The sequence below is a fragment of the Dama dama genome, chromosome 25 (assembly GCF_033118175.1).
Source record: "Dama dama isolate Ldn47 chromosome 25, ASM3311817v1, whole genome shotgun sequence".
NCBI lineage: Eukaryota > Metazoa > Chordata > Mammalia > Artiodactyla > Cervidae > Dama > Dama dama.
The window spans coordinates 31,238,334-31,358,800 of NC_083705.1; the positions used below are offsets into that span (position 1 = coordinate 31,238,334).

Genomic DNA, 120,467 nt, shown 5'->3' on the forward strand with positions numbered 1-120,467 from the left:
TCCCTTACAGTTAGATGTGATTAAGTTCTCAACAGTGGAATAGGAAAAGAGATCTATATGCCATTTCTTTGTCTAATTCATAAACATCTTCCTCTTGTCCACCTCTGCCCTCCCCTGGCCCCACTCTTTCCCTTTTCCTGGTTTGATGAAGAGAAGCATAAAGTCCTTGGAAACCATGTACCAAAGATAGTAGAGGCACATGACAGAAGAAGCTGACTTCAGACTCTACTACAAAGCCACAATCATCAAGACAGTATGGTACTGGCACAAAGACAGAAATATAGATCAATGGAACAGAATAGAAAGCCCAGAGATAAATCCACCAACCTATGGACACCTTATCTTTGACAAAGGAGGCAAGGATATACAATGGAAAAAAGACAACCTCTTTAACAAGTGGTGCTGGGAAAACTGGTCAACCACTTGTAAAAGAATGAAACTAGAACACTTTCTAACACCATACACAAAAATAAACTCAAAATGGATTAAAGATCTAAATGTAAGACCAGAAACTATAAAACTCCTAGAGGAGAACATAGGCAAAACCCTCTCCGACATAAATCACAGCAAGATCCTCTATGACCCACCTCCCAGAATATTGGAAATAAAAGCAAAACTAAACAAATGGGACCTAATGAAACTTAAAAGCTTTTGCACTACAAAGGAAACTATAAGCAAGGTGAAAAGACAGCCCTCAGATTGGGAGAAAATAATAGCAAATGAAGAAACAGACAAAGGATTAATCTCAAAAATCTACAAGCAACTCCTGCAGCTCAATTCCAGAAAAATAAATGACCCAATCAAAAAATGGGCCAAAGAACTAAACAGACATTTCTCCAAAGAAGACATACAGATGGCTAACAAACACATGAAAAGATGCTCAACATCACTCATTATCAGAGAAATGCAAATCAAAACCACAATGAGGTACCATTACACGCCAGTCAGGATGGCTGCTATCCAAAAGTCTACAAGCAATAAATGCTGGAGAGGGTGTGGAGAAAAGGGAACCCTCTTACACTGTTGGTGGGAATGCAAACTAGTACAGCCGCTATGGAAAACAGTGTGGAGATTTCTTAAAAAACTGGAAATAGAACTGCCATGTGACCCAGCAATACCACTTCTGGGCATACACACTGAGGAAACCAGATCTGAAAGAGACACGTGAACCCCAATGTTCATTGCAGCACTGTTTATAATAGCCAGGACATGGAAGCAACCTAGATGCCCATCAGCAGATGAATGGATAAGGAAGCTGTGGTACATATACACCATGGAATATTACTCAGCCGTTAAAAAGAATTCATTTGAATCGGTTCTAATGAGATGGATGAAACTGGAGCCCATTATACAGAGTGAAGTAAGCCAGAAAGATAAAGAACATTACAGCATACTAACACATATATATGGAATTTAGAAAGATGGTAACGATAACCCTATACGCAAAACAGAAAAAGAGACACAGAAGTACAGAACAGACTTTTGAACTCTGTGGGAGAAGGTGAGGGTGGGATGTTGCGAAAGAACAGCATGTATATTATCTATGGTGAAACAGATCACCAGCCCAGGTGGGATGCATGAGACAAGTGCTCGGGCCTGGTGCACTGGGAAGACCCAGAGGAATCGGGTGGAGAGGGAGGTGGGAGGGGGGATCGGGATGGGGAATACGTGTTACTCTATGGCTGATTCATATCAATGTATGACAAAACCCACTGAAATGTTGTGAAGTAATTAGCCTCCAACTAATAAAAAAAAATAAAAAATAAAATCATTTCAACAACAACAACAAAAAAAGATGAAGGAAAAAAAAGAAGAGGCCTGGAGTCCTAAATAACCATTTGAAAGGCTGCCTACCTTGCAGGAATACCCTCCTTGGACAGTTAGGTGAGCAAAAACCTACCTCCATCTTGTTAAGTCACTGAAGTTCTGGGGATTTCTAAAAAGCAGCTAGTGTCATCCTAGTAGTTAAAATCAGTGACTCAAAAGACTAACAATAAACCAGTTCACAACTCTTGGTGTCATCATGAAGCAGTAAGATAACACCCCATCCCTTGATTCCATCTCTTCTCCACCCCCTTATATGACTCCCAGGTGTATTGTTGCCAAGACTGTGACTGGTAGACATGTAAACAGATGAAGAAACAATGAAATAAATGACCAACAGACACATGAAAAGGTGCTCAACATCACTAACCATCAGGTAAACATAAATTAAAACCACAGTAAATGGCTAAAATTTTAAAGCTGGCAATAACAACTAATGGTGAGGATGTGAAGCAAATGGAACAATCTTCCTACAACGCTGGTAGCTATAATAATAATAATTCAACTACTTTGGAAAACTCTTTTGCTGTTACTAAAAAAGCTAAACACATACCTACCCTATGACCCAGCAATTTCACTCCTAGGCACACACCTGTGAGAACTGAGAGCTGTGTTCACCAAAGACTTACAGAATATACTTAGGAGCTTTATTTACAATAGTAAAACATGGGGAACAACTCAAATGCCCATCAACAAGAAATTAGAAAAACAATTTATAGTATATTCATATGACAGACCACACAATAAGAGAGAACTGATACACACAACATGGAGAAATCTCACCAATACTATGTTGAAAAAAACCAACAAAAAAAAGAGTTTATTATTCCATTTATATAGAGTTCAAGAACAAACATAATTTATGATTATAAAAATCAGAATAGTGGTTACCTCTGGGCAAAAGAGTTGAATGCAAAGGGGCAAAAGGGTAATAGAAATGTTACCCACTTTGATTTATGCAATGGTTTTAAGTATATATAAATAAAAATTTAAGCCATACACTAAATGTTTGTGCATTTTAAAATATGTAAATCATATTTCCAATAAAATGATCAAAAAGTTAACTTGCCCCAAAGCACACAAATACAAGATGTTGAGCTCAGGTTCAAACTTAGGTTAATCTTAGTCTTCTGACTTGAGTAGGGTTCACTTTTCCAACCAATCCATAGAGAAATGAGAAAACTACAAGAAGACTGTTGTTACTTAGCTTAAATACGTCAGTAGCATCATTCTTGCTACATAATTTATCCATAGCATCTATATTATGATAAACTGTACTGATTTTTCAACAGTACATGAACCTTGAACTTCCAGATGTTCAAGCTGGGTTTAGGAAAGGCAGAGGAACCAGAGATCAAATCGTCAACATCCGTTGGATTATCAAAAAACCAAGAGAGTTTCAGAAAACAACTACTTTTGCTTTACTGACTATGCCAAAGTCTTTGACTGTGTGTACCACAACAAACTATGGAAAATTCTTAAAGAAATAGGAATACCAGACCACCTGACCTACCTCCTGAGAAATCTGTATGCAGGTCAAGAAGCAACATTTAGAACCAGACATGGAACAACAGACTGGTTCCAAATTGGGAAAGGAATATGTCAAGGATGTAGTTTGTCACCCTGCTTATTTAACTTATATGCAGAGTACATCATGCGAAACGCTGGGGTGGATGAAGCACAAGGTGAAATCAAGACTGCCAGGAGAAATATCAATAACCTTAGATATGCAGATGACACCACCCTTATGGCAGAAAGTGAAGAACTAAAGAACCTTTTGATGAAAGTGAAAGAAAAGAGTGGAAAAGTTGGCTTAAAGCTCAACATTCAGAAAACTAAGATCATGGCATCTGGGACCCATCCTTTCACGGCAAATAGATGGGGAAACAATGGAAACAGTGAGACTTTATTTTCTTGGGCTCCAAAATCACTGCAGATGGCAACTGCAGCCATGAAATTAAGACGCTTGCTCCTTGGAAGAAAAGCTATAATCAACCTAGACAGCATATTAAAAAGCAGAGACGTTACTTTGCCAACAAAAGTCCACCTACTCAAAGCTATGTTTTTTCCGGTAGTCATGTACAGAGGTGAGAGTTGGACCATAAAGAAAGCTGAGTGCCGAAGAAGTGATGCTTTCGAACTGTAGTGTTGGAGAAGGCTCTTGAGAGTCTCCTGGACTCCAAGGAGATCAAACCAGTCAACCCTAAAGGAAATCAGTCCTGAATATTCATTGGAAGGACGGATGCTGAAGCTGAAACTCCAATACTTTGACCACCTGACTCGAAGAACTGACTCATTTGAAAAGACCCTGATGCCGGTAAAGATAGAAGGCAGGAGGAGAAGGGGATGACAGAGGATGAGATGGCTGGATGAAATCACTGACTCAATGAACATGAGTTTGAGTAAGCTCTGGGAGGCGGTGATAGACATGGAAGCCTGGCATGCTGCAGTCCATGAGGTCACAAAGAGTCAGACACAACTGAGCGACTGAACTGAACTGATTTTGGCACCAAAACATTCTATAGTTCAAATGATGGTTTTAATTTGTAGTACTACAGCAATAACAATTCTGTCTATAGAACTGAAATAAATTATTGAAATCAAACTTTCCATCATCCCATACAACTGGTAACAGGAAGATAATCCACTTGAAGAATAAACATGGTAAGATAAAACTGTCAGAACCTGCCATTTAACTAGCACAAATACATTAGTTGATTAGCATCTGTAGATTATCATGAAAAATCTCAAGTGGTAGAACATCCTAAGACTGATGAAACAATTAATAGATGAAGATACAGTGAGATGATAAATGGTCAATTAACAAGTGTCACTCATATCCCTGTGATATTTGTAAGCAACTCAAACACTATAGTTGCAAATGTGATCCCTACCTGTTTCTCAGGAAACAACTATTTATTGATCATTGATACATCAGCTAATTCAGTACAGTATGTTCCCTAATACAAACCTTCAAATTGCTAACTTTGAAGGATGCAAACATGAGTCCCATAAACATCAGGCATGAGTGAAACTGCAGCTTGCCCTCTGTTTCCTATTGCTGACGATCCTTCAGGTCTATCATTTCCCATCTCCTTTCCCTCCTCCAGTCAGTAACTCTTCTTGCCTATTCACTCAATGCCAGCTCCGGTATGCTATTTCTGTACTGTACTACTATACTCTTCAAGGCACTGTAAGACTTAAAGTGTTTTAATTTTTTTTAATGTATTATTTGTGTGATAAGTATTATAAACCAATACAGTACAGCCCTGTGTAGCCGATTGTTCTGCTTGGGTACCCAGTTTAACTCTGTTGGATTTACAAGCAAACCAGATTTATGAATGTGCTCTTGGAATAGAATTTCTATGTAGGGGATTTTTTGTATTAGAATAAAATGAACATTAAAATATAAGGGCACTAGCATATGGCTATGATACTCTGCATTCTTACACAGGGCTGCCTCTTTTAAAAGTATTTTATTGTAACTGCATGCACTGACTGTGTAGCATCTTCACTGGATGCACACTGGATGAAGAAAACTCCAGTTATTGTCTTTCTTTTATGTAAAAGCAGACTGAAGGATAACCAGATCATTGATAGTGCTAGGTACCACCCAAGTCATAGAATAAGGCCAATGTTAAGGCTGCTCCAACTAGTTCTTTAATACGAAGCCTCATACCCACCTTGTGATACAGGAGTGTCTCTTCCTACACATAAAAGTTTATGAGTATTTTAAACTGTTTTTGTACCTGTTGAGAATATATCCCTCACATGGTGAACCTCTGCCAAAACTAAGAAGAAAATCAGGTTAAACAGAGACAGCCAAGACTTCGGGACAATAAATTCATATACACAGGAAAGAAAAAATTGGGCTTTGTTCCTGAATGCTGAAAAAGAATTCTACAAAAACACGATTCCAAATCCAGAAAACACTGATAAAGGAAAAAAAAGAAAAGAAAAAAAAAAACCTTTCCCAAGGAATTCTTACATGCAAAATCCCCCACAGAGAAGTAGATTTCAATGCCCTACTGTGATTTGGCAATCTCCTAAATTATAGCAAAACAATTAATGAAGCACTTAAAGGATTAACCTAAATTGCCAGACCCCAAACACTAGGACAAATCATTTGCTCATTTCAATTTCAAGCATCCTTAGTGTTCCAGCACACTCACCTTATTGTCCCTCCCCCCAGAACTCTCTCCTTACAAGAAATTCCTCAGGGAACCACCAACTGTCTCTAAAGCAGGAGTCATTTAATCTTTGGTTCCCTGACCTTTTTGCTGTATCTATGGATGGGATTTTACATAGGTAGATAAACCTAAGCACATAACTAAGCACAGCACAGATAAATCCCCTGAAAATTCAAGTAAAACTTGAGTTGAAAAACCAACGTGATCTAAAGTGATTAGGAACCGAGATTCTAAAGGGAGAACCCGAGGAGTACAGCAGCGCCAGCCCACCACGCAGGCACGCCCCACACTCACTTGGATGCGATCAGCGCCAAGTTCTCAGCGGCAGGGACGCCCTCCTATCTGCTTATCCCTGTCGCTGGGATCCCAGGAAGCCAACCTCCAGCTCCGCCCCAGGGGGAAGTTTCCCGCCGCCCCCACGCCCTCAGTAGCTGTCATTCCCGGCAGCGGGCAGAGCAAAGCACTGCCCTGCTTCGGGAAAGGGCAGGACCACCAGCACAGAGCTGCCTCGGTGACCAAGCCGGGGTGCAGGCAAAGCTGCTTCCCAGCGCCAGCTGCTTCAAGGTGACCACAGCCACACACGCTGTCTGATTGCTCACATCTGTCTGACCCCGAGGCTGAGCTCTCTGCTGGTCGGATAGTAAAAGAGCACTTTTCCTCCCACTAGCATCGTGGGACGTAATACGAGTCCATTCTGGGCTTTTCCTAAGGAGGTACTAGGTTCCTGGTTCTGCGTGGGGCACGGCGGGGAAATCTAAGCCCACACCGAACGTTAAGCATCGACTACAGCATCATGCACACTGGCGTGTGGCTGAAATTTTTAACATGGCCATTTTAAACATAGTTTAAAATCTATAATGAGCACACAAAACAAAATGAAAAGCTCTCCTCTCCCCAGTTAGGGGACCAATAAAGAGACTATAGGAATAGCACAAAATGTAAAGCCAGGGGTGTAAAGGAGGTTAAAGTGTAAAGAAGGGGTGAACTTCTGTCCAATGCTGCTGCCCTATGTTATCAATGCTGAAAACTTAAATCATAAAATAATCACTACTCTACCCAAGACCCTAACGGACAGATGGGTTGGATGGGTCATGTACCCAGTATGAAATCAGGACCACTCTTCATCTTTCCTCTCTACTAACATCACCATTATTCCCAAACCTTCATTTGTACACCTGATGCCTGACATTCTACATTTTGAGCTTCTTTACTTTGGGCCAGAACCTTTGACTCTGCAAAGTTTTAAAATGCAAAGAATTCAAGGGAAGAAAATCTAAGCTTTATTATTCACATCTTAACCTATGCCTTTTCAGGTGGTGCTCATGGTTAACAATCCACCTCTCAATGCAAGAGACTGGAAAGACACAGATTCAATTCCAGTTGGGAAGATCCCCAGAGTAGGAAATGGCAACCCACTCCAGTATTCTTGCCCGGAAAATTACCTGAACAGAGGAGCCTGACAGGCTACACAGTCCATGGCGATGCAGAGAGTTGGACACTACTGACAAAAGTGACTAGGCACTCACCTGAGAGGAGGCCTCAATAAACAGATAGAGGAGGAGAGGTCACTAGACCCTAGTGGTTGGCAGGAAAGGCACAAAAACGAACAGATGACTGAATTTGCCTAAAGCCAGCATTCTATATACCATAACAACTTAAAGTTGATAAGGGCTAAATAAAGATTTCTGATATCAAGCAGCAGGAAAACAAATGCATAATTTAAAAAAAAAGATTTCTCAGGTTAAATTCCAGGGATTAAACAAGCATTAGTGAAATAGAAAATTCACTATTAAGCAACACTTGGAAAAACAAAATTAGATAGCTATTGAAAATAAAATATAATTGCTAAGAAAATATATAAGAAGATTTAAAGATAGTATTCTACCAGAACATACGCAAAAAGATGAAAAAACATGAAAGACAGAAGACTTAGAGATGAATTGGTAGTTCTAGCATCTGATTGGACAAGGCAATGGCAACCCACTCCAGTACTCTTGCCTGGAAAATCCCATGGACGGAGGAGCTTGGTAGGCTACAGTCCATGGGGTCGCCAAGAGTCCAACAGGACTAAGCGACTTCACTTTCATGCACTGGAGCAGGAAATGGCAACATGCTCCAGTATTCTTGCCTGGAGAATCCCAGGGACGGGAGCCTGGTGGGCTGCCGTCTATGGGGTCGCACAGAGTCGGACACGACTGATGTGACTTAGCAGCAACAGCAGCAGCATCTGATTAATATCAACAGGAGTTCCATAAAGAACAAAAAAAATCTAGGAAAAATTATCAAAGAAATACAACACACTCCCAAAGTCAGAAAAGTATGATCTGCAAAGCACACCAAATACTCTAGAATTGAAAGGTCCACTCATTATTAAATTTAAGAACATTAACATCTTTGGGAATCTAGCTTCCAGACACTAACTTTGAACACAGAAAATATTATGATGAAAAGCACATATTTCTTCTCCCAAAAAGAGAAAGACAATAGAAATAGGGTAAGCAAACTGCTCTAAGAGTTTATCCAAAATTAAAGTAAATTGGTCTGTGAAATATTTATAGTAATTGTCCCTAGAAACACAGAGGTGACAAAACTGGATAAATAGTAAAGGAAAGATAATCACACTATGTTAACTGGCCCATGCAGAGAACAAATTATATAATGTAAACCCTATTGATTTTCAGTTTTAGAACCAACTTGTAGATATAACAGGAGAGCTTTGTTACAGAATGCAGATGTTAACTTTGGAAATGTAAATGTATAGTTCACAGATGTTGCAGTGTAAAAACAGAAGTAGGGTGTCTTTATCATCTCACAAAGTATACTTCTAACTAAAGTTACCAATTTTTTTCTTCTTTTCTCTTTTTATCTACTATAAGATGATGGATGCTAACTAAACTTATTGCAGTAATCATTTCACAATACAGTATAAGCAAAACCATATGCTATATGCCCTAACTTACACAGTGGTATATATTAACTGCATCTCAATAAAATTGGAAAAAAGCTACCAAAAAGTTACCAAAGTTACCAAAAAGTTACCAAAGTTACCAGAGAAGGGAGAATGAGGTGAGTGGTCTTTACCATGCACAGTCAGTAAACTGTGGGATATGGAATAGCAATTTAGAAAGGGAGAGGGAGCAAGATATTGCTCTATTATAATCCTTCTATAGAATTTTATTTTCTAGTCATATTTGTATCTGTTACTTTGATATTTTTTAAAGAAAATTTTCAAATCTATACTCAGAAATAAGGAAAGTAAATGAAACTTGGATATTTATAGTTGGTTTGTTATGATGGTAGGATTATGTGTGACTTTCTCTTTACATTTGTTTCAGTAAAGCTCTGATGGTAAATTAGATAAATCAAGCATGACTCAAGATAGTTTTAAGGCAATCAGGCTATGACCAAGAAGCTATTTGAGGAAATAAAAACAGAAATGACCTATAAATTCTCTTTGTAAACAAAACTGGAAGAGACAATTAAGACACACAGACAAAACAACTAACGGTGTGAACACTTTCATTTAGCCTTTCCCAGAAGTGAGATTTACAGTATTAAGTTAAATATATCCTGTTTATTAGTTTGCTTGCAGGATCTTAGTTCCCCCAATCAGGGATCAAACCCAGGTCCTTGGCAGTGAAAGCACGGAATCCTAACCACTGAATTCCCAGGGAATTTCTGTCACTTATTCTTTTTAACTAAACTTCTCATTTTGAGTTGTCTGTTCTTTGTGTATTTGTCTAATGGTATTCCTACAGACCCACATATATAAATAACTATACACTGATAATCCACTGCAGTCATAGTGATATTTTTCCTTTTCTGTTTACCCTTTTTATATAAGCAACTAATTCTGTTGTGATCAAATCTATTCATTGTTTCCTTCATGATTTCTGTCCTCTGAGCTTAATGTCAACTCTCATTCCCAAGTCAAAGGTTTAATATTTAACTGTATTTTTTAGTAGTTGTAATTTTTACATGTCACACAGGGCTGATTTTTAATACGGCATGGGGGTAGGCATCTAGTTACCCCAGAAGAATCTGCTGAATGTTCCATTCCTCTTTTAACTTGTGATGCCTCATTTACTAACCAAAATTCCTATAACAAGACAATCATGTTCAAGAAATGCTGCTTTGGATATTTTAAGTGAACAACAACATACACTTGAAACATTATTTTTGTCCCCCTGTATTTATGTCTCACTTGTTTTATGTTAATATTTTGGTTCATTTATTTAATGATTTAGTAAGAATTTCTTACAATCTAGACACAGTAAGGTTTTTTTTGCCCTTCTTCCCCCTTTTTTAAAATTATTCTTAATTTGAGACTAATTACAACATTGTGGTGGTTTTTGCCATACATTCACATGAATCAGCCATGCATGTACATGTGTTCCCCATCCTGACCCTCCCTCCCACCTCCCTCCCCATCCCATCCCTCAGGGTCATCCCAGTGCACCAGCCCTGAGCACCCTGTCTCATGCATCGAACCTGGACTGGCGATCAATTTCACATATGATAATATACACGTTTCAATGCTACTCTCTCAAATCATCCCACCCTTGCCTTCTCCCAGAGTCCAAAAGTCTGTTCTGTACATCTGTGTCTCTCTTCCTGTCTCGCATATAAGGTCATCGTTACCATCTTTTTAAATTCCATATATATGCGTTAATATACTGTATTGGTGTTTTTCTTTCTGGCTTACTTCACTCTGTATAATAGGCTCCAGTTTCATCCACCTCATTAGAACTGATTCAAATGCATTCTTTTTAATAGCTGAGTAATATTCCACTGTGTATATGTACCACAGCTTTCTTATCCACTCATCTGCCGATGGACATCTAGGTTGCTTCCGTGTCCTGGCTATTGTAAACAGTGCTGCGATGAACATTGGGGTACATGTAGACACAGTAAGTTTAAGATACACAATGGTAAGTGAAAAAAAGTTTTCACCCTCAATATTAAAATATAAAAAAATTAATTATGGCAAGAGTGAACAACACTGTTTCTGTTGATATAGTTTGAGCTCAAAGAATGATTTTCATTACTGCATCTGCGTATTTATGTATATTATACATATTCAATTTATATAAGACTTTTCACTTCATTGGTTTCACAAGACTCAAAATTTCAAAATACAAGAGTTGAGAACCATAATCTGTAACAAGAAAAATTAAAAGGGTGGCTGGAAAACTTAGGGGGGAAAGAGTTTCATCCTTTATTTTTAAGAAGTCTGTATATTAAAAATACAAACAGTTGTATCATTGAGTACAGAGTTCACGTTGCAAACATTCAACCATGTTCATCACATATCTGATGATATAAAATCAAAATTGCTTTTAAAAGCTTGTCTTTCACTGTTTCTATCATGAAAATCATGTCATTACATTTCAGTGACACACTATTGTTTAAAGGCTCCTTTTAAGCAAAAATAGAACCCAATAATTTTTAACCAAAAGTGTATCCTATAATCCTGTTTGCTCTAGGATCAATAAACACTATACTAAGACATGGCATTTAGACATGAAATATGTCTAAAACCCTTGAAGAATACAATAGAAATAGGTAAGACATTTAGAAGCTTTAATCTTTCTGGTTAACACCATTTGTATTGGTAACTGCAACGTTGTAACTTTTAGCATTTCACATAACTAGTCAGTAAGGATTTTTTTTTTTAAGGGTGGGAGTACAAACAGAAGGATAGGAGATGCAAGGTTTCATACTTCTGTTTAAAAAAATCAAAAATCAAAACTACTTTCTTCTCTGCATCAAAACTGTACCACAAATTTGCAGGTTGTTTTCGTTTTAATCCCATGACTCATCATCTACTGGATTAGGAGCTTGTGATGAAGAAAAGCTCTTGCCACGGTAATTCTTAAAAAAGAAAGAAAGAAACAAACATTTAATTTTATGTACTATTATACTACCTAGACTGATAGCAAGGACTCAAGCTTTCTACCGTTTCTTCCCCAAACAAAAAATTTCATTCTCACTGAATCCAATCCATTTGAAAAAAGTTCCATATCAACCTAGGAAGTTTAAATTGCAGAGTATTTCAAGAAAAAATGTAAGCCAATAGTTTTGGCAAACGGAAAAACAAAGCTCTTCACTTTAATGAATAAGCATAAATACTTAATGACTAGTATGCCCATTATTTCTGAATAAAAACTATGTTGCCTAGACTGACACAATAGAAAAGATATGTAACCACACTGCGATTATTTTATCTTAATTAATAATGTGGTCAGAATTCAAAAAATAAAGAATTACTATGAAAATCTCAGAAGATCCTAAATTAGAATTTAAAATGGGAAAGGAAGGTGTTTGAGCATACATCTTAAATTCCTCCCCTTTAAGACCAAAACTATATATGTATATAAAATTTTTAGAGAAACATTAATCTTCTACACATGAAAATAATGGCTTAAGTTGTTGTTACAGTTTCTTCACAATATTAAGCACAACATTTACAAAGAGTAAATAACTAAAAGCCAATTTCTAAATTTTCCCCCTCAACTAACCTTTCTAGTATCAACTGATGCAAACACATTTCCTCTTGTACTACCACTGAAGCCAGAACCATATGTACTAAAGGCAATTTCTTCTAACCAGGCAGGAACATCTTGTTGAGCCTTAAAAAAAAATTAACTTCATAAACAACATGCATAAAGTCTCAAAAGATTCACATGTTTACTTTTCCTTCGAAAAAGCAATAGAGTTCCAGAAAAACATCTTCTGCTTTATTGACTACACCAAAGCCTTTGACTGTGTGGATCACAACAAACTGTGGAAAATTCTTCAAGAGATGGGAATACCAGCCCACCTGACCTGCCTCCTGAGAAATCTGTATGCAGGTCAAGAAGCAACAGTTAGAACTGGATATGGAACAACAGACTGGTTCCAAATAGGAAAAGGAGTATGTCAAGGCTGTATATCATCACCCTGCTTATTTAACTTATATGCAGAGTACATCATGAGAAACACTGGGCTGGATGAAGCACAAGGTAGAATCAAGATTGCCCAGAGAAATATCAATAACCTCAGACATGCAGATGACACCACCCTTACAGCAGGAAGCAAAGAAGAAATAAAGAGCCTCTTGATGAAAGTGAAGAGGAGAGTGAAAAAGTTGGCTTAAAGCTCAACATTCAGAAAACTAAGATCATGGCATCCGGTCCCATCAATTCATGGCAAACAGAGGGGGAAACAATGGCAACAGTGAGAGACTTTATTTTTTGGGCTCCAAAATCACTGCAGATGGCGACTACAGCCATGAAATTAAAAGATGCTTGCTCCTTTGAAGAAAAGCTATGACCAACCTAGACAGTATATTAAAAAGCAGAGACATTACTTTGCCAACAAGGGTCTGTCTAGTCAAAGCTATGGTTTCTTCAGTAGTCATGTAAGGATATGAGAGTTGGACTTTAATGAAAACTGAGTGCCGAAGAATTGATGCTTTTGAACTGTGCTGTTGAAGCAGACTCTTGAGAGTCTCTTGGACTGCAAGGAGATAAAACCAGTCAACCCTAAAGGAAATCAGTCCTGAATATTCATTGGAAGGACAGATGCTGAAGCTGAAGCTCCAATACTTTGGCCACCTGATGTGAAGAACTGACTCACTGGAAAAGACCCTGATGCTGGCAAAGATTGAAGGCAGGAGGAGAAGGGTATGACAGAGGATGAGATGGTTGGATGGCATCACCAACTCGATGGACATGAGTCTGAATAAGCTCTGGGAGGTGGTGATGGACAAGGAAGCCTGGCATACTGCAGTCCATGGAGTCGCAAAGAGTCAGACATGACTGAGCAACTGAACTGAAAATCCATACATATAAAATGTCCACTTTCAATGACAAGGTAAGAACACTATCCATTCAGTTTTAAAAATTAAAAACTTACATCTGATAGCACTTTCACTAGAGGCTGTGCTAAATGGCTATCTGATTCCAGATCAAAAAAGGAAATAGCTCTGCCAGTATTTCCACAACGACCAGTACGCCCAATTCGATGAACATATTCATCAATGGTAGAAGGAAGATCAAAATTAATAACATGCTGAACATTTTCAATATCCAGCCCTCGTGCAGCTACTGAAGTAGCAACAAGAACGGGGCACTTTCCACAGCGGAAATCTCCAAGAGCTTGCTCTCTTTCTCTCTGTTCACGATCACTTGAAAGAAAACAAAGCATGTATTAGAACAGTCCTTAACAAAATTATTAAAGAGAACCATTAAAGTTCAATGGATAGATTTTTTTTAATAACAGTAAAAAAAAATAGCAACGTTTAACATTAATGTCTACTTCTTACATACAAAGTATTATACTCATTTAAGTCATCATTTAATTTTCATAGTAACACTTTGAGGTTAGGACGATTAACCCCATTTGCAGATGAAGTAAGGTGACACCTAATACCTACAGCCAAAATACAGACTCAAATATGACAAACATCAAATCTTACCCACTAATAAACTCTTTCTAGTTTTGACAAAAGATAAACAACTACTTGATCAAATGCTTTCTCAAAAATTACTGATTAAAGTATAATCTCTGAATTCTACATATTCACTGATTAATATTTTAGATCTCCTAGTAAAGTGCCAATGAAACTGTGTTAATATGACATTTTTGAGGACTCCAATGAAAAAAATATCAAGCACTGAATAGATTTAGCTGAATAACCTAGATCTAAGGATCAGAGAGACTTTTAAGTGAGATCGCTTGACAATCATGATGAGGAACTTAAGACACTTTTAATTCACCCATCCCTGCCACTTGGTTCTTATAAAAACTTAAAAGATGAATAATAATAGTTAGATCTTGAGATTCTAATTCCAGGATTTTTTACTAGTTAAATATACCAACATTTCTTAACAAATGACAAATAGAAGTTACCTCCTTACTAGGAAATCATAATAACCTACTCACCCATGAATACTTGTTGTTGATATTTTTTCTTGACAAAGAAAAGTGGCAATAAAATCTGCTTTTTTCTTAGTTTCAACAAAGACCATAGTTCTTTCATCACCTACAAGACAATGAAACATTCAAATTACAAAATCAGGAAAAGAAAAAAATGCACAGGGTGAGTAGGAAACTGTCTTATCCACCACTATATTCCCAGCAGCTAAACTCAGGCCTGATAGGTAAGAGCAATTCAAATATTTCCTGAGTGGATGAATGTCAAAGATAGAGAGACAAGGATTTTTTTCTACTTTATGACTAAAAAAAAAAAAAAAACAAGAAAAACAACCACTTGCTCTTTGCCTTCATAGGCCAACCAATAAGTAGAGACTTCAGTTCAGTTCAGTTCAGTCGCTCAGTCATGTCCGACTCTTTGCGACCCCATGAATCGCAGCACACCAGACCTCCCTGTCCATCATCAACTCCCGGAGTTTACTCAAACTCATGCCCATCGAGTCGGTGATGCCATCCAGCCATCTCATCCTCTGTCGTCCGCTTCTCCTCCTGCCTCCAATCCCTCCCAGCATCAGGGTCTTTTCGAATGAGTCAACTCTTTGCATGACGTGGCCAAGGACTGGGGTTTCAGCTTCAGCATCAGCCCTTCCAATGAACACCCAGGACTGATCTCCTTTAGGAACAGATTGGTTGGATCTCCTTGCAGTCCAAGGGACTCTCAAGAGTCTTCTCCAACACCACAGTTTAAAAGCATCATTTTTCGGAGCTCAGCTTTCTTCACAGTCCAACTCTCACATCCATACATGACCACTGGAAAAACCATAGCCTTGACCAGATGGACCTTTGTTGGCAAAGTAATGGCTCTGCTTTTTAATATGCTATCGAGGTTGGTCATAACTTTCCTTCCAAGGAGTAAGTGTCTTTTAATTTCATGGCTGCAGTCACCATCCGCAGTGATTTTGGAGCCCAAAAAAATAAAGTCTGACACTATTTCCACTGTCTCCCCATCTATTTCCCATGAGGTGATGGGACCAGATGCCATGATCTTAGTTTTCTGAATGTTGAGCTTTAAGCCAACTTTTTCACTCTCCTCTTTCACTTTCATCAAGAGGCTTTTCAGTTCCTCTTCACTCTCTGCCGTAAGGGTGGTGTCATCTGCATATCTGAGGTTATTGATATTTCTCCCAGAAATCTTGATTCCAGCTTGTGCTTCTTCCAGCCCAGCGTTTCTCATGATGTACTCTGCATATAAGTTAAATAAGCAGGGTGCCAGTATACAGTCATGACATACTCCTTTTCCTATTTGGAACCAGTCTGTTGTTCCATGTCCAGTTCTAACTGTTGCTTCCTGCCCTGCATACAGGTTTCTCAAGAGGCAGGTCAGGTGGTCTGGTATTCCCATCTCTTTTAGAATTTTCCATGGTTTATTGTGATCCACACAGTCAAAGGCTTTGGCATAGTCAATAGCAGAAATAGATGTTTTTCTGGAACTCTCTTGCTTTTTCGATGATCCAGCAGATATTGGCAATTTGATCTCTGGTTCCTCTGCCTTTTCTAAGACCAGCTTGAACATCTGGAAGTTCTTGGTTCATGTACTGCTGAAGCCTGGCTTGGAGAATTTTGAGCATTATTTTACTAGCATGTGAGATGAGTCCAATTGTGCGGTAGTTTGACCATTCTTTGGCATTGCCTTTCTTTGGGATTGGAATGAAAACTGACCTCTTCCAGTCCTGTGGCCACTGCTGAGTTTTCCAAATGTGCTGGCATATTGAGTGTAGCACTTTCACAGCATCATCTTTCAGGATTTGAAATAGCTCAACTGGAATTCCATCTCATCCACTAGCTTTGTTTGTAGTGATGCTTCCTAAGGCCCACTTGACTTCACATTCCAGGATGTCTGGCTCTAGGTGAGTGATCACACCATTGTGATTATCTGGCTTGTGAAGATCTTTTCTGTACAGTTCTTCTGTGTATTCTTACCACCTCTTCATACTATCTTGTGCTTCTGTTAGGTCCATACCATTTCTGTCCTTTATCGAACCCAACTTTGCCTGAAATGTTCTCTTGATATCTCTAATTTTCTTGAAGAGATCTCTAGACTTTCCCATTCTATTGTTTTCCTATATTTCTTTGCAGTGATTGCTGAGGAAGGCTTTCTTATCTCTCCTGGCTATTCTTTGTAACTCTGCATTCAAATGGGAATATCTTTCCTTTTCTTCTTTGCTTTTCGCGTCTCTTCTTTTCACAGCTATTTGTAAGGCCTCCTCAGACAACCATTTTGCCATTTTGCATTTCTTTTCTATGGGGATGGGTCTTGATCCCTGTCTCCTGTACAATGTCACGAACCTCCGTCCATAGTTCATCAGGCTCTCTGTCTATCAGATCTAGTCCCTTAAATCTATTTCTCACTTCCACTGTATAATCATAAGGGATTTGATTTAGGTCATACCTGAATGGTCTAGTGGTTTTTCCTACTTTCTTCAGTTTAAGTCTGAATTTGGCAATAATTTGGCTCATGATCTGAGCCACAGTCAGCTCTAGGTCTTGTTTTTGCTGACTGTATAGAGCTTCTCCATCTTTGGCTGCAAAGAATATAATCAATCTGATTTCGGTGTTGACCATCTGGTGATGTCCATGTGTAGAGTCTTCTCTTGTGTTGTTGGAAGAGGGTGTTTGCTATGACCAGTGTGTTCTCTTGGCAAAGGAAAGATAAATGATATCTACCTGCCAACTCTTAGCAGTTCCAAATTTGACTCAGACTCTTCATTTCCCTCTCTATAAATAAATGCCTTTGTTCTTCCCACGGTCATAGAATCTTTTATTCTACCTTGACTGCCAGAGGCATTCATAATAATTGCATTCAACCCAGGGCTAACAAACTCTACAATATTCTATGTTTCAACATTATCTCAATTCAAACCCCTTAATCCCCAAAGGATCTTATATATCTATATAGATCCCAGGGTCTTAACACATTAAAGAATATTTACTTGTTAGCTTACAGTAGTTAATTGGTTTAAATTCAAGCATGAGCCAGAGACGTTTCCACACAAAGAAATTTTCTATAAAATGTTAGAGAGGAAAGATAATAATCTACAGCCTGAATAGAAGTAACAAGGTGTTACTTTTCATAATCCCACTCCCCCATGTCCCTATTAGCTGGCTCTATTTATTCAACAAACATTTAGCACCAGTAGATGCCAGTATCTATTCTAGATAATGAAAACACAGCAAATAAAACAAAGTACCTACACTCATTGTGGACCGGTAAATAACAAATATGATGCATTAAGTCTAAAAAAGAAAAAAATTTAGCAGAATAAAGGGCCAAATGGGTTTATGCACTCTCTCCAATTAGATGACATCTGAGGACAGATATTACTATACAAGTGAACTATTCAGATATCTGAGGAAACAGCATTATAAGTCAGAGGTAAGAACAAATATAAAGATTCTAAGGTATAGATGTTCTTTATGTGCTCAAAAAAAAAGAAAAGAGGTCCCCATCTGGTTTTTACATTCTAGGCAGAGGGAGTATCAAGAACAAAGGTAATGAGGTAGAACCATGTCTGGTATGTGTGGGTAATAGTAATGAGCAAAATGCAGCTAGAATAGGGTGAGCAATGGAGAGCAGTAGGATTTGGAGAGGGATAATGGAAGCCATTTCATGAAGTGCCCTGAAATCCACCAAAAGATCTTTACTTTGAGGAGGGAAGCCATTGGGTTTGGAGAAAAGTAGTAGACCTGATCTTTAACTTAGCTGCTGATGGATTCGAATATAGTTTGATGCTAGACAGAAACAAGAGGACTCTGCTAACAGATCAGATATGTACACTGGAGAGAAATCAAAGATGCCTCATATTTTTGTGTCTGAACAACTGGAGTAAGTCTTAGTCGCTCAGTTGTGTCCAACTGATTCCTTGTGACCCCATGGACTATAGCCCACCAGGCTCTTCTGTCCTTGGAATTCTCCAGGCAAGATACTGAATGGAACTTCCTAAGTGAGATAGTAGGATTGCAAGAAAGGAAGGTTTTAAAGGTGATATTTAATCTCAGATATCAGACAACCAGGTGGGAAATCAAGAGAATAACTGATTCTTACAGTAATAAATGAGCTATATCCTTGAGACATAGTCATTTTATTAATGAGTAATGATTTTGTTTTATCAAAAATTACCTTTCAACAGTTTTGGAGATAATCCATCAAGATGCCCAATGCCAAAACTGATTCATTTGATATAGTCAGGTACATAATACTACTATGCAGCTTAAAGCCCTTCTCATCTTTTCCTGGTTCCCCAGTGTGAATCCCAAAATGGTAATAAAAATTTAACTCTGCTGACACTTTCTCTGTTTTTTCCTCTACTAAAAATTTTGGATTTTTTTCTAGTTCAGGTAATAAGCTATATCCCTTCAGTGGCAGAGATAATGAAAATTTAGTTTTATGATCAGACCATTTTGTGATCTTTGTAGATGGATTAATGAATTATAACCACTTATTCTGTGAGGTGAAAAATAATACAGAATTCATTGTTAGTCCATTATAAACTAAAATTAATTAAGAATCTAAAAAGAATACTAGCTCTGGTAGCCAAATTGCAATTTTTTATATTTCTGTGTACATTCTTGACCTATGGCTTAAGTGACAGAACTGAAGCTATCATCTCTTTATGTATCTATAATTCAGAAAGAGGTTTATCTACCACTGTACATAATCATTATGTTAATACTCTAGGGACAAGTATTAATAAACATAAAGCCTCTTAAAGGAGCTCAATTCTGACTGGTTTACACAGAAAAATTAGAGAATTTATAGAAATCCATAATTCTAAAAACTATGATTCTAAAAATTCCAGAAATCTAAAATTTCCAGAAAATAGAGAAATTGACTCATAATACTCTAACTATTGGAGAAGGAAATGGCAACCCACTCCAGTGTTCTTGCCTGGGGAATCCCATGGACAGAGGAGCCTGGCAGGCCATGGTTCATAGGGTCGCAGAGAGTGGGACATGACTGAAGCAACTAAGCACCCACTGTATGTCAAATTAAAAACTCTTCCTGTAGCAACTAAGCAGAAATATTTTAAGATTCCAAGTTCTCATAAATAAGTGAAACTTCTGATATACAAGACTAACTTAATAACTCTGGTTTTAAAAATATGCATGTCCTTTCTCCAATTTATCAGTGTTAAGTAGAAAACAAACATATCTTACTTTACTTGGGTTTTTCTTAATGTATGAAGATTTGCCAATCAAATTAATATTCTCCATAATGTTTAAATGTATGAAAATGTAAATCTGCGTTCAACTAAACTGACTATTCAACATTATCTACTGTTTTGCATACTGTCACCTGAAGATAATTTTCAAGATCTTTAGCTTTAGGTTAAGTTAAAATAGTAGACTATACTGAGTTAATTAAATTGATAATCACTGAATATTTAGGATGGAATTTGCTTGTTATTTTTCATATATCACAGATAGGCAATATCTTTGAGTCATAATAAGGAAGATACTCAATTTTGCTACTTTAAGTGTAAAAGGATATGTGTGGTGTAGAAAGTAGTATAGAAAGTTCGAGTTCTGGTAGTCAGCCTCAATGTCTCTCTATGGTATCTCTCAACTGTCCATCCCTGCCTCTAGTTTTCTCTATGAAACAGAAGTGAACTTTGGTAAAAAGTAATAATTAACATAAGTGGTCAAGACTATCCTAGGAGTAATATTGACCAAGAAACATAAACTGTTTTTGCATTTATTTTTCAAGGAAAGAAAAAGTAAAATTTCCCTAAAGTTGCAGCTCTCAAAATTTTGGTCTATGACTCTTATAAACTCAGAAAATTATCAACAATTCCAAAGAGTTTTAGCTACATGGTTGTAACAACTAACACTTACCACCCTGAAAACTAAAACCAAAAAATTTTTAAAATATTTACTGGAACATTCTGCATGTTAAAATAATTTTAGTATAATTATGAAAATTGTTTTTACCTCACAGACTCCTTGAGAGCATCTCAGGGAACCTGAGAAGGATTCATTTTGTCCTAAAGTGTCAGTTTGCTCCAGAATATGAAAAATGCACAATGAAAGATAAAACTTGGAAACTGAATTTTATACCAGTTTATAATATGTGACTATTTAAAAAAAAAGCTACGTGCTTGTCTTAAGTCACTTCAGTGGTGTCTGACTCTTTCCGACACCATGGACTGTAGCCCGCCAGGCTCCTCTGTCCATGGGATTCTCCAGGCAAGAATACTGGAGTGGGCTGCCATGTCCTCCTCCAGGGGGCATCTACGTGACCTAGGGATTAAACCCGTCTCCTGCGTATCCTACACTGCAGGCTGATTCTTTAACACTGAGTCACCAGGAAAGCCCCCCAAAAAAAGGGGAAAAAAAAAAAAGAAGGATGAAATATGTTAAAATGTTAACAAATTCAATCAATTTGCATGGAACTATTTCCTGATTTACTGTTTAATGCCTTTACTTACAATATGAAAGGTTCTTCTTTCTTCTTTCTCTTCCTTATAATCAGCCTAAATAGCAGAGATTCTTCTGACTTTATTATGTCTTTGGTTGTTTAAAGAGAAAAAGACCTTTATGAAAGAGCTATTATAACCATGTTATCCTCTACTCTTAATTTTAAATGCTTTGTCACTTCAATTAAATTACTGCCTAAGAACTAAGTAATCTTACACTAGTAAAATGTTCAACTCTCTTCTGAGAACTTTTGATTTTGTCTTTTTTAAGATCAGACTATAAAGTCAGACCTAACAGAAGCAAAAGATATTAAGAAGAGGTGGCAAGAATACTCAAAAGAACTGTACAAAAAAGATCTTCACGACCCAGATAATCACAATGATGTGATCACTCACCTAGAGCCAGACATCCTGGAATGTGAAGTCAAGTGGGCCTTAGGAAGCATCACTACAAACAAAGCTAGTGGATGAGACGGAATTCCAGTTGAGCTATTTCAAATCCTGAAAGATGATGCTGTGAAAGTGCTACACTCAATATGCCAGCACATTTGGAAAACTCAGCAGTGGCCACAGGACTGGAAGAGGTCAGTTTTCATTCCAATCCCAAAGAAAGGTCAAACTACCGCACAATTGGACTCATCTCACATGCTAGTAAAATAATGCTCAAAATTCTCCAAGCCAGGCTTCAGCAATATGTGAACCGTGAACTTCCAGATGTTCAAGCTGGTCTTAGAAAAGGCAGAGGAACCAGAGATCAAATTGCCAATATCTGCTGGATCATCGAAAAAGCAAGAGAGTTCCAGAAAAACATCTATTTCTGCTATTGACTATGCCAAAGCCTTTGACTGTGGATCACAATAAACTGTGGAAAATTCTGAAAGAGATGGAAATACCAGACCACCTGACCTGCCTCTTGAGAAACCTGTATGCAGGTCAGGAAGCAACAGTTAGAACTGGACATGGAACAACAGACTGGTTCCAAATAGGAAAAGGAGTATGTCATGACTGTATACTGGCGCCCTGCTTATTTAACTTATATGCAGTGTACATCATGAGAAACGCTGGGCTGGAAGAAGCACAAGCTGGAATCAAGGTTGCCAGGAGAAATATCAATAACCTTAGATATGCAGATGACACCACCCTTATGGCAGAAAATGAAGAAGAACTAAAGAGCCTCTTGATGAAAGTGAAAGAGGAGAGTGAAAAAGTTGGCTTAAAGCTCAACATTCAGTAAACTAAGATCATGGCATCCAGTCCCATCCCTTCATGGCAAATAGATGGGGAAACAGTGAAAGCAGTGGCTGCTGACTTTATTTTTCTGGGCTCCAAAATCACTGCAGATGGTGATTACAGCCATGAAATTAAAAGACACTTACTCCTTGGAAGGAAAGTTATGACCAACCTAGACAGCATATTAAAAAGCAGAGACATTACTTTGTCAACAAAGGTCCGTCTAGTCAAGGCTATGGTTTTTCCAGTGGTCACGTATGGATGTGAGAGTTGGACTGTGAAGAAAGCTGAGTGCCGAAGAATTGATGCTTTTGAACTGTGGCATTGGGAAGACTCTTGAGAGTCCCTTAGACAGCAAGGAGATCCAACAGTCCATCCTAAAGGAGATCAGTCCTGGGTGTTCATTGGTAGGACTGATGTTGAAGCTGAAAATCCATTACTTTGTCACCCGATGTGAACAGCTTACTCATTTGAAAAGACCCTGATGCTGGGAGGGGTTGAGGGCAGGAGGAGAAGGGGACGACAAGAGGATGAGATGGTTGAATGGCATCACTGAGTCGATGGACATGAGTTTGAGTGGACTCCAGGAGTTGGTGATGGACAGTGAGGCCTGGCATGCTGCAGTTCATGGGGTCACAAAGAGTCGGACATGACTGAACAACTGAACTGAACTGATAAATTTAGAAGAAGAAATCTGCCTAAAGTACTTCTGAAATTTCTCTGAGAACCCCAGGGAAAAGACAGGCTTTTTATTTCACCATATAAAATAAAAGAGAAGCTAAAAAATAATTAAGCTTGTATAGCACGTTATTACTTTTAAAGAGTTGTGTGGTAAGAACTGTTGTATCAGAAGACATTAAGCTTTCCCTAGGTTAAATGCATAGGTAAAATGTTATTCATACATTTCAAAACTGTTTACTTCATGAGAAGTCCCTAGAATTATGTAAATTCCCTTGCTGTTCATAATATTTTTTAAATTTTTTTCCATTTATTTTTATTAGTTGGAGGCTAATTACTTTACAATATTGTAGTGGTTTTTGCCATACATCGACATGAATCAGCCATGGATTTACATGTATTTCCCATCCCAATCCCCCCTCCTGCCTCCCTCCCCACCCCATCCCTCTGGATCTTCCCAGTGCAGCAGCCCAGAGCACTTGTCTCATGCATCCAACCTGGGCTGGTGATCTGTTTCACCCTTGATAATATACATAATATTTTTTTTAAAGTTCAGGAGAAACACTAACCAAGACACTTATGAAACAACTCTAAATAGGCTTTCTGTATATTTCAGAGGTACACTGCCCCATACAACCAAATTTCTTTGTTTGTAGCATTATTCTTATTTTCAGCCTTCATCAGATCTTCTGTATTTAACAATGATCACTAGTAACTTAACCACAATCATTCTCTGTCAACTACAGACAGTTTCTGTTTTGTTCTGATGCTTGTCCAAAGACTTTCTATAAACCAGAGAGTTTCTATCATCAATGAAGAAGAACAGACTCCAAGTCTTCTGGGAAAGGACTGTTTCAGGCACTTCAAACTACTGATACCTCAAGGTAAGAAGGCTGTAAACTGACATTCTGACAACTTGCAAAGAACACTTATTGAGGATAATTTCTAGAACTGTTTATAGTCTAAAAGTAGATGGAATCTGATGACAGATTAAATGAAACAAGAATCAATTACATTAAAAATCTGGGGAAATTTAGAAGAGAGGAATTCACTTAAATTTCTAGGTTCTGCAAATGGTATATGAAAAGTATCTTAGACTTAGTTTCCTATTCTTCAGAGACCTTTACAACTTCAATCTCAGATTTCTTATGAAAACTATCTAAAAGTTAATTTTGTGACTTTCATAGTCGTTCAATATTATACGGTTCTAGATTTGCGAAGCAAACTTGAAGAGGCCTTTGTTATGAAACAGTCTTGTTGCACCTATGAAAACAGGTCAAACATAATGAGACCAGCCTTTCTTGTGATCAAGAATAATCTGAGATTATTGTGACTATGTGGGAATACAGGTTGTCGGAAAAAACTGTTGAAGACTCTGAAACAAGCAAAGCTGATACTGCAGCATACCCTTGAAGGTTGTCTGTACCTTTTACTACCTTTGTTTTATACCTCTACTGCAACTGAGAGCAATGCAAATGATTCTTATCGATAAAAATACAAATGAAAATCTTCCCTCAAATTTAACAGATTATTAAACTTTGTGGATATTGATCAATTTTATATCTATTTATAAATTCATCTTAGTCTTCCTGATATCCTACACATAAATGTGTTCTTTGAATTCTCCTCTGAACTGGCTGTAACATCTTACTAGTTCCCTTTGTAATTAATGAGCTCAATAAAATCTTTGACACCTGTTCATTTAAAATTATGAAAAAGGCAGTTGGTAAGCTAGATAGCATATTAAAAAGCAGAGACATTAGTCCATCTAGTCAAGACTATGGTTTTTCCAGTGGTCATGTATGGATGTGAGAGTGGACTATAAAGAAAACTGAGTGCCGAAGAATTGATGCTTTTGAACTGTGGTGTTGGGAAGACTCTTGAGAGTCCCTTGGACAGCAAGGAGATCCAACCAGTCCATCCTAAAGGAGATCAGTCCTGGGTGTTCACTGGAAGGACTGATGCTGAAGCTGAAACTCCAATACTTTGGCCACCTCATGTGAAGAGGTGACTCACTGGAAAAGACCCTGATGCTAGGAGGGATTGGAGGCAGGAGGAGAAGGGACGACAGAGGGTGAGATGGTTGGATGGCATCACCGAGTCGATGGACATGAGTTTGAGTAAACTGTGGGAGTTGGTGATGGACAGGGAGGCCTGGCGTGCTGCGGTTCATGGGGTCACAAAGATTTGGACATGACTGAGAGACTGAACTGAACTGAACTGATACTACTATGAAATAATGAAACCTAGACATTTTAAAAGCAGAAGAGGAAAGCTACCAGATTTAAGTTAATGATTAGTAAAAGAGATAAATTTATATGAACAAAAATATATAAAATATGATATACAGCATAACATTTCTATGCAAAGTAAAAAGAAACCAAGAATAATAAATTATGAACTATAAAATATTTACCCTTTCAAATAATATAGAAGTATATCAATAGTGCTTACATACTGACCTCAAAGGTTTCGCAAAGGGAAACCAGCACTTTTAAAACACTATCTTCAGCTGAATTATTCTCAAACTTCATTCCATAAAATCATATATAAAAAGTCTTAAGATAATTATACTACAAATGTGCTCTAACTTCAGCAAAACCATGTATTACTTATCTCCTGTTGCATTTGGAACTTCAATTTATACTGGGCAAGTTATCTGACATCTCTGTATTTCAGTGCCCACAACTTAAAATGAGGATAACAAACCCCACCCTCAGAAGGTTGTTTTGTGAATTAAATGAGTGAACACATGTAAAACAATCAGAATAATATATAGCCCACAGCAAATATTATTTTGCATGCAACAGTACATGCTATGAAACATATCATGAAGTAAAACTAATAACATTTCTCAAACTCAAGATGAATATTTGGTTTTTAAAAGTTTTTTTTAATATAAAACTAGAAGAAACTGAAGACTAGAAGCCTTTTAAAAGCATTTCTAAATCAACTTTTTCTTATTTGGAAGTTAGACAGCTTCTTGCCTTTTTATTCCCCATTCCTAACACTGACTTCAAACTGAAACAGACACTTAAAATGGAGGATGAGGAGAAAGGATCCATATAATACATTTAGCCTGTGAGGCAACAAAAAATATTAAAATGGCCATATTATAAAATTTTATTTCTAGGCACAAACTAAAGCTATCTCAATCAAACAAAGAAGTACAACTTTCCATAAAAACTGGCTTTTTTGAAGGGAGGGACAGAGTTTCTCATTAACATTGTAAGGAACAGAATTAGACCTTTAAAGTCCCTTCTAGCTCCAAAATTCTTTGAATGTATGAATACAGGAAGCCTTAGAGAGCAAAAACTGAGAATTAGAAATACAACAAAGATATTACTTTTAGTGGAGTAAATAGAGCTTGATGTAAAGGTACGTTACTAATCCTCTCTATTTTCTAAAACAAGAACATATATATTTCTGCTGGAATAGTTTTTGGTCAAGCACTGTTAAAGTCTCAAACTCCTCCTATTTTTTTTTAACATTTATAGAGGAGAAAGGACTATACTGCTATATAATTTACCAGAAAATCAAATCAAAATAAAAAGAACTTCAGAGGAAGAAGAAACAGTGAAAACTTACTTAACTCATGCCAAATAATCTTAAAGTAATTTCTAAAAGTAATTTTTGTAAAAATCAAAATCATGACAAAAGATAATCAACGTAAGATATACCTATGTTTCGTAGAATTTCAACAAGTTTTTCTCTTTTTGAGTACTGGCCAACTTGAAGAATGGTCTGCTGAACATCTCTACATGCTCCACCCACTTGTCCAACAGCAACAAACAAATAATTCGACTTTAAAAACTCCCCAGCCAACCTTGAAAGACAAAAAGTATTTCTTAACTTATTCTCTTCCATTAATACTAATAATATTCACTGAATTCCTGCAAGTGTTACTTCAACATTTACAAACCATATTATAACATTTATAAGTCAGATTATAACAGTCATAATAAGAGATGGTAGATATTACATGATCCAAGTATTACTCTCAAATATCATTGTAAAATCTTAGCATTTTGCAAAACACCTATTACAAATGAAAAAACCTGTGTCAAATGATGGGTTAAGTAATTTCAACTGGAAGCCCTGACCACACGAAACTATATAAAATGTGTATATAACAATAATAAAAAGTATGCTAAACTATTAGACTACAACAAGCAGGCATCTTTTAATTAAAGATTAAAATGCAAACCTATAGCAAAAATTCTGTTCTTCATTCATCACCTTCATATATGTTATTTAAAAGTTGTTCCCTGAAAATATGAGCTGTTAAATTAGTATACTCCAAATGAACTATAATATTCTGAGCAAACCAGATCTTAAGTCAATGCTTTTCACATCACAACAAACACAGAAAATGGTAATACCTGTAGAGCATAACTGGTGAAAAAAATGAGACCAGGTGAACAGACTAGGGGTAGGCCACACCAAGCTGCAGATGCTCTCCCCAAAGTCTGAGGGTATCAGCATCCTGACACACACACAACTCACGGATAATATATAATGAAGAAGCCCTGCTTTAGATCACAGAAACATGGGGTGAGAAGAAGCAGAACTGCCAATTACAGAGCAAGTTTGGGAGGAAAAAAGAGGAGGTCATGGGGCTGTCCTCCTCTCTCCTACATAGCAATCTCTTACTTTCTAGTCATCTCCTAGCATATCAAGAAAATAGTTCAAACTCTGCATATAAATAAATCTTAATAAATCACTGCTGCTTCTTTTTCATCTGCTGTCTTACCATAAAAGAAAAACTTCTTGTTCATACACTACTTCTAAAGTCAAGAACCCTTTCATCCAGGCACAAACCTTGACATTATCTGAAATTCTTAATTATCAATCATCCTTCACACTCATTAAAATATATACTGAGTGCCTCATGTGAGGCATACATGGTATAAGGTACTGTGTGTATAAAGATGAATATGATGGTCTCTGCCTGTGTTGCTCATATCAAACAGCATAAACATAGCTATATAAAAGCAATTACTATAATTTAAACATATTTTATTGTTTAATATTTACATATTTTAATTTTTCAATGCTTTACTACAGTAAGTTAGTGCTACAATAGTTAACATCGATTGAACCTTACTATATTACAAGAAAACTGCAAAGTGTTTTAAATAGTTTCTTTCAAAAGATAGAGGGTTCCTTTACAAGATGGGCAGGAAATGGATGAAATGATGTCTATTAAGAGTCTTCCAAGTTTAAAGCTTGATCAAGGAAGCAGCAAGCAAGAACATGAAATAGGGATGACTAAGGAAAAGCACTCTATGCAGAAGAAGAAATAAGGATAAATCATGAAGAGGAAGAGAATTTGGCTTGCATAGCCAACAGGAAATACTCTAAATAAACCAGAAAAATATCATTCCAAGGAATAAAGTGGCAAATGAGGCAAAAACTGTCATATATAAAAGCATTTAAAAGTTGGTTAGTCTGTGGAAATGGAAAGACATGGGAGAATTTATTTTAAATAAATGGCGATAAAGATCAGACTTAGTTTTGCAATTTTAACAGCCCAAAAGTCAAACTACAGACATATTAGAAAGCTACTATCAACGGGCAGAGGGGAACTGAAAAGGACCTAAAATAAGGTGGTAAATAGAGAAGAAACTAACAAATTTGCAATATTTTAGAGATAACTGCCAAGTTGAATACTTTTGAAGGGCAGAGTTAAAGGAATATGAACGAGCAATCAACATGCTTCAAATGACTTTGGTTTCGAAAGACCTCGAAGCCAACAAGGAAAACTGGAAAGATAAAAAGAGGGAGTTGCAGAAGAGGTTCAATTTTGTACCTAATGAACATGAGTTACTGGTAATTCATCAAAGAGGAAAAATAATCCTGAAGAGTTAAATCTAAAAGTCTGAAGCTGAGGAGAGAGATTAAGCATACAGGTAATAATCAGGCTGTTTTTTTTTTCATATTAACTTAATACATTAACTTATACAAGTTCTTCATGTATTTTGAATATTAATCCCTCATTGAACATATTGTTTACAAATATCTTCTCCCAATCAGTACACTGTCTTTGGGTTTCTTCATCATTTCTTTCATTAGTGTAAGACGAACAACCCAATTTTTTTAAATGGGCAGAGGTCCTGAATAGACATTTTCCCTAATAAGACATACAGATGGCCAATAGGCACATTAAAAGATGCTCAATAACACTAATCATCAGGGAAATGCAAATCAAAACTACAATGAGATATCACTGCACACCTGTAAGAATGACTATTATCAAAAAGACAAGAAATAACGAGGGTTGGCAAGATTGGAAAAAAGAGAATCCACATGCACTGATGGTGGGAGTGTAAACTGGTACAGCCACTACAGAAAACAGAATGGGCAATTTTCAAAAAATTCAAAATAAAACTACCATAGGAAGCAATTCCACTACTGAGTAGATATCTGAAGAAAATGAAATCACTAAAATGAAAAGATATATGTTTCCCAATGTTTACAGCAGCATTATTTACAATAGACAAGATATGAAAACAACCTAAGTGTCCATCAACAGATGAATGGATAAAGAAGATGTGGTACACACACACAATGGAATATTACTCAGCCATAGAAAATAATGAAAATTTTGCCATCTTCAATAACATGGATGAATCTGGAGGTTAACTATACTTAGTAAAATAAGTCAGAAAAAAGCAAATACCATATGTTTTCACTTATAAGTGGAATCTAAAAAATAGAATGAAGGAACAAACATAACAAAACAAACAGACTCAGATATTGAGAATAAACCAATGGTCACCAAAAGAGAGGGGGCCAGGAGAGTAGTAAGAGAAGTGAAAAGGATTGAGTTACAAACTACGAGGTATAAAATAAGTTACAAAGACAGAATGTACAGCATAAGGAACATCCTTAACATTTTATAACTTTGTATGGAATATATTCTATAAAATATTAAATTACTAAGTTGTACACTTGAAACTAATATAATATTGTAAGTCAACTATACTTCAATCAAAAAATTACAGGTAATAAGTTTGGGAGTGCATACAGGTAGAAATGCAAGCCAAGGATATGGATGCTACAATGGTTCAGGGAATATGCAGAATGTGAAAAATGGACTTCAGATGGAATAATAGGCAATTTGTAACATTTAAACACAGATAGTAAAGCAATCATTCAGTAGGAACCAAAGATCTTTATGGAGTATATGGGTCTGGGAACCAAGGGATACAAGCTAGAGTGGCCCATTTACCATCACTCCCAGTGACCCCCACATGGGAAATTGTGCTTACTGCACCAACTATAAGTATTGGAGGTCTTGGTTCCCAAAGAGAGAACAGTTCCACCAGAGAAAACAGGAGTTTTACTGAACTGTATAAGCTAGACCTGCTGTATGGGTACTTCAGGTTCCCTGTTGCTAAGGGATTAGCACACAGAAAGAAGAGTCACCATTCTAGCAGGAATATGTCACGCTAACCTCAGAACTCACAGACCACACAGTGTATATATGATACTCAAATATCTGTCAACAATTAGTACATAAATTTTCTAACACAACTACAATTCCCCCAAACTCTATAATTTGGGGTCGAAGAGGGGGCACCATCATAAAAGTAATTTCATTTAGTAAGCACTTACTAAATCCTAGCAAGGTGCTACGTGCTCTCATTTTCTCACTCACACAACCACATACACTCTAATAAAATGCGATGCTAATGCAAAGCCAGGAATTAAGGTAAGAAACAATGAAAAATACAGTAAACTTTTTAGAAATACTTTTACTTTTAAACTATCCATGTTATAATCTCTCAAGAATAAGATATTCACATTGTTTCTCCTGCTATAAAAGCATTTTAGTACATAGCAGCTACTTCTAAGAAGAAAAAATTTACCTTTGAATTTCTTCTGGAAAAGTTGCACTGAACATAAGGGTCTGACGCTGTTCCTTTGACGGCATTCCTGGGCAGGAAATTAATTTTTTCATCTCTGGTCCAAAACCCATATCCAGCATGCGATCAGCTTCATCCAAAACTAAGTATTTGACTTGTCTGAGACCAATCTTTTAGGATATTTTCAAGGGTTAGAGCAGAGAATGCATACTAGTTAGCATAGTAGTTGATATATTATATGAAAATATTCTCATCAAGTCTAACTATTAATATATTCTCAAAGATGAAGATTAGAAATTAATGCATACAATGATGAGACCACTGTTATGGTTAGCTAATAGTATTAGTGTTCATTTCATTTCTCAATTTTGTCTTATGTTATAAAACATTTCATAAAATGCAAAGAAACCAAAACATTTAGGTAAGTATTACACAATAGACCTTTCTGTAATTACTTAAATATTCTATATCTTCAGTATTAGCCAGTAGCCATATGCAGCTATTAAGCACTTGAAATGTAGTTAGTGTGCCTGAAGAACGAACTTTTAATTTTATATCAGTTAAAATGTAAATATCCACATGTAGCTAGTGACTACTGTATTGGACAGCGCATATCTAGACTATATTATCTGATAAAGTCAGGCTATTTAATGTAAGAAATAAAATTTCTTAATAGCATGACATTATCAAATGGCCTATAACTGACAAATTCATTTCTAACTCCTTTAAACCCTTAATAAATCCCCGATTCTCTAACCACTCAGCAACAAATGGAAAACTTTTCTTACCTATCAGGAATATTTAGTGCTAAAAACAGAAGCACATATTTGCAAAAAGAAAACAAGTTATTTTGTTACCCTATGGAAGATGGGAAACAAGGTGGGAAATCAAGGTGAATTTCTCTGGATACTCTTAATAAGTACCATAAGAAAAATTCCTTTCTGCAGAAAGAGCATATTTTTAATAATCCCTTTAAAGAACAGTCTTAAGAAAGCAAAGCAGGGTCATGAAAGTGAACTGAAAATACTGATACAGAGATGTAATAATGTGGTATATGAATACTGAAAATAAATAGCCCTAAAATCGCTCTCCAAAGACAGAAACTTAGCAATCCTGGATAATATCACTCTCACACTTAAAACAGGAGACAATATAACTGATACCACAAAGGTTTTCTTCCAGGAAAAAAAAAATTATTTCCTCAAGACATATGTGAAACTAGAAAAAAAGCATTGATTTCATTTTTCTCTCAGTGTAGTGGGTCTAGGATATGTATTCTGGAATCAGATCCAGATTCTAACCCTATCACTTACTAGAGCTAACTTAGAGATTAAAATAAATTACATAATCTCACTAGAAGTTTGTTTTCCCAAGTATAAAATGGAAAATACTATTTACCTATTTGTATTAAGATTTATATAAGAAAGCATTCAAGGAATCAGATGGGAGCCTAATATACAAATGGTGCTGTAACGAACATACATGTCTTTACACAAGTTTCTCTCTTTCCCAAACAAAATAATTACTAGTCAAATCACAACTCTGTTATCCCTCTAGAGCCTACCTTTTCTTTGCCTATGATATCCATCAGTCTCCCAGGAGTAGCACATAACACATTACAGCCTTGTACTATTTGTCGAATTGAATGCCCCAACTGGGTTCCCCCATATGTGACAACTGCTCTTACGCAAGTCCTATTGACAATAAAAATAAATGTCATTTGTTTTTAATGAGATGCAAAATGAAACCCATAAAGAAAAAGCTAATACATTCAACATTCTTTTACAATTCTTCCCAGAAAGTTGAAAAGCTGAGGGAAAAAAATATTTGCAACCTGCCTGATAGAGCTCTTCAAAAACAATACCAACCAACCAACCAACACCCATACAACAGGCCAACAACATGAACAAATGTTCATTAAAAATGCAGATGGTTTTTAAACACTTTAAGTTCAATGTTACTTTTAAAAGCAAAAAAGCAAAACAAATGAAGTCTAACAAAATTTTCCCTCAAGTGTGATAATGCCATGTTAGCCAGTGTAGGGAAACTGGCACTCAGGGGGATAAACTGATACAATCTCTTTCACAATTTTAGTCTCTATTAAAATTTTAAAACTTATTTTTCCCAATAAATTCACATATAGGAATTTTCCCTTCAGATATATCCCCACAAAGGGGTAAAGACGACTGTGTAATATATTCAATGCTAACATGATTTTTAATATTGAAAGACTGAAAATTATCTAACAATAAAAAACAGAATTATAGGCCTTCCGTACAAAAGAACACTGAGCATCTATAAAGAGGAATACAGTTCTATAGTAAGTGTTAGCTCCAACATATACCTTTTTTTTTCCAAAGGATGGCAACCAAGCTTATGCTTGGTTGTATGCTAAGATTTGTTGAGAGGAGAATTAAAGTGCATATATGTGCACCAGCTCTTTCTATACTATTTCACATAAAACCGTAATAGTGTAAACTTTGAAGAGGAGGATTAAAGATAGACAGTTAGACACTTCTCATTTTTTTGCCACAAAAATGTTCCAACAAATATCCACATACTAATACACATTTTGTGCATACATATTATCTGAAATATCATTATTGTTTTTTTTTTCTTAAAGAAAACTTTTACTTGATTTAAAAGCTTGAAGAGCAACACAGTACATGGGGGTCAGTAAGAAACAAACACTGGTATAAGCAATGTACATCTACTTCTTACAAAAGATCTGTCAAGCTTGACATTAAAAGAATTTTAATAATTTTAGTTTTTTCTCCTCTAATTTCAAATAAACTGATTTATACAAAATAAAAGGTGAAGGTTCTAGATAGAAAGCTCTAAAGAACTGTACAGAAAAACACTAATATACCAACAGATAAATGGGTAGACAACAAATGGATAATTCACAGGGAAAATGTACAAAGCATTCAAAAAGTAGTTCAACCTCTCCATAACTAAATAAATGAAAACATGAAAATAGCTGTAGTGATTTTAAAATATGTACACAAAAAATAAATAAATAAATAAAATATGTACACAAATTCTTCAGTACACCTTCCTTTAAATATAGATCCTAACTCCCTCCAAAGATGTGTGCAAGGCTGGCTTCATAGGTATATAACCTGTGCAGTAATACAGAGTCCTATGCTTAAAAAAGACCTAAGCTTGGTTTAATATTCTATTTGCTGCTTTAAAATTCATCATAATTTTTTAACAAAGGACCTTGTACTTTCATTTTGGGCTAGTTCTCGCAAATTACATAGCCAGTCCTGAGTATGAGCTAGACTTAGTGACCTGCTTAGTAACTAAGAGAATACAACAAAAGTGACTGCAACTGTCTTACAAAAGTCACAGAAACCTCCTCCTTGCTCTTTCTCACTGACCCTTCAATCTAAGTGAAGCCAGCTTCACTTAGAGACAACCATTCTTACAGAGAGATCCAATAAAGCCAGATGACTGTAATTCTGGATGACATCTTATCTGCAACCTCATGAGATGCCAAGCCAGAAACACCCAGCTAAACTGTTCCTCAATTCCTAACCCTCAGAAACTGTAAAATAATATGTATTGTTTTGAGCAACTAGGTTTTAAGGTAAGCAGCAACAGATAACTAATCTAATACCAAATAGTGGCAAAGTGTATAGTGGAAGTTGGCATTTTCAAATACTGCTGGTAAAATGCAAGCTTTAAAATAACTTCATATTCTTTAACATTAAATCTATAAAAATCTACTCTAATAAAATACTTAAAACATAAAAGTAGAAAAAGTTTATAAGTTGTTCATTAAAGCAAGAATTGCTTTTATTTATAGTAGCCCCAAATTAGAAACAACTTAAATCTTCCAAATAGAGAAATAAAATACAAACACATAGACAATCTTACAGTCATTAAAAATTAGGTCTGATTGTTAAATAAGCAGTTATCCATTTTATGAAGTTATGTGTTAAAGGACAGAAAGTTATTAGGAACACCATAAACTCATTTTTAAACATATACTTAAAAACTACCAGAAAACACATGAATATGTACGTCTTATCATTCTACTTCTATCACCATCTAATTTTTAAAAACAGATTCTATAAACAAGATTATGAAAAAGTCAACTTCAGTCAAGTAACACCAAATTAAATTATATGACTGCATTCTTATTCATGTACTGAGATCTTCCCAAAATAAATACAATAATTCTCTAAAGAAAAACTTGTTTGTGAGTTGCATTCCAGATGTACTTACCCAAAAGAAAATTTTCTGGCTTCCAAATAGATCTGATTGATCAACTCTCGAGTTGGTGCTACAATAATACACTCTGGTTCCTGCAGTTCTTTAAAACGACTGGCAGTTATTCCATCACGCATCATATGAGCCAAAATTGGCAAGAGAAAAGCTGCCTAGAAGTTAAATTGCATAACTTACAAATTTACAGGGCATCATCCTTTTCCCTATGGCAACCTATTCCTCATGTCTTTATATCCTTTAGCTTCTTCTTTCATCTTTTTGATAAATTTAAAATGAGAAAGGGAAATAATTTTTATTTCAATGAGTTTCTAACATTTTGGTCGTTATGCTCATATTATACAATATAAAATGTTTGATAAAGTTAATCTATCTGATGAAACTATCTTTTGTGCTTTTTTAAAAACAAACACAACCAAAGATTCTACATAAACAATCATTAACTTATTTTGAGAGGTAAATGAGGAATGTAGCATTTATTATAAATGATTCCTTTTGAGGTAGAAATAAAATCAGAATGCATGACAAAAGTGGTCCACAAAACAGAGCAAAAATTGGGAAAGCATTCATTTGAATTACTAAACATATCATCCTCATAAAAGTTACATATGGCAAGAGAAACTTTGTGCTACAGTTTTCTTATTAAATAAGACACTAAAATCTACCTCCAAAACCACATTTAAGTCACACATTAGCTCCTATATTGTACAACTTATTTTCACTTATTTTCCTTTCAACTCTACTATGGAGGATTTTTAAGACTAATATAGTATGAAGCAAGACTATGATCCTGGAAATGACAGTCTTTAATGCTCATCTCATGGAATCCTATTTAATTCACAAATCTCACAGTTTAGTCCTAAGACCAACTTGGTCCCATCAGAGTTCTTTTAGCATTAGCATAACCAGAGGTCACTTCATACTAAGGACCAGGTACAGTACATAGACAACAACAGTACATACAGCTATTTCTCCTTCTCTTGACTCCAAAACTGTATCAGCTATTACACTGTTGTTGTTAATCGCTAAGTCGTGTCCAACTCTTTTTGACCCCATAGACTGCAGTATGTCAGGCTGCATTACTATCTCTTGGAGTTTGCTCAAACTCATGTCCATTGAGTTGGTGATGCCATCCAACCATCTCATCCTCTGTCGCCCCCTTCTCTTCCTGCCTTAATCTTTCCCAGCATCAGGGTCTTTTCCAATGAGGTGGCTCTTCACATCAGGTAGCCAAAGTATTGGTGCTTCAGCATCAGTCCTTGCAGTGAATATTCAGGGCTAATTTCTTTTAGGATCGATTGCTTTGATCTCCGTGCTGTCCAAGGGACTCTCAAGAGCCTCCTCCAGCACCACAGTTTGAAAGCATCAATTCTTTGGCTTTCAGCCTTCTTTAAGGCTCTCACATCCATACATGACTATTGGAAAAACCTTAGCTTTGACTGTAAGGACCTTTGTAAGCAAAGTGGTAAATTTCTGCTTTTTAATATGCTGTCTAGGTTTGTCATAGCTTTTCTTCCAAGGAGGAAGTGTCTTTTAATTTCGTGGTGGTAGTCACCGTCCACAGTGATTTTGGAGCCCAAGAAAATAAAATCTGTCACTGTTTCCACTTTTTGTTTTCCATCTATTTGCCATGAAATGATTGGAAAAACTTAACATTACATAAATTATTTTTTCCCTTGCTCTTATAATCAAAGGGCTTATAACCTTTGGTGCTTTGACTCTCAGTTATTTTGTTTTAAATATTATGTCCCACAGAAGGAGCTGAATACACTTATAGACTAAACATCTATGAACTACAAAACACTACTCTAGAAATAGTTCAAAATTCTTTAAAAGTATACAAACTTCAATAAAACCAGAAATCAGAGGCAAAAACATGAGTATTTATGACAGTTCACTAAAATCATCAATCAAAGTTCAAAAAAGTGACAGTTTGAATACTGGGCAAAATATATGTAGGGAAGTGACTTACAGTCTTTCCAGAGCCTGTCTGAGCACAAGCCATCAAATCTCGTCCTCCGAGTATAATAGGAATACTGTATTTTTGCACAGGAGTAAGCTTAGTATAACCAGCTTTAGCAATGTTGTTATTCAGTGTCTGACAAAGATTAGCTTCTTCAAAAGTCTAAAAAAATCAGGGGGCAGTGGTTAAATTCCATGTATCATACACTAGTCATTCCATAAACATATTCCATTTGAATTGGTTTCAAGTTGTTAATTCTACTTTATATAATACATATGCCCCCATTCAAAAGTAACATCTAGAACCTCTATGTGACTACTTGATAGAATTAAGGAATATTCCATATGGACAACGGCTCTAAAAACTTTTTCAGCCCCCTTAAAACCTGTGAGATACAAATAACTCTGATCAACAAAAATGGTTCATTATCAACAGGGAACTCTGGGCTCCCCGACTCCTTAGAAAATCACTCCCCTAAGATGCACTTTCTCACATACGTAGAAAGCAGAAATATTGAATCTTTAAGAAAAGTATCCTTTCTAACAAACTTAAATCAAGTTTCCATCCTAGTTTGAGGAGGTGGGGAGGAAATATAGTACCCTCCCTTTCAACACAGCAATTAATTCTAATGTAGATGTTAAGATACAATTCTAAATTTCCAACCTAAGATATTAAATATTAAAGATGAAATTTTTGTATTCTTTAATATCAACTTAAAGAAATGTTCCAAATTTTTAAAAAACAAAGTTTGTCTCACAGTCATTACAGAAACAATTATTACACTGACCAGAATTGCTGGTGGTGGATCATGTCCAGATACTTCTACAAGAATAGTATCATATTTGTCAAAATTTATGCCTGTCTGATAATGTGCAAAGATGGACTCCTCATCTTCAGGTGGAGGAGGTGGTATGTAGGTCACTTTTGGTCCTTAGAATTTAAAAGAAAATTTACATTATAAGGATTAGAATAAAAATAAAAGAGAAAACAGACAAAACCCAACAAACTCAAATTCAAAACAACATGCAAATTCCTGGGCTTCGCTGGTGGCTCACTGGTAAAGAATCCACCTGCCAATGCAGGAAACACGAGTTCAATTCCTGCCCCGGAAAATCTCACATGCCACAGAGCAACTAAGCCCATGCGCAGCCTGTGCTCTAGAGCCCAGGAGCTGCAACTACTCAGCCTACGTATCACAACTACTGAAGCCCGTGCACCTCAGAGCCCATGCTCTGCATCAAGAAAAGCCACCACAATGAGAAGACCACAACTAGAGAGGAGCCCTCAGTCTCTGCAACTAGAGAAAAGCCTGTGCAGCAACGAAGACCCAGCACAGCCAAAAGTAAATAAAATTACAAAAAAAAAACTTCCCAAGGTTTACCATTAAAGTTTTTACTTCAAACTCTTTAAAGTTATCTCTTTAAATATTCTGCATTTGTATTAAAATGTAATATACATTTATGTGGATCACACAAAAATTAATATACCCTGAGTGTCACCACTTTCTCCTCCTTCAGCTTCTGACTTCCAAGAATCTTAAAAGGAATCAAACAAAAACAAGACAAATGTTTTTTAAAATCGAGGGGTAAAACAATACTCACTATAAAAATCAAATACCTTATCTAAAGTAAAACTTACTCTTTCCAGAGCCTGTAATTACGTCTTCATTTAAACCTTTGTAACCACCTATTAAAGAAATACACAGTGACAGTCAGTCAATATACAAGACTGTGTATATCTTTATTTTTCTTGCTTGTCTTCAAAGAGAAAAAGTTCTAAACATGGATGGTCCCTTCGAACAAATAGTATTTGAGACAATTAAGATAAATAGAAGCCTGAATATTTTAAGTTCCCTTAGCATTCAAAATGCTGACTTTATGCAGGTTACAATGTTATAACATATTAGTATCTTCTTGTTTAAGCTGTTATGTCTCTTTCCTATTCCTATATTCCTCAACAAAGGAATATATTTTCTAAGAGGAACTAAAAGTCAATCTCTGTTTAGATGTCCCCACTATAACCTATAGGTTCTATGATTTGCTAGGACTCAGAATACAGTCAAAACTATGGCTGTGACTTATTACATAGAAAAGATATGGAGCAAAATGAGCAAAGGAAAAAAGGGTATGGAGAAAGGCCAGAGAAGACCAGGTGCAAGCTTTTAAGAGTCACTCCCACTGGGGTCACACAGGATGAGTTGTGACAACATGCAGAAAATGTTTACCAGAGCAATTAATTAGAGATTCAATATCCAGGGTTCTTATGAGGGGCTGATAAAGCAGGCAGGCACCTTCTGCCTGGCATGTACCAAATTTCCCAACTCCCAGAAGAAAAATGGGTATTTGTCATAAACCACATTATTTTACAAACCATTTAGGTACAGTGGACCACTCACACTGGTTAAGGGTGTTGAGACCCCTCCCCAAATCCAAGTTCCCAGAAGTCAGGGAAGGGTCTTGTAAGGACTTTCCAAGAAGAGCAGTCGGGCCTATCATGTTAACTCTTTTCCACACACCACCTTCCTGGTTTCTAGACAAGGAGTCATTGACTGTGCCACTTTCAGGTACTATCACAAAAAGAATAAGGACTGCATTAGCTTTGAAAGGCTAACACATAGCACTTTAGTATGTGCACTCTCTAATTTTTTTGTCCTGTATGTCCACAGGTCTTCAAACCCCTTTTCAAACAAGATCTAAGAATTTGTATAAAACATGGTTTAGCCATTAATAATCTTTTTCTACACTGAAGAAACCAAGAATCTGAAAGAGTGAAGCAGGGAAAAGTGGTTCAAGGGAACTGCCACTCTGAATGCTCTCAGACTAATAATGATCACAGAATTTTTCAGATATTAAACAAGCTTTATTGTTTTACTAGTCTGGAAAATATTTTAACTTTTATATGAAATTTAAGCATTTTTAACTCTCAGATTTTTTTAATAGTATAAAATTATCTATACTGAACTTTCTTTATGCCCTACACCAAGCTATCTATCTCATAAGAAAGATTATTTTAATATAAGAATCTGTAAACACAGATTACATTTCAGTCTTTAACATTTGCATGATAACTCCCATTTTATGGTTATGTTATTTATTAAGCAGTTATTTATTGATGAATTTTAGGTGATTTTCAGTTTTCACATATGAAGCTTAAGTGAACATCCTTTTACATGTATTGAGCATATATACCTACAGTATATAACGGAACTGCTGGATTAAAGAGTAGTAGTAAACAACTTGCTTCCCCTGGAGTAGGAAATGACAACCCACTCCAGTATTCTTGCCTGGAAAATCCCATGGACAGATGAGCCTGGTGGGCTATAGTCCACAGGGTTGCAGGAATCAGACACAACACAGCAACTAAACAACAAAAGTAAACAACTTCTCCAAACTGGCCGTGCAAATGTATACTCCTCAAAGTGTGTATAAAAGCAGCAACAGTGTTACCTTTAACTTCAAAAATTAAACTTGGATTACAGTCATTTTAACCACTTACAGGTAAACCAAATAAGAACTCACCTCGTCCACTTCCACTACCACTTCTGCTTTGGAAAGTGTCACTATTACCTGTAAGGCATTGTTTTACAGAAATATTCAGAGGAAACACAGCTCCTCTTCAAGCACATAAAACATATAGCTATTTCTTTACAAATACTGAGTAATTTCTCAGGATTCCTAGACCCTTAACCCACCCATCTCCTAATTTTATATTTAACTAAAAACTTTTTCTCGTCTGAACATTTTGCTTAAACACTTCATTTTTTAAGGCAATTTCAGGTTCACAGAAACATTAAGGGGAAAATGCAGAGACTTCCCAAATACTTCCAGTCCTCACACCTGCATACTCCACACCCCCCTGACATAATCAACACTCCCCACAAGAAAGGTATTTTGTTACAGTTGATAAACCTATACTGGCACATCATAATCACCCAAAGTCCATGGTTTACATTACAGCTCATTCATGGTACTGTACAGAGTTTTTTATGTTTGCAAAAATGCATCATGGCATGTCTCCATCATTATAGTATCATACACAGTAACTTCACTACCCTAAAAATTCTCAATGCTCTGTCTGTTCATCCCTTCCCTGAATCCCTAGCAACCACGCAATTTTTTTCACCCCTCTTCTTACAGTTTTGCCTTTTACAGAATGTCATACAGAGTTGGAATTGTACAGTATACTGTCTTTTCAGACTGGCTTCTTTCACTCAGTAGCACATATTTAGAGCTTCCCCAGTGGCTCAGCAGTAAAGAATCTGCCTGCAATGCAGGAGTCACAGGAGACGCAGGTTCAATCCCTGGGTTGGCAAGATTCCCTGGAGGAGGGCATGGCAACCCACTATAATATTCCTGCCTAGAGAATCCCATGGACAGAGGAGCCTGGTGAGCTATAGTCCATGGGGTTGCAAAGAATCTGACACAACTGAAGTAACTTAGCATGCATGCAGTACGCATTTAAGGCTCCTCCATGTCTTTTCAGGCTTGATATAGCTCATTTCTTTTTAATACCACAGTTCATTTAACTACTTTTAAACATTTCATCAACAGGATGCTTTTTTTTCCCCCACTTTCTCCTCAAATTCCCTCAGAATCCTTTCTTTGAAACCAAAGGAAACCTCATTTTCCTTCTTCTAATTAAAAGTATAATTTATATCTCAAATTAACTGGTAGATAAGAAAGAAGGAATAATTCACAGAGCACAAAATACTTAAAAATATATATTAGGTTCAATAACCCTAGAGCTAAAAGCAAATGTGAATGATTAATATTCAGTAATAAATTCTATTTCTCACCTGCACCACTTAATGCTGATCTTCTAGAACCAAAAATGCCACCAGAGCGCTGGATCCCCTCATCTTGTTCATATCCGCTACCTAGATTTACAGATAAAAAATTTAGATTATGTTACTTTTAAAAATTTTTAAGTCATGCAGTAAACAGAAAAAAATCAATTTATGGTGCCATAAGTTAAAAAGATGCAGGATAAAATAATTTAAATTTAACAGGAATCATAGTGTTTTTGAAGTATCACACAGAAGGATTTTTCCATAAATTATTTCCTTCAATTATAAATTACTTTCTCAAAATTTTATTAAAATTATCTTATAAAAGTAGTCAGAGCTAATACTAGACCAAAATATGATATAAGCAAGTTAAATTACCTTTGAAAAACAGTACTGTTGCTGCCCCTCAAAATTTCACATTACATAATCTTACTGCTTATTCTCCAGAATAGCATCCCTTGGTACCCACTGCACTCAAATCAAACTTTATCAGTCTTAAATAGCAACCGTGTGGATCGCTTCACTTTTAAAAAGTGACAATTCACTAATCTGCTACACATCTATTAAATCATTATATCAATTTACGTTTTTAGTTTCACTACTCTGTTCTCCTCTGTTAAGAGAGACATGCATTCCAAAAGTGACTTCAGGAGACAGTATCTTAGCACCAAGGAAAGATGACTGGAAAAATTTAGGTAGAAAGCCACACTGATATAAGAAGGTATAATGGGAGGCTGAATCATGAGAATGCCACTTATTTGTAAGGTCAGCCATCTTTATCAAAGCTCTAAAACGCTTCACAGCATGTAATATTAAAGAACTGCATCACACAAACTTAGATTCACATATTCTCATTTAATCTATAAGGAATTATATATGTCTACAAAATAATATTTTACATAGCATAAGTGATTATGTACCAGCCATTACACTAAACCATTCTCATATAGTCATAACAAACTTATATGTGATAGGTGTTATTTTTAATAATTTCTTTAATAAATGAAGCACAGTATTTGCAATCCACTACTAACTTGGACTTCCTAGACCAAATCCTCCACGGCAACCTCGGAAACTACCTCTTCCACCTCTTCTGGACGATCCTGAAGCTTCTGAATCATTGCCGTCTTGATAACCTATAATATTAAAACACAAACAACACAAAAACCAACAAAGAAATCTTGGGGACATGGTGGCGAAGTTAATTTAAGTCTTGCATAATTCAATGACTTTAATATTTTAAGTGATCAACAGATAGTTACTAAAGAGAAATGCTGTATTTGACCTATAAATGTTCAACTTTACCAGTCAATAAATAAAAGCTATGATCTTTTTTAAAAAATCCACTATTTGCTTTGCAAACAAAACCTAAAAATGACTAAAAAGAAAAAGTGACACCTATAAACACTGTGGTATTGGAGAAGACTCTTGAGAGTCCCTTGGACTACAAGGACATCAAACCAGTCAATCCTAAAGCAAATAACTCCTAATTATTCATTGGAAGGACTGATGCTGAAGCTGAAACTCCAATATTTTGGCCACCTGATGCGAAGAACGGACTCATTGGAAAAGACCCTGATGCTGGGAAAGATTGAAAATGGGAGGAGAAGGGAACAACAGAGGATGAGATGGTTGGATGGCATCACCAACTCAATGGACATGAGTTTGAACAAGCTATGGGTGTTGGTGATGGACAAGGAAGCCTGGTGTGCTGAGTCCACAGGGTCACAGAGAGCCTGAGTGACTGAACTGAACTGAATGTCCTGAAAATATCAATTAAGTCTAACTGTCCTAATACATCATCTAGGATCTCTGTTGCCTTATTGATTTTCTGTCTGGAAGATTTGTCCACTAATGTCAGTGAGGTGTTAAAGCATCCTCTATTATTGTATTCCCATCCATTTCTTCCTTTAGGTCTGTTAGTATTTGTTTTCTATATTGCAGTTCAGTTCAGTTGCGCAGTCTTGTCTGACTCTTTGTGACCCCACTGAACTTCAGCACACCAGGCATCCCCGTCCATCACCAACTCCTGGAGTTTACTCAAACTCATGTCCATCAGATCGGTTATGTCATCCAACCATCTTGTCCTCTGTCGTCCCCTTCTCCTCCCACCTTCAATCTTTCCCAGCATCAGGGTCTTTTCAAATGAGTCAGTTCTTCGCATCAGGTGGCCAAAGGAATGGAGCCTCAGCTTCAGCATCAGCCCTTCCAATGAATAGTCAGGAAGTATTTGCTTTAGGATTGACTGGCTGGATCTCCTTGCAGTCCAAGGGGCTCCCAAGAGTCTTCTCCAACACCACAGTTCAAAAGCATCAATTCTTCAGTGCTCAGCTTTCTTTATAGTCCAACTCTCACATCCATACATGACTACTGGAAAGACCTAGCCTTGACTAGATGGACCTTTGTTGGCAAAGTCTCTGCTTTTTAATACGCTGTCTACGTTGGTCATAACTTTCCTTCCAAGGAGCAAGTGCCCTTTAATTTCATGGCTGTAGTCACCATCTGCAGTGATTTTGGAGCCCAGAAAAATAAAGTCAGCCACTGTTTCCACTGTTTCCCCATCTATTTGCCATGAAGTGATGGGACTGGATGCCATGATCTTAGTTTTCTGAATGTTGAGCTTTAAGCCAACTTTTTCATTCTCCTCTTTCACTTTCATCAAGAGGCTCTTTAGTTCTTCTTCACTTTCTGCCATAAGGGTGGCATCATCTGCATGTCTGAGGTTACTGATATTTCTCCTGGCAAGCTTGATTCCAGCTTGTACTTCTTCCAGCCTAGCATTTCTCATGATGTACTCTGCATGTAAGTTAAATAAGCAGGGTGACAATATATAGCCTTGACGTACTCCTTTTCCTATTTGGAACCAGTCTGTTGTTCCATGTCCAGTTCTAATTGTTGCTTCCTGACGTGCATACAGATTTCTCAAGAGGCAGGTCAACTGGTCTGGTATTCCCACCTCTCAGAATTTTCCAGTTTATTGTGATCCACACAGTCAAAAGCTTGGGCATAGTCAATAAAGCAGAAATAGATATTTTTCTGGAACTCGCGTGCTTTTTTGATGATCCAGCAGATATTGGCAATTTGATCTCTGGTTCCTCTGCCTTTTCTAAAACCAGCTTGAATATCTGGAAGTTCACGGTTCACATATTGCTGAAGCCTGGCTTGGAGAATTTTGAGCATTACTTTGCCAGCGTGTGAGATGAGTGCAATTGTGTGGTAGTTTGAGCATCCTTGGGTATTTGCCTTTCTTTGGGATCGGAATGAAAACTGACCTTTTCCAGTCCTGTGGCCACTGAGTTTTCCAAATTTGCTGGCATATTGAGTGCAGCACTTTCACAGAATCATCTTCCAGGATTTGAAACAGCTCAACTGGAATTCCATCACCTCCACTAGCTTTGCTCATAGTGGTGCTTCCTAAGGCCCACTTGACTTTGCCTTCCAGGACGTCTGGCTCTACACTATCCTGATTATCTGGGTCGTGAAGATCTTTTTTGTACCGTTCTTCTGTATATTCTTGCCACCTCTTCGTAACATCTTCTGCTTCTGTTAGGTCCATACCATTTCTGTCCTTTATTGAGCCAATCTTTGCATGAAATGTTCCCTTGGTATCTCTAATTTTCTTGAAGAGATCTCTAGTCTTTCCCATTCTATTGTTTTCCTCTATTTCTTTGCACTGATCACTGAGGAAGGCTTTCTTTCTCTCTTTGCTATTCTGTGGAACTTGAATTCTTTGGAATACTTTATTCTTACTCTATTTTATCTTATTTTATGACAGATAGGATATCTGCCATACATCTACTAATTGAACTGCATGCAAAGCTGTTAATTTCTGTATGCTGATTTCACAATCTAACACATTATGATATTATTTTCAGTGGTTGATGAACTATGTATTCTTTTGTATTTTAGAAATATATAATCAAATCATATGCTGTGCTTTCTTGTCAAGGTCCTATATCTTCAATAACATTTTTCTGATTGCACTGGCCTTCCACACAACATTAGGTAGAAATGGAGGTGGTGGAGTAGCAGGCAATGATGATGCCCCTCCTGGACTCCTTCACTGGGCCAGTGCACTGTCGCCAGCCCCAGTATGCAACTGGATCATATCTGCATACTTATTTTGAAGAACTGCCCTCGACCAATGGGAGCAGCCTCCATGGGATGCCTGGGAAGTGGTGCCCACCCCATGGAGCAGCCCACAGCCATGTAACCCCATACATTTTTATATGGTCTGTTTTTATAGTCATTCCATTCTAAATATTTCATCATTTCCACATAAATTACTATTCATAAACTGAGAAATGCAGTTCCCAAACCACAAGGGTCAGGCATCTGTTATTAATTTCTACTTTTAATGTATTTTAACAAGTACAATATGTACCTTAATAATTACAATATGGTCTATGATATAAATTCTATTATATATCTTGGGCCTTTCTTTTAGCCTTAATAGATTTTCAAATTGTGTATATTTTCTATATGCTGAAAAAGGATCTGTAATTTGTAATTTGGGAATGTATCACTTCAAACAGAACTATTAAATCAAGCTTAATAACTGATATTCAAATCTTATATTCAAATCTTCTGTAGTCTTACTCATTTCTAGTCTGCTGTATCAGTTTTTGAAAAATAAAATAGTTTAAAATCCTAATGGTGCTTAACTGTTTAACTAGGGTTTGCACATTTTCCTTATTTCAATTTTTGCCCTATATATTTTAAGACTATGTTGTTAGATTCAAAGCATGTTCAGAACTATATCTGCCTTAGAGTCTATTTTGTCTATTTCTACATCAGCTTTGTTTAATAAGGTACTGATATTTTTTCTCTTTATTCTCAACTCTGCATTGAAAAGCTTACATAAAATTACTGATACATGTTATTTTTACTCCTATCATCTTATTTTGTGTTTTCTCTTCACTGAGCTCTTTCAATGCTTCCTGTTTTCCTTTCTGGCCTTCTATTAGATATCCCCAAAGGCTGTGTTTTATTTAATGATTTTACTGACATCCTTCAATGTCACCATGGATACTGAAGCTATTATTAAAATTATTTTCAACCTAATCTCCTTCCTACAAAGTCCTCTCCTCTTTCTACTGTATTTCCTCCACTAGTAAGTTACTTATTTTATTCTTTTTCTGATTACCCCAACATTTTACCATATTTAAGATACCTTTAATTTCAATCTATTCTCATTTTTACTAGTAAGAACTGACAAAGAACTGTCTTTTCATTTGTTAAAATTTTAGTTCTTTTTTAGTTCTAAATAACCCTAAAATAATCGTTATTACTAGCTCATGCAGTCAATATGCTTTCAATTATACCAATATGCTTACGAATTTTGAAATTTTATTTATTTTTGCTCATCATTGCTTCCTACTTTCTTCCAAAGCTCAGTTTCCTTTTTACTAATATGATTTAATAGTTCTTTCCTCAATCGCCTAAAAGTATTAAACATCATCTTTACCCAAAATATTATTTCTAACACCCAAATTATCTGAAAACAGCAGCTTGGTATTCTCCCTTAGTATTCTGAATTCTACCTTATTCTGACCTCTGTCTGCCCTTACTGAAAAAATTTATGCTGTTGACCTACTGTTCTTTTATCAGTTCAGTACAGTCTCTCAGTTACGCCTGACTCTTTGTGACCTGATGGACTGCAGCACACCAGGCTTCCCTGTCCATCACCAACTCCTGAAGCTTACTCAAACTCATGTCCATTGAGTCAGGTGACACCATCCAAACATCTCATCCTCTGTTGTCCCCTTCTCTCCCACCTTCAATCTTTCCCAGCATCAGGGTCTTTTCCAATGAGTCAGTTCTTCGCATCAGGTGGCCAAAGTACTGAGGCTTCAGTTTCAGCATCAGTCCTTCCAATGAATATTTAGGACTGATTCCCTTTAGGATTGACTGGTTTGATTTCCTTGTAGTCCAAGGGACTGTCAAGATCTTCTCCAACACTACAGTTCAAAAGCATCAATTCTTCTGAGCTCACTTTTCTTTATAGTCCAACTCTCACATCCAGACATGACTCCTGGAAAAACCGCACCTTTGACTAGGTGGACTTTTGTTGGCAAGGTAATGTCTCTGCTTTTTAACATGCTGTTTAGGTCATAGCTGTTCTTCCAAGGAGCAACCATCTTTTAATTTCATGGCTGCAGTCACCATCTGCAGTGATTCTAGAACCCAAGAAAATAAAAGTCTGCCACTGTTTCCCCATCTATTTGCCATGAAGTGATGGGACCAGATGCCATAATCTTAGTTTTCTGAATGTTGAGCTTTAAGTCAACTTTTTCACTCTCCTCTTTCACTTTCATCAAGAGGCTCTTTAGTTCCTCTTCACTTTCTGCCATAAGGGTGGCGTCATCTGTGTATCTGAGGTTATTGATATTTCCACCAGAAATCTTGATTCCAGCTTATGCTTCATCCAGCCCGGCATTTCTCATGATGTACTCTGCCTATTAGTTAAATAAGCAGGGTGACAACATACAGCTTTGAAGTACTCCTTTCCCAATTTGGAACCAAACTGTTGTTCCATGTCTGGTTCTAACTGTTGCTTCTTGACCTGCAAACAGATTTCTCAGGAGTAAGGCGGTCTGATACTCCCAGCTCTTTAAGAATTTTCCACAGTTTGTTGAGATCCACACAGTCAAGGGCTTTGAGTTTCCCTTGTGGCTCAGCTGGTAAAGAATCTGCCTTCAGTGAAGGAGACCTGGGTTCAATCTCTGGGTTGGGAAGATCCCCTGGAGAAGGGAAAGGCTACCCACTCCAGTATTCTTGCCTGGATAGGTGGATCTTTTCCCTCTGGTGGTTTTTCAAAAAATTTTTAATCTCTATAATATTTTTTAAGGGTGTAAATTTGCTTTTATTTACCTTGCTCAAGACTCTTACACCTCATTCACTCTGGAAAAGTCTCACCTATTATCTTTGAACAGTCTCCTCTCCTTCTGTTCCTATTCTCTCCTCAGGAGATATTTACATATATGCCAGAATAACAGGGCTGCTTAATCTGTTTTTCATATCTATGAACGGCTTTCATGCTGTACATTTCCGAATTTAGAGAACTTCTATAAATCTACCTTTGGATTCATTTATTCTATTCATCTGTGTTTAATCTTATTAAATTCAACATGTTTTTAACCACTGGAATCTTTTCTATAAATTCAGTTTCATTCCTTTCCAAATCTACCTTCACTGGTGGACCATTAACATAATGCATCAGTACCTCTGGTAGCTTTAGCTTAATGATTCTACACAAAAATGTCACTTTTCATAATATAACATCAATATGCTTTTAAAAGTAACCTAAGTCCTTCCCATGAACTACATCCTGCATTTTGTAAGGGAGAACTGACAGTTTTGAGCAGCTCTTAAAGATGTCTGGTAACAATCTTTAGAAAAGAATGAATTTATAAATCAATTAAACTTTGATAAAAGAACATGAAAAATTTTGTTTTTTAAAAATTACTTATAAGTTTAGTGATGTTACTGAAGCTTCAATATACAAAGGTTAATTGTATTTCTTTATACTAACAAACAAAATAAAATTATTAAACAATATGTATCACTAATATCAGTAAAAAGAGCAAAGTAAAGGTCTCCAAATGCTGCTCCACTAAAGAACAAAATAAATTGTCAAATTAATACTTTCCAAACTGAAAATTAATCCAGGACTTGCATAAACTCAAGGAACATTAAAAAAAAAACAAAAAACAACATTAAATGCACTGGTCAGAGCAAACACCATCTTCCAACATCACAAGAGATGACTCAACACATGGACATCACTAGATAGTCAACACCGAAATCAGATTGATTATATTCTTTGTAGCTGAAGATGGAGAAGCTCTATACAGTCAACAAAAACAAGACTGGGAGTTGACTATGGCTCAGACTGAACTCTTTACTGCAAAATTCAGACTTAAATGGAGGAAAGTAGAGAAAACCACTAAGTCATTCAGTATAACCTACATCAAATCCCTTACCATTATACAGTAGAAGTGACAAATATATTCAAGGGATTAGATCTGACAGACAGAGTGCCAGAAGAACTAGACAAGGTTCACAACATTGTACAGAAGGAAGTGATCAAAACCACCCCTGAGAAAAAGAAATGCAAAAAGGCAAAATGGTTGTCTGAAGAGTCCTTACAAACAGCTGAGAAAAGAAGTAAAGGAAATGGAGAAAAGGAAAGATATACCCATCTGAACACAGAGTTCCAAAGAACAGTGTGGAGAGATAAGAAAGACTTCCTAAGTGAATAATACAAAGAAACAGAGGAAAACAACAGAATGGGAAAAACTAGAGATCTCTTCAAGAAAATGAGAGAAACCAAGGGAACATTTCATGCAAAGATGGGCACAATAAAGGACAGAAATGATATAGACCTAACAGAAGCAGAAGACATTAAGAAGAGGTGGCATGAATACACAGAAGAACACAAAAAACATCGTAATGACCGGATAACCACAATGGTGTGATCACTCACCTAGAGCCAGACATCCTGGAATGTGAAGTCAAGTGGGCCTTAGGAAGCATCACAACAAACAAAGCTAGTGGAGGTGACAGGATTCCAGCTGAGCTATTTCAAATCCTAAAGGATGAAGCTGTGAAAGTGCTGCACTCAACACGCCAGCAAATTTGGAAAACTCAGCAGTGGCCACAGGATTGGAAAAGGTCAGTTTTCATTCCAATCTCAAAGAAGGGCAATGCCAAAGAATGTTCACACTACCATACAATTGCACTCATTTCACGTGCTAGCTAGGTCATGATCAAAATCCTCCAAGCATGTATTGAGATAATCATACGGTTTTTATCTTTCAATTTGTTAATGTGGTGTATTACATTGATTGATATGTGGATATTAATGAATCCTTGCATTCCTGGGATAAAGCCCACTTGGTCATGATGTATGATTTTTTTAATATGCTGTTGGATTCTGTTTGCTAGAATTTTGTTAAGGATTTTTGCATCTATGTTCATCCATGATATTGGCCTATAGTTTTCTTTTTTTGTGGCATCTTTGTCTGGTTTTGGAATTAGGGTGATGGTGGCATTATAGAATGAGTTTGGAAGTTTACCTTCTTCTGCAATTTTCTGGAAGAGTTTGAGTAAGATAGGTGTTAGCTCTTCTCTAAATTTAGGAGTATATCTTCGCTAAAAAACAAAAGACCTATACATAGAAAACTATAAAACACTGATGAAAGAAATCAAATTGATGGAGAAATACACTGTGTTCATGGATTGGAAGAATCAATATTGTCAAAATGAGTATACTACCCAAAGCAATCTATAGATTCAATGCAATCCCTATCAAGCTACCAACGGTATTCTTCACAGAACTAGAACAAATAATTTCACAATTTGTATGGAAAAACAAAAAACCTCGAATAGCCAAAGTAATCTTGAGAAAGAAGAATGGAACTGGAGGAATCAACCTGCCTGACTTCGGACTATTCTACAAAGCCACAGTCATCAAGACAGTATGGTACTGGCACAAAGACAGAAATATAGATCAATGGAACAGAATAGAAAGCGCAGAGATAAATCCACGAACCTATGGACACCTTACCTTTGACAAAGGAGGCAAGAATATACAATGGAAAAACGACAACCTCTTTAACAAGGGGTGCTAGGAAAACTGGTCAACCACTTGTAAAAGAATGAAACTAGAACACTTTCTAACACCATACACAAAAATAAACTCAAAATGGATTAAAGATCTAAATGTAAGACCAGAAACTATAAAACTCCTAGAGGAGAACACAGGCAAAACACTCTCCGACATAAATCATAGCAAGATCCTCTATGACCCACCTCCCAGAATACTGGAAGTAAAAGCAAAACTAAACAAATGGGACCTAATTAAACTTAAAAGCTTTTGCACAACAAAGGACTGTAAGCAAGGTGAAAAGACAGCCCTCAGACTGGGAGAAAATAACAGCAAACGAAGCAACAGACAAAGGATTAATCTCAAAAATCTACAAGCAACTCCTGCAGCTCAATTCCAGAAAAATAAATGACCCAATCAAAAAATGGGCCAAAGAACTAAACAGACATTTCTCCAAAGAAGACATACAGGTGGCTAACAAACACATGAAAAGATGCTCACCATCACTCATTATCAGAGAAATGCAAATCAAAACCACAATGAGGTACCATTACATGCCAGTCAGAATGGCTGCTATCCAAAAGTCTACAAGCAATAAACGCTGGAGAGGGTGTGGAGAAAAGGGAACCCTCTTACACTGTTGGTGGGAATGCAAGCTAGTACAGCCACTGTGGAGAACAGTGTGTACATTCCTTAAAAAACTGGGAATAGAACTGCCATGTGACCCAGCAATCCCACTTCTGGGCATACACACCGAGGAAACCAGATCTGAAAGAGACACGTGTACCCCAATGTTCACCGCAGCACTGTTTATAATAGCCAGGACATGGAAGCAACCTTAGATGCCCATCAGCAGACGAATGGATAAGGAAGCTGTGGTACATATACACCATGGAATATTACTCAGCCATTAAAAAGAATTCATTTGAATCAGTTCTAATGAGATGGATGAAACTGGAGCCCATTATACACAGTGAAGTAAGCCAGAAAGATAAAGACCAATACAGTATACTAATGCATATATATGGAATTTAGAAAGATGGTAACGATAACCCTGTATGCAAGACAGAAAAAGAGACACAGATGTACAGAACAGACCTTTGGACTCTGTGGGAGAAGGCGAGGGTGGGATGTTTCGAGAGAACAGCATCAAAACATGTATATTATCAAGGGTGAAACAGATCACCAGCCCAGGTTGTATGCATGAGACAAGTGCTCGGGGCTGGTGCACTGGGAAGACCCAGAGGGATGGGACGGGGAGGGAGGCGGGAGGGGGATTCAGGATGGGAAACACATGTAAATCCATGGCTGATTCATGTCAATATATGGCAAAAACTACTACAATATTGTAAAGTAATTAGCCTCCAACTAATAAAAATAAATGAAAAAAAGCATAAAAAATAAAAATAAAAATCCATTCAAAAGTTGATGTACCCTTGGGTTTCTAACTACTTTTGTCTGTTGTGTATAATGCTTGTTTGAATATTCATAAACAATTACCTGTTTGAGTCACTGTTTTTGCATTTTTGGGGTATGTGTTTAGAAGAGGAGTTGTCGGGGAATTGACTGGTGTAAGTTAAAATATGCCACAAAAATCAGAGCTCTTACTGAGAATCAGCCTCTTTTAAAAAAGTGATGTGTCTGCTTTTTAATACACTGTCTAGGTTGCTCATAGCTTTTTACCCAAGGAGCAAGCATCTTTTAATTTCATAGATGGCAGTCACCATCTGTGGTGATTCTAGAACCCCAAAAAATAAAGTCTCTCACTGTTTCCATTGTTTCCCCATCTATTTGTCATGAACTTATGGGACCAGGTGCCATGATTTTCGTTTTCTGTATGTTGAACTTTAAGGCAGCTCTTTTACTCTCCTTTTTTCACTTTTATCAAGAGGCTCTTTAGTTCCTCTTCGCTTTCTGCCATAAGGGTGGTGTCATCTGCATATCTGAGGTTATTGATATTTCTCCCGGCAATCTTGATTCCAGCATATGAGTCGACCAACATGGCATTTTGCGTGATGTACTCTGCCTATTAGTTAAATAAGCAGGGTAAAGGTATACATCCTGATGCACTCCTTTTTCAATTTTGAACCAGTCCGTTGTTCCTTGTCCAGTTCTAACTGTTGCTTCTTGACCAGCATATAGGTTTCTCAGGAGGCAGGTAAGATGGTCTGGTATTCACATCTCTTTTAAGAATTTTACACAGTTTGCTATGATCCACACAGTCAAAGGCTTCGGTGTAATCAGTGATGCAGAAGTAGATGTTTTTCCTGAAATTCTTTTGCTTTTTCTGTGATCTAACAGTTGTTGGCAATTTGACCTCTGGTTCCCCTGCCTTTTCTAAATCCAGCTTGAACATCTGGAGGTTCTTGGTTCATGTACTGTTGAAACCTAGCTTGGAGGATTTTTTTTTCCATTTATTTTTATTAGTTGGAGGCCAATTACTTTACAATATTGTAGTGGTTTTTGCCATACATTGACATGAATCAGCCATGGATTTACATGTATTCCCCATCCTGATCCCCCCTCCCACCTCCCTCTCCACCCGATCCCTCTGGGTCTTCCCAGTGCACCAGCCCCGAGCACTTGTCTCATGCATCCAACCTGGGCTGGTGATCTGTTTCACCCTTGATAATATACATGTCTCGATGCTGTTCTCTCGAAACATCCCACCCTCACCTTCTCCCACAGAGTCCAAAGGTCTGTTCTGTACATCTGTGTCTCTTTTTCTGTCTTGCATACAGGGTTATCGTTACCATCTTTCTAAATTCCATATATATGCATTAGTATACTGTATTGGTCTTTATCTTTCTGGCTTACTTCACTGTGTATAATGGGCTCCAGTTTCATCCATCTCATTAGAACTGATTCAAATGAATTCTTTTTAATGGCTGAGTAATATTCCATGGTGTATATGTACCACAGCTTTCTTATCCATTCGTCTGCTGATGGGCATCTAAGGTTGCTTCCATGTCCTGGCTATTATAAACAGTGCTGCAGTGAACATTGGGGTGCACGTGTCTCTTTCAGATCTGGTTTCCTCGGTGTGTATGCCCAGAAGTGGGATTGCTGGGTCACATGGCAGTTCTATTCCCAGTTTTTTAAGGAATGTACACACTGTTCTCCAAGTGGCTGTACTAGCTTGCATTCCCACCAACAGTGTAAGAGGGTTCCCTTTTCTCCACACCCTCTCCAGCGTTTATTGCTTGTAGACTTTTGGATAGCAGCCATTCTGACTGGCATGTAATGGTACCTCACTGTGGTTTTGATTTGCATTTCTCTGATGAGTGATGGTGAGCATCTTTTCATGTGTTTGTTAGCCACCTGTATGTCTTCTTTGGAGAAATGTCTGTTTAGTTCTTTGGCCCATTTTTTGATTGGGTCATTTATTTTTCTGGAATTGAGCTGCAGGAGTTGCTTGTATATTTTTGAGATTAATCCTTTGTCTGTTTCTTTGTTTTTTTTTTTAAAGTACACATACAATGCAATAGTACTGTTGCTACTGTTAAGTCACTAAATCATGTCTGACTCTTCTGCAACCCCATGGCCTGTAGCCCACCAGGCTCCCCTATTCATGGGATTACCAAGGCAAGAATACCAGAGGGGGTTGCCATTTCCTCCTCCAGGAGATCTTTCTGACCCAGGGATCCAACCTGCATCTCCTGCATTAGCAGGAGGGTTCTTTACCACTGAGCCAGCCACCAGGGAAGCCCACAATGGAATAGTATGCCATAAAAAGGAATGAAGTTCTGATACATGCAACAACGTAACACTGAAAATGTTGAGACTAAGTGACTTAAGTCAAACACAAAAGAGCAAGACTGAGAGGAAGAGGTATGGGGAGTTACTGCTAAATGGATATAAGCTCTGCTTGTGTGATGAAGAAGTTTTAGAAATAGACAGGGGTGATAACAGAACAACACTGCAAAAATATTCAATGCCACTGCATTCTACATATATAGCTGAAATGACAAATTTTATGCTAAGTTATTTTACCATAATAAAAACAGAAAAATTTTGAAATTTAATGAAAAATATTAATCTACCCATCAAAGAGGGCTTCCCTGGTGGTGGTGGCTCAGCAATAAAGAACCAAGAGACGCAGGTTCCATCCCTGGGTCTGGAAGATTCCCTAGAGGAGAGCATGGCAACCCACTCCAGTATTCTTGCTGGGAAAATTCCCATGGATAAAGGAGAATGGCGGGCTACAGTCCATAAGGTCGCAAAGAGTCAGACACAACTGAAGCAACAAACATCTAGGAAGCTTAATAAACTGCAAGTTGGATATATTTCAAGAGCTCCAGACCTATACATGTCAATATAAAACATGAACAAATGGTGCTGGGACAACTGGTTAGTCACACGCCAAAGAATTAAGTTGGACCCCTATTCCACACCATATAAAAAAATGAACTCAAAGACCTTAAATGTAAGAGCAGAGTGAAAACTATAAAATTCTTAGAAGGAAACAAGTGAAAACCTGCATGACCTATGAACAGGCAAGGGTTTTCTAGATGATATCAAGAGAACAAGCAGCAAAAACAAAAAAACTGGCTTACATCAAAATTTAAAACTTTTGTGCTTCAAAGGATACCATCGAGACAGTTTAAAAAAACAACCACAGAAAGGGAGAAAATACTTACAAATCATGTTTCTGTTAGCCCTTGTATCAAGAATATATAAAGAATTCTTAAAACAAAAAGATAAATAACCCTGATTTTTTTTTAAATAGGCAAAGGGGAGCTGCTTAACATCACAGTCATCAGGAAATGCAAATCAAAATCACAATGATACAAGGATATGTTGTGCAACACAGGGGATACAGCCAACGTTTCATAATAACTATAAATGGAGTATAACCTTTAAAAGGTATGAATCACTATGTTTTGATACCTGTAATTTACATAATATTATACATCAACTATATGTCAATCATAAAAAATCATGAGATACCACTTTATATCCATTAGAATGACTATAGTCAAAAAGACCAACACTAACAAGTGTCACCAAAAGAAATGTACTTGAATGTTCAGAGGAGCAGTTTCAGAACAGTCCAAAACTGTTCATATTTACAAACTCCAAGTACCCATCATTAGCAGAACAGGAGAACAAAAGAACACTATACAGCAATAATGATCTTCAACTGCAACCAACAATAAGACAATCTCACAACTACATTAAGAGGAAGATAGACACAAAAAGATTACATACTATGTGATTCCATTTATATTAAGTACAAAATTTTTAAAGATTTATGCTGCTAGAAGTCGGAATAGAGATTAACCAGAAGGGCAGTGCTAATGACTAAAAATAGCATGAAAGGGGTTTTTGAGGACCTAGTAATTTCTACTCCTGATCTGGGTGCTTGAGAAAACACAGAACCTAGGTGTTTTCAGTTACTGAAAAATCACTGAGCTGTACACATTTATGACATATGCACCTACCTGTTCCTGTATGACATCATACTTCAACATAAACTTAGATACAGTTCTATTTACACACACCTCTGTATTTACTGAGTGACCACTGTGTCACACACAAATTTTCTACCTTCAAATGTATACATCTAAAGAAAATGCCAATCAGGGACACCCTACTAGTCAACAAGCCAGGATCAAGCACAAAGAGCTACAACTGGCTTTTCACTGCTTCACTTAAATATGAATTAAAATGATTTAAAGAAAACTAAATAGTAAGATAGTCACTGTTCTGCAGAAAATCAAAAATTTTAAATAAGAGCTATGTTTTAGGAACATTAGTGTCAAAACTGCTTGCTAAAGGGGGAAGGAGAGCAATGTTAAGAGGAGTCTTTCTTAGCTGAATGTCGTCTGCCCCATCATTGCAGGACCCCCTGCAATTGCCATTAAAGACTCAACTTATGAGATAAATAAGCCATCCCTCCTTCACCACCAAATTCCTACCCCCCTCACAACTCAACCAAGGCTACACTGAAATCCACAGCAAGTCTCAGCTTCACTAGGAAGGCCTGCTATTCAATGATCTATTCAATGAGCCAATCATCTAGTAGGCAAGGGAAAAGGATATCCCCAAGTTGCAGCAAAAACGATGATGTATCTAGTGATAGAACTAAAGTTCTATCATGTTTGCACACTTATAGCAATTTTATAAGTTCACTGTGGTTTTTCGTGGGTATTGTTGCTATTTTAACATGTCTGCCTATCGATAATCCAGAACTGAGCATGATAATTTTTATACCATTTCACCTCAAGTAGAGGCAGGATTAGCAAGTATGGTAATTAATCTACAATTTCTCCATTCCCCCATATCTCCAATGTTCCTACTCAGAGACAAAGACATCCCAGTTTATCTATACCATGACTGACCAAGATTCACACAGTCCCACCTTTTGTACTTCATAGAACACTCTAGAGGTCTTAGGAAAAGACAAATCCAGTGACAGGAGAGACACCTACTGAATATTAACTCAAATATTAACAGCATAAAGGATATGCCAAAGTATTTTTCTTGAAAGGTTTTCACCACCAGAATTTTTCTTTCAGCTCTTCCAAAATCAATTTTTCAGTTTAACTTCTGTCTTAAGTACAAGTTGTTCCAAAACATGGTCCTTACCGCCTCTCTTGGAAAACCCTCTGTTCCGTGTTTGATTATCTTCACAGTCATTACTAGACTCTTGAATAAAAATTTAACATGTGAATAGCATCTAAATAATTACTACAGTATTTATATTATTGTAGTATCTAAATAGTACTGTCACAAGAGAAATAACCAAGAAAAAATAAAGATATTCATAAGTTAACATATGAACAAAATTTTAAATTTTAAAATAACTAACAACAAAATACAAACATTATTCAGTCAGTTCTTTTTAAAAATCACCTAATATACCTAAATACTAAATGTTAAGCATGTATCTGCCATGTTCTAAGCACAGCCAAAAAATATGAATTTCATAAATGTCATGAAACAGTTTCAGAAATATCTGAACAGTTGAGTAGTCAATCGAATCTCAGAAATGCATAACTATTATATTTATAATGTCATCATTACTTCTGTAAATTGCCTTTCTTAATAAACCTGAGACATTAGTGTTTTTTTAATATATGCAAAGTTTCCCCCATCCATCCTAAGGGAAGTATTTGGGGATATCCTGGCTTTCTGTTCTTAGTGACATTATTAAGTAACATTACCAGTTTCTACATAGTAGTATGAGTAAAAATTACCAGGAAAGTTGGTTAAAAATAAATTATCAGAACCCACCCTAGAGATATTTATTTTGAATGTGCAGAGTGACATCAAGGAATGAATAGTTTTTCTAAATTAAAAAATTATACATTATTGATATAACTTTCAGTAATAACTTAAAGCTTTCTAGAAGATTCCAATAAAGCCATATTTGGAAAATACCAAGATGGTTTCAAGGAATGTTTGTACATATCACTGACATTTAGTACCGGGGAACTTTAGATCCCAGTGATGACACATGTGGCTAACCAGATTAAAAGTTATCAGTTGTTTATGTACAAAAGTACTAATCTACTCAATTAATATTGATTTATAATAAACAATGACCCACAGCTCTTGTTGCAGGCTCCTATTTGAGATGACATCAACAACTGACAATACTCCTGAAGAGTCATTTAACATCAAGACAACCTTCTCAGAAGCAAGTTTTCATACAAGGGAGTTGAAGAGGAAAGAAAGAATTCTGGAAAGATTCTTAGAATAACCTAGAATAATGGAATTATTATTTGATGATATAATAATTCATCACCATCTGGAATAATGATGATGGTAGCTAACATTTATTGTCATATATGAAAGAAAACCTATGAATTAATTTGGGACCTGACAAGGAGAAAGACACCTCACATAAACTTTGGCCAGCCGTTCTCCTAAAACAAACTTACAGTTATTTTGACCACATTGGGAATTAAAGTAGGCTAATGACATTAGGAGAAGTTGGGTGAGGAGTACAATTACATTAAAGGCAAGCTGAAGGAAATCTGTACTATTTCTGAAACTTCTTGAGTCAAACGATTTCAAAATAAAAAGTTATTTAAAAAGAAATTATCTCTGTAGATACAGTTAAAAATAAAGCTAAGCACAAACAAAAATGAGATAATGATCCCAAGATTAGTTATAATCTATTAATTATAGAAAAATAATGTAATAATAACACATAAAACTTAGTATCTGTCACTCTTCTAAATGAATTCTACTTTAACTTTTTAAATCTTCACAAAAACCTTAGGAGGTGGGTATTATCCTCAATTATAAACAGAGAAAAAGAAATACAAAGTTAAACATGTTTTTTTAAGATAATACAATTGACAGGAAGAGAAGGATCTGGGTCTCAAACCCTGGGTGTCTGATTCCAAAATCTGAGCTCCTTATTGCTATACTGTACCAGCTAAGGGACAGAAGATACAGGAAAAATAACCACAAAATACACTATATATTTGTGTGCAGAGGAAAAAAGCTTCTATCATGATAGCAAAACCTGCTTTTTAAGTTATAAAGACTCCATAGATCAGTGGTTACCAAATGAAAGAGGCATCAGAGTCATCACGGAGGCTTTTAAATACAGGATCCAGGGCCTCACTCAAAACTCCTCAATCAGGTTCTCTTGGGAAAGTATTATTAATTATTTAAGTCTATCTTCTGCTAGCAATACTCTGTTCTCACCATTTTCTGTATTCCTCCAAACCAGAGTGTCAGTACCTTTACATAAATGTCTTTGATTTCAGCAATGATCCAATCTCATGAATCCTTTTCCACTGGAAATACTTATTTGAGTCTGAATAAGGACCTACATGCCCCAAATTGTATTTATGTATGAAAGTGAAATTTTGCTTCCTGACTTGCTCTACTATCCTTTTTTTCTTAAGGTAACACAGCATTCAAAAGTTGTACTTCATAGATTAGTTAAGATAGATGACAAAAGCCCAGATTAGGAAGGCTGAATTCTTGGTTAAGGCTCTGCCTATACTACTTTGGTCACAAAGAGTCAGACCAACTGAGCGACTGAACTGATACTGCTTTGGGGCTTCCATGGTGGCTCAACTGGTAAAGAATTCGCCTGCAATGTGGGAGACCTGGGTTGGGAAGATCCTCTGGAGAAGGGAACGGCTAACCACTCCAGTATTATGGCCAAGAGAATTCATGGATGCACAAGCTGGAATCAAGGCAGCTGGGAGAAGTATCAATAATATCAGATATGCAGATGACACCACCCTTATGGCAGAAAGCCAAGAGGAACTAAAGAGCCTCTTGATGAAAGTGAAAGAGAGTGAAAAAGTTGGCTTAAAACTCAATATTCAAAAAACGAAGATCATGGTATCTGGTCCCATTACTTCATGGCAAATAGATAGGGAAACAATGGAAACAGTGGCTGACTTTATTTTCTTGGGCTCCAAAATCACTGCACATGGTGACTGCAGCCATGAAATTAAAAGACGCTTGCTCCTTGGAAGAAAAGCTATGACCAACCTAGACAGCACATTAAAAAGCAGACGTATCACCTTGCCAACAAAGGTCCATCTAGTCAAAGCTATGGTTTTCCCACTAGTCAGGTATGAATGTGAGTTGGACCATAAAGAAAGCTGAGCGCCAGAGATGCTTTCAAGCTGTGGTATTGCAGAAGACTCTTGAGAGTCCCTTGGACTGCACGGAGACCAAACTAGTCAATCCTAAAGGAAGTCAGTCCTGAATATTCATTGGAAGGACTGATGCTGAAGCTGAAGCTCCAATACTTTGGCCACCTGAGGCCAAAGAATTGACTCACTAGAAAAGACCCTGACGCTGAGAAAGGTTGAAGGCAGGAGGAGAAGGGGACGACAGAGGATGAGACAGTTGGATAGCATCACCGACTGGATGGCAATGAGTTTGAGCAAGCTCTGGGAGTTGGTAATGGACAGGAAAGCCCAGCGTGCTGCAGTTCATGGGGTCGCAAAGAGTCAGACACGACTGAGCGACTGAACTGACTGATAGCTGCTTTATAAAACAGTGTTTAAATAAATTAGAGCTGGAACAGACTAAGATAATTTTATTTTCTCCTTAGCATGTGTTCTAGACACTAAATTCTTAAGTGACTAAGAAAAACAGTGAACTTACCTCTCCAGAAACCAGAGCTATCACCTTCTTCAAACTTGTTATTTGAAAAACCTACACGAAACATAAAATTAAACTTGTAAATTTCTGAAAACAACTACCTAAATCAAATGACCAAAAACCAATTTCTTCTGCAGAAGAAACAGAGAAGAAAGAGAAACACCTTACAGGGATTGCTAGTTATGATGTCCCTTTAAAACTGTATAAATTGCATACAACTATATATATAAATAGTGAATGAGAATGCATATGCATTGTATGACAACTTCTGCCTTGTGTCAGTTTATTAAGATTAAAATACCAGCCAATCTTATATTATCTGAAATGTTACATATTCCTCCATATGTACATGAGTGAAACATGGATATGTGTGTGTGTATCTCACTATAACCACTATGTACTTTCTATTCAAAATATCAAATTTTTATGAATTTTATAAATTATACTTTCATCTGCTGGAGGACAACTAAATTACAATCCAATATCATATCATTTTTCCTTTCTCAGTATCGAGGAAATCCTACCAACTTCTATTTATAAAATTTTAAAAACAATCTTTCACCAAACTCTGCTTTCAAATTTCTCATTTAATAAAACCTTGTGTCTAGATCTATGTATCTCTGGAACATATAGATGTAGCTCTAAAATCCACTTTAAAAGCATCCATCAGTAATATTTCATACATTTTAAAAAAATGAGTTTTAATAAAATGATCTTTTAGGTACCTGAGTAACTACAAGTTACTCAGATAATGTAACTTAAAATTAAATGTCAATATGCAATATCTCTCAATCATGATCTAATTTAAATAATAAAATATATTAAATTATAGCTTCAATAGTACAGAGACCAATCAATCACTGTTTGAGAGACATTAAATTTATATGCAAAGTGTCTACATATCAAGTCATTTAACATCTCAGGCTCAACAAAATCTCATGTCCCAGCATTAAACTCCAGAGACATTTAATACACAATTAGCATATTAAAAAGTAAGTATCAGGCCACATATGGCCTCTATATATGAATGGATAACACTTTTTCCTTAAGCAGATGTATAATTTCAAAATAAAGACAGTCCCTACAAAAAGAGTGTATATAACAAAACAGATTTTTTGGTTATTTTATTCATTTAAATACTTGCAATTTTTGAAGCTGGTTCAGAAAAGGATTACACTCTACTGCCCTCTACAATTGCCCCTTCCCCTCCATACACCTTTCCCAGAAAAGTCAAATGCTGAGTCTCCAAAATGCTTGCGAAGTCTTCCATCTATGTACTATTGGTTTTGATCTTAAACTCTACATAAATTCTACTTTATAGTTTTTAAATGTTTTTAGACACAAAATGCAAATTCAAAACTTCTACTGGTTCTTTTGTAGAAGGAAATGGCAACCCATTCCAGTATTCTTGCCTGGAGGATCCCATGGACAGAGGAGCCTGGCAGGCTACAGTCCACAGGGTCGCAAAAGTCAGACACAACTTAGCAACTAAACCACCACCACTGGTTCTTTGTTCAAGTAAAGATGGAAACTCAGATTCACCCCTGGAAGTTAAAGATAGATCTCTTGCTGCAGGAGCAGGGCAAGGAAGTCATGAGTACAGGAGAAAAGACGTGGGGTTCACCTGTGGGGTAAATCAGTTTGACGAGATGCTGCAACAAGTAGCATGGCTATTAAAAAGGAAAACAAGAAAACTAAATAGAATAGCAGACACATCCAAAGCAGCATAAAGTGTTGCTCTGAACTATAATTAGGAAAGTGAAAGCACTCCCTTGTGTTCTCCATAAACTCTTGGGAAAGGCACACACTTCCTATGTATGTTAAAAGGAAACAGTTCTTTGGCCCATTTTTTGATTGGGTCATTTATTTTTCTGGAATTGAGCTGCAGCAGTTGCTTGTATATTTTTGAGATTAATCCTTTGTCTGTTGCTTCGTTTGCTGTTATTTTCTCCCAATCTGAGGGCTGTCTTTTCACCTTGCTTACAGTTTCCTTTGTTGTGCAAAAGCTTTTAAGTTTAATTAGGTCCCATTTGTTTATTTTTGCTTTTATTTCCAATATTCTGGGAGGTGGGTCATAGAGGATCCTGCTGTGATTTATGTCAGAGAGTGTTTTGCTTATGTTCTCCTCTAGGAGTTTTATAGTTTCTGGTCTTACATTTAGATCTTTAATCCATTTTGAGTTTATTTTTGTGTATGGTGTTAGAAAGTGTTCTAGTTTCATTCTTTTACAAGTGGTTGACCAGTTTTCCCAGAACTCCAAAGAAGACATATAGATGGCTAACAAACACATGAAAAGATGCTCAACATCACTCATTATCAGAGAAATGCAAATCAAAACCACAGTGAGGTACCATTACACGCCAGTCGGGATGGCTGCTATCCAAAAGTCTACAAGCAATAAATGCTGGAGAGGGTGTGGAGAAAAGGGAACCTCTTACACTGTTGGTGGGAATGCAAACTAGTACAGCCGCTATGGAGAACAGTGTGCAGATTTCTTAAAAAACTGGGAATAGAACTGCCATGTGACCCAGCAATCCCACTTCTGGGCATACACACCGAGGAAACCAGATCTGAAAGAGACACGTGCACCCCAATGTTCACTGCAGCACTGTTTATAATAGCCAGGACATGGAAGCAACCTAGATGCCCATCAGCAGACGAATGGATAAGAAAGCTGTGGTACATATACACCATGGAATATTACTCAGCCATTAAAAAGAATTCATTTGAATCAGTTCTAATGAGATGGATGAAACTGGAGCCCATTATACACAGTGAAGTAAGCCAGAAAGATAAAGACCAATACAGTATACTAATGCATATATATGGAATTTAGAAAGATGGTAACGATAACCCTATATGCAAAACAGAAAAAGAGATACAGATGTACAGAACAGACCTTTGGACTCTGTGGGAGAAGGCGAGGGTGGGACGTTTCGAGAGAACAGCATCGAAACGTGTATATTATCAAGGGTGAAACAGATTACCAGCCCAGGTTGTATGCATGAGACAAGTGCTCGGGGCTGGTGCACTGGGAAGACCCAGAGGGATCGGGTGGAGAGGGAGGTGGGAGGGGGGATCAGGATGGGGAATACATGTAAATCCATGGCTGATTCATGTCAATGTATGGCAAAAACCACTACAATATTGTAAAGTAATTAGCCTCCAACTAATAAAAATAAATGGAAAAAAAAAAGAGAAACAAATTAAGATATAAGACCATGAAATTTTCAAAGATGGAAAACTTGTAAATCAACTATATTTCAGTAAAAAGTAAAAACAAAGATGGAAATTACATTTTTTATGTCCTACTCAGTGTGGACATTCACACATTGTATCATGATTATATCAACGTATTTGATTACTGCATGCTACTTCAGACCTTGTGGTGCTAATTATATAATATTCTGTTCATGTACTGTGGGCTTTAGATATGGGCCTATGTAAGTTTTTTTTTGTTTTTTGTTTTAAACAGACTTTAAGATAAGAATTGTTAGACATGGAATCCATCAGGGCAAAGGATTAAGGAAAGATTCTCAGGAAGATGAAGCAATTCCAAGTGAATAACATAACCTCCAAGTATACAAAAAACAAATTAAGATGAATTACATGAATATATATATAGAAGTCTTTATACATCTCCATTGGTTCTTGGTAGGTCAAAAAGGAAAAAAAAAAAATTCTACAGATATAGCAAACTTCAACCACAGAGTCAACAAGCTTAAACCGAAGGACAAATATGGAATCCTGAAGAGAAGTTAATCAGCTATTATAAGACTTTAAACAATCTGAAATTGTTCCTGGAATCATCTATCAGGTGGAGAGACTGGTCAAATGACCTCTAGGATCCTAACTAACTCTGGGATTGTTTAGTCTAGTTTCAATAAATATTTTGCTCAAAGGTTTAAAAAAAAAAAAAAAAAGGAAACAGAACTCAAAGACTATAAGGTATCACATAAGTTTCAATTGAAAGACATCATAAGCAGATTACCTCTGTTTCCAAAACTCTTTCCAACTCCAAAACCACCCACTGTGGATGTATTCTCTCTTTTATTAGACTCACCAGGATCTGAAAAGGTTCAGATACAATTAAAACTTTTTGAAATATAAAATCAAGTGCGTCATCAATAACTAGGAATTAAATGAATCTGTGTGGTAAGGGAACTTCCAAGGATGAGGAGAGAGTATTACAGGGACTTATGAAATTAAAATATACCTGCAACTTCTTTTTTAAAAATTCTTACATTATACCAAAGTAAAAACGTAAATATACTACTGCTGAAATACAGCTCTCAACTAGTTGCTATTTTACTAGAGAACTTTAACCAAGAAATTCAATTCTACAATTGAACTCTATTCAACTCTCATTTTCTATATATTGAAACCTCACCCTGACAGATCCAGCCATTTACATTATACCTCTATGTAAAAGTCACTGCTAATGAAAATTCTATACTCTTGTCCTATAATTATTTATTCATTAAAAAAAATATTTATTATTTATTTGGCTGCACCAGGTCTTAGCTGCATCATGAGAACTTTTAGCTGCAGCATGTGGGATCTAATTCCCTGACCAAGGATCAAACCAGGGCCCCTGGTATTGGCAGCATAAGAGTCTTAAGTCACTGGACCACCAGGGAAGTCCCTATTCATTTTTCTAGTACTTAAATCACTCTCAATCAACTTTTTAAACTTAGAATTAAGAAGGAGCTATATAATAATGAAAAAATGCTAAGAATACCACTTGCCTTTATCTCCCACTCCTCCATAGTATTTCCCCATATCAACCTTCTTAGTTTTATATTCCACTATACAACTCTGACCACCCAACATTTTAATTCATAAAACAACTTTCCATACTCCACACTGTTAACTTCTAATATCTTCTATTTCCTACATGCTATTCCTTCAGCATGACATTCCTTGCTTTCCTATTTTTCCTAGCAAAATTCTTTTCACTCTTCAAAAGCCTGATTCAAACCCACCTCTTCTGTGAAGGCCTCCTTCAGTCCTCCAACTGTAATCAATTCATCAATCACATTCCCACAGCATACTATGTGTATCTCTTTTTAGGCAATATTTCTTTCCATGTGCTTCTCTACCACTAAATTAAGAATTTTGAGGGCAGGGTTTCTATGTCAAGCAGCACAGTTATTTAAAACATAAACTTAAGCACCCAAAACATCATAAATAGCCACTTTAAACTATCATTGGGATAATTATCATAATCTTGTGATTTTCACAAATTGTCTTCCCTACATCTATAATATCCTAATACAGAGGAGCTAAGAGATCTGTGAAACTCCTAATGCCACATGCAAAACTGTGTATATGCTATCAGTATTTTTATCAGATTCTAAAAAAGCATGTGATTCGGGAAGTTAAGGCTTTTTAGGCCATACTTCACAGAAGATAAAAAGCGAATCAATATATATTTTAGGTAATTAAAAGTCAATTTTAAAACCATGTTACTAGATATATCCAAGTTGTGAGAAAAAAAAGATTGAAACAAACTAGAATGTTAAACTGAATCATTTGGGAAAGGTGTGGCTCTTCTATAAATTTCCAGGATTATATGCAGTATTAAAGATAACTTTTTCTTAAATATTATCGGAGTATAGCTAATTTACAATTTTGTGTTAGTTTCAGGTATACAAAGTGATTCAGTTTACATATACATATATTCATTCTTTTTCAGATTTTTTTCAAAGAAAACTTTTTAAAGTATCAATATTCACAGTTTTGATCAAAAATTTAACGTATTTAAATCTACAACATATTGAATTAACAATTCATAGTAAAATCTCAGTGATGGTTTTCTCATTTTAAAAGGCTCTATTCAACAATGTTTAGAAGTCTGCATCAAAAAATATCATTCTAAATTAGGATTTTAAAATATATCCAAATAAGTAGTTCCCTGAGTGTCATATTAAGGTATTTGTTACTTCTTAGTAGTAGCAAACAAAATACACACTTGAATCTCTAAGCACAACTACATGGTCCAAAACATTAATGCCTCTTACTTAATACGCAGGCTTAAAAATAAAAAAATATATATGAATCTTCAACAAATTTCATTAGTAGAAGAAATATGTCAAAACATAAAATTCACACTTATGTTAACTGTATCTTAAAAAATTAAGTTTTCCAAGTAGCAAATGAAATACCATATACCAACTTTCAGTTTCCAATGGATAAAAATATATACAAATACCAAAATTTTCAAAAACTAACATTTAATAAATTCAAGAGTAAATGTCATGTGTATTTAAAACTATTAACCCTAGCTTATGGCCCCATAAGAGAAATTTATTTAAAAATCCATATGACCATTTGAGGTTCTAATAGTATTTTGTTGCACTGTAATAAAACACAGTGCAGAATATTTTCAGCATTTTAATAACAAATCTAAAAATGGAATGGAGGAAAGTATTTTGCCGTGTCATTATCTGTCAAATCTAGTGCTGGTTGTTCTGAAAGTGACAATAAAAATTTTCAATTTGGGGAAAACAACCTCTTAATACTAGTGAGCTAACAGAAGTGTTTCACATACTGCCTTTTCTTGAGAAACATAAAACTTAAGAAAGAGGTCCTTCACACTCTATAGTCTCTGGAGTTTCTCCCATTCCTCCCATGCCAATGGGAACAATAACCATCAACACATCAAGAAACAGCTCTGGGAAGCAACTCTCTTTAACCAATCTACCCATCTAATCAATTCAACTATTTCCTACTATCGTAAAATGTAAAACAGTGAAAAGAATACTGGTATTAAAAAAAATTTCATCATCCCAACAAAGTCTACTGTACACCAAGTTATATCAGATTTAACCTTGCACTAAACAGCCATAAAAGCCTCTATTCATTCCACTATTCACCTATTATAACAGATGATTAAACAAAGATACTTACCTCTGTTTCCCAAACTCCTCCCAGAGGCAAATCCACTTCTCATGAAATGATCTCTTTGAGACGATCCATCACCCATTTCTAAAGTAAATAACATTTGAATAAGTCAAAATAACAAAAAAGTATCCTGGTGGTAAGTAAGCTTTAAACCATCTAAATGTGCCATCCACACAGCATAGGAGGAATTTTACATAGCAGTAAGAAAGATGAGTAGCCTAGTAGAAAAATGGTCTATGAATAACAACAGGTAGTCCTCCAAAAGAAAAAAATGCTGACTAACTCTCACTCATAATTAAGGACACTGAAAATCAAAAGAAGAATATAACTTTTCCCAACCATGACTGAATGGAAAACAGTTTGCTAATATGAATCTAGTAGAAGACCTAAATGGGCTTTCCTCATAGCTAAGTCAGTAAAGAATCTACCTGCAATGCACAAGACCCACGTTAGATCTCTGGGTTGGGAAGATCCTCTGAAGAAAGAAATAGCAAGCTATTCCAATATTCTTGCCTGGAGAATACCATGGACAGAAGAGACTGGCAGGCTACAGCCCATGGGGTTGCAAGAGTTGGACATGACTCGGACATGACTTAGTGACTAAACCACCACCAGAAGACCAGACATTTCTCCAAAGAAGACATACAGATGACCAACAAACACATGAAAAGATGCTCAAAATCACTAATTATTAGAGAGATGCTAATCAAAACTACAATGAGTTATCACCCCACACAAGTCAGGATGGCCAACATCAAAAAGTGTACAAACAACAAATGCTGGAGACAGTGTGGAGAAAAGAGATCCTCTTACACTGTTGGAGAGAAGGTTAATTGATACAGCCACAATGGAGAACAATATGGAGGTTCCTAAAACATACTACAAATAGAAGGACCGTATGACCCAGCAATCCCAACACTGGGCATATACCCAGAGAAAAACGTAATTCAAAATGACACATGCACTCCAATGTTCACTGCAGCACTATTTACAAAAGCCAGCACAGGGAAGCAAGCAAAATTTCCATCAACAGAGGAAATGAATAAAGAAGATGTGGTACACACAGACAATGGAATATTACTTGGCCATAAAAAGGAATTAAATTGGGTCACCTGTAGAGACATGGATATACCTAGAGACTGTCATATAGAATGAAGAAAGTCATAAAAACAAATATCATATATTAATGCATAAATGTGGAATCTAGAAAAATGCTACAGATGAACCTATTTGCAAAGCAGAAACAGAGACACAAACATAGAGAACAAATATATGGATACCAAGAGGCAGGGGGTTGGGGGAAGGATGAACAGGGAGATTGTGATTCACGTATATACACTATTGATGCTATGTGTAAAATGGATAACTAATGAAAATCCTACCATATAGCACAGGGAACTTTATTCATTGCTCTATGGAAGGAAATCTAAACGAGTGGAAATATATATATAACTGATTCACTTTACTGTACAATAGAAACTAACACAACATTGTAAAGCAACTATATCCCAATAAATATTTTTTTAATACCAAGGCTAGTCAAGGACATAGGGAAACAAGCACGAATCAAATACAACATTGAAACTATAAACTAGATCCATCTTGATCCTAATTTTAAAGGAAAATACTTTTTGAAAATATACTAGTATACTTTTTCCTGTGGATATACTCACATGGTAACAAAGATACACATAAAAATGTTTTGATAAGCACTGTCTGTAACAGCCAAGAAAAACAGTCAAAGGAGAAGAGATAAATTACAATCATCCACAGAACACTGTAAACACTCACAGAACTAAAAACATTAAACTGGTGACTTTCTTCAACAATAGAATATTCATAAAAACCGACCACATGGAAGGCCAAAATGTAAATTCAACAATTTCAAAATCAGTAATCACATACACAAAATTCTCTAATTGCAATGCAATCAAATTAAAAATTACTAGAAGACAAATACTGTATATTTTTGCTTATATGTGGAATCCAAAAAATAAAACAAGTCAACAAATACACAAAAACAGAAAAGATGAACAGATATAGAAAACAAACTAGTGGTTTGCCAAATGGGAGAAGGGTGAGGGAGGTATGAAATAGGTGAAGGGGAGGTAAGAGGTACAAACTACTAGCTATAAAATAAATTAGCTACAGGGATGTAATATACAGCACAAGGAATATAGTCAATATTTTACACTAACTTTGTATGGTGTATAATCTATAAAAATAGCAAATCACTATTATACACTGACAATGACAGAGTAACTCAATTATACAATTTTAAAATTCTCTTACATTTGGAAATATATTTTTAAAACACTTCTATACAAAACAGTTCAAAGAAAAAAATTACAATGGAACTTTAGAAATACTTAGAATTGTATGATAAAATGACATATATCAGAAATTAAATTTTTATACAATAAGAACTGAAAATTAATGAGGTAAACATCCATCTCAACTAGTAAGAACATTAGAAAAACAGCAAAATAAATCAGGCCTCCCTGGTGGTAAAGGTGGTAAAAAACCTCCCTGGTGACTCAGTGGTAAAGAATCCACCAATGCAGGAGACACAGGTTCAATCTATAGTTCAGGAAGATCCCACATGTGGTGGACAACTAAGCCTGTGTGCCACAACTACTGAACCAGCGTTCTAGAGTCCATGAGTTGCAACTACTGAAGCCCATGCACATAGAGCCCATGGTCTACAACAAGAGAAACCAGTGGAATGAGAAGCCCATGCACTGCAACTAGAGAGTAGCCCCCACTCACCACAAGTGAAGGCCTGTACAGAGCAATTATGAGCCAGTACAGCCGTAAATAAATACAAGTAAATAAATCTTTAAAGAAAAAATGTTAACAACAAAAAATAATAGGAAACAAAAATATAATAGTGGCTCAATAAAGCCAAAACCTAGTTCTTTAAGAAACCAATGACCCACTCCAGGACAAAGGACTGAAAGTGAGGAGATGGAAAAAGGTATTTCATGCAAATGAAAATGACAATAAAGTGGGGGATGCAACACTCATATAAAAAAACAGACTCCCAAACAAAAGCCATAAAAAGGCCAAAGAAAGACACTATATAATGATAAAAGAATCAATACAAGAAGAGGATATTACCCTCAATGACACATACGCACTGAATATAGGAGCATCTAAATGTATATAAATATTTATATATTTTTATACTAAAAATTATATTAAAATATTTAAAATAAATACTTATATATAAATATAAAAACATATAGGTATATAAAAATATCATATTCTTTGCAGAGAAACATGGAGAACTCTATACAGTCAGCAAAAACAAGACCGAGAGCTGACTGTGGCTCAGATCATAAACTCCTTATTGCCAAATTCAGACTGAAACTGAAGAAAGCAGGGAAGATCACTAGATCCTTCAGGTATGACCTAAATCAAATCCCTTACGATTATACAGTGGAAGTGAGAAACAGATTCAAGAGATTAGATCTGATAGAGTGCCTGAAGAACTATGGATGGAGGTTTGTGACATAGTACAGAGGGCAGTGATCAAGACCATCCCCAAAAAAGAAATGCAAAAAGGCAAAATGGTTGTTTTAGGAGGCCTTACAAATAGCTGAGAAAAGAAGTGAAGTGGAAGGAAAAGGAGAAAAGGAAAGATATACCCATGTGAATGCAGAGTTCCAAAGAATAGCACAGAGAGATAAGAAAACCTTCCTCAGTGATCAGTGCAAAGAAATAAGAACAAAACAATAGAATGGGAAAGACTAGAGATCTCTTCAAGAAAATGAGTGATACTGAGGGAACATTTCATGCAAAGATGGGCACAATTAAGGACAGAAATGGTATGGACCTAACAGAAGAAGAAGATGTTAAGAAGAGGTGGCAAATACACAGAACTATACAAAAAAGATCTTCATGATCCAGATAACCATGATGGTGTGATCACTCACCTAGTGGCAGACATCCTGGAATGTGAAGTCAAATGGGCCTTAGGGAGCATCACTACGAACAAAGCTAGTGGAGGAGATGGAATTCCAATTGAGCTATTTGAAATCCTAAAAGATGATGCTGTGGAAGTGCTGCACTCAACATGCCAGCAAATTTGGAAGACTCAGCCAGTGGCCACAGGACTGGAAGAGGTCAGTTTTCATTCCAATCCCAAAGAAAGGCAATGCCAAAGAATGTTCAAACTACCCCACAATTGCACTCATCTCACATGCTAGCAAAGTAACCTTCAAAATTCTCCAAGCCATGCTTCAACAGTACATGAACCGTGAACTTACAGATGTTCAAGCTGGATTTAGAAAAGGCAGAGGAACCAAAGATCAAATTGCCAATATTCATTGGATCATTGAAAAATCACGTATTCCAGAAAAACATCTACTTCTGCTTTATTGACTACACCAAAGCCGTTGACTGTGTAGATCTCAACAGACTATGGAAAATTCTTAATGAGATGGGAATACCAAACCACCTGACCTATCTCCTGAAACATCTGTATGCAGGTCAGGAAGCAACAGTTAGAACTGGACATGGAACAAAAGACTGGTTCCAAATAGGAAAAGGAGTACGTCAAGGCTGTATACTGTCACCCTGCTTATTGAACTTATATGCAGAGTACATCATGCGAAATGCTGGGCTGGAGGAATCACAAGCTAGAATCAAGATTTCCACGAGAAATATCAATAATCTCAGATACGCAGATGACATCACACTTATGGCAGGAGGCAAAGAAGAACTAAAGAGCCTCTTGATGAGAGTCAAAGAGGAGAGTGAAAAAGTGGTCTTAAAATTCAGCATTCAGAAAATGAAGATCATTGCATCCAGTCCCATCACTTCATGGCAAATAGATGGGGAAATAATGGAAACACTAAGAGACTTTATTTTGGGGGGCTCCAAAATCATGGCAGATGGTGACTGCAGCCATGAAATTAAAAGATGCTTACTCCTTGGAAGAAAAGCCATGACCAGCCTCGACAGCATATTAAAAAGCAGAGACATTACTTTGCTAACAAAAGTCCATCTAGTCAAAGTTATGGTTTTTCCAGCAGTCATGTACGGATGTGAGAGTTGGGCTATAAAGAAAGCTGAGTGCCGAAGAAGGAACGCTTTTGAGCTATGGTGTTGGAGAAGACTCTTGAGAGTCCCTTGGACTGCAAGGAGATCCAACCAGTTAATCCTAATGGAAATCATTCCTGAATATTCACTGGAAGGACTGATGCTGAAGCGGAAACTCAATACTTTGGCCACCTGATGTGAAGAACTAACATTTGAAAAGATCCTGATGGTGGGAAAGATTGAAGATGGGAGGAGAAGGGGACGACAGAGGATGAGATGGTTGGATGGCATCACCGATCAAGGGACATGAGTTTGGGTAAGCTCTGGAGTTGGTGATAGACAGGGAAGCCTGGGGTGCTACAGTCCATGGGGTCGCAAAGAGTCAGACATGCCTCAGCAACTGAACTGAACTGAAATATAGAAAACAAATACTAACAGACCTAAAGGGAGAAATGGATGGGAATACAATAACAGAGGAGACTTTAAGAGCTCACTGAAATCAGTGGACAAATCTTCCAGACAGAAAATCAATAAGGCAACAGAGACCCTAAATGACGTATTAGAACAGTTAGACTTAATTGATATTTTCAGGACGAATATTCAGTTCAGTTGCTCAGACTCTTTGTGAACCCATGGACTGCAGCACACCAGGCTTCCCCATCCATCACCAATTCTCGGAGCTTACGCAAATGCATGTTCATCAAGTCGGTGATGCCATCCAACCATCTTATCCTCTGTCATCCCCTTCTTCTCCGACCTTCAATCTTTCCCAGCATCAGGGTTTTTTCAAAAAAGTCAGTTCTTCGCGTCAGGTGGCCAAAGTATTGGCGCTTCCACTTCAGCATCAGTCCTTCCAATTAATATTCAGGACTGATTTCCTTTAGGATGGACTGGTTGGATCTCCTTGCAGTCCAAGGGACTCTCAAGAGTTCTCCAACACCACAGTTTAAAAGCATCAATTCTTCAGTGCTAAGCTTTCTTTATGGTCCAACTCTCACATCCATACATGACTACTGGAAAAACCATAGCTTTGACTAGACGGACCTTTGTTGGCCAAGTAATGTCTCTGCTTTTTAATATGCTGTTTAGGTTGATCATAGCTTTTCTTCCAAGGAGCAAGCATCTTTTAATTTCTTGGCTTCAGTCACCATCAGCAGTGAGTTTGGAGCCCCCCAAACTAATGTCTCTCACTGTTTCCATTATTTTCCCATCTATTTCCCATGAAGTGATGGGACCAGATGCCATGATCTTAGTTTTCTGAATGTTGAGCTTTAAGCCCACTTTTTCACCCTCCTCTTTCACTTTCATCAAGAGGCTCTTTAGTTCTTCGCTTTCTGCCATAAGGGTGGTGTCATCTGCATATCTGAAGTTATTGATATTTCTCCCAGCAATCTTGATTCCAGCTTGTGCTTCATCCAGCCTGGCATTTCACATGATGTACTCTGCATATAAGTTAAATAAGCAGGGTGACAATATACAGCCTTGACGTATTCCTTTCCTGATTTGGAACCAGTCACATTACATCCCAAAAAAACATATACTACACATTCTTTTCAATTACACATAAATCATTCTCTAGGTTAGACTCATACTAGGATACAAAACAAGCCTCAACAAATTTTAGAGGACAGAAATTATTTTAAGCATCTTTTCTGACTACAATGGCATGAAGTTAGAAATCAATCACAGAGAAACAAGGGAAAAAGTGATTATACAGAGACTAAACAACATGCTACTTAAAAAAAAATGGATCAATGAGATCAAAGAGGAAATTTTAAAAATACCTTGAGACAAATGACAATGAAAGTATAACCATACACAAAATCTATGTGATGTAGCAAAAGCAGTCCTTTGAGGGAAGTTTATAGTGATACAGGCCTTCCTCAAAAAACAAGAAAAACTCTCAAACAAGTAACCTAACCTATTACCTAAAGAATTAGAAACAGAAGAACAAACAAAAACTAGAGTCAGAAGGAAGAGGGATTTAATAAAGATCAAAGAGGAAATAAATTAAAATAGAGATTAAAAAATAGAAAAAAAAGCAAAAATACCGAAACATGGTTTTTTGAAATGACAAACAAAATCCACAATCTTGGCCAGGCTAACCAAGAAAAAGAGAGAGAGGACAGAAATAAAACAAGAAATGAAAGGGGATAAATACCAACCAATACTGCAGAAATACAAAAACCCATAAGAGAATACTATGGACAATTATATGCCAATAAATTAAACAACCCAGAAGAAATGTACAAGTTTTTAGAAACATGCAGCCTACCATAACTGAAGCAAGAAGAAATAGGTAATCTGAACAGACTGATCTCTAGAAGTAAAATAGAAACTGTAATTTAAAAACTCCCTGCAATAAAAAGGAATGCATTTGAGCCAATTCTAATGAGGTGGATGAACCTAGAGCCTATCATACAGAGTGAAGTAAGTCAGACAGAGAAAAACAAATATTTTATATTAATGCATATATATGGAATCTATAAAGATGGCACTGATGAAATTATGTGCAGGGCAGCAATGGAGACACAGACGCAGAGAACAGATTTATGGACGTGGATATGGTGAGGAAGGAGAGGGTGGGATGTATGGAGAGAGTAACATGGAAACTTACATCACCATTCTGTAAAATAGACAGTCAACAGGAATTTGCTGTATGACTCAGGGAACTCAAACCGGGGCTCTGTAACAACCCAGAGGGGTGGGACTGGGTGGAAGCTGGGAGGGAGGCTCACGAGGGAGGGGACATATGTATACCTATGGCTGATTCATGTTGATGTTGGGCAGAAATGAACACAATTCTATAAAGCAATTAACCTTCAATTAAAAATTTAAAATTTAAAAAAATATAGGGACCAAAATATTACTAAAAGAAAAAAAGAAAGAAAAGTTCCCTACAAACACATGTCCAGAACTGGATGGCTTAAATGGAAAATTCTACCAAACACACAAAGAAAACATGAACCAATCCTTCTCAAACTGTTCCTTAAGACTGAGAAGGAACACGGCCAAAGTGATTCTATGACATCACCATCACCCTGATACCAGGCAAAGACATTAACCAAAAAAGAAAATTATAGGCCAGTACCTCTGGTGAATATAGATGCAAAAATTCTCAAGAAATATTAGCAAATCAAATCCAACAACACATAAAAAGTCATACACCATGATCAAGATGGATTCATCACAGGGTCAAAAGAATGGTTCAACATATACACCATACTGACAAAAGACAAAAACCACATGATCATCTCAACAGATGCAGGAAAAACATTTGATAAAATTCAACACCCATTCATGATAAAAATTCTTACCAAAGTGGGTATGGAAGGAACATACCTAAGCCTAATAAAAGCTATTTATGACAAACCCACAGCCAACATAGTACTCAAAACCAAAAAGCTGAAAGCCTTCCTACTAAAATCTGCAACAATATGCCCACTCTCACCATTTCCATTCAATATAGTATTGGAAGTGCTAGCCACAGCAATGAGATAAGAAAAATAAAAGACGTCCAAACTGGAAAGGAAGAGGTAATACTGTCATTATATGCAGATGGCATGATAATATATACAGAAAACCCTAAAAACCCCACACAAAAACTACTAGAACTGATAAAATCAGCAAGGTAGCAGGATACAAGATTACCATACAGAAATCTGTTGCATTTTTTAACACTTACAATGAAATATCAGAAAGGGAAAATTAATGAAAACCCTTTTTAAAATCACATTAAAAACTCCTAAAAGAGAAGAAAGGCAAAACATTCTCTCAAATAAATCTTACCCAATGTTCTCCTAGGTTACTCTCCCAAGGCAATAGAGATAAAAACAAAAATAAGCAAATGGAACCTAATCAAACTTATAGGCTTTTGCACAGCAAAGGAAACAAACAAAAAAAAATTAAAAGACACACTACAAAATGAGAGAAAGTATCTGCCAATGATAGGACCGACAATGGATTAATCTGAAAAATGTACAAACAGCTCATACAAACAGCTCAATAACAAAAAACACAAACAGCCCAATTACAAAATGGCTGAACACCTAAACCAACATTTCTACAAAGTAGACATACAGATAGCCAACAGGCACATGAAAAGATGCTCAACACCGCTAACTATCAGAGAAATGCAAATCAAAACTACAATGAGGCATAACCTCATATCAGTCAGAATGGCTATCACTAAAAGGTCCTGAAAATAAACCACTATGTTGGCTGTGGGTTTGTCATAAAATAATAAACCCTGAAGAAAGTGTGGAGAAAAAGGAACCTTCCTACACTGTTGGTGGGAATGTAAACTGGTGCAGCCACTATGGAAAACCTCCATACATTATGGAGGTTCCTTAAAAAAGTAAGTTACCATATGATCCAGCAATCTCACTCCTAGGCATATATCTGGAGAAAACTCTATATTTGGAAAGATACATACATCCCCATGCACCCCAATGTTAATAGCAGCACTATTTATAATAATCAAGACATGGAAGAAATCTAAATGCCCATCAACAGAGGAAAGGATAAAGAGTACACACACACACACACACACACACACACAATGGAATACTGCTCAGTCATTTAAAAAAAGACAAATAATGCCATCTGAAGCAACATGGACAAAGCCAGAGATTAACATGCTAAGTGAAGCACGTCAGAAAAATGAAGACAAACATCATATAATATCACTTACATCTGAAATCTAAAAAAAGACATAGAACAAAGTTCTGATTCACCAAAACTGACTCAAGAAAATAAAAACAAACAAAACTGTCCTACAGAAAGTGAACCAATACTCAAATCTCTGTATCATACCTATTTAAATGTAGTTTCACAGGTGAGTTCTACCAAACTCTCAAAGAACAAATCATTCCATTATACAATTCTACCAGAAAACAGAAAGAGGAATTATTCCCCAAATTCATTCCACAAGGCCATAGTAATTATATGACAAGACAGAAGAAAATTATAAACCTCTTTCACTCATGAGTGGATATAAAATCTCAAAAATACATAGTAGCAAATCAATCCCAATAGTAAACTGAATAGGTAGAAAAGTACGACCAAGTTGAGTTTATTCCAGTATGCAAGGGTGTTTAACATCAGAACATCTAAAAAGGTAATTAATGAACAACATTAACAGATTAAAAAACTAATTATCTCCACAGATTAAAGTACATAATATAGTTCAACACCATTCATGACCTAAAACATATATTTAGCAAACAACGTAAAATAAGAGATGTTCATGGTAGCTTTGCTTGTAACAACAACAAAGGAAGCAACTCAAATGTGCATTAAAAAAAGAATTCAAATATGTGGTACAGTCACAGAGTTTTACATATATTGTGTTCTGTACTGTATTACAAAGTATTAAATATATGGTATATTCACACAACAGAGTATAATTATAAATTAACTACAACAATTGGCAATACAGATAAACCTGGTAGTCTGGTATTTTGTGTGGCAAAAACCACCACAATATTGTAAAGTAATTAGATTCCAATTAAAATAAATTAATTTAAAAAAAAAAAGAATCTGCCTTCCAATGGAAGGGACACAGGTTCAATCCCTGGTTGGGGAACTAAGATCCCACATGCCTCAGGGCAACTAAGCTACTGAGCCTACATGCCTCAACTAGAGAGAAGCTCACACGCTGCAACAGAGCAGACTCAGACAAATAAGTAAATATATATTTTTTTTAAAAGAAAGAAATCTAAAATACCAGAGTCAACAGACTTAAACAAAACAGAGTTTAACAAAAGCAGTTAAACCTGGGAGTCAAGATTTCAGATTATTTTCTCTTTTCACCACTATATTAAGTTTTTAAATTTTGTTGGTTTTTTGCAATAAGAGTATTTAGATAGTAACTTAGGATCGCATTCATTGCTCTGATATGTACTTCTGCAATAAGAAAATCTGTTTTCATGAAAAAAAAAAAACAATTAAAAAAGAGATACCAAAGTACTTGTTATTCAGAAGGTAAACAGGCAAGCTATATTTTTCATTATTGATTTTACTTCATTAGTCTGAACACTCAAAATCTAATGCCAAGAAAAGTCCACATTTTTAGCTAGTGGCCATTTCAATCTAGCTTATTGATGACTTCACTACAAAGTAATGTTACACCTTAATATACTATAGATTCAAACTTTCATTCCTTTATGACAGTTATCTCTGACACCTCACAGAAGATGTTTCTTTTGATTACACAATGATCTATGCATATAGATGGTAAGTATAGAATACTTTCACCCAATTTTCTTCTTTGAATACTTCAAGTATATACACATACACATGGTTATTAGCCTTTTGCTGGGGTTTCAGCAGGCAAAAATTGCATAAACTTTTGAGAATCAGGATATTCTATATTAAACTGCTGCATTTAAAAGTTTACAAAAGTGTATCTTGACAATAACAAAAGCATTTCTTCTAAACTTGACTTCCTTCTATCAAGAGGATTACTCTGAACTTAAGGTGAACATGGGAATTAAATTTGCTTTAACCTGATGAACTCTCTCAACCCCTCTTCACATTTTATAAACTACCTCTCCACAGGTATTTTCACATTAGGACAGGCTTCAGTAAGCCAGTAGCTCCCTTAACTACAAAATGTTTTACTTCATTCATAAATTTTTGATGAGCGAAATGAAACCATCTGGTGTCACCAGGCCCTCTCTCTTGCATTAGTTCTTGTTTTAGTCACAAAGTCGTGTCCGACTCTTTTGCAACTCCATGGGCTGTGTAGCCCACCAGGCTCCTCTGGTCCATGGGATTCCCCTGGCAAGAATTCTGGAGTGGGTTGCCATTTTCCTTCCCCAGAGGATTTTCCTGACTGGGGATCAAACAAACATCTCCTGCATTGGCAGGTGGATTCTGTACCACTGAGCCACCAAGAAAGCCCCTCTCCTGCATTAGAGTAAGACTTAAAAGAAGTAGTTACTCAAGGTCACAGAGACTCATAAAAAATTCATAGTGACTTAAATTCATAGAAAGTAAACAATGGTCGCCAAGAGCTGAGGAGAAGGAGGGATTGTTGAGTTATTGTTTAACGGGTATGAAATTTCAGTTTGGGAAGGTGAAAAAGTTTCAGAGGTAGACGGTGATCGTGGTTGCACAGCAACATGAAGGTACTTAATATCACTGCATAGTACATTTAAAAATGATTAATACAGTAAATTTTGTTGTTATATGTATTTAATTGAAAAAATACTAGAAGTAGCATATTAGCCTGCTGTGAACTTCAGCAAAATCAAAGACTACTGTCATGAGACTAATTTTCTAGCCCAGGTCCTACCACTTCCACCTATCTTCTCAACTTTATAAAAAATGTAGGCAAACAAGATGGAGACAAGTGATGGGGGAAAACAACAGCTGCCTTATCTTGATTTGTTTCTCTTATCTGCCAAGGACCTCCCTAAGTTAGTTTTCAGATCCCAAAGAAGCTCATATTACCTTTTTTTTAATTAAATATTTTACTTTTTTAATTAATTGATTTAATTGGAGATTAATTACAATATTGTGGTGGGTTTTGCCATACATTGACATGAATCAGCCACGGGTGTACACAGCTGTACCGTGTAGAGCCACAGGTGTTCCTTGTTTGGAACAAGGCTGTTCCAAACCGTCCTCCCACCTACCTCCCCATCCCATCCCTCTGGATTGTCCCAGTGCACCAGCTTTGAGTGCCCTGTTTCAAGCATCGAACTTGGACTGGTCATCTATTTCACATATGGTAATATATATGTTTCAATGCTATTCTCTAAAATCATCCCATCCTTGCCTTCTCCCACAGGGTCCAAAAGCCTGTACTTTGTATCTGTGTCTCTTTTGCCATCTCGCATAGAGGGTCACTGTTACCATCTTTCTAAATTCCACCATATATGTGTGCTAATATACTGTTATTGGTGTTTTTCTTTCTGACTTACTTCACTATGTATAATAGGTTCATTTCATCCACCTCATTAGAACTAACTCAAATATGTTCTTTTTTACAGCTGAGTAATATTCCATTGTGTATATGTAACACAACTTTCTTATCCATTCATCTGCGGACAGACATCTAGGTTGCTTCCATGTCCTAGCTACTGTAAACAGTGCAGCAATGAACATTGGGGTACACGTGTCTCTTTCAATTCTGGTTTCCTCAGTGTGTGTGCCCAGCAGTGGGACTGCTGGGTCATATGGCAATTCTATTTCCAGTTTTTTAAGGAATCTCCACACTATTTGCCATAGTGGCTGTACTAGTTTGCATTCTCACCAACAGGGTAAGAGGGTTCCCTTTTCGCCACACCTTCTCCAGCATTTATTGTTTGTAGACATTCTGATAGCAGCCATTCTAACCAGCGTGAGATGGTACCTCATTGTGGTTTTGATTTGCATTTCTCTGATGATAAGTGATGTTGAGCATCTTTTCATGTGTTTGTTAGCCATCTGTATGTCTTCTTTGAAGAAGTGTCTGTTTAGTTCTTTGGCCCATTTTTTGACTGGGTCATTTATTTTTCTGGTATTGAGCTGCATGAGCTGCTTGTGTATTTTTGAGATTGTCAGTTGCTTTGTTTGCTATTATTTTCTCCCATTCTGAAAGCTGTCTTTTCAACTTGCTTATAGTTTCCTTCGTTGTGCAAAAGTTTTTAAGTTTAATTAGGTCCCATTTGGTTTTTTTGCTTTTATTTCCATTACTCTGGGAGGTGGGTCATAGAGGATCCTGTTGTGATTTATGTCAGAGAGTGTTCTGCCTATGTTTTCCTCTAGGAGTTTTATAATTTCTGGTTTTACATTTAGATCTTTAATTTGAGTTTATTTTTGTGTATGGTGTTAAAAAGTGTTCTAGTTTCATTCTTTTACAGGTGGTTGACCGATTTTCCCAGCACCACCTGTTAATGAGATTGTCTTTTCTCCGTTGCATATTTTTGCCTCCTTTGCCAAAGATAAGGTGTTCATAGGTGCATGGATTTATCTCCGGGCTTTCTATCTTGTTCCATTGATCTATATTTCTGTTTTTGTGCCAGTACCATACTGTCTTGATGACTGTAGCTTTATACTATAGTTAAGTCAGGCAGGTTGATTCCTCCAGTTCCATTCTTCATTCTCAAGATGCTTTGGCTATTCGAGGTTTTTTGTGCTTCCATACAAATTGTGGAATTATCTGTTCCAGTTCTGTGAAAAATGTTATTGGTAGCTTGATAGGGATTGCACTGAATCTATCGATTGCTTTGTGTAGTATATCATTTTCACTATCTTCCAATCCATGAACATGGTATTTGTGTCATCTTTTGATTTCTTTCGTTTTAGTTTTCTAAATATAGGTCTTTTGTTTCTTGAGGTAAATTTATTCCTAAGTATTTTATTCTTTTTGACGTAATGGTGAATAGGGTTGTTTCCTTAATCCCTATATCTATTTTCTCATTGTTAGTGTATAGGAATGCCACGGATTTATGTGTATTAATTTGATATGAGTTTGGTTTAAATAGTTGCTATCCTGACAGGTCACCATCATTGTAACCTGCTTCAACACCTGAGTCTACTCTCCTACTGCCTTATATCGGGAATCCTGACAATTCCCATAGCAGCCTGAAAGCCAAACATGCAACTTGGAGGCTGGGCAAAGGTTTTACAGCAAATCCACTAAATCAAAGGACACACTCTAACACTACACTCTCTCTTCTCTCCCTTTCTTTAATTATAAGAGGCTCCCAACCCAAAATATTCAAGCCAAAACGTCTCACTAGAAAATTTAAAAAACATCCTTGACAAGGTATCTATTAGTCTGCTTCTCATCCAGTGGATGAAGCCCTTAACCTAAAAACAGTTCTGCATTTTTGCCTTTAACACATACCTGATGATGAAGCCGGAGTCCTGTTAAAAGTGTCTCCGTTTGCTCCAGAAGAATACCTATCCTGTAAGAAAAAAGAAAAGATTAGTTTTCTACTTTGAATAATAAAAATGAGTAATCTATCTCATAAATACTAGAAAGTTTTAACAACTGGATTTTGTCCATAACAAAACAATTGAAGAATGTAAGACTTCCTGGGTCATTGCATGTTCCTTTATTGCTACTCTAAAACACCTTCACTTTAAAATTGTATATATAGCATACTAATATATCACTTAAAACAATGGTCAGCAAACTATAGCCACAAGCCAAATTGGGTGGGCTATCAGTTTTTATAAATAAAGTTTTATTGGAAAAAAGCCTTCCTTAATTCATCTAGGTATGTAACAGGCTGTTTCCTCTCAAACAAGTTTCCAATACTAAAGGCAAAACTTTTGAACAGAGCTCTGAAATTCTTCAAAATCAAATTCAATAATTTAAGCATAAAAAGTGACCTAAAGTTTACAGATAACACTTCAATTAACTGACTGAATTAGAAAAATCACAATATTTTTGCCAAATAAGTTTCTTTAAATAAACCTAAAGCTGGAGGGAGTGCACCAAGGTAGGTATTAACATTGTCAGGTAATACTTTTGCTCCAAAATTTCCTTCACAAAAGACACTGACTTTAAAAACTACCTTTATAAAGCTCAAAAGACATTCAATTATTTTTCTAACTTACTAAATACATACGATAAAATCTTTGAAATGGCTTGGGATTTTGATAACTGCTACAGTAAAAAGTTCCAATTTATGATTACCATAGACGATAAGACAAACAAGAAAAGTAATCCAGCTTTCCTGATTTAAAGTGAAACACTGAAGACTTTTTTTCTCTTTTCTAGTATCCAAAACACTACAGGACGAATAGAGCCCACAAAGAGGCTAGTTTTATAAGTGTTATAACATTCAGCTTCATATAACTGATAAAAAGTAATGAAACACTCTGACACCAAACAACTGGAAAATTATTATTACTAAACAATCTTCAGAAGATGGAATTTAACATCCCACACACATTCTAAGGAAAATTTTGAAAAAAAAATTTTTTTCAATAGAATTCATCTTTCTTCATAAAATCCTTAACATTTTTCATTACCTTAAAAATATAGTAACTTCATACTCCCTTCCAGCTACTCTATCATTTCTCTGCTCCATTATAAGCAAAAAAATTTATCTACATTTGCTGCCTCTGCTTTCTCACATTCCGTATTTCCTTCAAGCTACTCTTGCTAGCCTCCATCCTCACCTCTGCACTGAAAAAGCTTATAGTAAGCATATTATGTAATAAAATTACTACTTTTAAGCTTCATCCTGCCAGAGCTCTCAGCAGCATTTGAAACAACAGACTACCTACTTCCTTCTCTGGCTTAGGGAACACATCCTTCCCAGGTTTTCCTCTTGCCCCATGGCCACTCCCTCCACAGTCTCCTTTGCCAGCTCCCCAGCTAATGTACCTTTAAAATCAAAGTGCCCCACAGTTCATGGCAGAGCCCTCTAAGTCTGTTTTATTCAATCCAACTTTACCCACTCCACTCTCACAGATTTAAATCCTATGAAAATAGATAAATTCCAAATTTTTACCTACAGCTCTGATCCCTCTCCTAAGCAACAACTAATGACTAGTATCCTTACTTAAATCTTTTCTTAGGCATCTGAAATTCAACACTGCAAATACAGAATTCTTGATTTTTTTTCCCTCCCAAATTGGTTCATCTTCCACATATTTCCCGTTTCAGTAATGAGCACCATCATCCATCACTTGCTTCAATATAAAAACTTAGCATCACTCTCTCTTGCGTTCCCCATATCCAGGCCATCTACCCCATATCCAGGCCATCTAGTTCTATCAACTATATATCCACTTCTATCTTGAGGGCCCTCTCCCTCTCTTCCTTTTCTCTTTCCTTCTCAGATTTCAGTTTCTACAAATCTTGCCTTATCTTACTATAGTTTAGCCATACTAGAAATTTGTTGTTGCTCACTCAGTCATGTCCGACTCTTTGCGACCCATGGACTGCAGCACGCCAGGCATCCCTGTCCTTTACCATCTCCCAGAGGTTGTTCAGAGTCATGTCCATTGAGTCACACGATGCCATCCAACCATCTCATCCTCTGTCATCCCCTTCTCCTCCTGCCATCAAGTCTTTCCAAACATCAGGGTATTTTCTAATGAGTCAGCTCTTTGAATCATGTAGCCAAAGTATTGGAGCTTCAGTAACAGTTCTTCCAATGAATATTCAGGACTGATTTCCTTTAGGATTGACAGGTTTGATCTCCTAGCAGTCCAAGGAACTCTCAAGAGTCTTCTTTAACATCTCAGTTCAAAAGGATCAATCCTTGGCACTCAGCCTTCTTTACGGTCCAACTCTCACATCATTACATGACTATTCAAAAAACCATAGCTTTGTCTAGGTGGCCCTTTGTTGACAAAGTAATGTCTCCACTTGTTAATATGCTATCTAGGTTGGTCATAGCTTTTCTTCCAAGGAGCAAGCATCTTTTAATTTCATGGCTGCAGTCACCATCTGCAGTGATTCTAAAACCCAAGAAAATAGTCTCTGTTTCCATTGTTTCCCCATCTATTTGCCATAAAGTGATGAGACCAGATGCCATGAACTTCATTTTTTGAATGTTGAATTTTAAGCCACCTTTTTTACTCTCCTCATTCACTTTCATCAAGAGGCTCTTTAGCTCCTCTTCGCTTTTGGCCGTAGGGCTGGTATCATCTGCATAATCTGAGGTTATTGGTATCTCTCCCAGGAATTTCGATTCCAGCTTGCGCTACATTCATCCCGGCATTTCACATGATGTACTCTACATATAAGTCATATAAGCAAAGTGACAATATACAGCCTTGACATACTCCTTTCCCAATTTGGAACCAACCCATTGTTTCATGTCCAGTTCTAACTGTTGCATCTGGCTTTGCATACAGGTTTCTCAGGAGGCAGGTCAGGTGGTCTGGTATTCCCATCTCTTTAAGAATTTAACACAGTTTGTAGCGATCCACACAGTGAAAATCTTTAGCGTAGTCAATGAAGCAGAAGTAGGTGTTTGTTTGGAATTCTCTTGCTTTGCTATGATCCAACAGATGCTGACAATTTGATCTCTGGTTCCTCTGCCTTTTCTAAAACCAGCCTGAACATCTGGAAGTTCTTGGTTCATGTTGAAGCCTAGCTTTGAGAATTCTGAGCATTACTCTGCTAGAGCATGAGATGAGTGCAACTGTGTGGTAGTTAGAAAATTCTTTGGCATTGCCTTTCTTTGGGAATGAAATGAAAACTGACCTTTTCCAGTCCTATGGTCACTGCTGAGTTTTCCAAATTTGCTGGCATATTGAGTGCAGCACTTTCACAGCATCATCTTTTAGGATTTGAAATAGCTCCATACTAGCTATAGTAGCAGAGAAGGCAATGGAACCCACTCCAGTACTCTTGCCTGGAAAATCCCATGGACAGAGGAGCCTGGTAGGCTGCAGTCCATGGGGTCGCTAGGAGCCAGACACAACTGAGCGACTTCACTTTCACTTTTCACTTTCACATACTGGAGAAGGAAATGGCAACCCACTCCAGTATTCTTGCCTGGAGAATCCCAGGGACAGGGGAGCCTGGTGGGCTGCCGTCCATGGGGTCACACAAAGTTGGACATGACTGAAGCAACTTAGCAGCAGCAGCAGCTATAGTAGATTGAATAACGTCCACTCAATGATATCAAACCCTAATTTCTGAAAAGTATGTTATATTATTTGAAAAAAAAGTAGTTTTGGCCGATATAACTAAGAATTTTGAAATGAGGAGATTACCCCGGACTATCTGCTGCTGCTGCTGCTAAGTCACTTCAGTCGTGTCCGACTCTGTGTGATCCCATAGACGGCAGCCCACCAGGCTCCCCCATCCCTGGGATTCTCCAGGCAAGAACAATGGAGTATCTAAGTGGGCCCTAAATGTCATCACAAGTGTCCTTATGAAAGGCCAAGGGTATTAACACAAACACAGAGAAGGCCCAGTGAAGACAACAGAAAGAGATGCAGCCACAAGTCAAAGCTGCCTATAACCACTAGAAGTTGGAAGAAGCATGGATTCTCTCCAAGAGCCTACTGAAGGAAAACAACACTGCTGAGACCATGGTTTCTAACTTCTGGCCTCCAAAACTATGAGAGAAATTTTTCTGTTACTGTAAGCCATCTAGTTTGTGATAATTTGTTACAGCATCTATAGGAAACTAACACATTATACTTCTTCCTGTTGTCTTGATACCCTAAGTTTGTTCTCTCTTCAGATCTCTGCACATCATGTGTTATTGGGACTCTTTCAGGTCTCCAGCTCATGAGTCACAGTCTCAAGGAATATTTTCCTCTCCATATGATCTAAATCTACCCATACCAATCTTCTTCTCCCTCACACACAGAGAGTTTCCTGATTATTTTATTACTATTACTGTTTAATAATTTTCACTATTAGTATATGATTTTTAATGTGCTTATTCTGTCTCCTCCAGTAAAATACAACATCCATGCCAGCAAGCCCCTTATCTATCATGTCTACCACTAGCTCCAGGATCTAATAAGGCACAAAAAAACTTGTTGAATGAGTCTTAGGTCTTAACATTACCTATTTTTGGAACACTTAGCTATAAAACATTTATAACCTCTTTACTCATCCAAGTGAACCAATTTAGAAATTTTAAAACTTAACATTATTTCAAATATTATAAATTTCAAAATAATAATTGTGGATGGACTAATTATCTTAAGCAGTTTCCACTTTAATCACAAGAGTATATATGCCTTCTGAAATACACCAGAAAAAAAGCAAAAAGATCAGACAGAAGAGATGAGTGTGTAGACTCATCGGTCAGTTAATAAGAAATATTACAACTAGCAAGCAAACCCAGTATCCTGTTACAGTCATCACGCTCATCCATTTCATCTCTCACCCCAACAAGTGTGCGCACAATATGCAAATCCCTAACCATTTCTGGACTACTGTAACTTCTAGATTACCAAATATTTCTCAACCTCACATTTTTTATTATTCTATCCCCACATGGTACACTCACTTCAAAAACTAGCATTAGTAAGTTCTAACTGCTGCTGCTACTGCTAAGTCACTTCAGTCGTGTCCAACTCTGTGTGACCCCATCCCTGGGATTCTCCTGGCAAGAACACTGAAGTAGGTTCTAAAAACTACCAGAAAAGTAACCTGTTAGTTCAAAATTATATAAGCCTGTGTTAATACTAAATCTCCAAAGAAGGATCCTTAGAAGCATTCAGAAAAGGCTTACCACTTAATAAGAACCTCCTGCATAGCACAGGGAATTCTATTCAATACTTTGTAAAGACCTATATAAGAGTAGAAGATAAAAAAGAATGAATACATGTATATGTATAACTGACCTATTCTGCCGTACAGCAGAAACACAACATTGTAAATCAACTATACTCCCAATTTTTTAAATTAAGAAAAGGCTGATTAGATATTATTACCAATCCAAGATTATCTCAGAGCCAATACAAATTGAACAAAAGGGAAGCCCAGTTGCTTCCTGGAACAGAAATCCAATTAGAACAACCAATCAAATGGTGCCTTTAAAAGAAAACAGGCTGAAGACCTCAGATTTCTCCTACATAAAAATGTCATGTGTTCATCCTTAGCTTCTACACATCTTATTCAATGAAGACAAGCAAACAAAGCCACTGAATGCATCATGTTCCTTCAAGTCAACAAGTAGGTCAAATTACTAACTGCACACCTAGCACCAGGTGTTAAGTTTGTGGACAAATGCAAAAAGTTTACTACAAATTGGCCCCACACAGATATTTACTAAGAATTGTAAGGTAGAAATATTAACATAATTAATATTCAATCAGTATGACCAACATCAAGAAACAAAGTATGTTAGTGAATAGCACAAAGACTCCCAAAAGGTAAATCTGGAAGCCTGACAGTTGACGATCCTCAATTTCAGACACCCTTTGCAATAACCATGCACAACATTCTACAGTGCAGTATACCATTTGAATAATACTTAGTTAAGACAAAATCTCATTGTAAGAAAAAGTAAGAATTAGACAAGTCCAAGTGGAAGAACATCTGTACCTATGAGTTAAACTGTGTATTACAACAAATCTACCAAGAACCTGGGGAAAAAAGAACCATAGAAAATTATTTGACCAAGTAATTCCATTTTTGAAAAAAATACTCCCAAAACAAACAATAAACTGTAGCTATTCATGACAATACTGCAGTGCAAAGATAACACTTTAATTTCTACCAAAAGAAAATCAATTATGTTGTAGTAGTTCTAGTCCATTAAATACTACATACCCATATGAAATTATTTTTAGGAAGTTAGTAATATGGAATAGCTAGTGCTTTAGAGTGAAAAAGCTGAAATCAAAAATTACTATTACGTACAATCATTAGAATCCATGTAAAAATATGTTTGGGAAATATAGAAGAAAATTTACTAAAACCTGAACAGAGCATTTGTGCTAGTGAGCGAGACTGTAGGTAATGTTTCTCCTCTTCTGGTCTTACAATATTCTTATGATATTGTTTAACATAAAGAAGACTATAAAAAGATAATATGCAAAGAAGTTATTTCTAAAATAAGTCCCAAAGCAAGAAACATGATAAATTCAGATTAACATCTTAGGTATTTTTTGTTTTGTTTTGAAGAAGTTCAATTTATTGATTTTTTTTTAACAACAACAAAAAAAAACCAATGTGATTAAAAAACAAGCAGAAGACCTGAATAGACACTTTTGCCAAGAAAACACCATGCTGGCCAACAGTCACACAAAAAGATCCTCAATGCCACTAATCATCAGGTACATGCAAATCAAAACCGCAGTGAGATATCACCACCTCACACCTGAAAAGCTATTATCAAAAACACAACAAATTAACAAGTATTGGCAAGGATACAGAGAAAAGGGAACCTTCACACACTTCATACACAAAGTAGACTTTTAAGTCAAAATCTGTCGTAAGAGACAGAGAAGGACATTATATAATGATAAAAAGGTTAATTCACCAAGAAGATAAAACATTTATAAACATATATGTACCAAACATCAGAGCTCCTAATGTGTGAAGCAATAATTTCTTATTGGCAAAATTAAAGGGAGAAATACATTTATAAAGATAGAAGAAAACTTCAAAACCCCCTTTCAATAATGGATAGAACAGCATGATAGAAGATCACTAAGGAAATGGAGGCCTTGAATAACACTAGAGTCCAATTAGACCTAGCAGACATATACAGAAATGTGTTACCAAACAGTAGCTCTCAAGCGCATATGGAATATTCTCTGGGGTGGATGATAGGTAAGGCTGCCACAAACAAGTCCTAATAAACTTTAAAGACTGAAACCATACAAAGCATCTATTCTAATCATAATGGATAAAACTAAAGAAATCAATAGCAAGAAGAAAACTGGAAGCTCCACAAGTATGAGGAATTTACACAGTACATCCTTAAACAACCAATGGGTCAAAGAATCACATGCAAAGTTAGAAAATACCTTGAGATAAATGAAAATGAAAACACAACATACGGAAACTTATGAGACTCAGCAAAAGTAATGCTAAGAGATAAATTTATAGTCGTAAATTTTTAATTAAAAAACATTAAGTCAGTAACCTAACTTTACACCTTAAAAAACTAGAAAAAGAATAACAAACTAAACCCAGAGCAAAGGCAATAATGAAGACTAGAGCAGAGATAAAATTTAGAATAGAAAAAAAAAAGAAAAAAACAGCAAAACAAAGAGTTGGTTCATTGAAAAGATCAACAAAATGAACTTTAGTTAGACTGACTAAAAAAAAAAGACTCTAAATAAGTAAAATCAGAATCAAGAAGGGGTATTACTATTAACTTTACAGAAATATAAAGAATTATGAGGGAGTACTATGAACTGTATGTCAAAACAGGATAAACTAGATAAAAATGGACAAATTTCTAGAAACACAATGGGCCAAAACAGAAATATGAAAAAACAGAAATATGAATAGACCTGTAATTAGTAAAGAGATTGAAATGGTAATTTTAAGAAAACACCCAACAAAGAAAAGCCTATGACAAGATGGCTTCACCGGTGGATTCTATCAAACATGAAAACAATTAACATGAATCTTCCTCAAATGATTCCAATGTAAAATGAAGAGGAGGGAACACTTCCAAACTCCAGATTCTGAGGCCAGCATTATCTTGATGCCAAAAACAGAGAAAGATTGTACAGGACAAGAAAAACTACAGACCAATATGCTTAAAGTATACAGATTCAAAAATTCTCAACAAACAAGGGGTGGGCTATGGGTGAAGTGAAGGTGAAGTCGCTCAGTCGTGTCCAACTCTTTGTGACCCCGTGGACTGTAGCCCACCAGGCTCCTCCGTCCATGGGATTTTCCAGGCATGGGTACTGGAGTGGGTTGCCATTTCCTTCTCCACATCTTAGGTATTTTAATCTAAAGTTTATATGCAAACAGGACAAATTCAAGAAAGACGAAGAATTAAATTTTATGTTTTGGGGTAAATTAAGAATTTCTATTAAGACATCACTTGAAATATAAAGTGCCAGAATTGACTAACAAATACAAACTGGAAATCCTAAAAGGAAAACAAATTGACTTTAGAAGACATTTTCAAGTAAATAAAACTTATGTAAAAGCAATCCATTAAATACACTGTCTTCCAAAGTAGACTCCGCGCACCATCTTAAAGTCAAAACTAAAATCCAAAAACCCACTCCATAATCCCCTCATGTAAATTTCAGTGTAACTCTTCAAAAGCTATTAAGGAAAAAGATCTGCAGATTTGTACATCTGAAGATCAAACTGATGTTACCATCTGAACCAACCTAATGTTTTCATCTTGAGAGCCCTGCTTGTATAAAACCAAATTTCAGAATTCAAACTGCCACCCAAAAACGATTTTTATTTTTCCATTTTCTATACAACTGTATCTTAGAGACATTCAACCACATTAACACAAGCTTGCTTTCACCCACAATAAGTTCTAAATCACTGAGATTTAAATTAAGTTGCTAATAATATTATACCCCTTTTAGGTTTTAATTATTAAATTATGTCAGACTGTTTTCCTCTATTGGGCTTAACATGCTTCATCATTCCCTATAATACAGTTAATAACAATCACATGGAGAAGCACAGCATGCTTCTCACCACAGATGAACTTTCTCACCACAGAGATTTTCAACTCTGATAAAATCTGTAGCATTCAATAACTACAAACTTTAAATTTTATTACCTTCTCAAATACAGGAACATAGGAAGACATATGAGGGTTGATTATTTCTGCTTCCCAATCTTCATCTCCCATGGCGGCTTCCAGTTCAGTTTTTCTAAAAATACAAACATGCACATTTAGGCTCAGTCAGAATCAGAGATCAGAATTGTACCTTTAAAAGCATAAATCATCATTTCACACATATACCTCCAAACTACATAATTAACTGTTGATCCTCCCCAAAAGTTTTTGCAAAAAGGGCAATTAAGTTTTGTTTCTTACCGAGAGATACCGTTTATATTCATCCTTTTGGCTCAGACGGTAAAGAATCCGCCTGCAACGCGGGAAGACGTGGATTCGACCCCTGGGTTGGGAAGAGCCCCTGGAGAAGGGAATGGCTACCCACTCCAGTATTCTGGCCTGAAGAATTCCATGGACTATACAGTCCATGGCGTCGCAAAGCGTCGGACACGACTGAGCGACTTTCAATTTTTTATCTTTAAAAATTAGTTGAACCACTTATCTAATCACTCTAACAATCACCATGTCCCGGTGAAGTTCAGGCTTTTCCCCAAAATCTGTTGACAGAATTTAGTTTCTCACCGAAGGGTTCCCAATGCGTCTTAGTGAATATTAAGGGGGAGGGGAAATTTTTCAAATACTACTCCAGGTTTCTCCCTTCAAGACTGGGTACGACGTTTCGCATGGGGTTTATTTAGTTTCTTTGCGAGGGGAGGGGGGAAGTGACCAGGGAACAAGGCCTTGAAGTTTGGCAGGGAAGAAAGGGTAATTAGGTGGCCTAAATATCTCCCACAAACAACTAGTTTCGCCAAAGAGGGTGTATACACTAAGTTCTACAACCATCCGTGTTTAGAGAGTCTTTTTCTCTGAACACGGATGGTGTGGTACTATGTGGTCAAAAATGCTCCTTCGCCTTTCCTGCAGGCCTCAACCCCAGACTTCGGACACGCACAGTGCTACTGGAGCCTCCGGCAGGAAGCAGAAAGACCCCAAAGGGCGGCTTCAAACCCCTACCCACCCGAACCGTTCTTCACTTGGCCCGAAGTGCAGCTACTACTAGGAAGCCCAGAGCGTTGGGATGAAACCCGTACTGGGAAAAAAGCCGGCGGCCCACTCACCTCTCCGCGGCTTGCTCTCTCGGAGTCCTCACAGGCGCTGACGCGACTTAAACGGCTGCACGTGCAGGACGCAGAGTGCGTCTGGTGCGCTGATCCAACAACAAATGGCACCAGGCGACGAGCTCCATCAGCCAATCAGCGTCAGGCAGCCATGTCGTCCCGCCCCCATCTCCCGCCTCTCCTACCCTACGTGTTCACGTTCGAAGCCGCAATCAGCTGACCCATTACGTTCGGGACGGAGTGGCCCGTTAGGCCTGGGGGTACAAGGCTGACCGAGGGTCACTTTCTGTGGATTTTTCTGCGGGGTCTTCAATCTGGAGAGGCTATAGAATTTTCCTATGTCAGCACTGCAAGTCAAAGCTAAAAATAGAAGAGGAATTAAACGTCCTCCTACCTACCTCTTTAAACTTTCTCTCCTTTTTTGCCTACTGCAGTCGCTGGCAGTTGGCCTCTATTTCTGAGGCGCTTGCTTCACATCCAGGGGGTTCCCAGGTACCTCGAAGTATGGCTGAGGCTGGGGGTGGTGGGGTATTTCTTTTTCTTCCCAGACCGAAGGATGAGACTGTCACGCCGACACCTAGGAGGCTGTGAAGTCAGTAACTTGTCTTACAGAGCTAGAGGTCGAATTTTGGGGAAGGAGACACCCTCTGATCCAGAAGGAAGAAGTAAATTGTGCTGGTGAAGGTCGTTCGTTAGATTTGTGACCCACCTGTTTATATCCCTACTTAATGGCCAAACCTAAGGGTGTCCGAAGGTCATTTCGGTACTTACACTCATCAACCAGTTAGTGTTTGTTCTGTCTCACAAAAAGTCGGGGAAATCTTTCCATATTTTCCCATCCCTCCAAAAGGCATAACAACAGACCGCTTGAAAAATACCATTTTTATTTTTCGCTTTATTTTCATCATTTCCCATGCTCTGAATCTTTTAATCCCTGAATAGTTCAGAAATGTAAGTCCCAACACAGTCTGACACTCAGGCATAGAGGCTGAGGTACTTTATGGAACACTCTACACTTTCCAGCTCTAGAACCATCATTATTGATCTCTTTAATCAAAAATACTTATTTTCTTTGAATCCTTAAAAAATACTTACTTAGTTAGCATTAAACTTTGCCAGACCATTATCAAGGTGAATTATCTTCAAAAGATTACATTTAACAAAAGTGAAACCAGAATATTTTTTAATTTTATTTTTTCATTTTTAATAATTTCTATTTTTAAACAAAATTTTTACATCATACTCTTGAGGCATCTTATACTTTCAATCGTATATCTGTGGGGGAGAGCTACCAACACTCTTTCTGATGCTCTGAATTTGTACACAGGGTCCTCTGACGTAGTTTTACTCACTTTGAATTGAATGTTCTTTCAAAAATTTTTATGTTGTGGGAAAATATGTATTAGGTGAAAATAACAAGATATGAAATTGTGTAGATAGAATGATAACTAGATTTTTTTATTTTAGGAATGGAAAGCTTGGAAATATTTTCTAAAATGAGCATATTTTTAAAAAACATTTGGCAAACATTCTCTGCTATTAACTCTAGGAGAGAAGAAATTTTTGTGCTTTCAGGTACTGCAATGAAATAGTTCTTTATGAAACACTCAGTATAATCCTTGAGAGTTCCTGGTTAAGAAAAAGTGCATTCTGATGAGAACTAAAGTTCAGTACTGAGTAAAGGATAAACAATGGATAAAATTCATGCAATTCAAAAATTGAACATAAACAGTGAAAAAGAAAAGCCCACGGTTTAGTAAACACTTGCTCCTTAATGGGTGTCCCAAGAAAATGAAGCCAGTATATTCTATTTTCTTGTTCTCACTAACAGATCCTAAGTTACTGGTGGTAATAAATCACAATGAATGGAAAAGGCAAGGATTCATTCATTAGTTAAATAGGCTTTAAATGAGCACCTACTGTATGCCAGGTATTATGCTAAATGTTCCAGGTAAAATTAGCTTCTCAAGGAACATTCTAGTGACAAGAATGGCAGTGACCAATGGAATTTAAACCTTAACATTCTTATCTCAAAAGATTCCCTGGAAAGCTTATATAATGTTTCTCCAAATTTCCTAAATCCTTCTTTAATAAGGTAGGACAAGAGTTTCCTCAAAGCTGTCTCTCAATTTGGAATCAATGTAGTTAGTTCAAAGTAATGCATATGAAGATGACTGATATTTTAGATTTTATGTTCTAGCATTCTCTCCACATTATTCAAGTAATGATTTTTTAATTGATGTGTACTGTGCCTTGCACCATGTCAAGGCTATTAAAAATTCTTTTAATCTACCAGTAGTACATGGGGCTTCCCTGGAGGTTCAGTGGTAAAGAACCTGCTTCCCAATGCAGGAGACATGGGTTCAATCCCTGGGTCCAAAGACTTCCTGGAGAAGGAAATGGCAACCCACTCCAGTACTCTTGCCTGGGAAATCCCATGGACAGAAGAGCCTGGTGGGCTACAGTCTGTGGGGTCACAAGAGTCAGACACAACTTACTGACTGGACAACAAACAGTATAAAAATGGATTACCTCACATGGGGGAGAATTAGATGTTCATCTTTAAGGATTATAAATATTTGATAATCTTTTATTATGCACATAACCATACAACAGGCTAAAAAAATTAAATACTGCAGGTTGGAGCCCTGTAAATCAACACAAAAATGAGGTGGAATGGGTTATAATGTCTCAGACGGCACATCTTGTACTAGTGCAACATCTAAGGAAGAAAGCAACTTGGACAGGGGTTTTCAGCATACCAAGTAGGGTTCAGAGAGGCCAAAATATCTGTATTTTTCAAGTAATGGCTAAGGCAGTGTTTATGAATGTGTGGTACTCATACCACTGATTTAGGCAACTCAGACAATTTTCATTTTGATAGTCATTTTAGTGTTTTTATTTAATATCTTAGTATATATTAGACACATTCATCAGTGCATATGTTGATAATGAACTCTTGTTAGGGAAGCTTCGAGGTAACAGGCAACCTCTTACATCACTGTTGGGGATGTTCCATGGCCTAAACCTAGAGGGAAGGGAATTTGACAACATCTAGCAAAATCACATGTGCATTTATCCTTGGATCCTGTAATCCTACTTCTAGAATTTATTTCAAAGATACACTAACAAAAATATAAAAGGACAACTCTGTTGTTCAGTTGCTCAATTGTGTCCAACTCTGCAACCCCATGGACTGCCGCGTGCCAGGCTTCCCTGTCCTTTACCATCTCCTGGAGCTTGCTCAAACTCATGTCCATTGAATCAATGATGCCATCCAACCATCACATCCTCTGCCATCCCCTTTTCCTCTTGCCTTCCATCTTTCCCAGCATCAGGGTTTTTTCTAATGAGTCAGCTCTTCATGTCAGGGGGCCAAAGTATTGGAGCCTCAGTTCAGCATTAGTCCTTCTAATGAATATTCAGAACTGATTTCATTTAGGATTGATTGGTTTGATCTCCTTGAAGCCCAAGGGACTCTCAAAAGGCTTCTCCAACACCACAATTCAAAAGCATCTATTCTTTGGCATTCAGCTTCTCTATGGTCCAACTCTCACATCCATACATGACTACTGGAAAAACCATAGCTTTGACTAGACGGACTTTTATCAGCAAAGTAATGTCTCTGCTTTTTAATACACTGTCTAGGTTTGTCATAATTTTTCTTCCAAGAAGCAAGTGTCTTTTAATTTTATGGCTGCATTCATCATCTTAGGTGATCTTGGAGCCCCCCAAAATAAAGTCTGTCACTGTGTCCACAAAGTTATTAACTGCAGAACTAAAAGTTAATGAGAAGTAAGTCAAAAATCCCTCAATAGCAGACTGAAACATCCACCCATGTAGTTGAAGGGGCAGAAAAATTTTCCCTTCTTCCTTTGTAGGCTTTTGGGCTGTTCCAATAATTAAACTGACATTAAACAAAAGGAGAAAAACAATTTTAATTTCATAAATACAGGAGTCACATAAAAATATGAGACTCAAAGAAGTGACCAGGGTTTTCTTGGTGGCTCAGTATCAATATAATGTCCTTCCAGTGCATATTCAGGGTTTAACTTTAGGATTGACTGGTTTGATCTCTTTGCAGTCCAAGGGACTCTCATAGTCTCTTCTAGCACCACAATTTGAAAGTATCAATCCTTCAGTGCTCAGCTTTCTTTACGGTCCAACTCTCACATCCCTACATGATTACTGGAAAAACCATAGTTTTTGACTATGTGGACCTTTGTTGGCAAACTGATGTCTCTGCTTTTTTTAATATGCTATCTAGGTTGGTCACAGCCTTTCTTCCAAGGAGTAAGTGTCTTTTGATTTCATGGCTGCAGCCACTATCTGCAGTGATTTTGGAGCCCAAGAAAAGAAAATCTGGCACTATTTCCACTTTTTCCCCATCTATTTGCCATGAAGTGATGGGAACAGATGCCGTGATCTTTGTTCTTTGAATGTTGCATCTCAAGCCAGCCTTCTCACACTCTTCTTTCACCCTCCTCAAGAAGTTCTTTAGTTCCTCTTCACTTTTTGCTATTAGAGTGGTACCATCTGTGTATCTGAGGTTGTTGATATTTCTCCAGGCAATCTTGGTTCCAGTTTATGAGTCATCCAAGCTGGCATTCCACATGATGTACTCTGCACAGAAGTTAAATAAGCAGGATGACAATATACATCCTTGACATTGACATACTCAATTTTGAACCAGTCTGTTGTTCCATGTCCAGTTCTAACTGTTGCTTCTTGTCCTGCATACAAGTTTCTCAGGAGACAGGTAAGGTGGTCTGGTATTCCCATCTCTTTAAGAATTTTCCAGTTTGTTGTGATCCACACAGTCAAAGGCTTTAGTGTAGTCAAGTATGTTAAGTCAAGTATGCTGCTGGCTTATATCTAAAGAGATATATCTGCTTATATTTTTTTTAATGGAAGGATAAGCCAAAAATTATAAAATGACTAAAAGAGAATAGATTGAGAAGGATGAGAATGTGTGTCAGACTTCTCTGAATGAGTGGATTTGATTGTGAAACCATGTGATTGTTATACAAAATTATAAAACTAAATCAAATCAAAATTTAAAAGGCAATCTTTAAAGTTAAAGCAAAAAAAATGCACTTAAATAAATGTGTATTTAGTTAGTGGCTTAACCACACAAATTTATTTCAAATGCTTTAAAATACAGTAATTTGACCATATGTCCCTAGTGAGATATATCATAAGGCAAAAAATACTGCATAAAATCCACCAATTCTGTAGTCATATTGTCAGTAATAAACTGGTACATAATTAAGTTACTATTGTTTAAGAAGTAAGATTTTTCAGTGTGAGAGAAAAGAAATTGAAAAAGAAAATCAGAGGTTACGAAATAACCCTATCCTCTTAAATTTGAACTAGAAATATCAGTATGAACTCATTATATATTATCTCCTTTAAAAAAATAAAAAATTTACAACACAAAGACGTCCTTAACTCTGCCCACTGAAAAAACTTAGCAACAACAATAAACCCATCAGCAGTACACATGCTAGCACATAAGACTAATGTTGACTTGAAACAAAAACACTACTAAATATTTCTCCAGCAAAGATTTGTTTATTCAGGATCAGAAGAGAACTGCAGTGTGGGGTCGGTGGCCATCCCGAACCACAGGCAAGTCCTGGCGTGCCAAAGGAAGGAGAACAAGGCTTGTCAAAGTACCTGCCCAGTAAAATGGGTCCCTCATGGCTCCAGAGGAGATCCCCAGGGAGGGGTAACCACTTCTAAAAAGACTTTAGCCACAGAAGAGGTAGTCTGTCTTCAAGGAAAGTCTTCAGTCCAGTGCACAAACACACAGATCATGACTAAAACAGAGAGCTCATGGCTTTTCACTGAATCCTTGTCAGGAAAGGAGTCTTTCCTCTTGTTGTTGGGTTCTATTATTATCACAGGTTACGAGAGCTCCCCCTTCTGGTCTCCCAATTCTATTTAACTGAGGTTTCTGTTCATTTTTCACATCTTCCCCTTTTGATCAAGCATTGCTGATCAAGAGTCAGCGTTTCTAGTTTTAACAGTTTTCTGTCCCTCAGTGTCACAAAGGACCATTACTGGGCACAGTGTCTCACATTAGATTGGAAACCCATTAAGGTCACATTTGAGTAACAAGGAGGGGAAGGAGGGAAGACTGTCAAGCACTTTTTATCTGAAGTCCTGTTATCAAAATCATAGACATTGGAGATCTTCTGAAGCATTATGCCATCATCAAAGGTTTGGCAACAGACTTCCATCAGGCCTGGTCTACATATCTAGGGAACGTTGTCTCATCAGATGTCATCTGCTTCAGTTCTGGAAAATCTTCATTTTCATGTCACCAGACGATATGCAGTTTCAGTCAGGGTTTGGTGCTTTCTTTAGGTGTAGCTCAGGAATCCAACGGAGAAGGCAATGGCAACCCACTCCAGTACTCTTGCCTGGAAAATCCCATGGACGGAGGAGCCTGGTAGGCTGCATTTCATGGGGTTGTACAGAGTCGGACACGACTGAAGCGACTTAGTAGTAGCAGCAGCAGCAGCAGAAGTCCAAGAGTCTATTCTTTGGAGTCTGGAGGCACAGGGTTGTTTGGAGTACTCAATAAAGGACTTTCCAGCAAGACTGAAGAGAGTTCTTCTGGATGTATCTTTTCTAATAGACGAAATCTCCAAGTTGCAAGTTGTGACACTTAAGGTCTTTGTCCCCCAAGGGTTCCATTTGAAAAGACTGATCTACCAAAACATGGTTATTTTTAATAGAAGCTATTGCTGCTGCTGCTGCTGCTGCTGCTAAGTCGCTTCAGTCATGTCCGACTCTGTGCGACCCCATGGACTGCAGCCTACCAGGCTCCTCCACCCAAGGGATTTTCCAGGCAAGAGTACTGGAGTGGGTTGCCATTGCCTTCTCCAATAGAAGCCATTAGGCATTTGTAATATTGGAGTTGCTTTCCTTTTATCAGTTGTGGATCAAAAGAAGCAGGAGTCAAGTTCATTGGATATACTGTGACTATCTCTAAGAGTTTATAAATTCCAAAAGGAATGGACGTGAGATTTAAAGCAATCAGAGCAAAGCTTTAGGCCTCTCTGAATTTTGCCAATTGAATCTTAACACACTTCATGCATTAGACTAAACCAGAGGACTAAGGATGGTAAGCACAGTGAAAGTGATATAAAGTTAGCCAAAGAGAACAGACTTGTCAAAGCACCTGGCCAGTAAGATGGGCTACTCATAGTTCTAGAAGAGTTCCCCAGGTAGGGGTGATCTTTTTCAAAAGGACTTTAGCCACAGAAGAAGTAGTAGTCTGTCTCCAAAGAAAGGCTTCATTCAGTCCAGTGTGAAAATATATAGACCATGTCTAAAACATACTTATATGCATTAGATGGAGGAACTTGTATGAAATCCACTTGCCAGACCTCAGTTGTCCATGATGCAGTTTAAATTGTCCAGGATGCAATACAAACCAGCTTCCCAGGTTTGTACTTTGGACAAGTGAGACAAGTGTGGTAGGCACTTTTTTCAGTCTTGTTAATGTTTCCCCACCAGTATTGATTTACGAAGGCTATTATTTTGTGAGTATACTAATTGTTTAATTCATATACAGTAATGAAGTGGGAATTTTAGAGTCTTCAGCAGGACTGGATTATTATTTGGTCCAAAACACAGTTTTTAAAAAACCAACACTTAAAATTTTATTTCCACTGGAAGAAGGAAGCCATGTTGCTTCCACATTCTGAAATCATGAACTACTTCAAAAGCACGTCTACTAACGGTATAAATATTGGCAGTTTTGTCCTTGCCTAAAGTACAAGCCCATGAAAGAGCATATAATTTAGTGTATTGGGCTGAAGTAGTCATGGATAAAGATGCTGCCTCAACAGCATCAAAAAGAGTTGTTATAGCATACCCAACACAATATTTTCCATTGTCACCTTTCAAATAAGAACCATCAGTGAATCATGAGAAAGAAATATTACACAATGGAATTTCCTTTAGATCCTTATAAGAATTCAGGAGGTGACCCATCAGCATTAAGCAGTCATGAGGTACTTGATTAGTGACAGAGGGAAGAGAAATAATCAGGCTAAGGTTATTACAAGGTAAAAGACTTATGTGAAGGACAGTTAACCAAAATACTTCATTGGAATTGAGGCAGCTGTCTGAGGAATGCTGCGTGTGATGGGAACTCTGCTGTGTGTGTGTGCTTAGTCATGTCCAACTCTTTGTAGCCCCATGGACTATAATCCCCCCAGGCTCCTGTGTCCCTGAAACTTTCGACACAAGAATACTGGAGTGGTGGTCACTTCCTACTTTAGCGGATCTTCCCGACCTAGAGATTGAACCTCCATCTCTTGCATCTCCTGCACTGGCAAGCAGATTCTTTACAACTAATGCTGCCTGGAAGCCCTGAGCTTCTGCTGCCTGAGAGGGTGTGCATAATTTTGTAACAATCCAGACACTAAAAGATTATGGTGTGAAAGTGCTACACTCAATATGCCAGCAAATTTGGAAAACTCAGCAGTGGCCACAGGACTGGAAAAGGTCAGCTTTCATTCCAATCCCTAAGAAAGGCAATGCCAAAGAACGCTCAAACTACCGCCCAATTGCACTCATCTCACACACTAGCAAAGTAATGCTCAAAATTCTCCAAGCCAGGCTTCAACAGTATGTGAACCGTGAACTTCCATGTGTTCAAGCTGGTTTTAGAAAAGGCGGAGGAACCAGAGATCAAATTGCCAACATCTGCTGGGTCATCAAAAAAGCAAGAGAGTTCCAGAAAAACATCTATTTCTGCTTTATTGACTATGCCAAAGCCTTTGACTGTGTGGATCACAATAAACTGCGGAAAATTCTGAAAGAGATGGGAATACAAGATCACCTGACCTGCCTCTTGAGAAATCTGTATGCAGGTCAGGAAGCAACAATTAGAACTGGACATGGAACAACAGACTGGTTCCAAATAGGAAAAGGAGTACGTCAAGGCTGTATGTTGTCACCCTGCTTATTTAACTTACATGCAGAGTACATCATGAGAAACGCTGGGCTGGATGAAGCACAAGCTGGAATCAAGATTGCCAGGAGAAATATCAATAACCTCAGATATGCAGTGGTGTCATCTGACACCACCCTTATGGCAGAGAGTGAAGAGGAACTGAAAAGCCTCTTGATGAAAGTGAAAGAGTAGAGTGAAAAAGTTGGCTTAAAGCTCAACCTTCAAAAAACTAAGATCATGGCATCTGGTCGCATCACTTCACGGCAAATAGATTGGAAAATAGTGGAAACAGTGCCTGACTTTATTTTGGGGGGCTCCAAAATCACTGCAGATGGTGATTGCAGCCATGAAATTAAAAGACACATACTCCTTAGAAGGAAAGCTATGGCCAACCTAGACAACATATTAAAAAGCAGAGACATTACTTTGCCAATAAAGTTTCATCTAGTCAAGGCTATGGTTTTTCCAGTAGTCATGTACGGATGTGAGAGTTGTACTATAAAGAAAGCTGAGCGCTGAAGAATTGATGCTTTTGAACTGTGGTGTTGGAGAAGACTCTTGAAAGTCCCTTGGACTGCAAGGAGATCCAACCAGTCCATCCTAAAGGAGATCAGTCCTGAGTGTTCATTGGAAGGACTGATGTTGAAGCTGAAACTCCAGTACTTTGGCCACCTGATTGTGAAGAACTGACTCACTGGAAAAGACCTTGATGCTGGGAAAGATTAAAGGCAGGAGGAGAAGGGGACGACAGAGGATGAGATGGTTGGATGGCATCACCGACTCAGTGGACGAGTTTGGGTAAACTCCAGGAGTTGGTGATGGACAGGGAGGCCTAGCGTGCTGCAGTCCATGGGGTTGCAAAGAGTCGAACAAGACTAAGCTACTGAACTGAACTGAGACCCTAAGCAGGCTCCTTCATATTTAGGAGCCATCATTTACTGGAGTTAAAGCTTTAAAAATTTTGGCAGTGTTCCTTTCACTCAACATTTAGAGTATAATGGAGTTCTTCTGCCAGACTTACTAAATCTGGAGTGAACATAGTTTTCCATTCTACCCTCATAGTTTTTTCTAGAAGGAAAAAGTCCCAGTTCAGCCCATTAGTAAACATAAGAGTTTAAAACCACTCAGGTGGATGGAACCATGAAAGACCCAGTATTGCAAAAGCAAACATGAGGAAAAAGAACAAAGTTATAACCCTCCCAGACTTCAGACAATACTACAAAACTATGATAATCAAAACAAAATGTTACTGGGAGAAAAACAGACATATGGATAAATGGATTAGAATAGAGACCCAAGAAATAAACCCACCTCTGGTCAGTCAATCATCAACAAAGGAAGTAAGTACAATGGAATGAAAATAAAATGGAGAAAAGACAGTCTCTTCAGCAAGTGGTGCTGGGAAAGCTGGACAGGCACATGTAACAATGAAGTTAGAACATTCTCTCACTATATACAAAAATAAATTCAAAGTGTTTTAAAGACTTACATATAGACATGCTACATGAAACTCCTAGAAGAGAATACAGGCAAAACATTCTCTGAAATAAACTGTACGAGTGTTTTCTAGGGTCAGTCTCCCAAGGCAAAAGAAATAAAGCAAAAATAAACAAATGGAACTTAATCAAACTTATAAGCTTTTGCACAACAAAGGAAACTATAAACAAAGTTCAAAAAGAGAAACTATGGACTGGGGGAAAATATTTGCAAATGATGCAACCAACAAGGACTTTACTTCCAAAATATTAAAACAGCTAATGTAGCTCAATGACAGAGAAACAAACAATCCAATCCAAAAAATGGGCAGAAGACCTAAATAGACATTTCTCAAAAAAAGACATATAGATGGCCAATAAACATGTGGAAGCTCCCCCTTCCATCAGGAAGCTTCCACAAGCCTCTCATACTTATCCATTAGAGGGCAGACAGAATGAAAACCGCAATCACAGAAAACTAACCAAACTGATCACATGGATCACAGCATTGTCTAACTCAATGAAACATTGAGCCATGCTGTGTAGGGCCACCTAAGAAGGTAGATCATGAAAAAACGTGGTTAACTGGAGAAGGGAATGGCAAACCACTTCAGTATTCTTGCCTTGAGAACCCCATGAACAGTATGAAAAGGCAAAAAGGCTGGACACTGAAAGATGAACTCCCCAGGTTGGTAGGTGCCCAATATGCTACTGGAGAACAGTGGAAAAATAACTCCAGAAAGAATGAAGAGACAGAGCCAAAGCAAAAACAATGGCCAGTTGTGGATGTGACTGGTGATGAAAGTAAAGTCTGATGCTATAAGGAACAACACTGCATAGGAATCTGGAATGTTAGGTTGATGAGTCAAGGTAGATTGGAAGTGGTCAAACAGGAGATGGCAAGAATGAACACTGACATTTTAGGAATCAGTGAACTAAAATGGACCGGAATGGGAGAATTTAATTCAGATGACCATTATATCTACTACTATGGGCAAGAATCCCTTAGAAGAAATGGAGTAGCCCTCATAGTCAACAAAAGAGTCCAAAATGCATTACTTGGGTGCAGTCTCAAACATGACAGAATGATTTCTGTTTGTTTCCAAGGCAAACCATTCAATATCACAGTAATCTATGTCCCAACCACTAATGCCAAAGAAGCTGAAGTTGAACAGTTCTATGATGACCTCCAGGACCTTCTAGAACTAACACCAAAAAAGATGTCCTTTTCATCATAGGGGACTGGCATGCAAAAGTGGGAAGACAAGAGATACCTGAAGTAACAGGCAAATTTAGCCTTGGAGTCAAAATGAAGCAGGGCAAAAGCTAACAGGGTTTTGTCAAGAGAACTCACTGGTCATAGCAAACACCCTCTTTGAACAATACAAGAAAAAACTCTACTCATGAACATCACCAGATGGTCAATATTGAAATCAGACTGATAATATTCTTTGCAGCTGAAGATAAAGAAGCTCTATACAGTCAGCAAAAACAAGACCAGGAGTTGACTGTGACTCAGATCATGAACTCCTTAAGGTAAAATTCAGACTTAAATTGAAGAAAGTAGGGAAAACCACTACATCATTCAGGTATGATCTAAATCAAATCTCTTATGATTATACAGTGGAAATGAAAAATACATTCAAGGGACTAGATCTGATAGACAGAGTGCCTGAAGAACTATGGAAGAACATTGTACAGGAGGCCAGGATCAAGACCATCCCCAAGAAAAAGAAATGCAAAAAAGGCAAAATGGTTGTCTGACGAGGCCTTACAAATAGCTGAGCAAAGAAGAGAGGCAAAAGGCAAAGGAAGGAAAGATAGATATACACATTTGAATGCAGAGTTCCAAAGAATAGCAAGGAGAAATAAGAAAGCCTTCCTCAGTGATCAATGCCAAGAAATACAGGAAAACAATAGAATGGGAAAGATTAGAGATCTCTTCAAGAAAACTAGAGATACCAAGGGAACATTTCATGCAAAGATGGGCACAGAAATGGTATGGAGCTAACAGAAGCAGAGATATTAAGAAGAGGTAGCAAGAATACACAGAACTATACAAAAAAAAGATCTTCATGACACACATAACCACAATGGTGTGATCATTCACCTCGAGCCAGTCATCTGGGAATGTGAAGACAAGTGAGCCTTAGAAAGCATAACTATGAACAAAGCTAGTGGAGGTGATGGAATTCAGTTGAGCTATTTCAAATCCTAAAAGATGATGCAGTGAAAGTGCTGCACTCAATATGCCAGCAAATTTGGAAAACTCAGCAGTGGTCACAGGACTGGAAAAGGTCAGTTTTCATTCCAATCCCAAAGAAAGGCAATGCCAATGAACGTTCAAACTACTACACAATTGCACTCATCTCACATGTTAGCAAAGTAGTGCTCAAATTCTCCAAGTCATGCTTCAACAGTATGTAAACAGAGAATTTCCAGATGTCCAACCTGGATTTAGAAAAGGCAAAGGAACCAGAGATCAAATTGCCAAAATCCGCTGGATCATTGAAAAAGCAAGCGAGTTCCAGAAAAAACATCTATTTCTGCTTTATTGACTACACCAAAGCCTTTGACTGCGTGGATCACTCTGTAAAATTCTTAAAGAGTTGGGGATACCAGACCACCTGACCTGCCTCCTGAGAAATCTGTATGCAGGTAAAGAAGCAACAGTTAGAACCGAACATGGAACAATGGACTGGTTCCAAATTTGGAAAGGAGTTCATCAAAGCTGTATATTGTCAAACTGCTTATTTAACTTCTGTGCAGAGTACATCATGAGAAATGCTGGGCTGGATGAAGTACAAGCTGGAATCAAGATTGCCAGGAGAAATATCAGCAACCTCAGATATGCAGATGACATGACCCTTATGGCAGAAAGCAAAGAGGAACTAAAGAGCTTCCTGATGAAAGTGGAAAAGGAAAGTGAAAAAGCTGGCTTAAAGTTCAACATTCAAAACATGACAATCATGGCATCTGGCCCCATCACTTCATGGCAAATAGATGGGGAAACAATGGAAACAGTGACAGACTCTATTTTCTTGGGCTCCAAAATCACTGCAGATGGTGACTGCAGCCATGAAATTAAAAGACACTTGCCCCTTGGAAGAAAAGCTATGACCAACCTAGAAAGCATATTAAAAAACAGAGACATTACTTTGCCAACAAAGGTCCATCTAGTCAAAGCTATGGTTTTTCCAGAAGTTGTGTATGGATATGAGAGTTGGACCATAAAGAAAGCTGAATGCCAAAGAACTGATGCTTTTTAACTGTGGTGTTGGAGAAGACTCTTAAGAGTCTCTTCAACCGCAAGGAAATCCAACCAGTCAATCCTAAAGGAAATCAGTCCTGAATATTCATTGGAAGGACTGATGCTGAAGCTGAAACTCCAATTCTTTGTCTCCCTACATGAAGAACTGTCTCATTTGAAAAGACCCTGATGCTAGGAAAGACTGAGAAGAGAGGAGAAGGGGACGACAGAGGATGAGATGGTTGGATGGCATCAAAACTCAATGGACATGAGTTTGAGCAAACTCTGGGCGTTGTTGATGGATGAGGAAGCCTGGTGTGCTGCAGTCCATGGGGTCACAAAGTCCATAGGGACACGACTGAGCAACTGAACTAAACTGCTGAGGAACATGGAAAGATGTTAAAGATCAGTAACCAGTAGAGAAATGCAAAACAAAACTACAATGAAATGTGACCTCACACCAGTCAGAATGGCCATCCCTAAAAGGTTTATAAATAATAAATCTGGAGAGGGTGTGGAAAAAAGGAAATAAATAGAATTACATATTATCCAACAATCCCACTCTTGGGTCTATATCTGGAAATGACAAAAACTCTAATTCAAAAAGATACATGCACTCCAATGTTCATAGCAGCACTATTTACAATAGCCAAGGTGTGGAAGCCACCTAAATTTCTATTGACAGATGAATAGATAAAGAAGATATTGTACATATATACATATAAATGGAATACTATGCAGCCATAAAAAGTATAAAATGCCATTTTCAGTAATATGGATAGACCTACCGATTAATCATACTAAGTGAATTAAGTCAGAAAATGAAAGACAAATATCATGACATCACTTATATGTGGAATCTAAAAATATGATGCAAATGAACTTATTTACAAGACAGAAATAGACTCACAGAAAGAGAAAACAAATTTATGGTTACCAAAGTAGAAAGAGAATGTGGGAGGGGTTAGTCAGTTCAGTTCAGTATTCAGTCATGTCCAACTCTTTGCGATCCCATAGACCGCAGCACGCCAGGCCTCCCTGTCCATCACCAACTCCCAGACTTTACCCAAACTCATGTCCATTGAGTCGGTGATGCCATCCAACCATATCATCCTCTGTTGCCCCCTTCTCCTCCCACCTTCAATCTTTCCCAGCATCAGGGCCTTTTCCAGTGAGTCTGTTCTTCGCAATCAGGTGGCCAAAGTATTGGAGTTTCAGCTTCAGCATCAGCCCTTCCAATGAATATTCAGGACTGATTTCCTTTAGGACAGACTGGTTGGATCTCCTTGCAGTCCAAGGGACTCTCAAGAGTCTTCTCAACACCACAGTTCATAAGAAATAATTAGAAGTAAAAGAAATTTAAAAACTGCTCAGATGGACTCAACATTTGAAGGAAGATGAGAATTTCATTTAAAAACATTGTTTCAGGGGAGGAGCCAAGATGGCGGAGGAGTAGGACGGGGAGACCACTTTCTCTCCTACAAATTCATCAAAAGAATAACTGAACGCAGAGCAAACTTCGCAAAACAACTTCTGATCGCTAGCTGAGGTCATCAGGCGCCCAGAAAAGCAGCCCATTGTCTTCGAAAGGAGGTAGGACAAAATATAAAAGATAAAAAGTGAGACAAAAGAGCTAAGGACGGAGATCCGTCCCGGGAGCTCTTAGGCGGCATTGCTTGGGGTAGGGTCCGGGCCTGAGTGCCCTGAGGACAATCAGAGGGAGCTTCTGTGAGTTGCCAACTTGAACTGTGGGAGACCAAAGGAGAGAGAGTAAATTAGCCGGCCCGAACACACTGCCGGCCGTTCGCAGAACAAAGAGACCGAGAGGGTCCAGAGAGGAGCTCGCAGGCTGCGGACCGGCCCAGCCCCGCCGGAGGCAGGAGGCAGGGGGGAGGGGAAGGTCGCGGCGAGACACAGGGCGCAGGCACCCGACCGGCGCGGGCGGGGACTGGGGCTGGGGACGCGGAGGGCAGAAGGCGCGCGCACCCGACTGGCGCCAGCGGAAACTGAGACTGGGTCCGCGGAAGGGAGTGGGCGCGCCACACCTGGGGGGGGTGCGCCCACCAAACCCCTGGCTGCCTGGACCGCTCTGACGGGGAAGGCACTGAGAGCAGGCGCAGCTTTTCCCTCCGCGCTTTTGTGGAACACCCGAGGGCTGGAACCTCGCGCAGCGCGGGGCGCGCTCCATATAGAACAGCCGGGAGCCTGAGCAGCGCAGAGGAGAGAGCAGCGTCAGCCCCTCCTGGCAGCCCCAGCCCATCCCCGCGGCGCAAGCCCCGCGGCGCAAGCCCCTCCCCGCGGAGCGACGGAACTAGCTACCTGAATAAGAGTCCACCTCCGCCCGCCTGTGTCAGGGCGGAAATGAGGCTCTGAAGAAACCGGCAAACAGAAGCCAAATAAACAAAGGGAACCGCTTCAGAAGGGACTGGTGCAACAGATTAAAATCCCTCTAGGAAACATTGACTACACCGGAGGAGCCTGTAGATATCGAGAAGCGTAAGCTGGAACGAGGAGCTATCTGAAACTGAGCCGAACCCACACTGACCGCAACAGCTCCAGAGAAACTCCTAGATATAATTTTACTTTTTTCTCTTTTTTTAATTTTTTTTTTCTTTTTTTCTTTTTTCTCTTTTATTTTCCTTTAAAATCCCCTATTACTCCCCCATTACTCCTTAACTTTCATTTCCATAGACTTTTATGATTTTTTAATTAGGGGGAAAAAAAAAATTTTTTTTCTCCTTTTTTTTTTTTCTTTTTCTTTCTTTTTTTTTCTTTTTTTTCTTTCCTTTTTCTCTTCTATTTTCTATTTTTCTTTTTCTCTTATTTCTTTTAAAGTCCTCTAGTACTCCTCTACTACTCCTTAATTTTCATTTTCAATACACTATAACCTTACAAAAAAAAAAAAAGAAGAAAAGCCCTATTTTTAAACTGAAGATTATTCTCTCCCAATCTTGACTCTCTGTTTTCTACCTCAGAACACCTCTATTTCCTCCTTTCCCCTTCTCTTCCCAATCCAATTCTGTGAATCTTTGTAGGTGACTGGGCTACGGAGAACACTCTGGGAACAGACAGCTGTGTAGATCTGTCTCTCTCCTCTTGAGTCCCCCTTTTTCTCCTCCTGTTCATCTCTATCTCCCTCCTCCCTCTCCTCTTCTTCATGTGACTCTGTGAACCTCTCTGGGTGTCCCTAACGGGGGAGAATCTTTTAGCCATTAACCTAGAAGTTTTCTTATCAGGGCTGCATAGTTGGAGAAGTCCTGAGACTACAGGAAGAATAAAACTGAAATCCAGAGGCAGGAGACTTAAGCCCAAAACCTGAGAACACCAGAAAACTCCTGACTACAAGGAACTTTAAGTAATAAGTGACTGTCCAAAAGCCTCCATATCCACACTGAAACCAACCACCACACAAGAGCCAATAAGTTTTAGAGCAAGACATACCACGCAAATTCTCCAGCAACGCAGGAACATAGCCCTGAACATCAACATACAGGCTGCCCAAGGTCACACCTAACACATAGACCCATCTCAAAACTCATTACTGGGCACTCCATTGCTCTCCAAAGAGTAGAAATCAAGTTCCACGCACCAGAACACTGACGCAAGCTTCCCTAACCAGGAAACCTTGACAAGCCAATCGTCTAACCCCACCCACTGGGTTAATCCTCCACAACAAAAAGGAACCACAGACCTCCAGAATACAGAAAGCCCACTCCAGATACAGCAATCTAAACAAGATGAAAAGGCAAAGAAATACCCAACAGGTAAAGGAACATGAAAAATGCCCACCAAGTCAAACAAAAGAGGAGGAGATAGGGAATCTACCTGAAAAAGAATTTAGAATAATGATAATAAAAATGATCCAAAATCTTGAAAACAAAATGGAGTTACAGATAAATAGCCTGGAAACAAAGATTGAAAAGATTCAAGAACTGTTTAATAAAGACCTAGAAGAAATAAAAAAGAGTCAATTACAAATGAATAATGCAATGAATGAGATCAAAAACACTTTGGAGGGAACCAAGAGTAGAATAACGGAGGCAGAAGATAGGATAAGTGAGGTAGAAGATAAAATGGTGGAAATAAATGAAGCAGAGAGGAAAAAAGAAAAAAGGATCAAAAGAAATGAGGACAACCTCAGGGACCTCTGGGACACTGTGAAATGCCACAACATTCGAATCATAGGAGTTCCAGAAGAAGAAGACAAAAAGAAGGGCCATGAGAAAATACTCGAGGAGATAATAGCTGAAAACTTCCCTAAAATGGGGAAGGAAATAGCCACCCAAATCCAAGAAACCCAGAGAGTCCCAAACAGGATAAACCCAAGGCGAAACACCCCAAGACACATATTAATCAAATTAACAAAGATCAAACACAAAGAACAAATATTAAAAGCAGCAAGGGAAAAACAACAAATAACACACAAAGGGATTCCCATAAGGATAACAGCTGATCTATCAATAGAAACCCTCCAGGCCAGAAGGGAATGGCAGGACGTACTGAAAGTAATGAAAGAGAATAACTTACAACCTAGATTACTGTATCCAGCAAGGATCTCATTCAGATATGAAGGAGAATTCAAAAGCTTTACAGATAAGCAAAAGCTGAGAGAATTCAGCACCACCAAACCAGCTCTTCAACAAATGCTAAAGGATCTTCTCTAGACAGGAAATGCAGAAAGGTTTTATAAATGTGAACCCAAAACAACAAAGTAAATGGCAACGGGACCACACCTATCAATAATTACCCTAAATGTAAATGGGTTGAATGCCCCAACCAAAAGACAAAGATTGGCTGAATGGATACAAAAACAAGACCCCTATATATGCTGTCTACAAGAGACCCACCTCAAAACAAGGGACACATACAGACTAAAAGTGAAGGGCTGGAAAAAAATATTTCATGCAAACGGAGACCAAAAGAAAGCAGGAGTCGCAATACTCATATCAGATAAAATAGACTTTCAAATAAAGGAAGTGAAAAGAGACAAAAGAAGGACACTACATAATGATCAAAGGATCAATCAAAAAAGAAGATATAACAATTATAAATATATATGCACCCAACATAGGAGCACCGCAATATGTACGGCAAACGCTAACGAGTATGAAAGAGGAAATTAATAGTAACACAGTAATAGTGGGAGACTTTAATACCCCACTCACAACTATGGATAGATCAACTAAACAGAAAATTAACAAGGAAACACAAACCTTAAATGACACAATGGACCAGCTAGACCTAATTGATATCTATAGGACATTTCACCCCAAAACAATCAACTTCACCTTTTTCTCAAGTGCACACGGAATATTCTCCAGAATAGATCACATCCTGGGCCATAAATCTGGTCTTGGAAAATTCAAAAAAATTGAAATCATTCCAGTCATCTTTTCTGACCACAGTGCAGTAAGATTAGATCTCAATTACAGGGAAAAAATTGTTAAAACTTCAAACATATGGAGGCTAAATAACACGCTTCTGAATAACCAACAAATCATAGAAGAAATCAAAAAAGAAATCAAAATATGTATAGAAATGAATGAAAATGAAAACACAACAACCCAAAACCTATGGGACACTGTAAAAGCAGTGCTAAGGGGAAGGTTCATAGCATTACAGGCTTACATCAAGAAACAGGAAAAAAACCAATTAAATAACCTAACTCTACACCTAAAGCAATTAGAGAAGGAAGAAATGAAGAACCCCAGAGTTAGCAGAAGGAAAGAAATCTTAAAAATCAGGGCAGAAATAAATGCAAAAGAAACTAAAGAGACCATAGCAAAAATCAACAAAGCTAAAAGCTGGTTTTTTGAAAAAATAAACAAAATTGACAAACCATTAGCAAGATTCATTAAGAAACAAAGAGAGAAAAACCAAATTAACAAAATTAGAAATGAAAATGGAGAGATCACAACAGACAACACTGAAATACAAAGGATCATAAGAGACTACTACCAGCAGCTCTATGCCAATAAAATGGACAACTTGGATGAAATGGACAAATTCTTAGAAAAGTATAACTTTCCAAAACTGAACCAGGAAGAAATAGAAGATCTTAACAGACCCATCACAAGCAAGGAAATCGAAACTGTCATCAAAAATCTTCCAGCAAACAAAAGCCCAGGACCAGATGGCTTCACAGCTGAATTCTACCAAAAATTTAGAGAAGAGCTAACACCTATCTTACTCAAACTCTTCCAGAAAATTGCAGAAGAAGGTAAGCTTCCAAACTCATTCTATGAGGCCACCATCACCCTAATTCCAAAACCAGACAAAGATGCCACAAAAAAAGAAAACTACAGGCCAATATCACTGATGAACATAGATGCAAAAATCCTTAACAAAATTCTAGCAAACAGAATCCAACAACATATTAAAAAAATCATACACCATGACCAAGTGGGCTTTATCCCAGGAATGCAAGGATTCTTTAATATCCGCAAATCAATCAATGTAATACACCACATTAACAAATTGAAAGATAAAAACCATATGATTATCTCAATAGATGCAGAGAAAGCCTTTGACAAAATTCAACACTCATTTATGATTAAAACTCTCCAAAAAGCAGGAATAGAAGGAACATACCTCAACATAATAAAAGCTATATATGACAAACCCACAGCAAGCATCACCCTCAATGGTGAAAAATTGAAGGCATTTCCCCTGAAATCAGGAACAAGACAAGGGTGCCCACTCTCACCACTACTATTCAACATAGTGTTGGAAGTTCTGGCCACAGCAATCAGAGCAGAAAAAGAAGTAAAAGGAATCCAGATAGGAAAAGAAGAAGTAAAACTCTCACTGTTTGCAGATGACATGATCCTCTACATAGAAAACCCTAAAGACTCTACCAGAAAATTACTAGAGCTAATCAATGAATATAGTAAAGTTGCAGGATATAAAATTAACACACAGAAATCCCTTGCATTCCTATATACTAACAATGAAAAAACAGACAGAGAAATTAAGGAAACAATACCATTCACTATTGCAACAAAAAGAATAAAATACTTAGGAGTATATCTACCTAAAGAAACAAAGGACCTATACATAGAAAACTATAAAACACTGATGAAAGAAATCAAAGAGGACACAAACAGATGGAGAAACATACCGTGTTCATGGATTGGAAGAATTAATATTGTCAAAATGGCTATTCTACCCAAAGCAGTCTATAGATTCAATGCAATCCCTATCAAGCTACCAACGGTATTTTTCACAGAACTAGACCAAAGAATTTCACAATTTGTATGGAAATACAAAAAACCTCGAATAGCCAAAGTAATCTTGAGAAAGAAGAATGGAACTGGAGGAATCAACCTGCCTGACTTCAGACTCTACTACAAAGCCACAGTCATCAAGACAGTATGGTACTGGCACAAAGACAGAAATATAGATCAATGGAACAGAATAGAAAGCCCAGAGATAAATCCACGAACCTATGGACACCTTATCTTTGACAAAGGAGGCAAGGATATACAATGGAAAAAAGACAACCTCTTTAACAAGTGGTGCTGGGAAAACTGGTCAACCACTTGTAAAAGAATGAAACTAGAACACTTTCTAACACCATACACAAAAATAAACTCAAAATGGATTAAAGATCTAAATGTAAGACCAGAAACTATAAAACTCCTAGAGGAGAACATAGGCAAAACACTCTCCGACATAAATCAAAGCAAGATCCTCTATGACCCACCTCCCAGAATATTGGAAATAAAAGCAAAACTAAACAAATGGGACCTAATGAAACTTAAAAGCTTTTGCACTACAAAGGAAACTATAAGTAAGGTGAAAAGACAGCCCTCAGATTGGGAGAAAATAATAGCAAATGAAGAAACAGACAAAGGATTAATCTCAAAAATCTACAAGCAACTCCTGCAGCTCAATTCCAGAAAAATAAATGACCCAATCAAAAAATGGGCCAAAGAACTAAACAGACATTTCTCCAAAGAAGACATACAGATGGCTAACAAACACATGAAAAGATGCTCAACATCACTCATTATTAGAGAAATGCAAATCAAAACCACAATGAGGTACCATTACACGCCAGTCAGGATGGCTGCTATCCAAAAGTCTACAAGCAATAAATGCTGGAGAGGGTGTGGAGAAAAGGGAACCCTCTTACACTGTTGGTGGGAATGCAAACTAGTACAGCCGCTATGGAAAACAGTGTGGAGATTTCTTAAAAAACTGGACATAGAACTGCCATATGACCCAGCAATCCCACTTCTGGGCATACACACTGAGGAAACCAGATCTGAAAGAGACACGTGCACCCCAATGTTCATCGCAGCACTGTTTATAATAGCCAGGACATGGAAGCAACCTAGATGCCCATCAGCAGATGAATGGATAAGGAAGCTGTGGTACATATACACCATGGAATATTACTCAGCCATTAAAAAGAATTCATTTGAACCAGTCCTAATGAGATGGATGAAGCTGGAGCCCATTATACAGAGTGAAGTAAGCCAGAAAGATAAAGAACATTATAGCATACTGACACATGTATATGGAATTTAGAAAGGTGATAACGATAACCCTATATGCAGAACAGAAAAAGAGACACAGAAATACAGAACAGACTTTTGAACTTTGTGGGAGAATGTGAGGGTGGGATATTTCAAAAGAACAGCATGTATACTATCTATGGTGAAACAGATCACCAGCCCAGGTGGGATGCACGAGACAAGTGCTCCGGCCTGGTGCACTGGGAAGACCCAGAGGAATCGGGTGGAGAGGTAGGTGGGAGGGGGGATCGGGATTGGGAATACATGTAAATCCATGGCTGATTCATATCAATGTATGACAAAACCCACTGGAAAAAAAAAATAATAATAATAAAAATTAAAAAAAAAAAAAAACCTGAAAAAAAATAAAAAAATAAAAAAAATAAAACAGCAAAAAAAAAAAAAAAAAAAAACATTGTTTCACCCTTGATAGTATAATTGTTTCAATGCTATTCTCTCAGAACATCCCACTCTCACCTTCCCCCACAGAATTCCAAAGTCTGTTCTGTACATCTGTGTCCCTTTTTCTGTTTTGCATATAGAGTTATTGTTACCATCTTTTTAAATTCCATATATATGTGTTAGTATACTGTATTGGTCTTTATCTTTCTGGCTTACTTCACTCTGTATAATGGGCTCCAGTTTCATCCATCTCATTAGAACTGATTCAGATGAATTCTTTTTAATGGCTGAGTAATATTCCATGGTGTATATGTACCATAGCTTCCTTATCCATTCGTCTGCTGATGGGCATCTAGGTTGCTTCCATGTCCTGGCAATTATAAATAGTGCTGTGACACTGGGATGCACGTGTTTCTTTCAGATCTAGTTTCCTCAGTGTGTATGCCCAGAAGTGGGATTGCTGGGTCATATGGCAGTTCTATTTCCAGTTTTTTAAGGAATGTCCACACTGTTCTCCACAGTGGCTGTACTAGTTTGCATTCCCACCAACAGTGTAAGAGGGTTCCCTTTTCTCCACACCCTCTCCAGCATTTATTGCTTGTAGACTTTTGGATAGCAGCCATCCTGACTGGCGTGTAATGGTACCTCATTGTGGTTTTGCACTGGGAAGACCCAGAGGGATAGGATGGGGAGGAAGGAGGGAGGGGGGATCGGAAAGGGGAACACATGTAAATCCATGGCTGATTCATGTATAGCAAAAACCACTACAATATTGTAAAGTAATTAGCCTCCAACTAATAAAAATAAATGAAATAAATAAATAAATAAATAAAAACATTGTGAAGTCAATTGTAATATTCATGAGCAAATTTATCAGATTTTTGTAAGTCTGAATTTTGTTTCAATCAACAGGCTTTGGAAAAGCTCTACAAATTGCTCAATGAAGTCATCCAGCAATTGCCTGAGATTGATCGTATAATAAGTTAGCAGGCTGATTTCTCAGTTGTAACTCTAGAACTCTTTCAGGACTTTCGCAATTAGGAGTTTTCATTCAATGCTGGGCCTGGCTATTGCCAACAAACATATAAACAAGCTGATACAGATCAGAGAAACCGGGTCGATATGTCTGAATCACTATATTAAAATCCTCAGCAAATCCACAACAACCTTCAGTTACTTTGTGGAAATCTTTGGCTATGGTCTGCAGTTCAGCTGTAGTCCAGAAAGTATGAAAGATTGAGCTTTTAGTCTCCAGATCCTCAGAATGTTTAATTTTAATGTGACAGATTCTGACAAGTTCAGAGAAAAGGGGAGTGAGGGGAGTTTCAGAGAAAGAGAGAAGTTAAGTGAGAGAGTTAGTACTGGGACAATGGTAAAGTGGAAGCACAGGTGGTGTAGAAGGGAAGGAGCAAGGTGGTGCTGAGGCAGAGAGACAAGATCGTGCCAAAGGCAGAGCCTGAGATACAGAAGCCAAGCAATAAGAGCCTGAGGCTTCTGGAGCCACTTTAGCTTTCTTTAATCATTCATTTGCCTCAGTTAATCTCAGTTTTATTTTCCAATCTTAGACTTCTGATAATTTCAGAAAGCCTCAAAAATACCCATTGAAATAAGCGTTCCACTCAGTTCTGGAAAGTTCTGAGCTATTATAGTCCAATTCTAATGAAATTAAGTTCAAGGGTTTCAAGAGTTCCCCCACAATGGCCACTGATCTTCTAACTTGCCTTTGGTCAAGTCAGGCTATTTAGTTAGAAGTGCACAAGAGAAAGGACCTTGGTTTTAAACATAAAATTGGCCACAGTTTACACCCTCAAAATACTTAGATAACTGAGTGTACACCCTCAAAATACTTAGATAACTGAGTGTACACCCTCAAAATACTTAGACAACTGGGATCCGATTTTCTAGGTGTTTTTGCTCTGGCATAAAGAACAATTTCCAAACAGTTTAAATAGCTTACAGCACAAATGCTTAAAAGCCCATTCTAGCCAATCTTAAGGAGACAGCTTGGCCCCTGAGGAGCCAAGATAAAGGCCTTCTCGTCTCTTCTCCTGTCTCCTGTGTCCTCTTCTTTTTCCTTCCTTCCTTCCTTTCTTTTTTTCTTTTGTCAGTCTCCATAAGATAGCCCCAAAAGAATGGGCTGGAGGCTAAATCAGCAGTTCCATTTGAAGCAGCCTATTCCCAAAGAAATTGGGCCGAAGTCGTTTTCAGCCAACTTCGGTTGAAACATTCTGATCTCAAGATCAGACCAAAGTGCCAAACAAGTACTCAAAGCAAGTACTTCAAGTAAATCCCAAATATAGCCTGGAAAACTCCAAATCCTAAAGGGAGTAAGCTCATGTCCAGGAAAAGAGGGAAAGATCTCTTCTTTGAAGAATTCCAACTAATAAATGAAAATCTCCACTCTGCATTCTCTAGACGAGGAGGTCAGGAAACTACAGTTCTGGGAACAAATCTAGCCAAATACCTGTTTTTATAAATGGATTAGAATACAGCCACCTCATTGGTTTACATACTATCTCTGTTGGCTGCAGTCATGCCACAAACACAGAACTGGGTAGTTCTTGACAGAGACCATATGGCTGCTGCTGCTGCTGCTAATTCACTTCAGTCGTGTCCGACTTTGTGCGACCCCATAGACGGCAGCCCACCAGGCTCCCCCGTCCCTGGGATTCTCCAGGCAAGAACACTGAGTGGGTTGCTATTTCCTTCTCCAATGCATGAAAGTGAAAAGTGAAAGTGAAGTCGCTCAGTCGTGTCCAACTCTTAGCAACCCCATGGCTCCTTGGTCCATGGGATTTTCCAGGCAAGAGTACTGGAGTGGGGTGCCTTCTCCGACCATATCGCTACAAAGACTAAAATACTTACAACTAGGCCCTTTACATAAAATGTTTGTCAATTGTTGCTATCGGCCAAGAAAATAATTGCTGATGACCTGCACTTCCTAAACCATGAGGTTACCACAGGGAACTCATAAGGACATCATAGAGCATTTTAGATTTTTGAGGAAAACACAGCAACATCTGTCAGATGCCATGTGAACCAGCTTGAGATACTTCAGTTTTAACATTAGATCAAGCTAATTCTTTTGGCTAACATCACATCTTTGCAAAACTGAGTTTGCAACAGTTGCTATGATCTCAAGTGTCATGCAAAATCCAGTGTGGGACAGGACATGACGATAGTGATGTCCCATCTGATTTCCAGGTTTGAGAAGTTTCACAGTGCCCAATAGGTATACACACCCAATTAGTAAGCAATTGTGGTTCCTTAAGAATAAAATAAAATAGTTTTATTTTAATTTACATATCTATTTAAATGGTTTAAATTGTTAGGGCATAAACACATATTAATTTGTTTGGACCTAACTACATAGTAAACGGAAATGAAGGACACTGAGAAAAATTTACTCAGACACTAAAGGTGACATGAACCTTTGATCTAGCAGATGATCATCAATGGCTACTGATTATCAAAGTATGGTGAAAAGCTAAAGGAGAATTTTGAAAGAGAAAATATTTGAGCCCACTGAGTATTTTAATATTGCAAATGAGACTTCCCGAAATGTGCTTCCTAATATGATGGGAAGTACACAATACCATTTATAAAGACTTGATTTTAAAAATCAAGCTTAAATATGATCAAGCTTCTAGACTTAACTGTCGTTGTTGTTCAGTTGCTAAGTCATGTCTGACTCTTTGTGACCCCATTGACTGCAGCACGCCAGGCTCCTTTGTCCTCCACTGTCTCC

At 37.3% G+C, this 120,467-nt stretch overlaps 1 protein-coding gene across 1 annotated transcript; it reads right to left on the bottom strand.

The window, feature by feature from the left end:
• Nucleotides 1–11,641: 11,641 nt before the first annotated feature.
• On the bottom strand, nt 11,642–93,047 carry DDX4 (DEAD-box helicase 4). The gene is made up of 21 exons (XM_061129456.1): nt 92,976–93,047; nt 83,663–83,723; nt 68,782–68,859; nt 65,861–65,938; nt 61,873–61,923; nt 58,369–58,428; nt 43,202–43,303; nt 42,177–42,257; nt 40,900–40,947; nt 39,020–39,067; nt 38,869–38,916; nt 38,169–38,311; nt 37,391–37,543; nt 35,419–35,573; nt 32,750–32,879; nt 31,189–31,355; nt 26,995–27,140; nt 14,943–15,042; nt 13,914–14,184; nt 12,536–12,646; nt 11,642–11,888 (listed from the first exon to the last, which is right to left on the bottom strand). Exons 1-21 carry the CDS (start codon nt 93,045–93,047, stop codon nt 11,820–11,822), a joined length of 2,172 nt encoding a protein of 723 aa, XP_060985439.1. The 3' UTR covers nt 11,642–11,819.
• Between the last annotated feature and the right edge of the window lie 27,420 nt (nt 93,048–120,467).

Coding starts and splice junctions, on each gene's coding strand:
- DDX4 (XM_061129456.1), bottom strand. CDS start 93,047: ATGGGAGATGAAGATTGGGAAGCAGAAATAATCAACCCTCATATGTCT. Junction 35,574..37,390: donor AGACAGGCTCTGGAAAGACT/GTAAGTCACTTC, acceptor TTTAACTTCTAG/GCAGCTTTTCTCTTGCCAAT. Junction 27,141..31,188: donor TTTCCAGAAGAAATTCAAAG/GTAAATTTTTTC, acceptor TTGTCTTTCAAG/GTTGGCTGGGGAGTTTTTAA.